Source organism: Amblyomma maculatum, chromosome 5 (genome assembly GCF_055883805.1).
Source record: "Amblyomma maculatum isolate TAMU_Amacu chromosome 5, ASM5588380v1, whole genome shotgun sequence".
Lineage (NCBI taxonomy): Eukaryota > Metazoa > Arthropoda > Arachnida > Ixodida > Ixodidae > Amblyomma > Amblyomma maculatum.
This window is the reverse complement of record NC_139348.1, coordinates 150,557,314-150,691,682: the sequence shown is the minus strand read 5'-3', so window position 1 is coordinate 150,691,682 and position 134,369 is coordinate 150,557,314. Positions and strand designations below refer to the sequence as shown.

General features: G+C 45.9%; 5 protein-coding genes and 1 pseudogene across 10 annotated transcripts; 3 read left to right on the top strand and 3 right to left on the bottom strand.

Annotated features, from left to right (window-relative positions):
* The first annotated feature begins 15,173 nt into the window (after positions 1-15,173).
* LOC146189964 (uncharacterized) lies at positions 15,174-91,317 on the top strand. 6 transcript variants are annotated; one of them, XM_084604684.1, is made up of 19 exons: positions 15,174-15,354; positions 22,221-22,581; positions 25,705-26,318; positions 31,657-31,731; positions 33,025-33,249; positions 43,406-43,734; positions 45,623-45,868; positions 46,576-46,671; positions 48,759-48,869; positions 51,645-51,825; positions 55,078-55,172; positions 59,356-59,635; positions 64,279-64,385; positions 70,037-70,438; positions 77,156-77,255; positions 78,964-79,563; positions 84,337-84,894; positions 85,462-85,541; positions 89,560-89,695. In XM_084604684.1, the coding sequence occupies exons 2-18, from the start codon at positions 22,328-22,330 to the stop codon at positions 85,500-85,502; spliced, it is 4,314 nt and encodes a 1,437-aa protein (XP_084460810.1). In that variant the 5' UTR covers positions 15,174-15,354; positions 22,221-22,327; the 3' UTR covers positions 85,503-85,541; positions 89,560-89,695. The 6 variants fall into 6 exon arrangements, with proteins under 6 accessions (XP_084460810.1, XP_084460809.1, XP_084460806.1 ...); XM_084604683.1 differs by having other exon boundaries at positions 31,657-31,737; positions 78,967-79,563; XM_084604680.1 differs by having other exon boundaries at positions 31,657-31,737.
* On the top strand, positions 36,121-37,094 carry LOC146189966 (uncharacterized; annotated as a pseudogene).
* On the top strand, positions 73,856-75,359 carry LOC146189965 (uncharacterized). The gene has a single exon (XM_084604687.1). It carries the CDS (start codon positions 74,118-74,120, stop codon positions 75,351-75,353), a length of 1,236 nt encoding a protein of 411 aa, XP_084460813.1. The 5' UTR covers positions 73,856-74,117; the 3' UTR covers positions 75,354-75,359.
* A 13,189-nt stretch (positions 91,318-104,506) lies between the features above and the next one.
* Positions 104,507-108,199, bottom strand: LOC146189963 (uncharacterized). Its single transcript, XM_084603359.1, has 4 exons — positions 108,060-108,199; positions 106,605-106,886; positions 105,868-106,008; positions 104,507-104,688 (listed from the first exon to the last, which is right to left on the bottom strand). The coding sequence occupies exons 1-4, from the start codon at positions 108,121-108,123 to the stop codon at positions 104,546-104,548; spliced, it is 630 nt and encodes a 209-aa protein (XP_084459485.1). The 5' UTR covers positions 108,124-108,199; the 3' UTR covers positions 104,507-104,545.
* An 8,231-nt stretch (positions 108,200-116,430) lies between these two features.
* LOC146189962 (uncharacterized) lies at positions 116,431-125,253 on the bottom strand. The gene is made up of 3 exons (XM_084605390.1): positions 125,205-125,253; positions 117,720-117,911; positions 116,431-116,615 (listed from the first exon to the last, which is right to left on the bottom strand). Exons 1-3 carry the CDS (start codon positions 125,251-125,253, stop codon positions 116,431-116,433), a joined length of 426 nt encoding a protein of 141 aa, XP_084461516.1.
* Positions 125,254-125,546: 293 nt separating this feature from the next.
* Positions 125,547-129,298, bottom strand: LOC146189961 (uncharacterized). Its single transcript, XM_084603358.1, has 3 exons — positions 129,141-129,298; positions 126,888-127,100; positions 125,547-125,739 (listed from the first exon to the last, which is right to left on the bottom strand). Exons 1-3 carry the CDS (start codon positions 129,220-129,222, stop codon positions 125,603-125,605), a joined length of 432 nt encoding a protein of 143 aa, XP_084459484.1. The 5' UTR covers positions 129,223-129,298; the 3' UTR covers positions 125,547-125,602.
* Between the last annotated feature and the right edge of the window lie 5,071 nt (positions 129,299-134,369).

Sequence of the window (134,369 nt, the reverse complement as noted above, 5' to 3'; positions counted from 1 at the left end):
GCCAACATCTACGAAGCCACAAAGCCCATGTACTTGAGGGAAAAAGATTCTTTAAACTACCATGGCCCCAAAATGTGGGGAAGTGTGTTGGAAGTATTTTCCCAGGGCTAAAAAAGAGCTACTTCCATATGGATCAGCCCATTCAAAGACTGTTAAAAGAGGGATAGCTTCCCTTTGTTTGGAGTCGGCCTTGTTAAAATCATGTGTACATATGGCAGAGGAAAGCTTCAATAATCAATTACAAAGACTTGAGGTGGCTGGTTTCCTGGTTATGATTATATGTGGAGTGGCAGAGTCTCTGCTGCAGAAAATGAAAGGGAAAAAAAGAACGGCAGATATGTTGAGAAATAAACGACCACAAGTGATCCCCTATATACATAGAGTTGCACACTGCCTGAAAAAGGTGGCAGGTAGGTTTGAGGTGCCAGTTGTGTTTTCTGCCCCCCAAAAACTGAGTGGGTTATGTGCATTAATAGGGAGGAAAAAGAAAGGACAATGCGATAAGAAGCATGTAAAGAGTTTTATTGGATGTCGGGTGGGAGTGATTTATGAGGTTCCTCTGACGTGCGGTAAAGTATATAGGGCAAACTCGAAGATGTATCAATGATAGAATGAGGGAACATGAGAAGTCCATAGAAATTGCAAGGGGTCAAATTTACCCCTGCACTGTCAGAAGTGCAAGTGTGAGCCGTTGTTTAGCAGGCTTAACATTTTAGGAAATAGTCGGGATAAGATGGCGCGCAAAATTTTAGAGGCGTACTGGATACAGAAGAAAGAAGAGAGATGTATTAGTGAAGCTTCATTGAGTTTACGTAGAAAAGAATTTACTTTTATTGAGCAATCCTCCTGAGTAATGCAAAGAACGAGATTATTATCGGGCCTCAAGCTGTTATTCTTGGCCTAAAGCTGTTATTCTTGGACTCCTCTTACGTTTTGGGGCCATGGTAGTTTAAAGAATCTTTTTCCCTCAAGTACATGGGCTTTGTGGCTTCGTAGACGTTGGCAGGGTGAAGTTTTTCAATACTTAGGGACTACACAAGTTATGTGGTGTGGATGGACATGTCCTACTGTATATGTGTGGCGGTGGTTTTTAGTGTATGACTATGTGACTATGTGCAGCGTGGTATGAGTTACTGAGCAAAGCAGAGGTGTGGAGTAACAAGACAGTGTAGTATTTGTGACTGTCATGTTTGGACGATGTTTATGGTATGCGAGGAAGAAAGTGCCACTATCCCCTTGGTAAAGAAGAGGAAGATGAGATATGTACCTGAGTGTAGAAAGGAGTGGTGAAGAGGAAGTGTTTTCAGATTCTTATTACAGTTGGTAGTGTGCGCGTGTGTTGTGTATCTTCTCTTGTGTTTGTGTTTGTTGCGCCACATTTCTGAATACGATGCAGCACCAACTAGACCCTCAAGCCGTTATTTTGCATTCAAAATAGCTTCGTCGTCCTCAAGCCTTCCCTCGTGAACAAAGAAAAAAAAAAGACCGAAAAAGAGAGAAGGCGAGGTGGGGGGGAGTCAAAGGAGACCAACTGGAACTGTGCTCTCTGCAGACACGTGTTTTCCTGCTTGACCAATCATCTCTCTTAATTCAACAACGCACCACAGTACGACAAAGAAGCAACGGAATCAACACAGGACACGAGCCGCAGAAGCAGACGCCCGGATCGAACGTTTCCATCCAAGATGACGCATGTGCTGCATGTGGTAACTCCAGTGAAACAATTGACCATATTATACTCGAATGTAATGGCATCCATCCGGAAGTCGATGCAGGCGCAGTCACTGTTCCTGAAGCTTTGGGGTTTAGAGATACCAGTGGCCGGGTGAATAAACCGGCTGTGAAAGCTAGCAAATAACAACTGGAAGATTGGTGGCTTAAAAGCGTGGCATAGTGTTAGTAATGTAGAAACAAAAATTTAATAAATAGAATGATAGTATAATTAATCAACCTAAAACAATAATTAAGATAGAGGGAGAAAAATGAGCATGATATATCTGCTGCTATCCTGCTATCACCCCGTTTCAAAGGGGACGCTCCTGTATTCCATTCATCCATTGGCAGCGCCCACGGTGAGAAGCGGGGGTAGCGGGGGTAGCGGGAATTGAGAACAGCATGGAGGAAGGAGAACAGCAAGACAACAGCCGGCGCTTCGCCCCCTCCCCCCTCCATGTATGGGTGGATAAGACTCCCTTTGAATCGAGCTGCGGCGCCACAGGCCGCCTAGCCGTGAATAGTAATGTATAGTGTGGACCTATTCTTGCCTTCCTTTCAGCCACCAATCAGCTAACCTTCGTTTGGTTATTTCTACCCTTTTAAAGTCTATTTCCCCTTCATTATCCTTAAACCCCAATGCTTTGGCTAAATCTGGCCCATTGCCTTGAACTATACGGCGGAGCCCTTTACAGGAAATTATCAAGTGTTCAGGCGTTTCCTCATCCTCCCCACTATAATACTCCCCACAAACCCTGCAATACGCCCGCCAATGCGCCACCTTTTCGTGGTCCTTGCCGCAGTCCTTCAACTTCTCCCCTAAAAGCTGCAGCTGCGCGCTCCCCTTGCAGGGCATTTATTTTTTTCCACTGCTGCACTGATGAAGACCTCGCGGATTCACTGCCACCTGCGGCGGCCTCGATGGAGGCGAAATGTAGCCGCTTGCCTGCATGGACTGTTTATCCGTCTACTGCGTGTCGTGTCAAACCAGAGCGAGCGCGCGCTCTCCCCCGAGACCGGACGACGCGCGCGCCAGGAAACCGCTGCCTCTTCAGTCTGGCGTGCACGGTCCGTCGACGGCGGATAGACGGCGCGATAACGATTGTGTACTGCACGTGCGTGTTATACTGAAAACTAGTTGTCATTTAAGGGTCTGCATCACTGCAGACGGGTTAGAGATTACACAGCCATTACTTTCTCAGTCGGCTGCAGTTTCTGTAGAATTCCATATAATTTTGCGGATTCCCAGGTTGTTGCCGCTGCGCCGCACCGTATCGCCAAATCGACGCGTCCTTCGATTCCGGCGTGTACTGGTCACGAAGCCGGTTCCGCATGCAGATAAGAGAAACAACATCGTGGTATACACTTCCTCGCGATCGAGCTCTGCATATTACAACGGGCATGGCATATTACGCACTGCAGCGAACAGCTCACAGCTGTATCTGTGCCGCACTGCTGGCGGATTGTATCTGAGGCATTCTTTTTTCCCCAGCTGGTGTCTCTGTAGTCAATCCGTTTGGTATCAGAAGCATGATGGGTCGTCCTAATTCCTTCTAGTAGCTTTTCCACAAAAGTGTGAAACGCGCGCGGTCACTTCTTGTCCATACTTGACTGCGCGTGAAGAATGATGGGATGCGCGGCCGGCGCGCTATCTCACGACCGTTGGAGGAACCGATTTGACTGGGCTACAGTGAACTATATAGTTCACTGTAACTGGGCTGTTGAGGTGGAAAGTCGTCAAGCCCAGCTCCCCAATAATGGCAGCTGCACCCTTCACCCCTTCTACCGGCGCGGTCAGCGATCCGAAATAGGAGATTCTAATGGTGCGTCGGCTCCCGCTCGCTATATGTCCGGAGTTGGGTAGTACGGCTATAAAATACGTTTCACATGGGTAACCTGCAGCGCCCGGACACCTCTCAGTCGCAAGCGCGCGCGCCTGACCTGAACGTCCAGCATCGCTATATATGGTGCCCCCTTCCAACCACCATAGTATAGTGAACTAGAATACTTTCTAGTGGCGCGAACGATGCCGCTGGGGCACGCCGTTTCTCATTGACGCCGCCAGATGGCGCAACTGCAACATCTTCTAGTCAACTTTTCAATGCTTTCTTGCAATAGTGCGACATAGTATCGATACTTTTGCGCGTATATATAGTAATAAGTGCTTATTTTTCCCTGTGCTGATTTATGTAGACCTCCACCTATGTCAGAAGTTTGGCCTTTCATTCGAAATTACTGTTTTTTTCACGGCTGCACTAGTGCGAAAGCGCTCTTATATCGCTGGCGTCTGCTACGGCTCATGCGGGATGAGTTCTGTACTTATGCAACTTTCTGAGCCCCGCAGAACCCGCTTTATTAAAGAGAAAACTCAACTGTCAGCAGCAGACTGGTAGCAGAGTGGCCAGTCTCTGCGCATGCACGGATTCTCACATCTCTGTTCAGCCTCGCGCTTCGCAGTAACTTTCCTTTAGCCAAATAAGGATGGATAGTAAACTGCGCTGTTCGGTATGCACTGGTAACCAGGAAATACTGACTTTAGCGTGAGATCTGCGTAGCATTAGGAAATTTTCCAAATGGAAAAGTGAGGAGCAGTTTCAGGATGTTGTTTAATGACAAAGTGGTCACGAAAAAAAAAAAAAAACTACGTTTTTTAAACGAGCCATCCAACGATATTCTGTGGATATTCTCTTTTGTTCACTTCAGGATGTTGTTTTTTGACATATAGTGGTCACAAAAAAAAAAAAAAGTTTTTTGAAACGAGCTCTCCGGAAATATTCTGTGGTGTTACCATTATTCTCTGTTCACAGCAGCAATATCTACTATAAACCATCGCTGTAAGCCAGGTGCTAATTAAAATCCTTTCGTCATCTCATATGCATAACATATATGCCAAAAATACATACATGAGGAGGGCAGAACAGTTTTATTTAGGTACTTCCCAAAGCTTCTCCACTGCTGTTTTATTTTATTTGCATGGGACGCAAGCCATCAACAATGGGTTGTTTTGTGAAATTATTGACTACACAAACAGTCCTAATAGCATCCATCTGCTCATCTTCAGGTGCTTTGAAGCTTTACATTGCGCTGGTTAATGCATTTTGTGAAAAAAAAAAACACATTCTCAAGGTCAGCCACAAACTGGTATCTCTTGAAGGGTACAAAAGGCCTCTGTTGTCCTTAAAATTAGTAAAATTAGCCAAATTTAATACATGTGACATCTTTTTCTTTTCAGAAAAAGATTAAAGCCTTCCTCACAGTTAGTTTGAGGTAGGATTTAAGGTAGGACAGAGAGACCACGATTGTATACAGCTGCCAGCCAACTGGCTCACCCCAGGCAATGTTTTATTTTGAAGTTAAGTAATTAGTAATTATTTTTTTAATTGACTAACTATTGCCTTTAGACAATAACTGTGTTTGCAGAATTTGAGAGCGCCTTCTAAAACCTCCATTCCATTTATTTCCGATAAAGAAAGCCTCATCGTTTTTCCAAGCCCTAAAGAAAGCCCGCGAAATACAAAAATTATCAGCCTGTATAGCGCTGAGACTGGGCTGTAGAGTCACGGCCGCAGCTAATTTCTGTCACTCAACCATGCACGGTTGGGAGCAAAACAATATCGTAGCGCATGAATGCGTCAGTCACGTGATTTTTTTTTTTTTTTCGCGGGCTTTCTATAGAAGTGGGAAAAACTATGCAAGTGAGGTTTTCTTTATCGGGAATAAATGAAATGGGGGTTTCAGAAGGTCCTCCCCAACTTTGCAAATCCCATTTATTTGAACGCAATACTTACTAAATTAGCATTGCAAATTGAAAAATTGCCTGCACCGTTTTTTTTTTTATCGATATTTATTGTCTTACGGCATCAGTAGGGTATGATATGAAGGATGAGTAAATAAATATGCCAGCTAGAGATCCAAGGATATACCATGACTACGCGGAATTGAATTTAATTTAATCTGAGCTGTCTGCTTTATTGAGCCAGTGGTAGTATTCGAGATCACGCAAACAGTCGAAGCTAATTCTTCCCCCGAAGTCTTCCTTTTGTTCAGACCTGGTGCGCCAGGTGGCTGTCAGCAAGTGGTTTCTCTGGCCTATCTTAAATGGTTTATTTTTAACCCTTGGCTGAAGTTAACTTGGACACGCGGTATAAAATATGTCGGCTATCGTTTGGTACCACCGGCTTAATATCAAGAATCTGCACTGAGCACAACTCTCTGCAAAATCAATATTGCCCACATCCAGCCTTGGCTTCACGGGTTTGACGGTAATATATGCCAGACAACCCGGCAAGAGTGTATATGCACCGCATCAGGTGCCAGTGATGGCTTTTCACGCGGTATATCCTCACTTCTGCCGTTGATCATATATTTGCGTCGACTATCGGAAATTGAATAATCTGACAAAGAAAGATGTATACCCGTTGCCGCGCATCGATGACTCACTGGACAGATTGCGACGTGCGAAGTATTTTTCATCTATTGATTTAAAAAGCGGCTATTGGCAAATCGAAGTAGACGAAAGAGACCGAGAAAAAACCGCATTTGTCACTCCAGATGGCCTATATGAATTCAAAGTACTCCCATTTGGATTGTGCTCTGCCCCAGCTACATTCCAAAGGATGATGGACACCGTCCTCACTGGCCTCAAGTGGCAGATCTGTCTTGTGTACTTGGACGATGTAGTTGTTTTTTCCGAAACATTTGATCAACACCTCGAACGCCTTCGAGCTGTCCTGGAAGCCCTCCGTTCTGCTGATCTCACGCTGAAGCCCCAGAAATGCCACTTCGGGTATACAGAACTCAAGTTCCTCGGCCATGTTGTAAGCGCTGATGGGGTGCGCCCGGATCCCGATAAGACTGCTGCCGTCGCACGATTTCCGGTTCCAGCAAATAAGAAGGCTGTTCAGCGCTTCCTCGGCCTGTGCGCATATTATCGGCGTTTCATTGCGGACTTTTCTCAGATCGCAGAACCTCTGACGCGCCTTACAAGGAAGGACACCTCCTTTGTGTGGAACTCTGAGCAGCAGATGGCCTTCTCTTTGCTTCGTGAGCGCCTTCAAACATCCCCTGTTCTGGCGCACTTCGATGAAGCGGCTGACACTGAGGTACACACTGACGCCAGTAGTATCGGTCTTGGCGCGGTCCTTGTTCAGCATCAAGACGGGTTTGAGCGAGTAATAGCCTATGCCAGCCGCACTCTCTCTCGTGCCGAAATGAACTATTCCACCTCAGAAAAGGAATGCCTGGCGGTCGTATGGGCTACTATGAAGTTTCGTCCCTATCTTTACGGCCGGCCATTTAAAGTCGTCACCGACCATCATTGTTTGTGCTGGCTGGCAAATCTGCGAGACCCATCTGGACGACTTGCACGCTGGAGTTTACGTCTTCAGGAGTTTGACATAACCATTGTTTACAAGTCCGGCCGCAAACACGAAGACGCCGACACGCTGTCACGAGCACCCGTTGACACTGGCGATACTACAGCCGATGACGATAGCGGTTTTCTAGGAGCCCTCAGCGCATCTGAGCTCAGGGATCGACAAAGAGCTGATCCAGACATCCTTCCACTCATCGATTATCTGGAAGGGCGTGATACGATTCTGCCTCGACACCTATCTCGGCACCTTGGTTCTTTCTGCATACGGCAAGGCGTATTGTATAAAAGAAACTCCCAGAGCCAAGACAGAACTTACCTTCTGGTAGTGCCATGCGAGCTCCGTGAGGATATTCTCCTTGCTTGCCATGATGAACCAACGTCTGGTCATTTGGGTTACTCACGGACTCTTGCTCGAGTGCGCAACATGTATTACTGGCCAGGACTTTCCGCAGCAGTGAAACGCTATGTACGAAGCTGTCGCGAATGCCAGCGCCGTAAAACACCGCCCCAGAAGCCCGCGGATTTCTCAAGCCCGTTAAAGTACCCCGCATTCCGTTCGACCAAATTGGAATGGATCTCCTTGGCCCTTTCCCTTTGTCGCAGGCCGGAAACAAATGGATAGTAGTCGCTACTGACTACCTGACTCGATACGCTGAGACAAAGGCAATCCCTCATGCCACAGCTTCCGAAGTAGCAGAGTTTTTCATGCACAACATAGTCTTGCGGCATGGCGCCCCTTCCTACGTCATTACCGACAAAGGGACAGCTTTCACATCACAGCTGATCGACCGCATATTTGAGCTGAGTTGCACGACCCATCGCAAAACCACAGCGTACCATCCACAAAGCAATGGCCTTACAGAAAAATTGAATAAGACGATTGCGGACATGTTGGCAATGTACGTCGATGTGCAGCACAAGACCTGGGACGAGGTGCTGCCGTACGTTACATTTGCGTATAATACAGCCTTACAAGAGACAACGCGCTTCACACCATTTCGACTTGTTTACGGACGCGAAGTTCAGAGCATGCTCGATTCCATGCTCCCGTGCCCAGATGATGACCAGCTATCCTCAGATGCCCAGCAATATGCCATCCGCGCTGAGGAAGCCCGCCAGCTCGCCCGTGTGCACATTGGGCAGCAGCAGACCACTGACGCGCACCGTTACAACCTCCGGCACCGCCAGGTTGACTACAAGCCTGGAGATCAAGTCTGGGTATGGACACCAGTTCGCCGTCCAGGCTTGTCAGAGAAACTCCTTTCCCGCTACTTCGGGCCGTACAAAGTGTTGCGCCGTGTGAGTGACCTTAGTTATGAAGTTATCCCAGACGGTGCCACACAACCAAAACGTCGAAAGCACAGCTCGGACATTGTGCACATTGTGCGACTGAAGCCGTACTACCACCGATAGCCCATGGCCACCCGCTGTGACCACTCTCTTGCTTTTCACACCATTTTTACCGGCCCTTCTCATTTTTTTTCGGAGGGAGGGGGTAATGCCACCTAGCGTTGCCAGGTGGCGCATGACTGAGGTGTGAAAGGAGGACGAAGTTGAAGAGGACGAAAAAAGTGTCGCTTGCACGTTTGCGTCTGTGCTGCTGTGTTCTTGTGTCTGGGCTACCCCCTGCTTACATTGGTATCCTTAGTCACCGTGTACGTGACAATATATGCGTAGTCACGCAGCAGGATGAGATGCGGCTTGAAATGATGCTCACACACTGCCAATATTTCTGTGAGAGGCTTTTCCTGCCTTCAAAAGCTTCGTTTCCACTTTGTGCGATGTTTATTGTCCCTCGGAGCAGCAAACAAAGGTGTCTGGAGCATCCGGATAGCCGCGCTTCGGCATCTCGGAGCAAAACAGTGCGAGTTGGTCTTTTTCCTGGCCATTTCGAACATCGCATGGTGCTTTTGAAGAGCTGAGATGTCTTAGTTGCTGTGATGGAAGGCAGAACTGAAAGTTCGAGGGCAAAATCGCAAGAATGTGCAGACAGCACGGCGCGCCAAGCCTTGACTTCCCTTTGCGGACGAGCACACGGTCCTAGTAAACGTAACTGCAGCGCCACCAGCGGCGGTCAGTGGCGTCCGGCGTGCAAGAGGCGCCCATTTTCCTTCCGTTCGCGCCACTAGAAAGTATTCTAGTTCACTATACACCATAGCATCGCCTCCCTGGGCAAGAGTATAGTGCCTAGAATATACTGGCTAGTGTGCCGAGGGCGCGCGCTGGCGTGTCCGCCGCGGTGATGCCTTCCCGCCGCCACCGCGGGGCGGCGCTACCAATAGCTAAGGTGCTATCGCTCCGCGTTCGCGGCCTCGGCAGCATAGGCGGCATATAGGTCCGGATAGCGCGCTGCGCTTTTCACTACGAAACCTGTCTCTTGACGGTTTAAGCGCACTTTGTGTCTAAAAACAGTCTTGTTGGAAGACATTCATACCGTCCTAGTACTGTGCGGAGAAAATCATACGCTCAAATAGCGCTCGAGGAAGCGTTTAACAAATACTGTCTGGTCCATGTCTGCTATATATCTGTTTTATTTATTCAGCTGAACCGGATAAGGTCTTAAGCAGAACACATATTGACTTCCTGATATCCAGCGAGAGAAGAAATTTGAGAAAACCACCTAAAGTTGACACGTTGGTTGCAATAGTTTGTTAATCTTTGATTAAACGATCTAGTCCGGGCTGGATTCAATATATTGCTATGAAATATTCCGATGACGATTTTATTTGATCTAGAGCCACTCGATTGCGATCCACGCATCGCGATTGCGGATGTAAGGTATCGTATGCATCTTCCTTCTGAGTGAGCGCTCAGTCAGCCCAGGTAGTTGTCCCGAATTATGGGAACTATATTCTCAATCGCGATCTAACCTGGAACGCATCGACGATGACTGTTATTGTCCGTGTGACACAGGTATCAGAAAATACCCTTAATATTTTACACTGTTCAGTAATCCAACTTTGAATTTTATTTACTCTTCGGTCTTTTCTTATGGTCCATGATATCGTGATGCCGCAGTCAAGTGCTACGAACGTCAATACGTATACGGGCCTCATGCTTTCGGATAAGTTACGTTGACGTTTCTGCAATTCAGTCATGCTTATTGCTAAGGTGATATATATCAGGTTAGTGACGTTTTATAGCGTCACATATATGCTACAGAAAAGAAGGGCGATCTTACTTTTTCGTAACATATATTGCACGCGCGCATGTTTTCAAAGATCGCATGTGACAATAAACACAAGCAGTCTGAATCTGACTTCAGTTTTTGTTCTTACTCTTTATTCATTTGTTTTATTAGGAAGTCACTTAATTGTTGCTTCATACATAAATGATTATTATGCGGTGTGCTTTCTTTTGTAACAGAAGGAAAGGCAAGAAACAAAAGTGGCGATTGTATCACTGATTCTTTTTTTTTTACAAAGTCAACAATATAGTAAAATTTGAGCAAAAAGGCGCAGCAACAATAAACAAGTAAAAATATAGAAATGCACCGCTAAAGGTTTTGAAGAAAGGCCGCACGTATATGACACCGCAATAATTTTAAAGTAGTCTGATACCAATTTTTGGTGGTATTCTTTTTTTTCACTTGCTAATGATGCGCTAGATATTCCTGTATAATTCTCCACGTGGTTTCTCGCTTAGCACCGCTAAGTAATTTATAATTAATTTTATTTTTTTCACCAGTTTCGGCTTCGCGGTTTCAGCAACCGAGCGGTTGTTGTACGGTCACAATTGTCTAGGTCACGCGCGGGATTTAAAAAAAAAAAAAAAAAAAAAACAAAGCTTTAACCACAGACTCACTTATTAGCTCCTCATTTTGCGATTTCAATAGAGCCACTTGTTCTGCGCTCCATGCCAGTTTTCTCTTAGCTCTTCTCAGAGCGCGAGAAATGTTGCAGCATTTATTTGGCTAGTTGCATGCTTTTTCCTTCTTTCTGCGCATCTTGTGTAAGCCTCCGCTAACCCCTTCAGAATTGACGGTCAAGCGACACTTTTGCTGCAAAATATATTCCCATGAATGATATGTGCTTCCTGAATCAGCTGGTTGCAGGCCACATTCGGAACAAAGACCCTCCAGTGCACTCTACCTATATAGCTCTATCTTCAGCTTTAGATACTGTATTGTACGCGCTTGTTTTTTTCTTTTCCGAGAATATACACTGTAGTGTCCACAGAACTGCGTACAGGCTTAAAAAGTTAACACTTTTTCTATGTACAAAGTGGCAATGTTTTTTTTTTCTTTTCTTTTTTTTTTTAGGCACGATAACGCGCGTAGGCTACAGATCCAGCAGGTGCTTCGGTTAATTTGGTCCAAGTTGCAGGTATGTAAATTGAGTCAAACGGACCCCGAGGCTCAAAGCTGCACGTCTGCTGCTGCGGGCATGAGTTCTCGCTTGGCTCTTCTGCGGCCAGCTCCTTGGAAGCATTGTCAAACATCCTTGACGGTGCGTGCATGGCTGTCGTCTGCACCACTGGCATTACGGCACTGCGTTTTTGTCGTTTAGCGGCCGGTTGGTCACAGAGGTTCCTCAACTTTCTTTTCGGTGTCTTCTTAGGCAGAAGATGGTTCGGATAATGGTCAAATAGCGTTGGCACGGTTTCGGGCTTAATTCGTGGTCTATCTCTAGCGAGCTCGTTGACGATGCCGTTTACTGTCACTTTGAACGTTCTCTCGTTGTAGCTCTCCTCAAAATATTTTTCGCAAACAACACACGTTGAAGTCAACTTGCGGTCCTGTCTTTTAATCAGCCGCTTCCACTACGCAAGCTGCGCAGGGTCCGATGGCACACCGAACATAGAAACCTAGTCCTGATTCGAGCGGTAGCCACTCCGACAGAGCGACACGAAACATGTCTTTTCCCTGCCCTGATGCTTTATTTTTAGCATCATTAGTCGTTGCAAATTTAATTATCTCATATGAATGCAAGAAACAGAACGACTAAAACAAAAGAACAGCGTAGACGCGTCCAAAACGCTCGAACCCACTGATGGCTCGGCCAGCGCAGCTGCGGCAAATCAATTGCGCGCCGGCGGCCGACGGCGTCGACGGCACCTTTACGATGAGCAGCGCTCCTGGCGGCCAAAGTTGGAAGGCATCGCCGGCGCGGACACCTCCTCCCATTGAGAGTGCCCTCCGCACGGCACACTAGCCAGTATATTCTAGGCACTATAGCAAGAGGCTAAGAGCCATATGTAGGTACTTACCTCCATGCCCATCCTTCTGCCTCGCTCGTCCTCTCGCCTCGACTCAAAAATTTTCAAGACGCATAGAAATAGGCAGGGTAATGTTGAAAGTTCGGACCCCGCTTCCGACGGGACTCAATGGGAGAGCACGCTTCCCTTCTCGCTCTCCCTCGAGACCGGCCGTGCAAGGCCAATTACTTTTCTACCGCGGTGCACCGCGCTCGCGTCTGGCGCATGCGTAGACAGCTGTACCAGCTTACAGGACCGTACCGAGTACGCTTTTGGAAGCGTCCATGGAGCAGAGTTTATATCGTACGTCAATGTCCTCCCATTTATCCGAAGTGTTTACCGATAAGTGATAAACCTTTTCTTGTCCCTTTCGTCACTACCGCCAATTTGGGGGGTGAGAGGCGGCGCGTAGGAGCACAAGGCACAATTGCCTATTGTAGCGCGCGATCCTGATTGGACCGGGGTGCCTCTGCTTTTCGCAGTGCTGCGAACAATGTTAGGATCGCGCGCACATGTGCTCACATTCATGTAATGCGTGCTATATCCTGTTCGGCACATCGCGACGCCTGCAAACAGCTAGCCCAACGCGATTCAGAGGTGCTGTGAGGGCGTGACAGATTCTTCGCCTGCAATTTCGCGGCCCATCTTTCGTTCACATCAAGAGCACACAGCATTTGTTCATTGCTTGTGAAACCCGACAATGCCGGTGTGTAAAAATTACGGCTATGACCCCTAGAAAGACATAACCGTACGTTTTTTCCGTCACTCGCGGCCGGAGCAGGATCGAAGAATTTGGGCAGGGACGCCTTGCCTCGGTCCCCTGCCACTGCTTTGCGAGCGGAAACTGGCTGTGCGCTTGCCGGAGGTGCAAAATAAAGCGCCGCACGTACCCAGTCACTTTGGTTATACTACTTGCATACTATCCAAGGTATAACGTCCGACTACAAGGCTGCATGTGTGCTCTGAGTAGGCATGGACATGCACATGCAGCGTATCTAGACTGTTCGTGTTGACTATGGTGTTGACCTGCGCCATGAGCTGCAGTGACACTCCGCGGCTAACCCACCAACCTCGGCTGCAGTTTCGGTTTCGTTTATTGCATTACCTGCATTTGTTATGCCAGTTATGCTTGCTTTCTTTTCCTCTTCAGCTACCTCTTTGCACTTTGTGCTTGACAAGTTTAAAAAGCTCAAAGTAATTGTTATTCTCAGATAAATGTGATCTTTAGAAGAATTCGTTGTTTAATTTTGCTTCGGATGATGAAACGACTAACCCCAGGACTCGGGTGTTTCAAAGCTTTATACAGATGTCGTTCTACAAGCAGATAGAAGAAATGCTGTACTTACCAAATTTTAAAATTTGAAAGCCTGGTGGCAATTTTTGTGTTCGTTACAAAAAAAAAAAAATACAGACACGATTGATTTCGCGCTGCACTTTATAGCCGACAGGTGGCCAGTTTGACGGCTGATATTATGGCTGATATGTTTATGTTGGCACGAGCCGTTGGTTGGCACGAGCTAAGCTTCTTCAGCCGCTTCAGCTTGAGCCTTGTGCTTTCACTTGAAGCGAGGCTGAGCTCGAAGCAGCATTGTTAAGAAAGCGCTGTGAGATGACCATACTTTAGAAGTACCAGGTGACCATACTTTAGAAGTAGGAGGAACACGTGTCAGTATCTCATAGGAGGGTAGTGAACGAATACTTATGCTGAACTTGAGATTGGTTATTGGAGTTGGTACTATTTGGATGAGATATGTGGGTGGCTGCAGAAGAATGTGGCGCGTACGAATCTAGCGAGCAAGAACTGTCTGTGAACCCTTCGGTGAGGGTCGCAGCGTACATTAGAGCGTATACTTTGGAGTGAGCTAGCGTGCGCACTTTCGCCGACGCCACTGCAGCTGTGCTAGCGGGTCTCCTTTCAATTTTGTGTATGTGTGAATGAATGGATATAGCTGCTTTTATCAAATTTCTTACGTCGATATCCGCATGCGCAGCGTTGATGCTAAGATGACCGCATCGCCTTTGCTGTAAACGCATGTAACGCGCGGAACGCAACTTAGCTGGTAGGCGAGCTAAGCAACAAAACATGATGCGCGGAATCGTACGCCGCTCTTCGCTACTGGCTCTGGTACTTCGTTGGCCGCTTTGGCGAGTCGCAAGCGCCGGATGCCACAGCGGATGCACCCACGCATGCGCAGTCGCTCTGACGTCAGAGTCGCGTGACCGTAGTAGGAGGAGGTCCACGCTCGGTTGCCCGGGAGGCCGCGTCCCCCAACTCTACGCATCTCAAGTAGCCCCATCATGACGTGTTCTCGCTCTTTGAGGCTCTTTGCGAGCCTGTTCGCAAATAAAACGAATCAGAGATACAAACCGCTATGAGTCTTCGAACTTTGGGCGGCTGGAAGGGTTCACTCTTGATGTAGACGGGGCGCTAGATGAGCGTGCTCCTTATTGGAGAGAAGTTCAGGGGCACGGGATCTTATCAAGTATCATGATGTATCTTTTACCATTATTAGACGTGCACGCTTGAGCGAACTAAGCTTTCGGAGCTCGTAGTGCTATGCACATGTTACAGATTAAGTATAATATATGTACCTGTTAACGCAACTCGCTATGCGAGAGTAGACAGAGCAAATATGTTTAATATGCGCTTGCACTGCAGTTAAGATCGCAGGGCTCGAGATAGTTCTGTAGTTTCTCTATCAAATAGAAAAAGCGCTGCACTTTGCACAAGTGCGTGCGCGCTGGAACCGTGTCACGTACATGAAGTGGCGAATGATCAGGTTTTCGCACTTTGGTATACGGGCCCTCTGACGGAATCGTCATTGGTTCGTGCCGATGACGTAGACGAAATTCGATTGCCCCGCGCCTGCGCACAGCTTTGATGCCAGTGATTGGTCGCACTTCATCCGGGAGCTCGCCGGGCAATGAATTGTGGGATAGTCGTTGTCTCCTCTTGTAACTAAGCGCAAAGCGCTTCTATCGTACGAAATCTGTTTGTCTGTTTGTCCTATTGTTACGAGGACTGCGTTAATCGCGAATTCCACAAGAATACCGCTGTGCAGGAGGCTGAGGTAAGTTAGCTTTTTTTCATGCGGCTTCACGAAGTATGACGAGTAGGGTGGCCTTTTGTTGTTTTGTTTGCGTCGCGACGCGGCGGCGCGTTAGCATGCTGTAGAGTTTCCTACATAGGCCGCTAGGTTTTGCTAGCTAAGCCTAAATTTTGCTAAGCGAGTGCTCGGGGATTCGTGTCGTCACAGTGGTGGTCGGTGCCGTCCTGTTCCCGTCTAGCGTGCCGCGGATGCACGACGGCTTTGCCGGCCTTGGTTTGCGAGACTAGAATGCTGCCTTCGCTTGATCAGGCTCCACCCAGAAACTAGATGGCGTTAGCGGTGGTGAAGCATCGCTGCCGCGCGAAAATGGATGTTCGCTTGTGGTCTGCGCCAACGTCGCTTTCGTTGATGTGTGATGAGCGGAGGTTGCTGCGGCAAGCCTTCGGTCCTGGAGTCTTTGCTTTGATTGGCGGGCCGATGAAATCTCGGGCGTTTTTGTGTCGATGTTGACAATCGTGGGATTTGTCATCTTGACTTTGCTGCTTGATTCGATCTTCGTGCGGAACTGCGTGTGAGTCCATGCATTTGCGAATCTCTTGTGGTTGTTGCTAACCTGCCACTGACTATATGCTGATAGTTACTATATAATGTGGTTACTAAACAGTACGTAACCACTGGTAGGTGCCTGAGGGGACAGCGAAAAGCCTGACAATTTTTTTCATATCCCATCGACGTCTGGCATGCGACGCGCTTTTGTGGAAGAGAATCGTAATCAGCGCTCGCTAACTCCGTTTTCATGATCACCTAAGCAGTCGAGGAGGTTGTGGGCAGGTTCGTCCTTACGCTTGCCTCGCTATGTGCATGGTTGATCATAGTTTATCATAGTTTGAACCGATGCACACGTGACAACCAAACCCCCCCAGACTGCGTTTTTATTTATTTATTTTTTTTTAAATCATAGTTGATCACGAGATACATTTGATTACTGTTTGCAATATGTGGAAGCTCAGAGGGCACTTGAATATTTGTGCTGATGAAAATGTAAAGACGCCAAAATGTTGCCTTTGGCATTTGCTAACCATGACATTGGCGCTCGAAAGGAAATGCACAAGTCGCAAAACTGTTGAGTTGCTCGTATTAGCACTGTTGTAGTGATCCCACAAAGAGAAATGTCAATTTAATATAGCCTGTATCTATTTAACTGTGCAGTAATACAGCCTCTACTGTTTTAAGAGGACGAGTTTAATATTTGAGGCTGATTTATTACTGCATATTCACCGAAACTTTCGTGATCATTTCAATGCATTGTGACAATTGCAAATTGTTTGTTTACATTCTTGAAACAAACCTCCAGGATCATACAGAAATAAAAGTGCGAGAGGGTCCACAACAATCATCCTCGTCTATTCCTGCCCATTGATTTGAAGCAATGTGCGCCAAGTTGGCCACCTCTTGTAATTGCTACAATTTGAAACGCTGAATTTAATCGGTCTGCTTGAGAACTTACACTCCCGTTCCGTGTTTCACCTTCAAGGGTCCTGGTCTGTTTCTGTATGCTTATTTCTTGCCTACTGGTTTTTGGGTTGGATACTCACTGTAATGCAGCAGTGCAATTGAATGCTGAGGATTCACCCATCAGGAAGTGCTTTAAAGGACGGAAATGTCAAGTAGGGCTTGTTCAGAGGGTTGTCTGGTCAGGCTGGGATGACAATGCAGTGGTGTCCTTTTTCACAAAAGCATTATTAACATAAGATGGCTTACATCGTGCATCAGATCCTTGTTGCACAACAGTGTGTGCAGTCATAGCAGGTAACTTGTGTCCACATGAGTTTGGTGGAGCTTTACTGTTGGCTTATTAGGTTACTCAGCAGACGGGGGAAAATTTAAAGGTCCTCTTGTTGCTGAGAATTCAGCTGACTTGGAACAGTTCAGAGCCAATAATTGCAGTATTTATTCTAGTTGCGACATTAGTTGTATCAGGCAACCTTGCTACACGGTTAGGCTAAATTGTATCATATTGATGATTACATGTCCTGTTTTAAAGGAGCACTGTCATGTTTGGTAGGCCTTGTGTCTTTACTGAGCTTCAGTAAAGGATGTATTTAAGCTGCAGTATAGTCAGGGCACTACGTTTACAATTTGTTTGAATGTTGGCAACTAAAGAGGTTAAGTTGCTGGTACAAAAGAGAAAAAAATCTGTGCTGGAGCAAGGGATGCAATTCTTATCGGGTTAAGTGACACTGAACGGCACTTGAGTTCCATAGGGCATTCACTAGTGCACCAACAGTGGTAGAAAACTGCATTTTATTTTGTGCTGTGGGGGTTACATGTCGAAGAGCCTGCTTTTCAGTTGCTGAAAGTTGCTAGTTGGTGGGCTCATGTGTTTTGGCCTGTTGGTCAGTGGTACCGTGGTAGGAAAATGCTGGTGAGCTGTTACACTCTTATTTAAGGGTTCGTCTCATACTTTGTTCTCTAGGAATAGTTTTTTTTCTTTTTTTTGTCTTTGAAGTTGAATTGTAACATGAATGGACATCTTGAGCACCATGCTCAAGGTTTGTTTAGAGTTTTACCTGTGCATAGAATTGTAACATGGATGGACATCTTGAGCACCATGCGCGAGGTTTGTTTAGATTTTTACCTGTGCATAGAATCGTAACATGGATGGACATCTTGAGCACCATGCGCGAGGTTTGTTTAGATGTTTACCTGTGCATAGAATTGTAACATGGATGGACATCTTGAGCACCATGCACAAGGTTTGTTTAGATTTTTACTTGTGCATAGTGTGGCCCAGCAATAAATGGAGTATTCATAAGTCCATAACGTCAATATGAAAAACAAAAACAAAACAAGTGTGTCCTTGGTTTTACAAAGAAAACAATGACGGCTTTGCTATACTACACATCTGCAGTTAAGGTTTGCATGTCTTTCGCTTGTGCATTTAGAGCGGCATGTGTCAACTTCATGAAAACAGCGCATCTATTTGTTGAAAATTGAAAAATAAAAGAAAGAAACAAACCAAAAAGTAGCAGGCGAATTTTATATTGTGATTTATCATTATGGTTGATGCTGCTAGGTATTTTATTTTAGATGGCCCTGTTTTCCCCATGCTATTTTTAGGCTTAGCTTCATGTGTTAGATGGCACAGGCTGTTGTCCTCCTGGGCCGAATCCTAGCAAAACACAAAAGTGCCCGTGTACCGAGTGTTGATTGTGCATGTTAAAGAATGCTAGGTCTATGAGCCGTTCGCCAATATGGCTTCTCTCAGCCAACTTGTTGGACTGGGATGTTAAACTATATAGTTTATTGTTTTTACAAAAGAGGTTCTTTTTAAACTGCACTCGATAGAAGGTTTGATGTGAAGTAAGTGCTTTTTGCGCGAGTGCTGGTTTGCCTGGAGCAAGAATTAGCGCAACTGCTTTTGAATGCGTGCACAATTAACGGTGGAACTCGCATCTTTCGCTTGCCTCTCAATCCAGCTGTGGAAATGTCCATATTGGGATGTTTTTCTTGTAGCAACAGTAAAGCTAAACTGCATTTTCGTGTTATTTTAAAATGGCTGTGGAAATACCCTGTGCTGACTACTACGTTTTTTTTAAATGTTTGAAACAGGTTATACGGTGCAATAATAGAAAGGGTTATGAACTAGTACTAATGAAGATATTACCTAACTTTATTATTTTAGCCTTGGTTTCTGTTACAGTGTTCTAGCTACCTTGAGCAGGACTTACTTGAATATTGCGAGCTTTTTCAGGAATGAGATCATTGAAAAGTTTGCTTTGGTGTAACCTTGAATGCAAAAGGCTGGACACATATAATTAGTGATCGGCAAGAGTAGAAGTTGCTGTAGTATTATTTATGGCTATATGCTGTTTTGATGATTTGAAAATTGTGTTCTGGAATACAAGGTGCCACGTGGTTGCAGTTCAGTCTTTTAGGACACCGTTGGTGAAAAATATGTTTGTGTGCAAAGAAGTTACAAGGCAGTTTTTTTCCCTTCTTCGCTTTATATGTGTGATTTTCGGTATGTGAGCATCTGTTACCAGCAATTATTCTTTCTTTATGTGGACATTGTGCAGTTGAAGTTGAAGTTTGAAATTTATTCTTAGTTGCCTTATACAGAAACTAAAGGACCCCGAACAAAAGGCGCATACTTGCACCTGAACAGGTTCAGAGCCCCATACAATTTGTACACAGGGGAAACAGCGCGGTACAGATGAAATTGTTTTTCCCACTCAAAGATGCAAATTAACAATAGAAAAATACAACAGTAACAGGCACTCAAAAAGCTAAACAATTTTTGACATCGATGACAGTTTTAATTAAAACACTTAGTTCCACATCTCAATCAGTGTGTGTTTAAATACACCAAGTGATGCATGCCGTTCAGTAACGGCAACAAGATTCAAGAAACCACTCAGACTGGGCAACTATCAGTGTGCGCATTGCTTTTGATATTATGGCTGGTTCTGGGGCGGTGACAGGCACTCATCATCATAGGTGTAGTGCTGCCTGCCTTTTAGATTAAATCTTATATTTATAAAAAATTTTAAAGGGCAGCGCAGGAAGGCATGCATTGATTAAAATAAAACAATATGACACAGGTGCTTGCAAGGGGTTTAAGGAAAAAAAAAAAAGCAAATGAAATATTAGAATCAATCCAATTTAGATGATCATAACCATACTGTTGTAACCTGCAGTACATAGTGTAAAATGTGAATTTTCATTTCTGCTCAGGAACTATATTTAAAGTAAAGCAAGGTAGGTCACTGTCAACTGCCATATAGTCCAGGTGCCTAAACATGATTTGTATGAGAGCTAGCCTTAACGGCGAAGTGGCCTGCTCTTTCTAGGGTCACAGTTCTCACTAGGGGGGTAGAGGAGTCTTGAATTTTGGTCGTAATTTACAATGTGCCTGCATATTTATGCATAGTTTTATCCTATTTAAACACTGAGTAGCGTTCATATTAGCAGCGTTCAAATGATATGATAATAATACTATTACTCAGTAAGTTTACATTTTTGCTATGAAGGGACGATAAGCAATGAAGTCCTGGAATGTTATAACCATTATTCAGCTTTTACAATGTTTGGTCATTTTATATGGTTGAGAGAGTATAGATGATATGGTTGTGTTCTTTTAATTTTTATTCATGTGGAGGGTAAACATAAATTACCATATAGATAGAATTCATTTGTGTCTAGTAAATAACTAATCTCTTCCCTCATGTTGCTTCAGTTTCCACAAGGATGGCTGGGGTGTAATGTTAAGTTCAGGGCATTCAGTCATTCACCTTCATTCAGTTGTGATATTAGTGACTAATTTGGCTTGGTTAGGTTCGGTTTATGAGATTCGAATGTGACTCTGGCTAAGAGGGACACCGTGGTGGACGTCTGTGAATGATTTTGACTACCTGGTGCCCTGACAATGCATAGTACACGGGCATCCTGTGTCTCGCCTCCATCCAAACTTGGCTGCGGCCAATCATTTGTTCTTCGCTTTTGAAGTTTGTGGGTATGATTCCAGCTCTAGTAGGGGCTTTTCAATTCGGGCGAAATACAAAAATGCTAGTGTGCTTTGTGGTGGCAGCTCACTTTAAAAGGAACCTGCAGCACTACTTATTAAAGTTGTGATATGCTTGTCATACACTTCGCGAAAGTCCTCCATCAATTTTTTTTTTTAACGTGCCTGTAGAAGCTGAGTTACGTGCTGAAAAAAATTTTGAGTTTCAACGTTTTAGTGCCTTCTTTCCTACTCTCGCCATTTTTTGCGTGCATAAAGGCCAGCGTTCCTCTGGGGTCTCGTCACTGTGTTGCCGACGCACGCTGAGATTCCAGACATGCCAGACATGCCTAATTGGTCTGGGTCACGGGAGCTGTGTAGCATTTAAAAGAATCTGGCCAGTAGTCATTACTTGGCAGATATTTGTAGGTGCATGACATGGAGGAGGGCCCAAAATGTAATAATTTGCTGGAAACGGCTTGCCAACTTTCAAGCTTGATCATGGATTCTCTGCGTGGGGAAGTGTATTATTTGCTTCAGATGGGGGGATTTGGCCAAGATATATTAGTCTCTGTGACGTCCTGCATTGCCTACGTATATTGTTTTTAGAGCGAGCGCTCTATTACACCAGGTTTGGCCAAGGTCATCGGGCGGGACAATTTGACCATGAAGCCAGGTGCTTACAGTTTGGTTTAAAGTTAAGCAGGCTGCTTAACGTTGTGTCAACCAATTACCCCAACGGCATTTGGCATTGAGTCTGGTGTGATGCTCCAAAGTTGTATTTCTTGTATGTCGTCGGTCATGTAGCCGTGTGCATAGTTGGTCATTGGACCATAGATTTCATGGGGGTGTATAAGCGGTCTTTGTCATTCACATTTTGTTTTGCCATGGAGGAGAGCCAGCGGGACAGCCTGCGACTACTCTGGGTCATAGATGTATAGCTCTCGCTCTATATCTAGGTTGAGTTATACAATTTGTAGGATATTAAGCCCGTTATTACTCCTGTATGGAGCAGCAATGGTTGGTTGGGCGTGTTGGTAAGGCATGATTGTAAAGGAAGTGACTCAGAGATGAAGGCAGACAAACAGACAGAATAAGAGCTAACTTTCAACACTTCATTCTTTGCTGTACTTATACATACACGGCGCAAAAAGCATTTTGCTTCATGAACTTTTAGCTCTGCCGTTTGGCGTAGTTGTCCACATTATTTTGCCTTCTTGCATTGACTTAAATGCCTCTATGATTACAAAGTGTCTGGCAGTGAAAGGATTGGCTTAGCACGAAGTGCTGCCAAGTTCTGTGTGCGCCTATAAATGGATTGCACAGTCAAATTTCTTGTCATAACGTCGCTGTCTTACGCCCCATTATTCTTTTTTTTTTACAGTAGCGATTTGATGAAGCCCCGTACACGCTTCTCGTTGAGCTGTGGCTGCATGCATCGAGATCTACAACTACTAAGGAGTGAAACATCCTAGTAGCAAGTGCCCAAGCATGGATAGCGCAGGAGGAGGTGAAGCCGCCACCGAGTTGGCCGTGCCCGTTGCCGATAACCGCATGGTCTCGCCAACGGGGGATGTCGACCGGATACTGCATCGAACTGAAGAAGAGGAGGAAATGGAGGCCAAGGGCCTCAACATGTCCAGCGACATGGAGGATGAATTCCTGATCCTGGATGAGGCAAAGGTTGATGAGGAGGAAAGTAGCCCCCGAACCAAGAACGTCGAAGCCAGTGCTGAAAAGGAAAAGTGAGTGATCTGCGGTCATTTTCTTTGAGGGCTGTTGGCAGTCATTTTCAATTTCACCTTCCTCACTTTGCAAACTGACCGATAGTAGAGCGTTAGAGTCCCCACAGCTGCTATGTGGAGAGGGAAGCAACATAGGGGTAGTGGTAGGGTAGAGTGAGGGAAGAGGTAAGGGCATGGAGAGCGATTGCAAGGAAGAGGAAGTGGAGGGTATGTCAGTTGGGAGAGGGAGGAGTGGGGAAGAGGGGAAGGTAAGGGGCAAAGCTTGGTGGGCTTCTTGTCATTACCACGTATGTCGCCTTCAGGAAGACACGGGAGCGCTAATTAAGCTACAAATATTTTTCACGCATCACCTAACAAGCCGCTGGCACACTTGCACACATAGGACACAACTGGAAACGGGCCTGACAGCGGGTAAGGTTGGCCAGACTCGCCCCAATCTCGAGGCGGACGAGGGAAGTAGGGACAAATGTTTCTCCGCTGGCGCCGTCATATCATCCAAAATATTTCTAGCACCTTGCTGGCAGCCGGCATGGCCGCACGTTGGCTGGGCGTGGGGTAGGGCGTAGAAGCTGCCAACTTGGGTCTCTCTTTTCATATGGGAGGGTGATACTAGAATCAACCTGACAGGACCCTTGCATACATGTAACCCCCAAGCCACGCAGGCATGTTCATATGGGTTGGTTAAAGCGCAGCTTATATGTGGGCTGGTAGCCGACACTATCGTGTAAAACCCTTAAGGATGGACAGGGCTTTTGATGGGCCAAAGATTGGGAGAAAAAAAAAAAAAAGATTTTTGAATATGACATTTTGGAAATCTACAGGCCATGTTCTGCATACCAACTAATTTATTTATTCCCTGGATCAATAATTCCACTTTATAAGGTGCAAACGAGCTGAAATCCCATCTCTGTTCATTTTTTTTTTTTTTCTCAAAACAAATTTTTGACAGTTTGCTAGTGTACAAGAAGGGTATCTTCACACCTGCAGCAGGTTAAAGGGATAATTTTCATTGTAGCATGCTCTACAATGTTTGGAACAGATTTCTGATTCTATGCATGCTAATCTTTTTGTGCGATCTAAATTAGAAGGCTCATAAATCTTTTCTCTGCACCAGACTTCAACAAGTTGCAAAATGATTAATATGGAGTTAATAAAGAAAATAAGTAGTTCTTACATTCTATTTCTTTTAGTGACACTTCTAGCCACATGTTAAGAATAGTTTTCTTGTATGATTTTTTTTAATCTATTGTTTCTGTAAACAAAAGAGTGAAAATGTCGAATATTTTGAAACTAGCATACACATAAGAAAGCTGATTACATATTTGGAATTGTGTTTAGTCTAAATGCAAAAACAAAATTTCCAGGAGCCCTGCCCCCTCTTAAGGGCAGAGCTTTTGTTCATTATGTAATCTTATTCTCAAAAGGAGATAATGCTAGTGCAGACGTTTAATTCTGTAGAGAAGATACAGTGTCCATACTTCATTCAGTTTTAAAAAAGTACTATTTCCTTTAAATACTACCCTTATACAGTTATTGTCATCTTTGGTCATTCCTTTCCATACCTTGCTTTAATTTGAAAAAAAAAAATAAAGCATTTTTTTTGCATTGCCCGATTGGCAGTGGATGACTTTTTATGCCATGCTTGGTTGTGAGTGCGAGTGGAGACTGCAATTTTTGTGCGCATTTTCTAATGCAAGGTGTTGGGAGTTAATAAATGTTACTGCAAACTTTAGTTGAGACACTTTTCATTCAGACTTCTTTTGCTTGTTCCTACTATCAGTGAACAGCCTGTGGTGTTTGTTTCTGTAAATATCATTTTCTTTTTTTTTATTACTATCTTGAGTTGGAGGATACCCAGTAGCTTCGTGCTTACTAAGGTATGCTGTGAAGCTATCTTTAGTTATTTCGTGCCATGCAGCATCTTTGTGCGACTGACGAGCAGTCGGCATGTCTCATCATTGTTCTTGTCATTGGCATGCCGATGCTGCACAGTGTGTAATTCTTGGTAATATTTCAAAAATATTAATGGAGCTCACCAGCTCTTTCATTTTGCTTATTCAGGATGTTGGAGAAGTTGACTTGTTGACGCCAGTTATTTTTTTCTTTAAACCAGCTCGCTATTTTACACGTGTCCAAAACCTTGGAGTGTGCTCGTGAAACATGGGTGCTGCAAACGAGAAACCCCCTTCAGGAAAAAGTTCTCTCCGCAAAGCTTACGTGAAAACAGGAGAGACATGAAGCAGTGCTTTGCTTCTGACCTGTTGGCAAGGCTGGCATTGTCAAGTGCTCTGGAGATTTTTGAGAAGATGGGTCGTTTGTGATTAGAGGGTAAGGCGTGTGAAATACAACAGTGAAAATGGTCGGTTCTTTTGTCTGGTTATTATTGGCAGGTTCAAAGTAACTTAATTTCAACCTCTGTCATGCTTGAGTTGCCTGTATTCTCAACTTTGTACTTCATGCCTGCTTACTATTGGTTAGAGTTTATTGATGTTCTTACTTTCTGATACGATTGGTTGCTAGTGTTGGTACTATTAGTTGTTTTGCTACTATTGTTCGGTACTGATGAGCTTCCTTCCAACTTGGGAAGGACAACATATTGGCCCATTATTAGCCCAGTAGTGGCACTATGTTGTCAATGCACTTCTCACAAAGTTGAACCGGTCGTTGCCGATGTTGGGACAATGGTTTGAGCTGGGTGGGAAGCTAGCAGCTTGAGCATTTATTTGCCTCGTATGTGGGAAGTATGGGATGTAATCTCTAGTTCCTCTGGCTGCCTGTCGATTTTATGTGTATAAGGTTACGCTGGCCTTGTGCTTGAATTCATTTGAGTGAAATGCTATGGCAAATGAGTCGTCGACCCTGCCTCATGCAGGCCAAAACATGCTAACCTCGACACTCTTTGGCCAGGCTGTGCTTATGGCATTGAAATCAAAGAATCATTGTCATATAAGCCCACTTACAAGTTAGGCGACTATCTCATGAAAAGGGGTTTTTAAACCACCACACCCTGCAATTATTCTATGCGGTAGACGACGCACATTGACTGAACTGAATATTTAAGAAAGAGCTTTCTGAGCCGGTATTTTCTCGGCATTTACAAACGTGTTGATTGTCAACACGCAGGCCGGAGGAGTCTGCAGCAGAGAGCAGAGATGTTGAAGAGCCCATTTGTGCCTCCTCGCCCAAGCCACCGGAGGCTGACAAGGAGGCTGGCTCTGAAGCGCCGCCTGGTTCTGAAGTGCAGCCTGGTTCTGAAGTGCAGCCTGGCTCTGAAGTGCAGCCTGGCTCTGAAGTGCAGCCTGGCTCTGAAGTGCAGCCTGGCTCTGAAGCGCCGCCTGGCTCTGAAGCGCCGCCTGGCTCTGAAGCGCCGCCTGGCTCTGAAGCGCTGCCTGGCTCTGAACAAGGGGATGAAAAAGCTGAAAGTGAGGAAAAGAAGCCAGAGCACGAACCTAAAGAGGAGGAGGCCTCTGAGGACAAGAAGGCGAAAAGTGATGACGGCGACAGTGTGTTGACTGTTCCGGACGAGGAAGAGGAGGATGTGCGGGACAGTAAGAGCATAGAGGACATGGACTGCCAGGAGGTGCTTGATGATTCCACAGTGAGCATGGAGAACACTGATGAGTCCAAGGAGGAGCCTTCGGAGGACCCCACTGAGGAGCCTGCAGAGACAGAGAAGTCCTTCAGCAGTAGCAGCGATGATGTCCAGGTGGTTGCTGTGGAAGAGCCGCCGGCCAAGAGTGAGTGCTCAGCTGCTTCTCGGGACCAGTTTTTTGAGGGGGTAACCTTTTGGTGGTAACCTGAAATTGGAAATGGACATATGGGTTGTGCAGAAGCAGGTCACAACATGAAGTGAGAGGGTCAGACGAGATCAGAAACTACAGGGCGGAGTTATGTGTAGTGACTTGGGAGGGGCCTGCAGAAACATAGTATGGTGGTGATGATCATTATCATGATGATCCTGCAGAGTCGAACCTCATTGTAACGAATTCGGATGTACTGGATTATTGGATAAAACACGAAGCAAAAATAGAGTTTGGTTGGTTGGAGCTCTGGGTTATTGAAACACTAACTTTGATACCCAGTGTACATCTCATGAATGGAACCACATTCCTGCTGAAATTGTGTCTCTCAATTATAATGAGCTGTTTAAAAACTGTTTAGCTAACATTGTTTGATTAGGAGAAGCTTACTTTATAACTTCTTGATGCATTGTATAATTAAGTAATATTTAGTTAACACTGTATGATTAAAAGATACTCATTTTGTTTTATATGCTTAACTGCGTTTCTTGGTAATTGTTGTAAATTTTTTACGACTCCCCTCTGTAATGCCTCTGGCCCTGAGGGTAAATAAATGAACACCGAAGCTGAAAATACATAATTTGACGCTCGATTGGTTGTAACGAAGCAATTTCTTGCATTCGTATGGTTGACAATGCGTAAAGGAGCCGGAAAAGCTTCCGGAAATGCAATATTTTGATTGTTTCATTTGGCTGCTGCAGAAATGTGTTTAATCCGCCTGTGCATTCACATGCGGCATCATCTAGGGGCAGCAAAAAAGAAGAAAAAACTGTCATTAATAGCTGACAGGCATGAAAACTAAAGACATGCACTCCAAGGGCGCTGTGAAGAATGATCGGAAGCATCTTGGCCTCGTCACTGCTCAGCTTGTGCCTCCGAATGTTGCTTTGAGGACTTTGTCACTGCTGATGACAACTTGGTTGTTGCACAGTGGCGGCCGAATTGACCGAACAAGAAATGGTCGATCAGTTGATTCCTGTAGGTTATGCAAGGTAGCAAAAATGACAGCGAGCTGAAAAGGGAAGAGCGAGTTCTAAATAGCGCAGAGGCTACTGCGGACATTACCAGGATTGTGCCTTGTATTATGGCGATTTCCACTGGTGGCGCTGGAGCATGTTTTCTTGCTTCGACATGGCGATTTTTAAGTCTGCTGTTCGACCCCTTGGTAGGTTGCACCTTCCGTTGGTCGTTTGGAGCGACTCCTTTTGCAGCAGAACACTCAAGGTTGATCTGCCGACCAGATCTGTGGTACTGAATAAGGCGACACATGAGCCTCGACTTCTCACAGCTGTGCGGGTGTGCTCTGAGTGAATTTAGCAAGGTACATTGAAGTGGCTATTTCATGTGAACCGCATTTACATGGTTGAAAACAAAAACAAAAAGCGGAGCGAATGTAATCATTTAGAGAGCATACCTACCTAAATTCTCTTTATCTACAAATTGTAATAAGTGTTGAACCAGCTTTCAATCTTGCCTAAATCAGCTCTGCACCAGATACTTTAGATTTTCTTCTTTGCAGGAAGCCTAGCTAAATGAATACCACAGTTAAATATGAGAAATAACTCAAGTAGCTTCTGAAACATGCAATGTCATCGTAAGAATTCGGGTTTCATTCCTGTCGTTATTTATCCATGTCGAATGCTTTCTTTTGAGATGTGGCAGGCATTATGCGCCCAGAGTTCCTTTCCTCACACGCAGAGCGCCATTTGGGGAATTTTCGGAAGGATTCTGACTCAACCTAGTGCAGCTTTCTTAGGAAAGTTCGTTTAAAGCACATTTAGCGGTATTATTTCGTTTTCTCAACGATAGTGTCTAGGGTGCCTCGATGCCTTTGGCCTCCGCTTTCAGGGTGGAGGCACTGCTCTCTCTGGTGGCATGTTGGGTCCCACTCGCCCGTTTGGAAGCATTGAGCGCAATGGAGCGGCCTGTTTCGATAATAAAACTACCGCTATGGCGCGAATTTCCGAAAATTTGGTATTCTAGCTAGGCACAATGGCATCGGAGAGTGTTGTAGCTGTGAAACGAAGTTAGTTGCGTTAAATTCCGTCTTATTTTGTCAGTCATCTGCCCAGAAGCTCTTTGCCTTAAGAACAGCCTTTATATTCTGATATGCATAGCATACCTTGTCGCAGCTTGCTCACCTGCGATAGTCAAAATTTCGATTCCTTGGGACTTAGTGTGAATGCCTTTTGTAGTATAACAAAAGTAGTCGGTACGTAAGAGAGTTGCTTTGAGAGCATTTTGAGATAGCGACAGGAGCTCTCTCTAGAAGGTTTCACACTAGTTTGAGATAGTGACAGGAACACTCTGGAGATCCTGTGTGTAGCATGCATGTTGGAATATCCGAATAATAGTAATCTATTTTATAAGTCTTCTATTTATGAAAAGTGTGCATTGGTCATCTGCGGAGCTGCAGAGAAATTTCAGCCGATTCTTTGCTTTTTTTCTACCCTCCAGCACGCCTACACAAACGAAACTCCTCATTCTGAGCTACACCTTCTGCACAATGCTATCAGAAGTCTCCTTTGTACACAAGACCTGAGTTACATGTCCTGTTGAGTAAGCTTGAAAACGTGTCATGCTCTCGCAGCTGTCAAGCTATGCCACAGGCGAGGTGGAAAATTGTTGGTAAAGACGTTCCCACGAATTTGTCGTTTTCCATCTCTTTGTTCGTCATATTTTCGTCGTTTTAAAGGGCGCCCTTCGAACAAGCGCTTTTAGCTGAAATGATGGCCACAAGGGGAGGTCTAACCTGCTACGCAATACCTATATATACCGAGGCTTTCTCGAGTAACCTGATGAAGACGGCATTTCCCGGTAAAATGACTGCATTATGTAGGGGCTTTCACTATGAGGTGTGTATCTGAAGCTCTCATTGCTGCATTTGTGCAGTTCACAAAGACTACCACTCCCTCCCATTTGATTTTTCACCCTACCTCACCAAGTTTATTCTAATGATGCCAGTAGGTATAAGTATAACCCTTGCCCATTTCAGTATAAAAGAGATGGCGGAGGGTAAGAAAAAGGGCTTTCTTTTGTTGGCGTCACAGGCCACATTGGCATGAGCAAAATTTTCTCACGCATGTGTCTGCGCTGAAATCTTTAAATTTAAATCTTGCTCATCTAAACGACTCAGCGGCGATGTCTAAAGCTTGTCTGTCGCCTTCTTGGGTGCTTTCTTTCCGTGCGCTTTATGACTATAAATTGGTTTTTCATTCATTCTACACGAATTTGCTGTGCCGACGATTATAGAGCGAGAGCGGACGGTTCCGCACAAGCTACATAGGCGGCAAGTTTCCGGCATCTTTCTGATAGTTGCCGTAATGATAGGTGTGCCGTAAGTGTTGCAATCAGGGGCTTATTTTGCCAGGTTTCTTGGTAACTTGATCGCATGAAGAAAACCATTGAAGCTTCAGTGGTCTTCGTCATTAGATACGTTTACATGAACTCGACAGAATTCAAGTCTGGCCCCTTTAGAGGGAAAGTGCAGATGAAGACCGTACAAAACTAGTCGCAATAGTTTCCTTCTAAAAACTACTTTTTTTCTCAAATAAGCAACTTCGCCCACATTCTCTCGGGTTTGTGTACACCAGGCTATTTACAAAAATAAAAATAATGTATGTTTAAATTTATCCTAGAAAAGGCAACATAGCAACTACAATCTCGCAAGCCATCATTACCGCCAAGCGTCCCCATTCGGAGGAAACCTAACCGTCTGCAAGATATTGTTTCGAACAGGCAACTAGAAGAACGGGAGAAAATATGACCTCCTGGATTCAGATTTGTCCTCGGCTGTCCACCCCTGAGAACAATGGCTTGGAAGAGAAAATTGCATTTGCTGGATTGAATATACCTCAGATATCATACAGTAATAAGATGCAGGGGAGGGATCTGAATGAATGGTGGAAAAGTTGGTTTAAACTGCACAAAAATAGTTACATTTGTAAGCTAGATCACCCTCAGTGCTGTTGGCACATTGGAGAAACACGATCGCGGTGGTGTGAAAAGACCTCTGCTCGAACAACAAATGCAGCATGTTTGTTCGGAATTTCGTTATCCAACTACAACCGCTGCATCATGTAAAGATCACTCTCGCAACTGTCAGAACATTACTACCAAGATCAAATAAAAAAAATAGTCTTTTTCCAGATCATTTGCATTATTTCAGTCGCCGCACGACTGCGGAGAGCCCCCACCGCAAGTATTGCTCGCTGCATGCAACGGTCTAGTGGGACCCAACATGTTGCCGGGAGGAGAAAACAGCGGCGCGGGGTGGTACAAAGGGTGTCCTCACCCTGAAAGCGGAGGCAAAAGGCATTGAGGCTACATAGTAGGGTCCTCTGAACAGCGTCACCTGGTGACAAATAGCAGAAATATTGTTAGAACGTAGAAGAGCGCAAATAAAGTCCACTGTTCTCGTCGCTTCTGTAGCCCAAAGGATTAATGTTGCGTTTTCAGGTGCCAAAGTCATGGTTCGAATCCACTTTGTTCTGTGTTTTTTTTCTGTGCACTTTTTTTTTTTTGACAACTGGCAACAATAAAATAAATTGCTAACATTTTCCAGGGGGTGGTTCCCTTTTAGGTTGTACTATGTGATTTTATTGCATGTAGCTGTAAAGCAGGCCATGAACGGCCGAGGAGGCGGCATCAAATGCAAGGGTACTGCAATGCTCACCCTGTTTCGTTCCTTATTTATTCCTGTAATTATTTTTGTGGGTGTATGTTACTTTAGGTTGCGTTTGTTGACATTTCTGAGCAACAATTAACTCATTGACATACAACCAGTGAGAAGGAAGAATTTGCTGGATCGTACTGTTGAGAGTTCGGAATTATGCGTTAAAGCGTCATGGAAATCTTCATGGGGAGTCATAATTGCCAGAGCTAAATGCTCAGATCAGTTGAGCATGACTGATGGGCTGAGAAGGTATTACAGTAAAATCATGTCCTGATTATTTTGTACGTGCAACATTTATGAGCCCTTTGGAGGGCTTAGCACGGCGGATCTGATAAGCAAGCACTAATCATGCTACATCTTGCCAAGGAAGCAGCATTTGTGTGGAATTCCTTTGCTAGTGCTGCCCTCCAGGCTTAGCGAAGGTGTGTGTTTGTTACGAGGGGCCCGTTGTCAGTTCCACCACTGTTCTTTGTAAGCATTTTTCATGCAACACGCATAACTTGCTGCTGAGCCGAAATATGTGGGCATAGAAGTTGGACTTTTGTTCGACTTTAAGTGACATTTTCTTTGCTTTTTTACTTTTCACAACGTTGCTTTCAGAGCTGAAAAATGAAGATGTGAAAGTGGGTGAAGAATGCGAACTGGACAGCAAGGGCAAGACGCCTCTTCTCAATGGTACTGGTGAGTGAAGATGCATGCCTTTTTCCGCCTTGTGAGGAGTTCAAATTAAGAAAATTTGCTGGTCTTTTATTGTGTCATGCCTCTCTGTACGCAATGTGTAAACCATGTCTCGTTTTTTTTCTGTCTCTGGACATTTTGGTCAAAAATATTAATGCGCACTAGGATGAACGGCGTTAGGTGAACTGGAAACTGCTGTTTTAGCATGGGAAAAAAATTGGAGGAACACTTAAGGTCTACCTAATGACTCCTGTCTGGGGGTTCTTTTCGTGGATCCTCTTTCACGTGCATCACATTGCGGCTCCCTTAATCACTAGTTGCTTAGATTGTGCTTCTATTTTCTCGCCTTTTATGTTCTTGCTCATTTTTATTTGCTTCTTTGGTAATCTGAAAACACTACTTCAATACTGTTGAAGCTCAATACTTCATTACTGTTGAAGCTCAGTACTTCAATGCTGTTGGAGCTCAGTACTTCAATACTGTTAAAGACGATTCATGCACACCGCTCCATGCTGTTTGCCGTGGAAACTTATCCACAGAGCGTGTCTGTCAGGGAAATGCAGTGTCCGTGGGACACGCACTCGTGAGCGAAAAGCATTTCTCGGATGCCTTTTACAATTTTCAAGCAGACGTCGGCTGCTTACGGTATCGACTTATGTAAAGTCCTCCGTGATGTATTTAGTTTCCACCCACCTCTACCTGCCGCCAAGCTTCGTTGCTTAGATCGGTGCCGAAGCTCTCGCATACTGACATTTTTGTTGCTAAATGTGGCAGACCTTGAAATGCCACTTCGAACGGGGTTCTCTCTAGGAATGCTTGACCAACAGCAAGAGCCTAGTTACTGCCATCGGTAAGCAGCCGTCGCTGCCCTTGTGCAAAATTTGGAACTCTCACCGAACCTTTTGTCTGAGCTGCGGCCTAGTTTTCCTGGCAATTTTTTTTTTCTTTCGCTTTCCAACTGTGGTAATGTGAGGTACCTCTTCTTTGTTTACTGACCTCCGGAATCTAGGCTACACTGCCGTCAACTCCTAGCCAGAGGTCGCAGGATCCTCAGTTCTCGTGATGATGTCACTAGTCACATCGTGGGGTGTGACGTAGCGGTGAAAAAAAACCAAAAAACATTCATTCCAGCATAAAAATTTTTTGGCTCGGAAATACCTGTTTCGCTCTAGTGTGGAATGTGAACGGGGCTAAAAAGTGTAAACAAACACTTGTATTATAAAAAGAATGTGATTTGGATGGAGTTGTCTCCGGTGTCTTTACTTCTGGTTCTCAACGCATTTGATCCAGGAAAAGCGGGTCCTGGAGTCCCCAAGAAGGCTGGGGTGAAGAAGGAGGAGTCTGAGGAACCAGCAGCGGCCGTCAAAAAGGAAGGCACTTCCGAGGAGTCCAAGGTGCTGAAGAAGTTGGTGACCAGTGGCGGCCGCATAATCTTGGCAGACCTCAAGCGGGCCCTGAATGTCGACGTCGAACCCGGGAAGCCAAAACGGTTAAAACTCGACATGACTGATGGTGGTGAGTGCTGAGGGGAAGGAACATGGCGGTTGTGTACTTCCTCTAATAGCAGACTGATTTTTCGGACTCCAATAATTCAGACTTGTGCAATATTTCGGACTTTATTAGGGAGCCGTTACTCAGTACATAGGAGCGTTTACATTTTCACAGCCGATATTTCGGACCCTATGGTGTCCAAAAGTTCGGGCTGAAGGCTCGTTTTCATTTTGGCATCACTTAGTAGACGCGAGCGGCCGTCGTTTTTGCGAACAACCGGTTTTGCGCATCAGTAAAAGCTAGGTGAAGCAGTTATTCGGACGGACTAGCTTGGCTCTTCGTTCATCGTCACCATTTGAAGCAGTAGCAATAATCGAATGCTTGACCTTTTCATTGAGCAGCCTACAAAGAGCGCAATTGGATTGAAAATGGAACGTGAACACTGTCCGCCATGGCTTACTCCAATGCCGCCCGCTCCCGCCACCCGTGGGAAAAGGGGGGGGGGGGTGGGGTGCGGTGCATTCATGATTCATGGGGGGTTCTCGTTCCGTTTGCTTTTTTCCTGCGGTCTTGGCTATCGTCGTTTACCATGGAAACTGATTGCTTCGCTCGGTGCTTGCATTCGTTCATGGCATGATCAACTGTGTTGCAGTACGTCGTGAAGTGGCATGGATATGACGAAAGAATGGCTGGTCAAGATATTCTAACTGGAGAGTTATGGTGGTTACATCTTAGCATGATCTGCTTCTGCGGGGCACCACTGTGCTTGCAGTGACCACCTTCAGCGAGCTGCATGCTTCTCGCCGGTGCGTACACCTGCCGCGTCTGCATCAGCCAGTGAGAGCGCGTGCGCATGCGCATAGGCAGCGCGCGGAAGCCGATCACAGTAGCAGATCGCGCTATGCTATAACTCCCTGTTATCGGCATATAAACGAAACATGGAGGAAAAGGGTAGTTCGTGGTTTTAAAGCTGATTTTTCGCTGGAAATTATTTTTTTTTTTCAAATTGATGGATATTTCATACTGTTCAATTATTTTAAGTCCGAAAAAAGAGTCGGCGACTTGGTCACGTAAAAGTCTGCTGCTGAATCGGGGTGGAGGGCTTCCATAGACCCCACTTTGGTGACACTAGTGTTCTGTCTTCCCCTTCTTTTTATTCTTCCAGGCTCTCCTGGAAAACGACGTATTCTGTCGAGGCTGCATTCAGCATGCGAGATGTGCTGAAGTGGGTCCCATAATCGTTTTGCATTTGCGAAACAAGCATATGGGCCTGACAAAACCAGCCTGCTTCAACGCTCTGGTTTAGTATGTTGCAAATGAAAACTTCTCTGTTGCCCTGCTTCTCATTGGGAATAACACGAAAGGCTGACAGCTAGAAGGGGGCCTCTCTCATGGAGCTTGAGGGGAGGAGGCGGTTTTATTTTAGGGGGAATGCGACCTTTGAAAAACGAAAAATCGTGAGAAAGCCGATTTTCGGTAAAGTATATATTCCATTAGTATGAGCTATAAACTAGCCTTTCTGCAAATGTCAGTGTGGTATTTGTTGTAGAAAAACTAAAAATTAATAATATAACAAGCGGGGCAGCAACCACGGCATTGCGAGAAATCGACGAAAATGACCCAAGTTCGTGTGCCTGCGATTCCTCTTCCACTGAACTGAGTGCCGCCATCTTGGTCTTATTTTGTTTGTGAATCCTTGCGCTTTCTTTCGCCGCCATTGGCGGCGGTAGCAGCGGCGTAGCTTGCTTCTGATTATGAGCCTCGCAATGGCTTTTGAGTTTCCCGCATCTTGAATTTGAGGCTGTGATCGGAAGAACTGCGCACTCCTCGAGAACGCGAGGGTTCGGGCTACTGCCATTGGCTATTGCACGCGTTGATGCGGTGGTCTCTGCCAGCTACCTCCCCATGCGTTGTCTGCTCTGTCTCTCTTTTGTGGTTTGTGCTTTCACTTCATCACTTGCCATTTTTGCGATTGCTCTTAATGCCGTGCCTTCCGATTGCTTATTTGGTCACGACGCCTAGAATGAAGTTCAAGATGCGGCATTCATTCAGTGCACGGAAGCGTTTCACGAAGGCCGCGTACACTGGAAGGCGTGCCGGCGCCTGCATCGACACTTCCAGTGTCTGAGACGTCTGCGCTGCAGCTTCCAACGTCCGAGACAAATGCATCGCCACTTCCAGCATGCAAGGGGATTGCATTGCTGCTTCTAGCGTCCAAAACGATTGTATCACTGCTTTGAGCATTGCACCATCGGCTTCATCGACACAAGAGTGCATCGTTTCGAGTATACCCAGTGATCCGGGCCCATTGATCTCGGCATTCGCGGTCTTCACCTCTGGTCTCCCATCATCTCCGAAGGATAACAATGCTTCTTCCACTGTTAGCCTGGAAACACATTTCTTGACGCCTGAGGAGATCTAGGCAGCAGAGGCACAGCATGCTGCTGTTAGAGATGAACTTGGCTCCATGCCAGCGATGCAGCACAAGTTTCAAGCGATGACACCTGATCCCAGACCTGCCACTGCTACAACCAAATGTGCCAAATTTTGCCTCGTGCAGTTGGATGCCCTAGGCGCCCTGCTTTCATACATCTTGCGCATGCATTGCCTTGCAACTGGTCTGACATTTCAAGAAGGCACCGATCTTGGACTGGCAACTGAACATCAGTTGGTGTGCCCGCATTGTGGTATTATTTCAAGTGCCTGGAACCCTGCATGCCAGAACGAAGGGATGGCATTTGAAGTGAATATCCGAGCCGTAATGGCAATGAAGCAAATAGAAAGGGCCAATTAGCTCTTTGTGACCTTTGGTCCGCAATGAACGTGTCCCACAGAGAGCTCTTCTCTATTGGGCTTTTCAAAAGTATCTGAAGAAGACCTTCAGGGACCCAGAGGCCCAGTCTATGGAAAAGCTTTATGCCGAATTAGCAAATGCAGTAAAGGAGGGGTACATGCAGATATGCATCCAAGCTTTTCACGGGGCATCACTGTCATTTATGACGGGACCTTGCACAAACGGGGCCACGCGTCCCTCATTGGAGTAGGGGCTGTCATTGAATACCACACCAGCCTCATCCTGGATGCACCGGCTTTATCTAACCAGGGCCTTGGTTGTCAGATAGGACCAAAACCTGGGGACTCTGAATGTGCAAGTTGGCTGGCCTTCATGTGTGCCAAAAAAAAAAAAAAACCAACCGATGTCAAGTCTGGAAGGATGGAGGGGGAGGCAACGCTAACTCTCTTGGGACGTTCTGTGACCCAACACAACTTGCATCACACAACACTTGTGTCCGACAGTGACAGTGCCACCTTCTCTGCCCTGGTACAGGAGCATGTTTATGGGCTAGTTCCTATTGTAAGTGAAGAATACCTAAACCATGTACAAAAAAGGATGGGGACTGCACTACGCATTCTTGTGTAGAAAAGTGAGAAGCCGTTAGGAGAGAAGGGCAGGCTGTCAAAGGCCCCCTTTGACGAGCTCATTATGGCTGGGCCCGGTGAAACAATCATAAGGGTGTGGCTGCAATGCAGCGTGCAGTGATGGCATCATACTGCCATGTCACGTCAACAGACAAGGAGCCTCACCATGAATTTTGCCCCGAGGGTGCCGACCCGTGGTGTCGTCATAAGGCTACAGAGGAAAAAGGAGCAGCGCAGTCGAAGCACAGGTACAATCTCCCAGGCGATGTTGCTGATGCTATGCTGCCTATATATTGGCACCTCTCACAAGGTTCACTTCTCTGACCCTGCCTAGGAGGGAAGAGCCAAAACTTGCCGGAGCCTTTCCACTTAGTGCTGTGGTCCCTGATGCCCAAGGAGCAGCATGCATCTTTAATTGCTGTGTGGAGACTGCACTGCATTAAGCAGTACTAAGGGGCAAGCTGGCGTCCGCAAGGCTACCAAAGAAGTTCCGATGTCGGAGGGTGCCTTGTCTGTGGGACTCTAAGGAAATGAATGGAGCTCTTGGGGGGTTGCTCGCGTTGTACAAAGTACAGGAAATGGACATGCAGCATTTAATGGGCATTTCTCGCAGGGACCTGCGCTACAAGACATAGCAGCGCCATTTGAAGGCAAAAATCAACCTTGTGGCAACGAAGGCAGCCGACATGGTCCTTTCAAAATGTGCCCTGGTGGTAAAGGACCTCTACATGGACTCTCTTTGGGAACCAGGAGCATCAAGATTATGCTCCTGGTGCTTACTGAGCTGATTAGTTCCAAAGAAACACATTTTTATCAGCCCGGAAAGCTGATAAAAAGACCGTTTTGTTTTTCACCATTTTGTCAGTTCGGGTTGTTTTTTTTTTGGTCGCTTCATAGCATTGCTGCGAACTTTTCTCTGGTTCTATGCAAGCGATTTTGATCATTCTTGTCTTGTTTTGTAGCTGAATGCTGGATACTTGCAGTAAGATCGAAAAGTAATACCTCAAATAAGTACAAGTTATGTAAAAGTTGATGTAGTCTATTTCTATTTATGTCCATTCCTTGAAGTGCAACTTCAAGCATGCGTAACTTCCTATATGGGAGACATAGAGTGGTAAAGTTAGTCTTATTATATTTATTCACTTCTGCAGAAGCCATTGATATTATGTAAAACTAAATGTGTGCCATGGATCTTTTAAAGATCTTCCGGCAAATTTTCAAAGATTATATATTTTGAAAATAGCATAAAAGCTGAAAAATTGATCCAATGCAAAAATGAGCTACGCATTTGAAATCGCCGTAAGAAACTGCTCATGCTCACTAATTTTCATTATCAAAATTTCAGTATTAAACACTTTTTTTTTTTTTAAGACCCTCTTGTCCTAAGTTGAAATCTTGACAAACAGATTGAAAATCCTGGGTAATTCATAGAACATTGTATCATTTTGTGTGCAAACCTAAAGGGGGGCATGAATCTTGAGAGCCCGAAAATAGCGAAAGAAAAAAAGAAGTTGAAAATTGAAACGTGCTATAGATGCCATGGGCCCACTATACGAAGTGTGTGATCGCGAACTCGAAATCGGTGAATGCGTTTCTGCAATGCGCTAGGTGCAAAGTGCGTGGTGAACTAAAATACCAGTGCGTGAATATGGACTCGCTATGAGCCTTGTTCTCGTGTGCTCAAAGTGAAGAGACGTACAGTAGAATCTCGATGATACGAATTCCAAGGGAGCACGCAAAATATTCGTATCATCCCGAATTTATATGATTCAAAACAAGTCAACTTCCACATGGGAATGAATTGAAAATGAACCAAACTTTATTATGGCGAATTACTTGCGACCGAAAAAGTCCGTAATGCTTGTCTGCACTTTTTTGCCGTTGATGTCGCGGACATGCCCCGCCTGAAAGGCATAAAACCGTGCAGCGGTTTTGTCGCTGACGCTGCCGGCACTTGTGGTGTGGCGCAGAACGTCCAAAGCGTGAAGAGTATCTGCCGTTGACGGCGGCTGATCACACTCGTCGTCAGCGTCACCATCGCTGTCAGGCTCATTTTCGCAGTCATCCGCTTCGTTGACCAAGTCTTCAATAAACCTCAGCCCACAGGTCGCGATGTTGTCGTCCGGGGTAACGAAGTCTCGAGCCGAAGCTTCAGTTTCCAGATTGTCCTAGCCATCAATCATGAAGTCTTCATCTGGCTCTTGACGATCTCCTGCCGAAGCCGCATCAAGTCCTATGGCAAATCCGCACTTTCTAAAACAGTTCGAGATTGTGTCTGAAGTTGCACTATCCCATGACATGGCTAGAAAGTGCAAAGCATCTAAGAGACTGATCCGCAAGTTTGCTTTTTTGCGGTCAATTTTTGCCAGCAGACGCCTCACTATAAGTCCTTTAAAATGATGTTTTACATTTCTAATTATCCCAGCGTCCAGTGGCTAAAGATGGCTGGTAGTGTTCGCCGGCAGGAACCTGACTTTCACATTATTGAATGTCATTTCCTTTGGGGGGGCAGAGCACTGGTCCACTAGAAGCAAAATTTTCCGGTTTCTTGACGCTATTTTCCGATCAAGGCTTGTCAGTAACTCGCGGAAAAAATCTCCAGTCATCCACGCCTTTTGGTTATCTTTGTAAAAGACAGGCAAATGCTCCGCCGATCGGAAACACCTCGATTTCTTCGACTTACCGATGATGGTAAGCTGGAGTTTCTCGGATCCATCCAAATTGCAGCGAAAGAGTACTGTTACTCTCTCCTTGCTTTTCTGGCCGCCCTGGCATGCCTGGCCTTTTACGCACAAACTTCTTTCCGGTTGAAGGTTGAAAAAGAGGCCGACTCGTCGGCATTAAATATGTCGCATGGCGCGCACTCTGACAGCGCCGGCAGCGTGTTAGCCACTCATATATAGCTGACTGGTCCACTTTCTTGCCTTCACCTGAGACGACCCGGTAGACAAGTCCGTGCTGCTCCTTAAACCAGTGCAGCCATCCCCCAGACGCTTGGAAATTTTCAATTCCAAGCGAAAGCACGACGGTGTCGGCTTTTTCACACAGAACCTTGCTGTCCACGTTGATGCCGGCCGCTGTCACTTCGCGGAACCAAGTCAGCAGAACCTCTTCCAGCTTGACATGGGTCGCTGTTTTAGCCTGCTTCACGTTCGTACCAAAGTGCTGCACATTCTTCAAGATGACATCTCGCTACCCAACAATGGTGCAGAGCGTCGAGGGTGCCAACCCTAGCTCTTTTGCTAAGTCGACACGCTTTTTAGGGTTTTCATCAACCCTCTTCAGCACATCAAGCATTCCTTAAAAAAAAGGGCTTTACGCTTCCGCAACATTTCGGCAGCAGCTAACGCTTGCATCTTTGTAACGTTTGGGCAGTTCACGACACAGCGAAGAACAGAAAGAAGCGGTGAACAGAGAACTGCTGCAGCCGCAGCCAGCGTCACAGACCTCCGGACCAGCCGGCGAGACAACTTTTCGATAGGCCAATGAGCTGCCAGCAAATGAGTGACATACACGACTGAACATGTGCCTCGCCTTGGCCGTCCTTATCTAGTGCTCATCCATTTGCTACCAAAGGGAGGTGGGGGTAGGGTGGCTAGCGGGGTGGGGTGGGGGGTTGGAGAGGAGAGGCAGCGGCCGCGGTGGGTACTCTCTCCCCCTGTGAGCTCTTGCGCTGAGCTTGAGAATGATACGAACGGCGGGGGGGGGTGGAGAGGAGCTAGCGGCGGCCGCGTCGGGTATGTTCCCCTCTTGAGGCCAGCCGCGCCGGCCCGCTCACATGCGCCACTGGTTTGCACGTTCGTATCAACCGCGGCGGGTTCAGAAACTCTTCGTATCACCCTGAATCTTAACATATTCTATACAATGTAGTCCGTTCAAAGCATTCTTAAAATTCGTATCAGCCGTAATTGTATCATCGAGATTCTACGGTATTGTGTTGGTGAATGGGTATCAAAGCGGGAACCCGTTCTCATTACCGTAAAATGGTGCCTAATTGCCCCAAGTAAGTGGCCTCGCATGTAACCCTGTGGGTCTCGAAAAAAATTTTATTTCTGAAATTTTTGTTTGAATCACGGCCGGTCTCGAGGGAGAGAGCGCGCGCTCTTTCTTACGGCCTTCTCAGTCGCCGCGGGAGCAATGGGAACTTTCGCTCCGCGTCTGCTTCAGCGGCGCAAGGGGCGCGACCTGCTCACTGTTCGCTCCGCGTCTGCTTCAGCGGCAGCGGGTGGCTTTTGCCTGGTTTCGCGCTGTCGCTCGCGAGTTTCGTGGTGAGTGCAGCCCCGAAATTAAAGAGCACAGAAGGTAGATGCTGCAGCGGCATGTCGTCAACGTACCACACGTGAACGGATGTAAAAAACACTGTCGTTCAGCAAACGTTCGACAAGCATGGCATACACTGCGGCACGGTAGCTACTTTTGTCCATTTTAATCCGAATTTTCCCCAAGCCTGTACAAGAATAGGAACAAAAAGAAAAAAAACTGAATGAGCAGTGATCACATCGAAGCTTCTTCAAGGCTAACATGACAGCAAATCGTCTGCAACAGCAAAACAGTCTTTCAGTGCTAGATGCGAAACCATTCATGTTTCAATTTCAATTTCAATAATTTCATAAAAATGTAATGTAAATTGCAAAATGCTTGCATGATATAAAGTATTAGTATAACAGTCAAAGTAAACGTTGTAGGGTTGAGTTTTAAATGTTATTACAATTCATATAAGGCAATGTGTGGTATTATAAACATTATTTTAATTTTGCAAATAAACATTGTTTTAAAGAAATTTTTACGTGATATGCTTATTATGAAAACAAAAAATGGTTTGATATTCATGACACCACTTGTGCTCGAAGTGATAAAAAAAAGGCCAATAAATGATGGAGGTGATACTCTATGCAGTGACTTACAAATGAGTTCACCTGCTATATCGAAAGTATGCAAGAAACTTCTAAAGTGTTAAAGAAGTACACTCTCACTGAAGACTCATTTCAAGCCTTATATAGCGACCCATTGATCTCTTCAGGAAAGTAAGGTTAGTATGCTGAAGGGAATGACATATGCTAGATGCGAGGGCCGTAACAGGCAGCGGCACATGACTGCATTGTCAAGACGGGCATTTCATCTGAGAGCAAAATCAAGGCACTGAAGGAAGTGATGGCATCTCCTACCATCCCATTTCCCACTGTCACATATTCCGGTTCACCTTACGTCGCTGGATATATCGTTTAGTTAATCAACTTCGGGTGTGATGCTTGCGCTATTCTTGAAACTAGCGAAAGAAGCAGCCCCATGTAGTACGCTCTTCTACGAGGACAATGTTCTAGTGGACTGCATTATCCGAAACCAGATCTTGTTGCCCTATTGGACAAGTTTTTTTTTTTTTTTGAAAAATCTGCCGTGCACCTACTACACACAAATGTACTCGAAGTACTTAAGATCTTGATTCAGTCAGCATTTCAGAACTCAACACTGAGTTGCCCGAAAGGAATTGACAACAGCTGTTATTAGGTCCGCTTCTTTGATATTTGAAAAATTTCTCAGAATTCTTCTCAATTAATTATACCAGGAAAGTGACGGAGAAGACCGAGAGGCCAACTCCTTATGTGCACAAGCCGTGCAGGAAGATTTTGAGCCTGAATTTTCTAGACTCGGGTCGCATTTTGATGGACAATTTTTTTATTGTTTGCCGCTCTTTTCGATTCTGCTTAATTGTTTATGCCCATTTCCTTGAATAAAAGTAGTCGCGAGACTACATGCCATATACATCTTCGGTCTTTCAACCGACTGATATGTTTTGAACGAAGCTAGAACAGCCCACTCCACTAGACAAGTGAAATTTTTACTATATGAGTAAATTTTTGTTCTTTACTCTGAATCTGAGACGCGCCATGAATTTTTGCCGGTGCCTCTTCTGATCTAAACGAAGACGGTAGAGGTTGACAGAATCTCCACCCAACAGTTCACCATGCACTCACGTCAGGTCGCGCTACACCTGCTTAAAACATTCAAAGGCAGATTGCATAGCCTGGTAAATTTATTTTTGTACAAAACTTAGGGGTAAAAAATGTTAGTGTACCCGAAGCTTCATTCGGCCGTGCCCGGCCGCACTGACGAAGGAGCGCGCGCGTGAGCGGATTGTTGACTGTATTTTATTCCTCGTACACGATAAATGTTCGATGTTGATGACGGACTTTGTATAAACCATAAGGGGCGAAATGTCAGGACCTGCCAGTTACAACTGACGCGGGCGAAGCTGAAAGCAAGCGCGCATTTCCCTTACGCGTGAACGGCTGTAGCGGAGGAGCAGCAGTGGGGCGGTGGCGACCCCACCGAGGCGCGGCGGGCGGTGGAAACAGACTCCATTGGAGAGGCCGTAAGAGAAGAGAAGCGCTCTCTCCCTCGAGACCGGCCGTGTCTGAATGTATGCACATATTCAAGCGAACGTGGGTGTATTCTTGTCCGCTAGTACTATATACTGCTCAATGGTGTCAAGGAGAGTTGCGGTTTTGCATGCAGTGTGACTAAAAGGACAAAGGTCGCAAAGAAGCAGTCTTTAAAAATCACTTTCACAAAGACAATGCATACTGTTCGTGTAGACTGCATTGCACACTTACAATGGCAGCCATTTTTTGTTTCTGTCTGCGTGTTGATTATTTGTGTTTAATGATTGTGTCCAGCTAGAATTGTGACTTGTAGTTGAAGGTTGTTAAAACATGTCGAAGTTTTTCTCCATTGGCTTCTTCTTCCTTGTGTTGGGCACAAGGTGGTGGCCTGGAGGTGGAGGTCTTGGGCAGCGGCGGTGGCTCTGTGACGGACGTGAAGGCTGTGGCAGGTGCCACGGGAAACGGCGCGGCGGCTCCACGGCGAGACGTGTTCCTGGTGAGCCGCAGGCAGCTGGAGCAGTACGTGTTGCGGCGCGCCCGCTTGTACTTGCAGTCGGAGGGGGCCGCGGTGCTCAAGACCATGGCCCAAAAGTGTGACGCATTGCACAGTGCCCTCGAGCGGTGGCGGCGGCGCTCCTTCCAGCTGCAGCGCCAGCTCAATGAGTTCATCTGCGAGCAGGAGAAGTGTGCCAACGCGCGCCGTGAGAGGGTAAGTGAGCCAGATACTGCCATTGTCAGGGCCCAATGCCCAGTGAGCGGGGCGCGGTCGGGTAAAGCACGTTATTGGTGGGCCTGAGCCAGGCACGGGCCTTAAAGGGACTATGAAATGTCTAAAATGAGGTAAAGCAAAGCGGTCAAAAGATAGGTACTCCCTCGCTAGCCACTTGGTCGCAAGAATTTTGAGCTAGCTTCATTGTCACCGGAGATATCAGTGAATAAAAATGACGCTCCTCCTCTCCCTTTTCAATTCAACACTCCGAGACACCAGAAAAGAAAATAAGAAAAAAATAGCTCCTCGGGCTCGGTCCTTGAGCTCGGTTCTCGATCTTGGGCCGGGCCTGGTTGTGTATCTGCTGGCGACGCAATTTGTCTGTCCGAGAGTGAGTTAGAAAACGAAAAGCACTTGCACTCGTTGTTGGAACTGTGTTGCCGAAATGGCGCATCTTCTGCAAACGTCGCTTGATCCACATACACTTCGAGTAGTGCACTTCCGTCATTCAGTGGAGTGATGAGACGTCCGCCCACAGTTAATGGGACAGAGACCGTCACTGTGGACGGGAGGTCGTTGGTCACAGTGCGTGATGGGCGCTGGCCACAGGCAGCACGTCCGGTTTAATTTTATTCGTTTTTTTATTCGTTTACATTATACTGCGGAACTTATTAGTCCAATTAGGACGGGCACAGAGAGAAAAAGAAAGGACACTCTACACGTTGGGCATAGATAGTGCCAATAAAAATAACATTCAAGCATGAAGTGGGATAGATATAAGTCGTTCTGATTGCGTTGCTTCCAGAAATATTGCAAAATACAGCTGGTTGAAACCTTTCTCAGTGGAAGTTCGGAATTTCCAGGAAGCATACCTTTGCAAACTGATTCCACTGTACTTTAGATAAAGATTTCGTTTGTGTCGCCTGCTGAGAAAAAGTGAAACCATGCTAAAACCGAATGTTTCGGTCTTAAACTAGCTCCTAGATAAAAAGACCTGCACCAGCACTAAAAATTTGAACTTGGCAGCATGCATAACTACCATGCATATATGAATGGTGAGTTAAGAGGTGGCCCCGAAAGAGTGTACCTTGTCCTCTTTCCTTTGGTTTTCTCTCTGCACTTCACATTGCAAGGGTATTAAACCTGACATCCATTCCAGTGTCAGTTTGAGTAAGCACATTTGTATTTGAAAGCGAATCAAGTTTCATGCGCATGTATATGCCTGAAGAACGTTTAAATGCTGCTTACTGTGTTGAATAATGTGTCCCTTTTTTTCCTGGCGACTGCCATAAACATCTTAGCAATATTCTGCTCTCTTCCTAGCTGTATATGCTAAAGAACGAAATGGTTTGTGCTGCAGACGAAACAGATGGCTCTGTCATTCGACGGAGAATTCACTGCCGCAGACTTAAAGCAGCATTATGTAGTCGCAGTTTGACGATCATCGCAGGTGTTGAGCACATTTTTATGCGTAGGATCTTTTTGAGAAGGCTTTAGTGACCAGTATGCGACACCTCCACTGCGAGTGAGCCTCGTTAGATGGTGCTCAGTCTTATTTAGAGAGGAATCATCCTGTGCGAGCCGAGGCTCGCGCAGAAATGAGGTGGCAGAGGATCAAAATGCCCAGTCGTTTAAAATTCGTTTTCTTTTATGGGGGTCGGATGCAATTAGTAGTGTGCAAAGGACTGGTGAGGAATACTCATCATGAAAAAAAAAAAGAACGAAATCGAGGAATGTATAAGAGGTATTTTGTGCGTGAGGGTGTGCTGGATGTTAACAGTTTGTTTATGCACAGCTGTTAATTGTTCACTGGGAACTTTTTGAGTTCGCGCTGCCGCTTTTTATTGACCAGAAAACTTTCCTGTTTTTGTTGTTGTTGCCTCTGCAGAGGTCCGTTGGTGTCTGCGTCCGCATGCCCCCTCTGAAGCCTGTGCAGCCGGCTCCGCAGCCTCCACCCGCAACGGGCATCAGGACAGTACCCACCACCGTGACGGCACCGGCGTCGGTAATAGCGTCACGCGCTTCAGGCGCCACGGTCACAACTGTGGCCTCCAGTGGTACGTCGCCAGTGCGGCCGTCGGCACCGCCCCAGCAGCTGAGGGTGACCGGTGCGAACGCTTCCATGCTGGCTGCTGTGAGTTCTTTCTCTCTCTTCACCCACTGTTATCAACATGATAGCATTGAAAGGCCCTGTTCTGCAGAAAATCTGGCAATCTGGCAGGTGGTAGATGGCTGATCACTGACTCTTTGATTGGGTTGTTTGACATAATGAGACCGCGTTGATATCGCCCAGTTGCTTGGCATAGGCTCAGGCAGTTGTGTATTGAGCAGCAGTGCAATCGTGCAGAGACCTTCACCTTCTTGACATTATCAAGTCTGATAGAGTTTTGTTCACATTTATCTAACAAAAGGGCGAGAGTGGAATTATTGGTACAAAGCTCGGTGGGATGGAATAATGAAAGGTGTTAGCTCTATATTGGTCACTCTAAAGTGCTGAACTCGTGCGTTGGATATGGTTAGCTGTTATGGGTTTGCAACCTTTCTTTGTGCATCAAGGGAAACACCATTTGCGCTTTTATTTCGGCCAATTTGTCTGCACGCTACCTGTTGCAGGTGTTCTCAGGCTTGCCAGCACTCGATGGTTCAGGATAAAATTGGAGCGGCTTTTTTTTTTCTTTTGTTGGTAGTTGCTCGATAGTCTATGGCTGTCGGTATATTTGAACTCAGTCAGGCAATAAAAGAGCTCGTAAACCACTGCCACACGTTAAATTAAAATTTACTCTTGTGCCCCCTCCTCCTTTATCCTCTCCTTTCTCCTGTTGGACTTCTGTCTCTCTTCAGCAACTGGGCTTGAAGCCGAACCAGCACATGAAGCTGGTGAGCGTTTCGACACCGAGCGGTGGTACTGCAACGGTGGTCACACGATTGCCCCCGCAGGTAACTGAGTGCTGGTTTCTCAATTTCTTTCTCTCTCTCTCTGTTTCTCCCTGCCCTTGCTGCCTGGGTGTCTGGTGTTGTGGGGGTGGTGCTGTGTTGGTGTTTCAAGGTTCTTGTTGGTTCTGTTACAGCTTGCATGAGGTATTGTAATGGTTTTGTTTGCCTTGGTCAGAGCGGCTGTTGCTGGGGGGTTTGTTTTTTTGTACAATAGGATATTTGGTTTTGTGGCTATTTTGCCTGGAACTGAAGAAGTAACTTGCTCTCGTTTGCTGCTGCAATACGGGACCAGTCGTCGGAGCTTTTTGCTGCTTGCAATGGGGAGCACCCCGCCCATTTGATGAAGGGGCTGCCTGTGTACTTCGCGCAGTGGGCTCTCAAGCAGTTGCTAGTGGATATCCTTGCGAGACTTTTTGCATCGTAATGGATGATATTTTCAGGCTTGCACTTGATGGAATCAGAAGGTGCCATAGACAGACTAATGTTAGCGGAATGATTGTGATGCCTCTACATGAAACTTGAGGTCCAAAGGAGATCCGGTTCGTGACTGCCATGGCTTGGCTGGGGGAGGCAGGTTTGAACCTTGCTTGATTAGGATCGAGCTTGGGTATCACAGTTAGCTGAAATGATTGAGTAGATCATTTGTGGACTTTTCATCTCTCTCATTCCCTCCTTATTGTTCTTCAAGAAGAAGACTGGGATTAAAAACTAATGGAAAGCTTGGTGGATGTCATACCAGCCTCCATCTTTCGTGCTGCTGCAGTACTGGTGACGCAAGTCCCCACGGAAGAGAGAGCAGTAAACGCTTGTGGAACACTTCCACACACAGCCACGGAAGAAAACTGTAGGGGAACATTGGGGTGCAGTAGCTAATAGTTAGGCGGCAGGTTGCTCTATGGGAGGATATCCTTTTCTGTGCCTCAGGGTAGTTAGTGGAACAGAGGGGGAAAAAAAAAGCCCAATGGCTGCTCACCAGTTAGAACCTGGTGTTGCATTCTGAAGTGGCTGCCAAAGTCAATCCGGTGAGAGAAGCAGGAAGGCTTGAAGGTCATAGGGTGAATTCCAATCGCAGAGCTGGAGTACTTCCAGAGCAATGTTTTCTGCTCATTTTGGAGCAGCTGCATTCCAAACGCAGATTGGCAGCAATTGTCGAGCCATGGTCGCTAGTCAAGGCTGCTCCGCCAAAATCGATGGAGCAGGCCGGACGTTTGTGTGACGTATCCTTCAGTGGCTTTCTCCATTTCCAGCAGCTTGTCTCCGCGCCGGCTCCGCCCTCTGTGCTTTGTAGCAGACGACCAGTACTTGCTGTCATTATGGATGCAAATTCCTGTCGTGAATTGACGCTCTTTCTTGGAGAGTGAGAGCAGCTTCAGCTTGGACAGTGAGGGCAAAACCATGTGCGAAAATTCTTCATAAAATTAGCCAACCTTTTTTCATTCATTTAATCATTTATTCATCCTTCATCTCATACCCTACTGATGCCCTGAGGCAAAAAATATCGACTAAAAAACAAAACAAAATATTCTTTATGCGATTCAGTTACTGCTCAGCTTTGGGGCATGGAAACAGTGCACCGCGACTTCTGTTTTATTCAAAAAAACGTGCCGAAGAACTCTTACCGTGTTTGTTCACATTCAGATTTGTGAACATGAACGAAGTAATCGCGCAGATTGTTGATATCAGCACTGTCTCAAGAAGCAGCAAGAGCAACGTAGATCCATTACAGGTTTAGAAACAGATGACACGCATACATGAAGCGCAGCTAGGCAAGCGCAAGGAATGAGTTTTCCTCCGTCAGTTCGCGAGGGCCACCTTTTTGCACCGGCCGGGGCACGAATGTTTCAAACGCGGAGTCGGAACACATGCTTGCCGGATTCAGGCATTTTGTCTCGGAGCGTGTTGACCACTCTGCGTCTGCAATTGGAATTCACCAATATTGTTGTGGCAGTCAAGAGGGCTGTGTCACTCTCCGATGCTGCCGCGGTCTTAGTCGCGAGAGGGGCGTTGCACAGGATTGTCAAGACCCGATGCATCTTGAGATTCGCTCCTTGGCATCTCTGAGGTCCACTGATGGACAGTTGACATTGCAGTTGCAGAGTGCCCCTTCGGTGTCTTCGGCGCCTTCCACGCCAACCTCGGGGCCAGTGCCGATGCAGCTTATAACCAACACGGCCAACCTAACTTCATCGCCAAACCAAGTGGTGCGTTGTTTTTTGTTTTTGTTTCTGTAATTTTTTTTCTTCCACTGCATGGGGGTGGCCCTTGTTGCATGCTGCCTGGATGTGGGGTGGCTCTCCTTTTGCATGGTGGTTTAAACTGTTAATTTGCGGAGAGTGTTTTGAAGTGAAACTCTAAATTTTAGCTAAACTTTGTTCGAAGAGCGAGTGAAAAACATGGTACTACCTTTAGGAGTGTGTGTAGTCTTCGTGATAAGCTTTGTGAGGCCGGCAAGAGCGACCGTCTTTGCTAGAAAATCAAAACGCTCTTGCACTCTGGTGTGATAATTCCCAACTATGTGCGTTTCCAGCTTTTTCTTACAATATATACTAATGCCCTTAACTAGGGCGAATTATTTTTTGCAACTTCAAAATTTGTTAGAAGACACTCTGACTTCCTTTTGTAACTGTGCCATTGTCCTTTAGGCAGGTACTAATTGGTAAATGCTACTGCTCCTTTTCAAAGCTTTTCTGCAGAGCACTTGGGTTGCCTCCTAGACAACCAGGTGGTATCTTCTAGACTTCCACTTAATATTGCCCTGAAGATATCCGATGTCCATATGATGTGCATAAATGCCCACATGATGTCCACTGGACATCATCTGGACACGCATTTTTTTTAGAATGGAAATCCACAGAATGTCCCAGGGAGATCCACTAAAATGACGAGGATATCCTGTCAACACCTTCAGAACATATTTAAGTTTTCTTGCAATGCTTACTAATATCTGTTCTCAGTTTCATCGATGCCCAGAATAAATGTTCTGGACATTAAATATGTATGCACGATGAACACCCCATCGAATGTAAGCGGTTGCTTGATGCATATATGAAAAACTCGAAGTGACAAGCTAAAATTTTCTTTAGTTCTTTTGCTTGGTTCCTTTGTTTGATCCATTTGCTTCATTCACTACTTGCAGTGAGCTGTGAAAATAGGAAAACGTACAAACTGATTAAACCATGGAGCATTTTTAAAGTAATGACTGATTCCCGAAAAACAGCTAGAGGAAGTTTGCTAAATAATAAAAATAATACTAATAAAAGAAGCAGCCGAAACAATCCGTCCCTTCCATCACGTTCTCCTTGCCTGAAAGACCGCGCGCCAGCGTTTTCACTAAAGTGAACTAGTAGTAGTTCAGTAGTTTTGACAACAGTGTTTACTGCGTCCGCTGTCGCATACTCTCTTTTCACATGTCGACAAACCGCACCCTCTGTTGTGTGTAAAAAAAAAAAAAAAAACGAACAAAAATTGTCGTATTTGAAGATAGCTGAGCCAAGTGGTGGAGCGTTTAGTAAGGTGGCCATGGAGCGGCACCACTGCAGCGGCAGCCGCATATCGCATAGAGCAGTTTCCGATTTGCTGCACAGCGCACATCGTGCGTAGAACATTGATCGGAAGCTAACTATAACAAACATGACTAACAAGTTCCACGCCTCTTGCGTTTCATGCGTGGCATTAACTACCCAGAACTGGTTGGAAGGCTTAGATCGGCACTGTGTGCATTGGATTGCTGCTCTGAACGCTGAACAAAAGCAGATTTGCAACTTGGCGATGCGCCGCGATCACACGTTTTCAAACGAACTCTCGTTGGCGGCTTGCGCTACTCTGTCGCATTCCCGCCATCTTCAAGCAGTAAAAATGCCTTGTGAGCTATTCTACCAGCACGAACTGCCCACGATTTGTGTTTCATTTTCGGCATGGTGAGAAATGCATACAAAGTCCAAAATCGGGAAACGAGCACTTGCCTCTGACATGTCAATGGACGAAATACAGGCCGCCACGGTGCACGCTGTAGTGGTCCCACATTTACAGCACATGCCCCTAAATTACGCATTAAATTCAACTTATGAGTTTAATAACTCAAAGCACAAAAAGTTAAAATAATTATTTAGTGCTACGCTTGCTCAAATACTTTACTGTTTTGTGTATTTATTACGCAACAGCTTTGGTTGCGGCATTACACCCAGCATGCTTTAAAAATTAAGATGGCAATGGCAGCGGCCTATTTTTTTGTCATGTTTGTCATAATTTGGCTACACTGACAATAGTTCGGCTACTTCTGTACACAGTGTAAGTACAAACTACAAACTGAGTAAAATAGATGTAGTAAAAAATTGGTGACATAACTGCTCCAGAAAAAGCTAAAACAACCAGTACAATTAAACACTCCAGAAATAGCAATGCAGAACTCTGTGATATAGGACAATCGCGAAACAGCTAGACTTCCAGGTGCATGTTTCTTTTTTTTTTTTGCTATGCTCATTACCTCGGGGCATAAAGGATATGGTATGATGGATAACCACGTGGGAATATGTTCATTTGTTGCGCTCTTTTGTAATGTGCAGTAGATACGGCCCCTCGAAATTAGAACAAAAACAGCAGAATCTTGGATAAAGCTACACGTGGATGCAGGCATTGCAGAAAAAAAGAAAACTTCTTCACAACGATATCTTGTGATTATCTTTTTACTGCTGTTTGACCATCAAAAATCGCTTGGACGTCGCTAGAATATCCGCAAGTGATGTCGGACATTGTGATTATTTGTGGGCATGATATGGATATCAGTGGTTGTCTGGGCTGTGGTGCTTTGTGTTCCCTGAAACCCCAAAACATACACCTGCCTCAGCCCCTACCATTCATGTATAAAAGATTAGACTCAAACTCTGAAAACTTTCTTCCCTAGCCCACACCAGAAGACTATCGAGCTTTGGTCCGAGTTGCGTGATGGCGGCGTCTGTTGTCGCATTTTTTCTCCTCAGGCGAAAGCGGTCACCATCGCGACCAGCTCGGCGAGTACGCCCATGGCTGGCACTCCCATCCGGACTGTCGCTGTGCTGCCGCCGCCGGGTGTAGCTGGCACTGCTTCTCCGACTGCGGTCAAGTTCATTGACCTCACTCAGGAAGAGGAGGGAGGAAACGCTCAGGGAAAGGTCATCTCGGGTGAGTGACGTCTCAGTACTGTGTTGTGTCCTTAAGTTGATGATAAAAGTGAAAGGCATTGCATTGTACTGTTCTCACTTGTGCAATACTAAATTTAACTTGAATTATTACTCAAGGTCTCTTAATTCGAACCTCCTGTTAGTCCCAATGAATATGCAGGTCCACTGAGCACCATGTTTTGATAAAGGCTCACCTTGTTTCAATTATGCTGAAGTTCTTCCCTTTCAGAACCCAAGGTAGTTAAGAGCTGATGGTACAATCTAACCTCGATGTAATGAAGTCCTACTTGCAGCTGAAATTTTCGTTAAATCTCAAATATTGTTGCGTCGAGGTTGCTATGTTTTAGCTGCCCAAATGAGGTAACAGGTTCGTGAAACACTGCTGGGAACTTGTAAATTGTGAATTCATGAAATAAGCAAGAAATTCTAGCAATAGTAGCACTAACAAGGGCAAAGGATGTTATTTTGTATATCAGGAGCACATAATGAGTGATAATAATCGGGCGCGAAGAGTAAGCGCAGTGCCTAGTACTCAAGCCGGTGTCAGATGTCACTGATATCATCATCAGGCTGTCCCGCAGAACTCTCAGTGACCTGTTCCGACAGTGTTCCTTTATCCTGCTCTCCCCTCATTTCTTCCTCCTAGTTCTCCTATCGTTATTCTCCTTGCCTCCTTTTTTTTTCTACCTCCAGATCTTTTCTTTCAAATAACGGCTAGGGTACATTTTTGTGCCCACCTGGCGCAAATAGGGAAGCCACAGCATTATTATAATCATCATCATGTCATCCAACGTTTGCAAATTGAAACCAGTGTCTAGATCAGCTGATCTAGGGACTTTAACGGGGACGCTATTGTATTATAGTGAACTTTATAGATTACTCTATGTCCGCATTGGCCCACGCTGGTGCTGCTACTTTGAGCACGGCAATCTTTTGTTTAGGCTTCACGTATGCATGCCATATTTACTTGCATAAGACCCCTACTCTCACTTTTGGCACTGAGAACTTGGAAAAAAAAATATGCTAGTCGTTACGCGCCTTTCCGTTTCGCACTGTCGCAGTCCAGTGTATCTCTTGTCAATGCGCCAAGGTGCTGCTAGCGAGAACATCAAGGTGTGTCTCTTGGCATTAGCCCTAGTTATTGGGTGAAAGTGGAGGGGGGGACGAACTTGGCAGAGTGCCAGCGGCCTTTAGAGGAGTGCCTGCAGTGGCTTGCTCGGCTGGTCCCGTTTTGCAAGCTTGGTTTTCAGTATGTTCGCTTTATCATGCAGTGATTGGGGTAGGCGCCATCCGCTACCACAAAATCATTGGAACGTGTGATAGCAGCAAGCCTCTTTTGAAGCGAACGATGCTGAAAGCCGGCGTCATGATCGCAGTTGACTAAGTGATTTCTTTGATGATTGGGATAGAGGACTCATAAAAAAGGAGAAAGAAAGAGTGTAAACTTTTCCCGCGTATTGTACCCTCCCTTCAAACTTGTGTCGATTTTTCTTAGGGGAAAAAAAAAAGTGGGTTCATTATGTGAGTAAATACGGTATTTCTGGTTAGCTCTTTGTCGTTCCGATTGGCCAGTGACATTATGGCATGATGCGTACTAAAACTTCCGCATCGTGTGTTTTGTATACACGCGATGGATGGCGCGGTGCATGCTCCTGTCATCATTTTGTTTTGCTCGCAGATTCCAGATTGCTGGCAAAATTGGTATGCAAAAGGGCAGGTTTCAAATGCATTGTGTCAGGGCTGAAGTTTTAGTTTTCATCCAAGTGTCACTGTGGCTGCTGGTACATGCATGCGATGCGCAAGGACTTCGTTAAATCGAGAGTGCGGCATAAAATTACTTTGTTAAATCGCAAAGAAAATACATTGGTTTTCAATGGGGCAGAGATTGGGAAATAAAAAAAAATTTGTTACATTGAGGTTCGTTATATCGAGGTTCGACGGTATTTACATTTAGGATGTTCTTGGTTTCACACCTTTAACTAGGTGTGACATCATTAACATGTCTCTAAAGATCGAGCTCTGCACTTGGATTATTAGTTAAGGGCAATGTTTAAACAGAGTCCTTCAATACTCCTAATGGTCATGAAACTCTTGCTAAAGTTTGGTTAAGGGTAAAATCTTCCACTAAGGGCGCCACTGCCGATGGAGGGGCTGCGATTGGTGGCGCTATGGTACGGCTGCACCTAAAACTCTTGCTTTCATGGCCCATGCTATTTCGGTGCCTTAAATTCTTTGTAATTTGAACATATACAAGTGAAAGTGGTGGATCCATACCTACTGCATGCATTTGGATGCAGACGAGGATTTGTACTGTCCAGCATACGCCTACAGGGCGCTTTTTAGCACTGTTTTCGCGGTGCCTCGTGGGCAGCGCTAGACACCTATAGTGTCACGCAGGAGCAGCGAGGCTCCACCCAAATGTTTGCTGGTGTCCCGTGCCTCTCTCTATTAGAACATTGCGTCACTTCGACCTTTGTGCGGTTTTTCCTCGCAACGCTGGAGAGAATGAGGAGATTCACACGGAAACATATTGACCAGTTTTGAAAGCCGCTCTGTAAATAAAGCGATGTTTTTCCGGATTGCCTGGTTTTCAGGATGCTTTTTCAGTCCGAAAGATCTGTTGGCGACTGTGTCTATATATATATATATATATATATATATATATATATATATATATATATATATATATATATAATATATGAAATGCTCATTCACGAGAAAGTGTATGAATGAGGGGTTGGAGTAGTATGTGTTTTGCAAGCCGGAATTGGCATCCTGGCAGGGCACTGCTCAAGGTATAATGCGAATCCTTAAGAGAACATCTGGTCTTGCTGCAGTCCAGTAACAGGTCCCTCATGAGAGACATGGGAGTTTTTTTTTTCTATGGCTTTGATCGAAAATGAAATTGGTTACATGAATGATCCTTTAGTTGCTGCGTTGACTGCGAAAAGGGCTTCTATCTGCATAGAAATATGCTTCGGCGTTTTTTTTTCTTTTGGCTTCGTTATTGTTTTCTTTGTTCTTTATCTCATTTTCATTGGTGTTGATGAAGATGAAAATGAATTGTAGTCGCTATTTTGCGCTTGTATCTTTAGTATTTTGTTAGCGCACCTCTACGTCAAGATCACCGTGACCTCACTATGTATTTTGGCCAGTATCCTGTCCCTCTTAGTCTCAGGGACCAGTGTGCACATGAGCAGGTAGTGTTTGACTGTTCGTAAAACGCTTACCGTTTTCTTTTTTTGCTCTGCAGTGTCGGGGGTTTCAGTGGCCAATGCAATACAGAAGATCACAGTCCCAACCTCGGGCATCCCAGTATTAAGCGCTGCACCAACGTCGCTCGTGCAGGTGTGTGGCAGCCGCTGCATCTCTCTCTCTTTCTTTTTCCCCGTTACTCAGGTTGAGTTAGCTGTGCTTTACTGCCTGCATGGTGTTTCTGCTCAAAAATTTTAATTAATTAATTTTTTTTTGGAATTCACGACCTTTGGCAGTAGTGGTTCTGTCACGGTGGCCCGTCGCTTGAGACCACTGCGGTAGACCTTGTACATCTTTTTTGCAGACCCTGTACAGAAGGAATGGCGGTAACTTGTGCCCTTCTGCCGTACAGCATAACATGACCGTGAAACGGTTGTGCATGTTGCTCGTTGTCAGCAGGCGGGCCTCGCGCTCCCCTTTTGCGGACACAGTCCTATTGCTAGGCATATCAAACCAGACTGGAGTCCCGTTGCCTATTTGACCAAGCAGGAATGAATGTGTTGCCCGCAGGTCATTCACATAGCGCAGAAAGGCGCTCCGTTTTTCTTCGTAGGCTTCGGGCAACCGTTGGCATACAGTTGTTCATTGCCTCAGGCTTAGGCCGTTCCTCTTCATGAAATTCATCACCCACTTCTTAGACACTTTAAGGGGGGAGGCTACCTTTGAATACCAACTTTGTTGTTTCTTGAGATAATTGAATGAAATTTTCAGGGTAGACTCATGGCACAGCCATTTGAATAACTGCAAAGTTTCATGGAGCTGCGCACATTGGTACTCAAGTTAGAGAAGCATATCAGAATGGTTCACATGGGTTCCTTGTTCCATGCCTGGTGAACTTGCAAAATGTGTTGGCACTATGAAATTCATTATGAAGGTTCCTGAATAAATACCACAGGGCAAGACAGAGCCCTTTTTTTAAATTTCCCTGCTGAAAAATTTTAGCAGTGCATTGTGGTTAGTGCCACTAATTGGACTTGCATTAGCCTAATTTTGATTGTTTATTATAAATTTCAGACTCAATAATTTGAAAAAATGAGCTTGTCTTGCCCTCGGAAATTTATTCAGGCACACAATAAAAAAAGCCAGGTGGGAATCCGATTAGCGGTTCCAGAAATACTGCGGGAATAAGCAACCATACCATGAAAAAAATTCATTCTGAGAAAATGGCCCTTGAAGTTTAAAACAGCATTTTCAAGTCTAAAGTTTGTTTTTCACTGCAGCATGTTGTGCCTCCACCTCCCCGATTCCCTCAGAAAGTGCATTTTCATGCGAACAGCGGACGACGCTGACGACGCGTTATCGCTTGCGATGACAGACGCGATACGGGAGGCCGAGATCGCCGAGGTTGATATGGTCGGTACAGCAGGCACGCTTCAAACGCCGGCTCCTTACGTTGACGCGAAAGATACGCAGTTGGAAGTGGCAGCGCAGTCGGTCTAGTAGTGATGTAGCAGAAGCAGCACTAATAGAAGCGTCTCTGCGGCCGTTGGCAAAGCTTTTCGCTAACTTCGCGATTCGGACGGCATTCACAGAACGACGACGTATGCAGTGTTTTGAACTTCTTAACGCGCATCGTGGCCGACCGTGCAATAATCCACAAAGTGCACATAACCGTTCAAAACACGCCACCAGAATTCGTAACGAGTGATGATCACCGCGATCTCAAACTGGTGAAACGTGAAGCGATTCAGCGAGCGCACAAAGAACGCCAGCTCAGTAGGCAGCCGGAGCAGACGACGCGCCGGGGAGGGGCCACCGCGTCAGCGCGCGCAGCAGCCAATAGCAGTCGCGCGATCCCCCGCGTTCTCACGGAGCGCGCGCTTTGTCCAATCACAGCTTGAATTCGAGACGCGGGAAGCTCAACAATCCCTGTGAGGCCCCCAATCACAAGCGAGCCACGCTTCTGCAATGCCGCGGACGCCGCCGGCGAAGGCAATATGGAAAAGGGCAAGCATTCACAAACAAAACAAGACCAAGATGGCGGCGCTCAGTTCAGTGGCAGAGAAATGGCGCGCGCGCGAAGTGAGCGTACTTTTGCCGTTCGCTCGCGACTCTGGGGCTGCCGCGCCCAGTTGTATATTTAATTTAAAGCAGTTCCACGATGAATTAGGCGTTTATAATTATAGGAAAGGTAGTTTATAACATATACAGCCGAGATATGTACTTTTTGAAAAGCCGACTTTTTCGCGATTTTTCGACTTTCAAAGCCCGCGTCCCCCCTTAAACTTGGTACGCCGGATGCACATCTCCTCCGTGACAGCGCGTGCCTTTGTTTCAATGTCATTGTAGCAAACACTCAGGCTCTTGCTTCTCTGGTCGTGAACTCAATCTCGAACAGCCTCCTCAACGGCAGGGTATTGTCCGGACTTCGGCTCGCGAAAGGAACGGCGTGTAGCAGCACACGCAAAAAGCTTACTTCTTTGTTTTCTCCAGCCTTTCACGCACTTTTCTGAGACGTTGAACTTCCGCCCTGCTTCGACGGTGTTTTCCGACTCGGCGGACAGGATGACTTGCCGCTTGAAAAGCGCTGTACTGTTGCCGAGGTTGCGGTGGCATCTTGCAAGGCGTCCGTCGAGTGACATGAACCACATACACCGCTGTTAGCTGTCACGTCTGCTAGAGTCCAGGCGGTGTGACGAGAAGAAATGGCGAAAGGCGCACAACGTTGCACAACACGCGAAAAGGCTTCTCGGCTCATGTGACTGGTCACGTGTGGTCGTTTTAGATTGGATTAGATTTGTAGCTGTCCCATTTGTATCAAACATTGCCAGCCCGCCTGCCTTTGGCCGTTCTTTTCGTGGAATGCCCACGGTTTGTCGGTAACAAGCTGCTATCGTAATAAAGCAAATCTTTGGTGCATATCTCAATTAAATTCTAGGTTTTTTTAAAGTAGGTCCACTTATGCATTGTGTCTGACAACTTTTATAAAATTACGAGCGCACGGGGCGTGATATGATCCGCGACTCGGTCGAAATTACTTTTGACTCCGCATACAGTGAAAGCTCATTAATTCGAACCTCGATAATTCGAATTTTCGGATAATTCGAACTACACTACTTGGTCCGGCCAAGCTCCATAGAGACCTGTGTATAAAAATGCCCGTTAATTCGAACGCGAGTCGGTTCGGCTACGGATAATTCGAACTACGCGCCGCCGCGTCTGGGCGGCTTGGCGCACATCACACGGCAAAAAAAAAAAAAAGTAAAGAAACATCTCCGCGATCGGTAGGCATAATTAGAGGCTGCGCACGTCCAAAACGGGGACAGAAGATGGAACCAGGTAAAACTATGGAAGAGTGGGTAAAACTTAAATGGCACCATGACTGGCGTGGCGGCTGGCCGGCAGCGTTGGAGGGAGGGGATGGCGGCCGCGGCAAGGTCAGTGCATGGCCGCGCAGCGGCGGCTGCCTGCTCTCTCTTCTGCGCAACTTTCGTAGCTCGCAACTAAATACTCGTTAATTCCAACCCTGTTAATTTGGAAATAGGAATGAGTACTGTCGGCGCGGTTCCAGCCAACGCCCATAAAAGGCTCTATGATCTGGGACGGGCACTATGGGTTAAACTTTTTTTTTTTTTTTGCGATAGCCATCTATCCTTCCACCCATCAGTCGTCAACGGAAGCACGCCAGTCAGCCGCGATGTAGGCGCCGCCCATCCCAGCATGAGCGGAGCCTACTGAAAAGGAGGCTTGCACAACCGGGCAAGCGCTGGCACTTTGCCAAGCTCGCTTTCCTCCCCCCTGCGGGAGCTAAAGTCAAAAGATAAACACGCCGTTATCACTGCCCAGCATCTTGGCGCACTGCCAAGAAATGTGTTGTGGACCGTGACGGCTCCGGAGGGACCACACGCTAACGACTGACGCATTTATTATTATTATTTTTTTTTTTCAGATTCATAGGCACGAACAGGGCTGGGTTGGTTCATTATGCAAGCGAGTTGGAGCGAGTTCGTTATGCGACTAAATAGGGTACATTTACCGTAATACAAATGGTTTTGGTCAGTTTTTTCGAGGCCATTCGAACATCGGATAATTCGAACTTTTTTCCCGGTCCCGTGAAGTTCGAATTAACGAGCTTTTACTGTATAAGCCGACTTAAAGACTCTGCATATACGTCGACCCCAATTATAAGTCGACCTCCCAACTTTTGGAAGGACATCTAAAAAAGAAAGGTCGACCTTTACGCGGCAATATATGGTATTTCACATTGGAAGAGCATTACGACTTCCTCGTGAATGTTTCACGTTGAAAACAAGTTTGTCTTCTTGCTTTGACGCAGATGCCACCGTCATCGAGTCAAGGCCCCACGCGGGTGAACATCTCAGGCACTTCAGTGGTGCTGACACCTGTGACGGGGACAATGTCGCAGGCGGGGGGTGCGGTTCGTCTCAACTCGCCCCTGGGGGCCCCGCGGCTCACCTACCTGGTGCCCAGCCTGCCTCCTGGGATGGTGGTCACCCCGAGGGAAGTGGGCCCAGCGCGCCTGCCGCCCGGCGCATCGCCCCAGCCCATGCAGACTATCCTGCTGCGTATGGCCTCACCTCAGGGCGGATTTGCCAGTGAGTGTTGCGCGCCGAAGGGATTGCCCAGTTTGCCGTCAACTTTCTCTGCTGTCTTCTCTTGGGCATATCTAGAGACAGGGGTGGAAGTGCACCTCCATTTGCTCCGTTCTGCTTTCCCTGCCCCCGTCCTGCTCCGCAACACAATTTTGCTCCAAAACTGCTCCAAATCGGCTGCCATTGTATTTTACTACCAAATTTAAGCGTCTGTACATGTTTTGGCCTTTCTCCTGTCTCATCAGACGTGTGCATAGTCTGCAAAGCATTGATTGTTGAATGAAAAGGAATGAAATTAAGGTTTTAATTTTTTTCATGTCGAGAATAGAAAATTGGAATTGTGAAAAGTGTTTGACCCTAGACAAAATCCTGCAAAACATAATTTCAATGCTCTAAAGATCTCCAATTCATTGCTCCCAAGCTACTTCAAAGCATCTTTCTTACTCTTCCTCGAGCTGCACCGAAATGCTCGATCCTGCTTCCACCCTTGCAGTGCAAACTCTTCTTTAAGGGTAACACGGGTCTTTCGCACCAAATAGTGGCCAAAAAAATCTATTTTCTGATAATGCCATTTTTGGAATCTGTGGCTATTAATATTTAAGTTCAGCAGTTCTCTTTTTCCAAAAGTCAGTACTTTCAGCATAATACTTAATTTAGATTGTTGCATGAGCGAGATTTTGCGCTGTAGCAGACAGAAAAACGGCATATTTTTCATTGCACGGAACCGCTGTTCTACCGTACCGATCTCAGCCATGTTGGGCTCGTTGGATAGAGCGTGCTCTGGGCTTCAATTTCCCGCCGCTGCTGCTCGCCTTCCCTCACTCACCACTGAGAAAAACAACCGCAAGAAATAAAAAAAGGTCTGATTAGCTGCCGAGCGCACGTGACTGCAATCAAGGCATCCGATTGACAGATTCTGCCACGCGTCGTCTGCTTGGCCCGGCGACAGCCGAGCCAGGGATGCCATTTTGTTGGAAGGTGTGATCGTTGCGAAACCATGCCTCTCAAAAAATTTTGCTCATGCAACAAATTTGGCAAAAAGAAAAAGTGCGCGGTGACAACTTCCGAAAGCGTCCAGTGTCACCCGAAAGCTCCGAGGATGTGCAGAAGCCAGCAGCGAGTGAAGACGTCCCCGCAGTTGAAGTAGGCCTACCGAGTACGACGGCATTGGCGCCGAGCGAACGCGTCCGCTGAAACACAACGATGCTGCAGCCTTGGGATATGGTTGAAAACCAGAAGAAAGCTGAAGAAATGGTACAGGAACTGGAGATAACCGCAGCGACCAAGAGAAAAGTGGGCCTCATCGACAGCTGTGGCGCCCGTCCCACTGACGGTACATACCGTTGCTGTACTGACGAGAGTACCATCAGTATTATGAATTTGAAGTCCCTCAATGAAGTGTTGGGTACCACAAAGTGCGAAGTGTGTGGTGCGGATGTGCATGTTTCAAGAGGTGATCGTGATTACGGTCTAGCGGTGAAATTGTCTTTGGTGTGCACAAACTGCGGAGACCATTCGTCAGGATGGAGTTCACCGCGCATGCAAGGCAGCCAAAAGATAAATTCGTTTGCTGTGAACATTCTTGCTGCACGAGCTATGCAAACTACGGGGAATAGGCAAATCGCACTGAATGATGTGCTTGCGGCTATGAGCATTTCACGTCTTGGCCTGCACACAGAAACATGGCAGAGCTATCTAAAACACAAGCTGACGCCCTCCGCGACATGTGCAGCCAAAGCAGTCATGAAGGACGGCGAAAGTTCTGTTTGGCAGCTGCACAAGCTGAACTTAGACAATCCCAGAAATATTTTAGTGCCATTTGATGGTTAATTGATGACTATGGTTCTTTCATCGTCCCACATTGGTGTCGTTGCATTAAGGGGAGATGCTCCTCGAAGATACTTTTTTCTTAATATTCAACCTATGATTATGAAACTTATATCATTGATAAGGATTTTAATGCAGATTCCAAATATGGTCTTAGTTTTTATGTAGCATGCATAGTTTTTGTGTAATAGAGTCTTCAAAAGTAAAATATAGGGCTTTTTGTGCACACTTTTTTGAGGATTAAATTTATGTTTAAAGTAGCTTGCAATAGCTCATTTTGCATCTTAGGTTCAGTAGTATGAGCAAAACTACTTGAAATTTGATTACAATATCCTGTATTTGCAAAAAAATTCACTAACATCAAAAATGTACATTCTGGGTGCTGCTAGTCAACATTTTGAATTTTTGCCAAAAAATGTAGAAGAGATATTGACAATCCAGATAGATATGCCCATTCTGCATACTTTGAAGAAGCTGTGTGCAAAATTTTATCCAAATCTGAGAATTCTACGCACTTGAAAGTTTGTGCACAAAATGTAAAAAATGCTGAAAATTAGAATTGGAGAAAAACGCATCTGAAAGTTTGAAACATCTGCATTCTTGAAAAACATGACACAAGCACATGAAATTTATTCACAAAATACAAAAATAAAAAATACAAAAATACGAAACTGCAGGAGATGCTGTCGGAGAGAAGAAGGCTTACTCTTCCTCTCCAAGCAGACGGCAATGGCGGGCGCTCCCGCGTTCTCGAGAGGCAGACGCGCGAAAGTTGACGATGTGCGCGAACAATTGCAGTTTCTCGAGTCACCTTGGCTCAATAAAATGGATTTTTGTTAACTTCGCGTTCGAATTTTTCCTTGATTTTTGGGGGGATTGTAGCTGAATGCCCAAAGATAATTTTGCAGTAAAAAACCGAAAATTGAAAAATGTCGCGAAAAACTCGCTTTTTCGACGTGCATCTCCCCTTAATTGAACTTTTTACTGGGCCTGTATTGGACTATGCTGTTTTGAGCAACTTCTGTGCCGGGTGCGAGCGAGGGCCGAAAAACGACGACCCGTCCTATAAGGAGTGGAAAGACAGCCACGTGTGCCAAGAAAAAAAAACACGGACAAAAAATCCGGTCAAATGGAAGTCCAAGCTGGGCTTAACTTATTCTGTTTTAAAGGTCATGGTAAAAACACAGCCTTAGGTATACTACTGTGCTTTCTGATGGCGATGGCCGCACATTTCTTGCATTGGACGACTTTGCTCTATACGGCTTTATCAAAACACAAAAAGAGGGCTGCATAAATCACGTGCAGAAGCGTATGGGTACGGCACAGCGCAATACGTTAATATGGACAGTCATGAAAACCAAATCGTTACACTGCTTCAAAGATACTTTTTCTTGTAGATCTTGTTGACAGGCACCACATGAACATAGTGCCAATGACTGATTGATTGCCCTCTTCACTTGTGGCTTCATATTTTACACTGCGAAGTTTGCGCAGTTGATGCACGTCACGATTTTTTGTATTGCATGAATTCACTTGAACAAAACTGACAGCAGATTGCACCTTGTAGAAACATGAATTCAGCAACTTTCAGCTGACTGAAGACTGAATGCTGATACATAGCAGGGGTTCGTGGAAGATGAAAAGTAGAAGTCAAGTAATGCATTAATGAAATGACATCGAGAACAATATGCAACTGCATCACAATACTTCGCATTTGAAGCATAACGGTGACTAGAATAATGTTTTGTGGCTCCTAATGCCAGCTTTGCTGGCCTACATTATGCTCTAAAGCAGACCTTATTCTTAGAGTTTTTTTTGTTTGTGTTTTTTTAGAAAAAATCCTGATTCGTTATTACAGATGACTTGCTTTATGGACAGTTTCTTGCGGAAGCCGAAGTGTCCATATTAACGAGGCACGGCTGTATATCTTTTTGAAATTTTGAATAAATTATACCTAGTTTGTTTTTTCTCCTTTTCTCAAACTGCAAATTTTGGTCACCTGGCTGTTTTAGTTCATCGATATCTCTGCATCTAGAAGAGTTAGAAACATACTTTGTTTTGCTACAGGAAGCTGAAAGTGTGATGAGTGCAAAGATCAAAGTAGTATTCTTCAATTAACCTTCAAAAAGTTTTTGTGTTTCAAAGTTGATTGAAGCATAATGGTCTCAACTGGAGTGATGATATTCCAAGCGCTGTAAAATTGCTAATAGAGGTAAAGTAAAAAAACTGCTTCAATCATTGCACACTTTCATCATTCTACTATGCGGCTGTGCATTAAAAATGAATTATTACCCTGCCAATATTTTCTAACGGAGGTATTAGTTAGTGATTGATTAATATTGACTATATGTAGACCTAGCTGACATAGAAGGAAAAATGTTGCATATTTAAAATCGGCTTGAAGAACTGACCATATTCATGCAATTTCATCAAGATTGACTTAAAGATGAGGAAAATAGCTCTAGGAAAATAATGAAATTCAGTGCCGTGCACATTTCAATTTTGTAACCATGTTCCTTGGCACCATCCTTTTTCTCCCATGTTCATATTGATCACTTTAGTGAACGAAAGCGGCAGTTTTTGTTGCACATTTCCATCTTGAGAACTGCCCTTCATAACTGTGCGACTAGAAGTGATGAACTGGATTGGCTAACTAGATAGGCTTCTAGCCAGCTGAAGCCATGGCTGGCTTTGCAACTGGCTTTGCACGTTTAGCTAGCTCCACAGCCGTAGCCACAGCCATAGTTTCAACCCTACAGCCACCAAAAAAGCGTATTCGCATGATAGTTAATCATGCAATGTGATTTGCATTCATGCAGCTATGCCAGGCAGTGCCATCATGGGGAACCTTGTGCCGGCGTCGGGTGGTCCCACACCTGGTGGTCCACAGACAATGATGGTGGCAACAACTCCGTCCGGATCTCAGGTAACCGTGTGTCCCTGTTACGTTGACGGAAACTGATAGCAACATGTGGCACAGTAGACGGGCTTCAAGGATGCCTCTCTTCTGCGTATCCGGTTACTGCTGTTTGCTTCGCCGATTAAAACAATGCGTGCAGGGACTGCATTTGCACACCTCTGTCATCAGATTCATCAGTTAGAGTTGACGACTGATTATTCAGACATGCTTGATTATTAGGACTTTTTTCCGGCCCCAGGACATACCTTATAAAGTCAATGTATTACGCGGCTCAAAATTTCGGACACTCTAGGGAGGGCTATTCGATTTTTCGGACATTCAAAGCGTCAGCTGGGCAAACTGCCATACATTTTGAGTGGTGTCGCCGCAATCTTGTTTGTTTACTTTTTCCTTTGTTAGCCTAGAAACCGGTGCTGGCCCAGCGTACCGCTCCTCAGTTAAGGGGGGACACTATTAAAGCCATTTTCTTTAATTTTTGAACTAAAGTGATGAAACTTGGCACACGTGTGCAGTTCCTGGTGCTGATTCCAAAAATATTAGTTTTTCTCTGAACCAATTAGGCGTTGAGATAATTAAGAACAATGGTGCACTTGCTGTGAAAACAATAGGAAAAAACCACTTCACAAAAACTTCTTATTAGCATATAGCTATATACCAGAATGAATAAGGAACACAATGTTGCAAGCAGATTTTTGATTTAATGATTATTTTTCATTTTATTGCACATTGAAGTTTAGTAGTCGTAACATGGAAACACAGTGGTCACAAAAAGTGCCATTTTAAAAAATTTTAAAGCAATAATTAAGAAATCTGCTTGCAACATTGTGTGCTCCACATATTTGGCTTAATGCTGAAACAAAAATCATTGCTGTATCTGCAATGGGTGTTGAGATATCGCATTCACCAACTTGACAGGAGACCAAAATTCACATCTTGAGAAAATGAGAAAAACAAACGGAAGTCATTTTTAATCACTAAAAGTAAAAAATATGTACATGTCAACTACCAGACATTGTTAATATGCCCCAGGGGCATAGTCATTTTGAGCACTACCACCTTTGTGGCGCTTTTTCAGAGCACGCTGCAAATTTTCTGCCGATGCACGCTTGCTTGTAGATGCAACGGACCGAAGCTTGTCCTTTTCTACCATACGCCGCACACTTCTCTGGCCAGGATTCAAACACAGCTCGTTCAAAATTCCTACCGAGGTCCTTTGGTACCCTATATTAAACTTCAAGACTGCTTCTGAAACTGCGGCCTCAACACTGAAGAGGGATGCGTGCCTTTCTTTTGGTGCCAGTGCCCATATGAGAGAGTGCAGGCTCTCATTATTTTGGGTTTTTCCCCTTGCACATCGCCCAAGGAGCTTCTTGTCAGAGAGGCGCTCATAAATTGGTCGCAATGCCTTGCATACATGACAACGTTCAGTTCATCGTACAGCTTCCGGACTGACTCCGCGCATTCAACGGTCACTTTCTCGGCTGCACGCGTCGCGGCAGGCGTCAGCTTTTCTTTTACGTAGCTCTGCCACGTTTTCGTGTGCAGTCCACGATGGGAAATATTCATCGCGGCAAAGATGTCGTTGAATGCAGTCCTCCGGTTGCCGGTACTTTGCATCGCGCGCGCAGCCAGAATGATCACAGCGAAAGGATTTACACTTTGCTTTCCGTCCACACGCGGCGAACTCCATGCTGATGCCTTGTCGCCGCAGTTGACACATGTCAAGAAAAGCTTGACAGCGAGGCCGTATTCGCGATCACCTCGGCCGATTTTAACATTCCCTCCACACGTTTTACACTTTGCACCGTCAAGAAGGCTGTTGATCGACTCGATGCAAATCACGGCGAAGCTCGTCTCTCATCAAGCGGGCAGATCGCGGCATCGCTGGCGGCAAAGTCTGTCTTACGTTTCGTTGCTGGCGTTGAATCCAACTCCCGCAGTTTGGCGTCGGCTTTTCTCTTTTCACTTGCCAGATCGGAAGGCGTCAGAAGCGTTGTATTGTGACGAACGCGGCTGACGACGTCTGAAGTGTGCTCGCTTGACGGACCCGCTAAGCCTAGCTGATCCGTAGGTTCGTCGACACGGTCACTGGACGCAGGAATCTGCTCGTTTTCGGCGTCTCGCAACACCAAAGCACCTTTCTTAGCATTGCCGATCGACGACTTTTTCCTTTTTTTGCCGTATTTATGACGCATCGCAAACTTTCTCGTTGGCGGCATTCGAGGCTGACAGCACTAGGCAAGATGGCGTCTAAGGGCACGGCTCCGACTGCCCTGACGCGCGCAGCAGACGACGCGAGACGCGAACGGCCAATCACAGGGTCCCTTTTTGTCACATGCACCGAAGCAACGAATAGGAACGTGTGCTGTGGCTTTTTTTCTTTTCTTTGTTTGTATCGAACCAATGAGCGAAACGACGCGCAGGAGCGCGAAATTTGAAGGCGAAAAGCCACTCTTTCGAAAGAGACCAAGATCGCCGTGAGCGCGGCCGTGGAACGGAAGCTATACTTTTTTGAAAATGCGCTATTTTAGTGAAAACATCAGCTTGAAATGAGCCAGCCGACTTGTTATAAATTGATATTACGCCTCAAATATTGACACGAGAGGTGAGAAACTTGGTGGAATCAGAGAATAATAGTTGTAGATTCTAATACTTCAATTTTCTAAAAATTGATTTTTGGGCGATTTTTCCGCCTTCAAGACCCGTGTCCCCCCTTAAACTGATGCTGGATTGAGGCTATATTACTTGCCTAGCAGCTTCCGTTTCCGGAACAACGTCGCTGCTTGCTGCCGGAGTGCTTTTTCTTTCTTTTAGCTTGATCGGTTCGACTGCCTGTTCCTCTGTGTTTACCGTGCATTTCACGTGCGTTGCCGAGCATAGTGAGTAGTTCTAGCCGTGGTCGTGCTGATGCGAGAACTACATTCTTTCGCTAAGCTAGCATTTAATTGAATTGACTTCAGTTCTTCAAGACGCTGTTTCCGGATTTTATAAGGAGCTTAGCTTATTTTTTTTGTGTGTGTGTGCAACGCGGCAGCGAGAAGGCACTCAACGGGGTCGGTGTTGTGATCCAGTGGTTCATAGGAGAAGCAATCATCAATGTTGTCGTCAGCCTCAAAGGCACCGATTAAGTGAGGCAAGTACCTCACCATGTCGATGGCGAAGAAAGCGGCTATTATGAAGCTCGTGGAAGGTGGCCGATCACAGGCAGATGTCGCGAAAGAGTTCCAAATTTCATGACAAACTATTTCCGACTACATAAAGAACAAGCAGAAGATTTTTGAGACTGCAGAGAAGTCGACTGGGTGTCATCAAAAGAATGTAAGCAAAGGCACTTACCCAAAGCTCGAGGAGGCCCTCCTCGTATGGCTCAAGGAGGTTCCTGTCTCCAGTGGCCTCCTCAAACAAAAAGCTGAAACGATGGCGCTTCAGATGAACATTGAAGGTTTTCAGCTCAGCGACGGCTGGCTACGAAATATCAAGAAGCATTTTGACCTCAGTTTTAAAAAACTGTGTGGTGAAAGTGCAGCTGATAATCTCAATTATTCTCGTATTCTCATATCTTTATATCTCCCCATATCTTGATATCCTATGCTGTCGATTGTTAAGTAGCGCTGTCGAAGAAGTAAATCAATCCACTCTCGGAAAAATAAACGTTATGATCTGAGTGTTGTCGCGGACTACCACTCTGAGAAGCTGCAGTCGCTCTTACTCGCCTAACGACACGTTCAACTGCAACGAGACTGGACTTTTTTTTAAGCTTATGCCGGAGAAAACTGTTGCCTTTGCTGGTGACCTCTGCCATGGTGGGAAACATAGTAAGGAGCGGATTACAGTTTTGATCGGTACCAACGTGTCAGGGACAGAAAAACTGCCGATGCTCGTTATCGGCAAGTCGAAAGCCCCAAGGTGCTTCAAGGTGCCTGTCTTGTATGAGGCTAACAAGAAGGCGCAGCAGATTTTTGAAAGCTATGTGAGAAAACTGGATCGTAAGTTTGACCAAGAAGGCCGCCGAGTTTGTTGTTTGTTGACAACTGTGCTGCACACAGGCACATTCACAACTTGAAGGCTGTGCGCGTCAAGTTTTTCCCACCGAACACAAGTGTCCTGCAGCTGATGGACCAAGGTGTGATCCGAGACGTCAAGGTCAACATCGGTCACGCTTGCGTTCGCGTGTGGTGGTGCACCTCGACAGTGGGAAAACCTACTCTGTCGATTTTCTTGGAGCACTTACTACGCTCGCCAATGCATGGAAGTCGGTGGCACCCACAATGCTGCGCAATTGCTTCTGCCACGCGGGATTTGTGCTGAATGACAAGTTGGCTGCCTTGGACGAGGAGAGCGTCGTTGAGCAGCTGTCGGGCAATGAGCAGCACATTGACGACCTTCACACTGCAGGTGTCGAAATTTCATCGACTGTCTTGTTTTCAGAGTTCAAAGACATGGACCACGAGTTGGAACTGTGCGCTGGGTTCACAGATGTAGAAATTATTCGCCAAGGGCTTGCGAAGAGCGATGACGACGACTACGATTCACCTGCAGCAGCGCAGCTTACGCAAGCTGAGCTGACGCAACCGGTTGCAACCCTTTTGTCAGCTTACGGCGACACTATGACTCGCCACAATTCAGGCGGACCTGTTGGCATGGAAACGAAATGTGGTGCAGAAAAGCACGACTTTTTCCGGCCTCTGTACCCTGTACCCTGAGAGTATGTTAAATAAATAAATAGGCAATAAATTGAGCTTTATTGGTGCTCATCTGTTTTTTCGGACATTTTCGCAGTCCGTTGAGAGTCCGAAAAATCGATTGTCGACTGTATCCTTTCCCTTGCACACGGCACACTAGGAGTTCCTTCGTTCCTCTGTTGGGCACTTCCATTAGGACGTGACTGATTAGGGTTAGGACTAAACAGCAGGAGTAAAGCTCCTTTGCACTTCGGCAGCAGCATGGGGGCTCGCGGAACACACAAAAGAATCCCGGGAAACTCAGTTTGAGACCCACTAATTTAGAGCATTGAAACGTTGGTACAATACACCGTGCGTGTGCCGATGGCTGTGCTGCCTTTCGGGAACGCTGCCTGTTGTAATTGCAAATTGATGTTTCCATAGTCCTTTGGTGGTGTGAAGGAACACATTTGTGCCTCGTTGACAAGTTCAAAACTGGTAATTCGACGTAAAAGGGGAGCAGAAATTGAAAGTATATCCGATGCCACATATGCCTATTATACTTGGTGTAGCAACAATGTGAGAAATAAAAGCCCCAACTTAAAGCCCTGGCTGCATAGCCACAAAAAGGTGTCTCCTACGATTGCCAGGTTCAACAACTGAAAAGCAGGCAGTTTTGTCTAATTTTCGATTCCAAAAATGCAAAGCTATACACCTCCACGTTAAACCAGGGCCGCAAAAGTATGAGTGTTATGTCTTAGGATGATGTGGTTGTTGCTTGTTGAGGATGAAAGTAGCATGCCTAGTGTGAAGCAGAATGTAAGATGTGTGGCCGCTTAAGACATGGCCGTTTGGATAAGGAGTCGTTCGGATGTGTATGGACAGGTGCTTTATCTGGTAGTGAACAGAGTCTCTGGGGCCTTCTGTTCTTCCTGCCAAGAAAGTGTCTTTTTTATTGTTTTCACCGTGTCTCTGCTTTTGCCTTCCCTTTGCAAGGTTCGCATGGTTCGAGCTTCGCATCCCATGGCGCTGCCGAGGGGTGGGACTACCCTAACCCTGCCCCCAGGAACGACATTGGTGCGCGGCTCATTGGGGTCCACCGTGCGGCCGGGCACTGAGCAGGTGTCAATTGTGCGACAGCCCACCACGGGAACCACCGTGGCCTCCTCGCCCTCCATCCAGATGCCAACGGTCCGAGTGCACGTTCCTAAGCCACCGACGCTTCAGGTGCCCCCGAAGCCACCAGCACTGCAGGTTCCTTCTAAGCCTCCTGCGCTGCAGGCGTCCCCCAAGCCAATCCTGCAGGTTTCGAGCAGTGCACCTGCACCTGCACCTGCCACACCTGCCATAAAGCCATCGCCAGCCAAGCCGCCGGAGCTGACTGTCTCGCTTATCAAGGTGAGTGTCCGCGATCTCTTCTGGTTGAAGTTGTGCTGTTTGCTTAGCCCTTTGAAACGATAGCTTCGCTACAAGCCAGGCTCGCTGTGCTTCACAATGACCTTCAAGGTTTAGCCAAAGTCAGCCCTTAAGTTACACTACGGAGGGACCAGGAAAAGGTCACAGGTCAGAGGTCACATGCCCTGCCACTGACCGTGACTTGCCGTGGAGGCGCTGTAGCTGTGATGCCACGCCGCTAGCCATATGCGAAACGGGGGAGTGGAGCCAAGCATTGGAGCCAACTGCGGCTGTTGCACAAAGGAGTCACGTGATCACCGTGAAGACGCTTTAGGCCGTCACGCCACACCCCCAGCCATGTTTGAAAGGGGGACCGATGAAAAGGGGTATGACTTTGCTTTGCCATACAAGTGTCTTCATTGTAATAACAAATAGTTAAACATACTAGATAAACCGCGAAATAAAATAGCTGTGGTTTAGGTTCGGTTAAGGGGGGACGCGACCTTTGAAAACCGAAAAATCGCGAAAAAATCGATTTTTTGAAGATTATAAATTCCCGTAGTATGTCTTATAAACTACCATTTCTGTAATTATCAATGTCCAACTCGGCGTAGAAATACTCGAAATTAATTATTTAACATGCGGCGGCAGCCGCGGAGCAGCGAGCAAGCGGCGAAAATTCCCAAACTTCGCGCGCGCACCATTCCTCTCTCGCTGAACTGAGCGCCGCCATCTTTGTCTTGTTTTGTTTGTGAATTCTTGCGCTTTCTTCTGCCACCCTCGGCGGCGGCGGCGACGGCGGCGCGGTCGAGGCGTGGCTTGCTACCGATTGAGAGCCTCGTGGCGGCTTTCAAGTTTCCCGCACTCGAATTCAAGGCTGCGGTTGGGCAAAGAGAACGCGGGGGTCGGGCGACTACTATTGGCTGACGCGTCGGTCTCCGCCTCCCCGCGTCGTCTGCTACGGCTCTTTGTTTGCTGTCGTTGTTGGCTGTCTTTGTACTTCATACGTTCTGTTCACCTTTCGTCATTTTTGCGATCACCGGATTTACTGTCTCTCGTCGTGCCCTCTGAACGGTTTCGTGCAACGTGTTAAATGTTGCGTGGTCGCTCGCGATGCCTCGAGGTGCGACACGCGTTCAGTGCAGACTTGGCTAGCTTTTTTTTTCTTTTTTTTTCGTTTTGGCGCTTATGCCGCGGAAGATAACCCGGGAAGTCGCTTGTCGCGTTTGGGCCGCTCCTCGTTCCTCTGGCGAGATGCCCCGATAGATAAACCGGGAAACCGCTTGCTGCGTCTGCGCCGCCCACCATGCTAGCAATGCTAGGGCGAAATGCCGCGGGGGAATCGGGAATGCCGATTGTCGCGGCTTGCAGAGCTCAGGATCGACGGATCTCAGCATGTGGAAAGTGGTCCGCGGCACCAAGGCGTTCGCTGTAGCCGATCGCCTAGTCGCACAGATGTTCGCTGTAGCCGAGATCGACGGAGCGCCATAGCCCTAATGTATATTTTGACGGCTGCACCGGACTTGTTCGTGATAATTGCGAGTCTTCGTCTTAAGTGGGGCCGTTATAAGTGGGCTCGACTGTACCTGAATAAATTTTTGAGGGCAAGGCAAGCCCATGTATTCAAAATATTATGTCTGGAATTTGTCATAATTAATTTGGTTAATCAACATAGGTCTAATTGATAACAAAAAATCCAATTCTATGCTATTTTTCAGCAAGAAAATTTAGAAAAAGGGCTTTGTCTTGCGCTGAGGAACCTATCTAGGAATCAGCATGACAAATTGCACAATGCCAGTGCCTCTCACAATTTCTCCAGGCTTGATATAAAGGACCTATTCAAACCAGTTTGATATGCTTCTGTAACTTGAGAATTAGCGTGCACAATTCTATGAAACTTGGTGGTATTTTATTTGTTAATGTCATGAGCCTGTCTTGAAAATTTCATCGTGATAACTTGAGAAACAAAAAAGTTATTGTTCTCTCAACCTTTGAGAGCCGTTTTCTCAGAATCAATTTTTTGCACGGTTTGGCGGCTAGGGAAAGTCATAGCTCAAGAACCGCTTATTGGATTTTCATGAGGTTTTTTTTTTGTTATATACCTAAGTAAAATTCTGAGGGCAAGACAATTCGTTTTTTTTTTTCAAAATATTTCATGTGTAATTAGGGGCAGTCAATTAAAATATTGTTAAGTCAGGTGTAAATTTGAACACTAAATTTGGGGCTGTACTAAAATTTTTCAGAGAGGAAATTTGGAAAAAGGGAATTGTCTTGCCCTGGGGAAACTATCCAGGAATGACCATAACAAATTTCACACTGCTAACACATTTTGCAAATTCTCCAGGCCCGCCCCTAGGGACCTATGTAAACTATCTTGATATACACCTCTAACTTGAGAACCGATGAGCCCAGCTCCATGAAACTTGGTAGTTCTTCAAATGTGTGTACTATGAGCATACCTTGAAAATTTCATTCAAATACCTCAAGAAATAAAAAAGTTGGTGTTCAAGGGTAGCCCCCCCCCCCCCCTCCCCCCCTTAAGGGGAGATGCGGGTCGAAAAAATGAGTTATTTTTTTTTTTTTCAGTTTTTCGACTTTTTTTATTTCGGAATTTTTAGGCATTCAGCTACCTTATCTAAAAAAATGAAAGTGATATTCACACCAGAAATTAGTAAAAAATACGTTTGAATGAGTCGTGGTCGACGGAGAAACCGAAAGTTTCTTCGCAAGTTGCCCATCTTTGCGCGCCTGCCGTGCACGGCAGCTTCTCCGCACGCCATGGCGGTCGCTTGGCGGAGATAGGCCAAGGCTTATTCTCACATGTGCAACGGCCACTAGTTTCGTATTTTTACTAGAAATAATAAAAAAAAAAGCGCGTTCCGCAACCTTACTTGCGTGTTTTTTGATCACGTGGTGCGATTCTGACGACGCCATTGGCTGTGGGTGACCAGTTTGTGCAGTGAAGCCTACCCCCTGGTTGCACTGTTTTCTGCCGCTCGCAAGCATTGCGAGACTGCCACCGTCACTTCTGCGTTTTTTCAGTTTTGCGATCATGGTCAGTCCGAAAAAGCGCAATACTCACGTGCAGAAGTTTCATACTAAATTTAAATTCAAAGGAAGGAGGCGCAGGTCGATGCCGACAACGATACGCAAGGAAAGCTGCCCGGAACCTGCTAGGCCTAACGACAGCATCGGCGCCGAGGAGATCGACTCTACCTTGAACTTTGTTAGTGCTTCTGAAAGGAAGATTGGACTCTTTGAAAACGAAGAAAGAGCGAGTGATAGCTCTGCCAGCGCGGTAGTGTGTGACATCGATGCGCTGACGCTACTTGTGCAAGGCGCGACGTGTCCTGCTTGTGGCGAGAGCCAACTCTTCGTCAGCGAGTCGCTTTAAAAACGCAAGGGACTTTCCTTGTTCCTCGAACTTTGTTGTGGAAACCGTGAGTGTCCTGAATCTGTTCTGTCTGCATCGTACACCTCGAGGCGTGTGGCGGCAAGCGGAGGTGGCAGCTCGAGGCGTGCGGCGGCAAGCGGAGACGGAAGCGCGGAGCGAAGCTACGACAGCGGGAGCTCGCGCGACGCCTTTGCTACAAATGTAAAAGCAGTGGTAGCCGCCCGCGCAATCGATGCTGGCTACGATCAACTTGTGCGGTTTTGCGCCATTATCGGTCTTTCAAAACCGATGCACCAGAAGACATTTCATGGCATCGCAAAAAAAGTGCATTCCGCGGCCATGAACGCTGCCGCGCAAAATATGAAGACTGCCCGCGAGATCGAGGCAGGAGTCGGCGGTGCAGACGCCGCTGTTATGTACGATGGCACATGGCAAAAGAGGGGCCATAAGAGTCACAATGGTGTGGGCACTGTTGTGTCCCCCAACAGTGGGCTGTGCCTCGATTTTGAAGTGTTGTCAGATTATTGCTTGGCATGCAGTCGGCACAAAATATTGAGCAATGAAGAAGAGGAGATTTGGCAGGCGTTCCACCGTCCCGTGTGCGAAAAAAATGTGGAGTGCTCGTCGCATGCCATGGAAAAGGAGGCAGCACTTCGCATTTGGCAGAGAACGCCGTTGTATGAGACACCACTACGCTTCACTACATTTTTGAGTGATGGAGACAGTAAAGCACATACTGCTGTATCCAAGGCTCAGGTGTATGGTGCCACAACCATAGAGAAAGAGGACTGCACTAACCATGTTGCAAAGCGCCTAGGGACAGCCCTTCAGCAACTGAAGACACCACTTCCGCGTGGAGAGAAGCTGAAGGACCCCACGATACAGAAACTGCAGGCATACTCTCAAATAGCAATAACCAACAACAGGGGTGATGTTCATGCTATGTACTGCAGCATTTGGGCATCGTATCTGCATTCGTGCTCTAGCAATGGGGCTAGTAGCCACAGGTATTGCCCAGAGGGTGCTACATCGTGGTGTAAGCACAGGCGAGCAGAAGCTCTTGGACAGCCGCCACCAGACCACACACCCCTCTTGACAAAAGCCCAAGGGAAGGCATTGCTGCCAATATATAAGCGGCTTACAGAGGAAAAACTGCTGGCTCGTTGTATTCGAGGCAAGACGCAAAACTCTGCAGAGAGTCTGAACAGCAAAATATGGTTGCTGTGTCCAAAAACGAGGTTTGCGTCTCAGACTGCTGTTGAAACTGCCACAGCCCTTGCGGTCTTGTGGTTCAACAGGGGACACACAAGCTTCGAGCGGGTCCTGGAAGAGCTTGGCATTCTTCCATCTAAGGGACTCCTTGTGCTCAGTGACTCCAGTGATGGGACGCGCATCCAAAAGATGTCTACACAGCAGACTGCTGAGGCACGCGCTCATCGCCGTAGCATGGAGAGGAAGGCTCGAATGGAGGACACTGCTCGCAAGGACCATGAAGGACTAACCTATGGCGCTGGGGCGTTCTAGTGGTGGGGGATGATTGCTGTGCAGCGCATGACCTTCCATGCAAAATTTCATGCAGTTTCAATCGCATTTTATTGAATACAGAACTTTTGAAATGCATTTTTCTCCTTTTGCAGTTTTGAGCAAATTTCCAAGTTTGCGCACAGGGTTTTTTGTACTGATATTTGTCGTATTACAATGAAACTTGGCACACATGCTCTTTAGAATGTGTAGCTTGCAGATATCTATTCAGAATTTCAGTATCTATAATATTAGTTTATAGAGGTTTGATATAACAGTAATGATCCCCCAGAATAAAAGGATAACATCATCATAATTTTTTTACCGTACTAGGAACTTTCATGTCCAAATTTGTGCTAGTTATCTGGATTCTAAAGTTAGCAAGCTACAAAATAAACTATTGCTCTTCATTCCCAGTGAAAATTTTCTATGCAAAAGCATGTGCACAAAAGGCCTTTGTTTTATGCTTGTTTAGCAGCACTGAGCAAAAAGTATGCGTGCTACAAGAAAACTAATCAGTGTTCTGAAAAACTAAGGAAATACAGTTTAAGGACACCAAATTTCATTGTTCTGGGTGGCTTATTAAAATTTTCTTTTTTTTCGAGTAGCATCTCCCCTTAAGGGGGGACACGGCTCTTTGTGGCCGAAAATCGGGTCTAAACATCGGATTTTTTATTTCTTCATTTTTGCAGTCCTGAGATTTTTCCACAACTATCTGCAAATTTTTGTTGAAGAATACCGCCTAATTCGCAAGTTACACCATTCCAAAAATGCGAATCTGAGCGTTTGGCCCTTTAAATTGAGGTCAAATCACGCCGAGTTTTGATCGAGCACAGATCGAGAAACACGCGCTCCACAGGCATAATTTTGGTCTCGTTCGAAAGATCGTGATTCAGGCAATTCCCAAGTCATAATCGGCGTCTGTGAGCAAACATCCGAAGCGGAAAACAAAGGGACAAATTTGCGCGAAACACGCGCTGCTATTGGGCTCCGAAAGCTTGTGACACAAATGACCACTTTTGGTTGGCTGCCCGCGTCGACTGTTTGCGGCCTTGCGCCATTTTGGAAAGGTCGCGTAGGCCTATCTGGCTTAGCGACGTCCCGTCGTCACGACCACGGCGTAAAATGGGGAAAATTTAGGGTCGAGCGTCATTCTGGCCCAGAAATCAAGAAAGGTAGAGATAAGAGGCACGCCGGTGACACAGCAATGCCGCATCCTGTTATCAGCGAAAGGCAGCGACAGCACCATAGTTGATGCAATTTTTAAATGACTTTGAGCGCTCCTGCACTGTCGCCACTGCGTGGTTTTGCTTCTCGCAACGGCCGCAATTTATTTTTTTGTTTGTAGAAAAAAAAAATTGTTATATTGGTGAGTTTACCTAACTGTGTGTAGCCACAAACTTAACAGAGAATGTGTTCTAAAGTGTGGCACTTTAGGCAGCATGCATGGGCATGTCCTGTGGATGTGAAAACATGCGTAACTGAAGCTAGCAACTGGCATTGGAGCAACGATGACTCTTTCTAAGCTCCCCTCCAGCTGTGGCAGGAGTTGATCGACCGTTAATTATCGACTTCGTTGTCATTGAGTGCAATCGCGGATAGCTTTGCAGTGCTGTGGGCGATTGGGTATTCTTTCTTCTCCCCCTGTTACGTTACATTGTTTTGAGGGTAATCCGTAATAAACCTGCATAATTCGAACAGTTTGCACAGTCAGAGATTCAACTAAGGGCTTAAACCACTTTAGGTTGGAGAGGAAAGCTGTATCAAACTCCCCCTTTCTTTGCATGCAATTTCACTCTTCGCAGCACCCGGCACCGCTGCCGCCAACGCCGCGTTACATCGACGATCCCAAGAAGAAATGGATACCGCCCAAGCCATCGCTGAAGATCTCCAGAACGTCAAGTGGTGAGCGGGCCTTGGTTGTTATATTTGCTGCTACCATTTGGGGCTGGTTTTAGTTTGGGCATGCTCAGGTTCGAAGGGGCTGCACTTTCCTTTTTTTCTTTTCACAGTTCTTTCTCTATTCTTATTTAGGTCAGAACTGGGCTTTCTGTATAAATGTGGGTTATCACTTGGAACAAACCAAACTCTTTCAAAGAGCATGTGATGTTTGCAAACATTGTTGATCAGTGCAGCTTTCACAAGAGAGGTGATGCTTCTGTTGGACTGCTTTGTTATTATTGGAAACTTGTAAACAACTTGAAACCAAAGCGGCAAATGACACTCCAAATGGCATCCTCCTTCAGCCTGTGGCATCGACCGATCATGACATCTTGATGAATTATGTAGTGCCTGCCGTATCGTACCTTCCAGTCGGCTGTTGCGAGGGCAGTATTGTTCGCTGTGATATGACAAAACAGTAGAACCTCAATTATGCGTCTGCCGATTGTGGGATCACCCACATTTTACGACGAACTGGCGAGGGCCTGACAAATTTTTCATGGTGGTAATGCATTGTGGCTAAATGAGGGCAAACTGCTCCAGCACACCTAGGTTGAATTTACCTTAGCCGTAAGTAGGGAGGCATCTTTTTTTTTGCTCTTTAGCTGGCAAAAGTGCTGTGGAAATAATGGGCACGTTCGTTCCAGCATGAAATTATTATGCTGGTAGTAACTGTTTCTTTGTCCGAAGCATTGATTGAGAGGCAAATTTGGCACCTACTCAATGCTTGCACTAACTGGACTTGTGGGTGCGTTTATTATGTGAGTGTGTTTATGGTCATGGGTATTTCTCATTATTCAATGACCAGTTAATGGGACAGTTTCCTGTGGTTCCCTGAAAGGTGCGTAATTGGTGTTCTACTGTTGGTTGATACCGTTGGTTGGAGGACCAAGTTCTGGGGGCATTTGCTGCTTTATTCTCGAGTTCTGACTAAACCAATTATCGTACCAAAGGCTGGTTATATATGACTACTAGAAGCAGTTGCAGTTAGCGGGGGACGGGAGGGGGTAGGGGGTGACAGAGAGAGAATGAAATGTCCGTGTTTTTGATGTGGCCAGAAAAAGGTGTGACAGGAAGTTGCCATTCTCTTCTCAGAGCATCTTGCGACAGCTGTTTGGTCACTTTTCTTTGGGCTTTCGTACACGTGTGAAACGAAACTCCTGGAGACTCCAAAGGTCTGAACGCTCAGAAGCTATTCCAGCTGTGATTTGCAACTTGCAACAGCAGAGCTGCTAATTGCAAAATGTGTCACTGGAGCTGTATTGACTGGCCTTGGACACATTGGGCCTTGCACAAGTCACTTTCGAAGCTCAATGCAGGGTTTTTTGGAGGTTGTCAACTACCGTCCATGGCATTCGGTCAGAAGGAAAAATATTTGTGTAGGAATGTTCAGGGACTGGTGGGGGAGACATTTCGATGTACCTCGGATGTTAATGGTACATAACATGGTGCAGGAAACTTTGCAAATCAATTGTTAGATGCGAGCTTGGATCGGACGTAATTGTGGCGGCTTTCAAGTCTCGGAACAATTTTTATCCCTGCATTCGGCTACGGCTGCTTGCGCAATTCGAGCAGCTCTAGCAGAAAGCGTGGCATCCAGAGCAGTGAAGAAGATGGATTTTTTTTTCCGGGGGGGATGCTTCTCCAAAACCTATCGCAAACATGTCCACAGCAGACGGCAGCTCTGGCACAGTCATCACCACTGTCGTTACCAAGCCGCCGCCCGTGCTCGCGCCTAAGAAGAAGCCGCTGCTGCCGAAGAAGGCAGAGGAGCCTAAGCCGCCCACAGCAGAAGATGTGGAGAGGATTGTGCAGCAGTGGCAGACGTACCTGGACAGTCAGCAGGGGGGCGAGAATGGCAAGAAGGAAGATGTGCCTAAGGAGCTGAAACGTCGTATGCCCTACCACGCGCAGCGGCCCCTACGCCACGCCTGTCTCTGCCTACTGGGCACCTGCCAATACGACCGGCTCCCGACGGCCTACAAGGAGCGACTGCATGCGAACTTTGGCCGCCTGGAGCCGAACCAGCAGCTGCGCGTGCTGCTGGGACGCATGTACACGGCGGACAAAGAAAAGCGTGAGCGTCAGAAGCGGAAGAACCGAGCCAACCGCAATGGCGCCAATGCTTCGACCGCCATTGGCCCGAAAGGCAGATGCAAGTGGGTGTACTGGCTGCCTGCGCCGGGTTCGGCCGCGCAGCGACGCAAGGTGTGCAAGGCCGCGTTCATGGGCGTGCACGGCATCACGGAGAAGCGGACGCGCGACGTCCAACGTGAGTAGTTCTTGCCCCCATTTTCTTGCATTTTTTTCTATCTGTTTTAATGTGCGGTGAGATCTTGATAATCTGTACGTGAATTGAATGCCACAGAAAGTTGGTCTCTTTAGTCTTATAAAGTTAATACTAAAGAGAACCACTTGTGGAAGAGCTGCTCCTAACTGCTCCAAAAACTACTCAAAACTGGCTGCCTTGATGTTTTGCCATCAAATTTAGCAGAATATGGTTTTGCCTCACAGTGGGCCAATAAGGGTATTGCATACAAAAAATCCTATTTGACTGTGAGAAGTGCAGCAGAACGGTAGCATGTTGTTGTTTGTAGATGCTTTGGAGCTGCCATAGTCAAATCGATAGCAGCACACCGGTGTTAGAGGTATATAATGCATCTCGCGTGGTGCCCAATATACATATAAAATTTTCATAAACTAGAAAAGCAGATAGCATATTTTGCCAGTAAATTTGGAAAGAGCCAAAAGCGGCTGGAGAGAATTAAGTGCAAAAATAATGCTTTGTGCACATGACATAGCACCTTCTCCCAGCCTTTCGAACATGTTATAAGAGAAGGAGTGGCGTTATAGGGGTGGTCTCATGATAGTGGGAGTGATGAGTGTTGAAAAGCCATATAGGGCCTCTCGTAGAGAAAGAGTGCGAAGGCAACTAGGACAGAGTGAGGACACAGGACAAGCGCCGACTAACAACTCAAGTTTATTGCTTGACCTGCAAGAATGAATACGACAGGTCCAACCAATTAAAGAGACAGTAAACTCGTACAAGAACACACTTGAGAGATACGTGCTACCTGTTGGTGGCGACAACAGCGGCGTCATCTCGCGGAGGCTGAAAATTTTAATTCTCTTTCTGTTATCACTGCTGGTGGACTGCTGATGCATGCTTCATTTTTGCTTTTGATTTCAGCTGCTTCAAGAATTTCCTGTATGAGCTGCTTGCTGTCCTTACTTTTGTTTTCTTGATGGACGACTCGCACGTTTTGCTTCTTCGGTTCTTCTGTTTTCTTTAGTTTTGGCCATGTATGGGACTTGTTGCCGACACTGTGAAATTAAGGTAGCCCCAGCTTCGCTGAAGGGAAAGCTTGAAGGTGGAAAGCCATGATGTATAAATCTGAAGGAAAGAAAAAGCTGTCCTTCTGTGCCGTCCCTGTCGGTAGTAGGGCACCAGTGACCAGTGCGCAGGTGTAAGAACAGAAAGGATATGCACAAAAAAAGAGAGCAGAAATATGCTGCCTATTGGTGCGAACTCCTAATTAGCGTCAGTGCTTGGGAACATCAAAACTGTATTCTCCACGTTTTATTCTTATAGGCTATAAATAGTGAAGAGCTTTTAGTGGAACTTGATATTTGATTGTGAAGTGCGAAAACGCAGCCGGCTGTGAGTGGCTTACGTTAAAATCCCATTAAAGGAGTATAGATAATTAATTTTTGAGTTCGTGTTTTATCTTCTGTAAGGATGCCTAAGACATTACTGTACATGAATCGCATCATGACATTCACCTATAGCTGCTGAATAAACCAATTTCGGTTTCGGTTTCAACAGTAGAGTGATGGTTGTGACTTCAAAGTCAACTCTAGGTCATGTGAGGGATGAAGAAAACAGAAATATAATTGTTTGTGTCGTTTCAATTCACCAGAACCCCAAAGCCCAGAACCCCCTCAAACAAGAATTACGAAAGATGAAGAGTCTAATTATATCGCTGTTTTTTCATGCCGCACGTGACCTAGATTTGATTGTGATGTCACAGCAATCTCTCGGCTGCTGAAACCAAAACCAAAACTGGTGAGAAAAGAAAATTCAATTAAAAATTACTTAGCAGTCATAAGCGAAACCTGCCTAGTGATCCATATACAGTAATGTCTTACGCGTCATTACCAAATAGAAAAGTGCCAACAAAATTTGATGTCTATAGTCCTTTAATCTAAGTTGCTGGCAGTTGTGTGACCAAAACCGATCTAAAGCTGTAATGCTGAATTTTTTTTTTTTAAACTGGCTACAGATTGGCTCACACCAGTAAACTTGAATGGTTTCTCGATGAGGGTCACATTGAGGCATGTCGTTGACAATCCCTTCCCAAGGCCCACAGTGTTGCTCATGCAGTGGCAGGTATGACGACCATTGGAAGAACCCCGTCACGAAAGATAATAGCACAGTAGCTTAGCTGGCGCTTCACATCTCTGAGTTTCGCGCCAGCCTACAGGGACGGCAGCTGTTGGCCGTGCATTAGCCAACCAGCCGAGCATAGCTGTGCTCGGTTTGGGATGCTTATTACCACATTGCTGGCCTCTAGTTTTCATTAATTTAAAAGACATCTTGCTTCTCACTAACGCACACTCTAAGTGTGAATACCCCTATAAGGGAGTAAAAATGGAGTAACGTGTCCTTTAGCGCACTCCTTATAGTGGAGGGTATTGTTTTCAAACCTCGGGGTAGATTTTTGCACATTAAATGTGCAGAATTTATACTGTTAGCAACAGAGGCATATTCCCACCACAAATAACATTCATTGATGCAGTTAGCAATCGCAGAAGACATATAACCTCGGCACTAGAAATCTTGAGGTAAGCATTTAGAGGAGATCGAAACATGGGGTAAAATATCTGTAACAGCGAAAGCTTCTGCTTCCTTTGCCGACCATAGCTATTTCGTATTTTTGGTTATGTAAACATACGCTAGGGCTTCGGCAGCATACCCTGATTCTAATAGGGAGTGCACTAGAGGACGTGATGTTCCCTTTTTACTCCCTTATAGGCATGATCTTCCTATTTGGAAGGGAAGAGTTTTTGGCAGATTAGGGGAGTGTTTGATAACACAGGAGAATACGATTGATGGGAACCTATTTGGTACGAATTCATAAAATTCCCATGGCTGGACTGCATTGTGTGCAAAATTTCAGATGGTTTGAACACTCCATGCGGCACTATGGACGGTGACTTTGCGACCATATCTGCTGCACGCTAGCCACACATTGTAAACTTTGTGATCGATAGTTGCATATACTGCAGGGAGCAGTTTGCGGCAGTGCACGGCTCGTACATCATTGACTCTGCAGTGGCTAGTCACTCTGCACGCATAGCAGACAGTTTGCTTAGCAGCTGTAATTAAGTATAGTTAGCGCATGCTTGGTTGGAATAGTTGACAGCGCACAGCTGCCTATTGCTGGATTGGGGTGAACTGGGCACTGCCGCTTGGCTGCCCTGGGCAAGGCAGTCAGACTTGTCTTTTTTTAATGAACTTTTCACCATTGAAATACATACGTGTCTGATGGGGCCATAGTTAGACGAAAATAGCTGGAAGCTAGACGAGTGAACCGATTATGAATTGTCGAGATTCCACCGTATAGCTTTTCATTACAGTAGAACCTTGTTGACCCGGTTCATACGATTTCCCGTTTCATATGCTCAAAATTGCGGGCAGTAAAAAAATCTCCCATGGAGTTGCACTATTTTTCTCCCGGTTAATACGCTCCTGCATGACACAATTTCCTGGTTACTATGTTTGAAATTTTGACATATTCTGGTTGTACAATACGTTTTGTGATCAGCCGGACATGTGCTAACCAGCAATAAGAAAAACTGAACAGCGGCTCTCAGCCACCAATGTTTTCTTGCAGTGACTAAGTGCAAATGGGCGAAGCATCATAGAAAGCCAACGAACCAACTTACGAGGCAGCCGTTCCCGTGGCAACATGACTTCATGAGGAGAAACGCACTGGCTTCTTTGAGGTGCCTTAGGGGCATAGGGGTGAATGATTTGAGACCTACAACTATTTGTTTGCATACCAACGGGCTGTGTCTGCAGGACGCAGCATGAGCAAAAACGCGGCAGATGTGAGCCATCATGTTGGTTTCTCCACATGCGAAAGTTGCAATTCGAATGCATTTGTACCTCATTCAACAGCTAATTTTTTTTAAAAACCAGTCAGTTCAGATGATACGTTTTTCCGAGTAATATGGTTTTTTTTTCCCCGCATTAAAAACAAAAACAAAAAGCATTGAGGTTTTAATGTATTTGCAGTGGTTTGAATTGTGCATATTTTCTTTGTGGGTACGCTTCAGCTCCTTTTTCCAGGTCGTTAATGCTTTAAACATCTGAACTCCTCTCGTGTTTGAAGGCAGGGTTCCCGGTCTTTACCCTTGCATTAGCCGCACTTTTGATGCTTTCCAAGTCTGCAGTGGTAGTGCAAGCAGCAGCAGCAGCAGCAGCAGCATAAATACCCTTGCCACATATATCGTCTTGAGCCTAAGAAGTCATATTTCGTTATTAATATCGTGCAGATGTGGATATTGAGAATGAGTTGACTAGGAGTATAAGAGTGGGGTGACATTGATTTGGGTGGGTACTGTCATCGTAGGTAGTCAGTGGCAGCAGTGTTAACGGCATCTCTCTAGAGAAAATTATCTTACCGTTGTGGAGTCTGGTAGAAAGGGGTCGACTTAAAGTTGGGGAAAATGGAGTGAGCTGTGCGGAAAGGAAAATGGTAGGTCTAATGTAAAGCAGCAGGAACAGGGCAGAGCCGTTCAGAGAACAAGTGGTAGTGAGTGACGTCTTGGCAGAGATACACCGAATTCGACAATGGCATGGCATAAAGGTGACAGGAATGAATTCTATTATTTTCCTTTGCATAAGTCACCGAGTTGTCCACTATTCATTGTCTTACTGTTATCTTTTGCTTTCCTTCCAAGGGGCCTCATAGTGTGTGTGTGTGTTGACCTGCTTTTATTTTTCTTTTCCATCTCTTCCCTGCTTTTCCCTCTAAAGTCCTGTGGATGCGGCTTAAGAAAAAGCGTGGAAGCACGCCCACGGGGGATGAGTCTGATATCGAGCGAGAAGAGTTGATGCCGGGTTCCTACACAGACATTGATGACGATGACTGTGACGGAGAAGAAAAGGCCGAGGAACCGGAGAGCAAGCCTAAGCTGCGTCCTGCGGCTCGCAGGCCCTACAGGGGGCGCAAGATCCTCAAGGTGTCTGAGAGTGAGGAAGATAGCAGCAGTGAAGCTGCAGACAGCGGTCCCGCTGGAAAGGAGGACGATGATGATGAGTGGAAGCCGGAGGACGAAGATGAAGAGGAAATGGAGAAGACCCCCGTGATTGAGAGCAACAGAGTGACTCGAAGAACATCGGCGGACGTCAAGGGGAAAACAAAAGAGTCGAGCCCAGAAGCTAGTCAGGAAAGAGCAGCTGCGATTGAGGTCGATGGGGGGCCGGATGAAATGGACGACGATGACTATGTGCCTTACATGGACATTAGTGGTTTCGAACCCATATGTAACCTGGAAGAGGTCAGCGAGCATCTGGTCCTCTCGCTACCACAGGGTGAGTTGCTGGCATGTTGCTTTCGTCATCATCGGTCAGGGAAGGCTAGTGGACATAGGGCATGAGTCTGGCTGGATTCTTTGGATTTTGTATTTCCAGTTCTTGTGTTGTGACTGTTGTTTAGGTTATAACAGACAGTTTAGATGTCTCGCTTAAACAGTATTTTCATGTAGAGGGCATGGAATGAAGATGATTTTAGGTAAAGTGAAACCAGTGACTGAAAAGTTTATAAAATTTGGTAGTGTTCCCCACATGACTTGTGGCCTATTACACTTAACATCTTGTGGAGATTAGTCTATAGTGTGTTTGTTAGGGCACATTTTATTTGGCCCGTTGTAAAAAGTACTGGATAAAGTAATGCAGGCTGTTGCACTGGTATCACCATCTCCCAGGGGAGAGGGAAATAGTTAACTTGCTTGTTCTGTCCATCTCTGCTAAGCTGCACGACCTTGCATCAGGAAAGACTAGCCTTTTCTTTCGTGTCAATCAATCAGCCTTACATTGTATTGCACTCTGTGTGAGACTTGAGAGTGACGCTGCGGTGTGGGTTTTTTCTTTTGCCAAAAGGTGTCTGTGAAGGCAGCAAGGCAATCACCGGACCGACTTAAGATTTTTCGCTCTCTTGGACTCTCCAGCTTGCCAGAAAGGTACCGTGCCCTCTCGTGAAGCACCGCGTCGCGACTGTCGCACACGCCCGTGGCGAAAACGCTTCTCCTCTTCCCCGCAAGTCGGTTGTGCCACGATACCTCAGAGCACTGAGTTTTGCGACGTCACTGCTTGCCGTCGTTGGCGCGAGGCCAACTGTAGTGCTTTGTTTTTTCCCTCGGATGGGACTACTACCACTGTACAGCCCATACTACCGAAGCCACCACAGTGCAGGAATAAATTGAGAGTTCTGCTTGATGGAAGTGTTGTGGCCAGTTTCATTTGCTACCCCTCTGTTCCACCAGCTACAACACAGTATCAAGCATGCTTGTGCAAGAACCACCTCAAGAGTCTCACATTCAGTCAGCTTTGAAGACATTTTTGTGATGCGGATAGCGCGGTAGGTCCCAGGCATTGCGATAGAGGTTGAGTGACATAGCAGTTGTCTTCTCAGTCTTTTAGCCATTATGCTTAAGCAAGAGGCAGAAAGCAACAATATGTCATCGTGATCATCATATACACGTTCACTTTGAACGGTGCAATACCCTATTAGAAGCTTAGTTAACATTTTCAGTTCCCGCATCACAGAAGTGATCCTTGAAGCTGTCAGCTGTACACACCACTCTTTTATGAACTGACCGAGGCATATCCTGGAGTTTCGTTTCCCTGAGATGTTTTGGTCTGCAGTCGAGGGTTCTTTTGAGTTTCTTTTTTGTTCTTCTTGAACAAAGCACTTGCTCAGAGCGCAAGCGTCGCGTTGCGGCGGTGACATGCTGCAGTGATCAGCCGTTGACTCAGTGCCCTGAGGCATCGGCGCCGGCGTTCAGTTGTGTTCGTGTCCTGCTCTCCTGCCCTTTACCCTGTCACTCCGTACTCGCCGCCAGCTAGCTGCCTGCTGGTTCAGCGACTAGTCTTGTCCTCTCGTTGTAAACTGTTCAAGCACCATTTATTCCTGTGTCGCTTTCGTGTGCGTTTGTCGGGTTGATCAGGTGTAGAGTGGTGGGAGAGCTGGCGATCACTGTAGCATCTTGCTGCCTCTTCACTGCTTGTGCTTCTCTGCTGGCATGGGGTTGTTTGTTTTGTTTTTGTTCTCTCCCCCTTCGCCCCCGTCATTTTCCTTTGGGGGGGGGGAGTGAGAGGGGTACATAGTATGTGGTCTGCCTTCTACCACCGTGAACGTCCACTCTTGGTCAATGGCATTCAGACCACTTTGTTTGTTTTTTGAGGGTGTATTGTGAAGCACTGAATGCGTCCCTAGGGCTCTGAATCCCTGTTAAGTGAATGGAATGGTGGCTTGGGCAATCAGCTGTTGACCCGGAGTACCCAGGCTCAAACCTGTCTGCGGAAGACATAATTAGATGGCGGCAAAATGCGAAAGGTGCCGTACAATGTTATTGCATGTTAAATATAGTCAGTTGGCCTATATTTACTTCAGTCCCTTTACTACAGCACCCCTCTTACACCCAAGTTGCTTCGGGGCAGGACATCCCACACACTGCCACCAGCTTTATGTCCAAGGTTAGGGTGCTCCATGTGCTCTGCTCTGTCTGCCCAAAAATAAGCCATATGGCCTGAAGCCTTGACCAAGCTTCTACCTTCTAGCCACATGTGCCTTCTGTTCAGTTTTTTTCCACTTGTGTGGTACGCAGGAATGTTTCGTTGGGATTGCGCTGTTCTCTAGTTTGTTAATGCATTTTGTGCCATTTCAATGTTACGTTGTTATACACAGTGTAGTGCTTCTACATGCTTGTATGAAGTTTTTTCTTTTAGCACCACTTGCCTTGAAAGTGCTGACATTGAGCAGCTGAAATTTATGCAGGTCATAAGCATGTGTGAAGTTTCACGTAACCTTAGCTGGAAAGCCATTGAGCTCGATGCATTAAAGGGGTCATGACACCAAGTTTGGAATATAAACAGTTTATTGCATTCCTGATGTGCAAGCAACTAAACCAACTAAAAAGGTTTCGGCTGCATCGGAGCTGCAGATTATGACTAGCAGCTTACCGGTATCACTCAAGAGGAAAGTGTACAACAGTTGCATCTTACCTGTACTCACCTATGGGGCTGAAATGTGGAGGCTAACCAAAAGAGTTCTACTTAAGTTGAGGACAACTCGGAGGGCTATGGAACAAAAAATGGTAGGGGTAACATTAAGGGATAGGAAGCGTGCAGAGTGGGTCAGAGAAATAACTCAAGGTACCGACATTCTAGTGGAAATTAAGGAGAAGAAATGGGCATGGCCAGGACATGTAGTGCGAAGAGAGGATAACCGATGGTCGCTTAGGGTAACAAACTGGATTCCAAGGGAAGGAAAGCTTAGCAGGGGGCGGCAGAAAGTTAGGTGGGCGGATGAGGTTAAGAAGTTCACAGGGGTCAAGTGGATGCAGCTAGCACACAACCGGGTTAATTGGAGAAATATGGGAGAGGCCTTCGCCCTGCAGTGGGTACAGTCAGGCTGATGATGATGATGATGATGATGATGGAGCTGCAGATATTTTTAAAACTACTATTTTCGTTTCCTCTTCAACAGCTGGCTGATCTGCTAACCGGTGACAACATAGGGTGATGGCGTGTCGTCTGCTGCATGTTCTGTGCACGAGCAGCGTCAACCGCGATTACGCAAAGCCGCGGTAATGCCGGTCAAGCAGCAGTCATGCCACTTGCTGACGTTACCCACAAACTGAGCTTTTCGTCGATCTCTGTTAGCACTTGTAACCTAGGGAATAGTGGCATATGGGTGGGGTGTAGGTGCACGTCGGCGCCCAAGTACTAAAGGTGCACGAGCTGACCCACTCGAGCAGCGTACACATTGTTCTGAAACACGTCTCAAAAGCAACACCTAAAATATGCATTGTATATATTGCCGTCCGACGGCGCCTTTGTACATTCTTCGGGTACCGCACGCGCAGCAGCGTAGTCGCACTACATCGAGGCACATAGTATACCCCGGCCACCCCGTCTTGGCAGCATTGTTTATGCTGCTTATTTTCATGCCCAAACCTGGCCCTAGCCGCTTCATGAAAGTGGACGATAAGCTCATGAGGCTTGCTGCACTGGATGCCGCGCGCTAGCGGCCTTCACCTGCGAGCGTGGACAATGGCGCTCTGGCTGTCTGCCTCTTCCTAATCATCGCTAGGCCTAAATTAAAGGCAGTTTGTACTAGACCAGCGAGGCATTTTAGTAAATGGGCCACTCTATCATGAAACTTCTCTACTCTGAACCCTACTGTTTCGTAGTAAAAGAAATGATCATTTTCGGCGATGCCTTAGGAGCGGAGCTAGCATGCATGAACACGGGCACCGCACCGGCTGTGAGCAAAAACTCCCACCATATGGGTCGGCATTTCACAAGAATCATTAATTTTTTAAATTCCTTTTTCGAGGGCTTATTATTATAAGAAAAACAAATTTTAGCATGCTTTTCTGACCATGACGCAAGGGTTCGTCGTATCGCTGGTGTGGACGCGGACAACTTGCGCGGAAGGCACGGCCGGTTCGGTGGTGTTTATGGCGATGGGGGCAGTTTTGCCACGGATGTTGGGGGCAGCAGGGGCGATCATGCCAAAGGTGGATGCCCGGGCAAGAACTAAATCGCGCTTCACTACAGTCTGTGTGCTTTTATCAGAAATGTGCTGAGTACACTTATTGGGAGTAATGCCAGTTTTTTAGCAAGGCAAGCACAAACACAGTACAGTGTGTATCGGCAGCTTATCGGCGCCGGCGAAGCAGCAGATGACGCGGTGGCCGGTGTCGCTCTGTGACGTCACCAAGTATATTTTAACATGGCGAACGCTGTCGGTGGGAGGAGCTTTGAGGTGTCAACTTCAGCCACTTATTTCAAAATAAGGAATGCATCTAGGGTGCTCAGATTTTTTAAAAATAGAATAATAAGGTCCAGTGTTGTCTCCCAAACTAAACAGTCTTAATATATTGGATGACTGTGGCATGACCTCTTTAACACAGTAATTTGTGTTCTCTGTGTGCTTTTCTTTCTCTGCTCTGCAAATTCCTCTGCCGGCAGGCTTGGTGCTCTCCTGGAACATGACTTTCAACACACTCTACGCTGAGATCCAGACTTATCAGCTGTACGCATACCAGGAAACGAACGCTGCTCCCGCCACGTCTTTCTGGAAGAAAGTGGGCGACGTGCGCGCACTGCCGCTGCCAATGGCCTGTACCTTGACACAGTTTGTTGACGGACACAAGTACCACTTCGCTGTGCGAGCCGTCGACGTTCACAACCGGCTGGGGCCATTCAGCGAACCAACCTGCATCATGCTGAAGTGAAGGCTTCGTGCTTGATGTGCATTCCCCCTCCCCCGTTCATCTGTCTCAGCACTTGCCTTCTGTCCTGGACTGGGCTTGGCCATCGAAAGATGGGCAGAATTTGCAACCTTCGGTATTCTGTGTCGGCACATACAATTCTGTCGTGTAGAGGACAAAGGAACCGCTTTGTCGTTGAGCTGTCAGTGTTGTTGACGGGCTGGATTGGAGTAACTGACCAAGACCATGTGTGTGCCCGTCTTCTGGACTCGGATGTTCTGTCCTGCACTTGTCTTGGCTATTAGAGGTCGATGTTGGTCCTCATCTACTCATGGAGCCCTGTGGTGAACATTTTAACGAAACTTTTTTTCTGTGTGTGTGTCTGTATGTATATTTCATCAGCAAGTGCAGGCAGTGTAGTGCACAGCCTGCCTTTTACCATTCTGCCATCGCACCGCTAGAGGACTACACATTGGACGGTCATTGTGGATCAGATGTTTCAACTAGCATACTACAAGTGTTTCCAGCAGATACTTGGTCAGTACTGTTAACGTTCAGTTAGCTAAGACAAGTTGCTGATTTTGATGCACCCGCACATGTCACTAGAACCCTTCACGCATTCTTTCCGTATCGCTCAAACAAGGGACTGCAACGTAGCCGCGCAGCTGCAGAACAAAGAGATGAATTGGTATACGAATAGGCACATTCATCTGTACTGTTGGACGCATTATGGTGCACCACTGACTGGAAGTGTTGGGGGAATAATGCATGGAAAGTAACGCCTGATTTAATTGATACACTTCACACAGAGTTAGTCAGACTCGCCGCTGCAAGTGGGGTTTTAAGTCACCAGCAGGTGAAAAGACAATGCATGTCCTGAAGACAAATGTCACTGGCATACCATGACTGATTCGACGGGTGCTTTCTTTTGTGTCGGAGCCTACTGTGATTGATTTCTTTCATAAAGAAAGAGGATAACAGAAGGAAGGAGATGAAGATTAAACCGCTGATACCTGTACAGTTAACTGCTCATGTTAAGACTTGCTGATCATCCTTCCAGAGGTATCCTCGAGTTTCACACACCATGAGTTCTGTATTGAAGTTTATTGCAATTTTTTAGTTAAGTTTATTGAAACATGGGGCAGAAAAGGCCTTCTGCTACAGGGCTGCTATTTCCCTTCGTTAGTCATTAAATGTTCTATCTCAAAATAGGGCACAGTTCAGCCCCATCTAAGGTTACCTTGGTTTTGTTTTTGAAATGTGCATAATATATTGATTGCACATTATGCTTAAGATGTTCCTTAAGTTTATTGACTTCGTTCATTTATTTACGTGGCATTTCGTGGAGACTGGAATGATCTTTTTCTTGTGGCATTTCCTTGAATTGAGATTGATATGTTGTATTATATAACAGCTGAAAGCAAGTCAGTGCTACAGAGTGTGAAGGAGTAATGTAGCAATTTTTGTACTGCCCCTCGTTGGATGAGATATAAAGATGTTTGTTCTTCGCGTTTTACTTTGTTGGAGGTGTTATTTGCCTTTTGATACACATTTTTGTATTCCTGTTGCCCAGTGCAAGACTTGCTGACTTGCTGTATTCTTAGCTACAGCTCTCAAATTCATGGCATTTGGAGTTTGATAACTTCTATTTTGCGGTGACACTAGCATATCTGTAGTCTCATCAGCAGTGATATGATTACTGTGCCCAAGTTGTAGGCTGCTTCAAGCTGTTACATTGTGATGAAATAAGAGTGATATGCACCATAAGTCTATAATCCCTTGAGGGCAAACTTCTTGGCTACCGTGTGTAATTCCACATGTGTGTTAACCTCTTAAGCGCCTTATTATTTGTAAAAAGTTCTAACCAAAATGCTTAATCCTTTACTGTTGATTTCAATAGGTATTGTAATAAAAAGCAAGTATCTGACACTCAACAAATATTTGAACTAAAAACTAAGGTTAGCACAGTGAAGGTTATTGCTTATATGAAAAATCTGCTATGTAATGATAAGCAACAGAAAAAATTTAGAGCACAGCCAGGAGATATCCTAGAGTATCTTGCGAAGAAGGGCTGAAACAGAAATGTTGTTGCTGTCAATCTTCATCCACTGACGGGCATTTGGGACAGTTTTTTTCTGAGCTGTCATCTTTTTCATCGGAAGAACTACTCAAGTCAATGTCATCACTGTCATCTTTGCTTCCCGCAACATGTAAAAATTCGTGTCTGAATAATCATCTTTGGATGATGAGGACGGCACGAAGAAAAGCTTATTTCTATCACAACGGGCTAGTAATATCAGCGTCACCTTTTACCGCACACCATTTTTTTTTATCAAGCCTGCTGCGTGACACACGAAAAAGCTTTCAAGCAGTAGAACAAGAGCAAATAGCGGGCCAGTGGTGCCATCTGTCGAGTGACCAGCGACCTAAGCTGCAGATGACCATTTCAGTCCTAAAACGCTCAAGGTGAAGTCCTATCTTGTGTAATCGAGCTGCTTTCGTCCAAAAAATGCTTTGGGACGGCTTTACAAGTGCTTAAAGGGTTAAAGCACATGAACTCTGGAAATTCACCAGTATCAGAAAAAATCTTTTACTGTTGAGATTCTGCTGAAACCCATCGCGCTAAGCGCGATTTGTGCGAAACAGATTTCTGCTGGTAGGAAAACCGCATTCAACTTCTGAGCCAGAGTACCCAGTTCGAACCCAACCGCAGTGGCCGTGTTTTGGTAGAAGTGAAACGAAAATGGTGCCACAATACACAGTACACAATATTATATTTTGTGACTGAAGAAAAAATTAATTACCAGACCTGTCGACTGGCTCCGGCTGAGCCACCATCGCTGCCACATGCAGAAGAGAGAGTTGAAGGTGGCTGAAAGGAGATGTGTCGCTACAACGGACATGGCTGTAGAGACACCGTCCACCAAACTGATGTAGACAGCTTCAGCGATGTTAAAGGTATAGTCTACTGACTTTTTGGACAATTTTTTTCTTTTCGTGTTATTCGAAAGCTCCATCCTTAAATTAATACCTGGCTGTCGAGCTGAAAAAATTCAAAATAATTTTTCCATATGCAACCCTGTGAACAGGACGCCTGCCGCGCCACCTTGATAAAACATGGCAATAACTACGGTGTAATATGGTTTTAACTATAATAAAAGCAATATCAAACATTCACGTATAATGAGCCCGCTTAAAAAAGAATTGTCATTTTGGGGTAGCGAAAGCGGGGAAAAAGTTATAATCTGCATCTGGGGTAGACAACCTCGGCCAGGGGGCGCTGTGCCGCTCTGTGCTATACGATACGACGATAGGGTAATCTCCGCAAATCAGGAAGCAACACAAGGTAGCAGTATACAAAGCAGCTTAGAACTGACCAATCTAAACTGGAAAAAGGCAGAAAAAAATATTCCTAAAAACACATCTACAGGAATAGAAGGAATTCCTATAAGCTGATTAATGAACTTGGTCCAAAAAGTAAGGAAACGTTAAAAGCTCTGGAAACAGTCATAACGAATAAGCAAACTCCGGACAGCTGGCGGCAGAGGAACATGAATTTGATTTGTAAAGGGAAAAGAGAAAGGATGCACATAAAATCCTACAGGCAGATTACCATAACATCTGTTATGTACAGGCTGGCCATGCAGGCGGTGAAATTAAAGGTGCAAGCATGGGTAGAAAAGCGAAAAGATACTCGGAGAACTTCAGAACGGCTTTAGGTATGGTAGGCGCTTAGATGATAGCTTGTTCGTGCTTACCCAATGCATCGAAATATCTAGAGTGGAAAATAGACCTTTGTATTTGGCCTTCCTGGACATAAATGGGGCGTACGACAATGTAAACAGGGAACTCCTGTGGAACATATTAAAAGAAGAAGGTATCGGTTATGAGATAAGTTCCTACAGGAAATATACTGGGATAACGAAATAGAAATTACATGGGAAGGAATAAGAAGTACGGAAGATGTCAAAGTGTGCAAAGGATTAAGACAAGGCTGTCATCTATCACCGCTGCTGTTTATGCTTTATATGATAAACCTGGAACAGAGGATGACAGTAACCTAGGTTTTAACTTGTAATATAGATTAGGTGGAAAGGCGGTAGAGCAGTGCCTCCCCGGTTTGATGAATGCAGACGATATTGTGCTGCTAGCTGAGAGTCTGGAAGAATTGCCAACTCTAGTTAAGTAATGCGGAGACGAAGGGGACGCTCTAGGCTTCAGTTTTAGCGCAGTTAAGTCGGGTCTGATGATTTTCAACGGCTCAACTGATCAGGGTCTTAAAAGACAAGGCCATGAAATACCCAGAGTAGCAGAATATAAATATCTGGGGGTATGGGTAAACGAAGGATTGGCATACATTGGAAAGCATGAGCAATAACTTAAGGCCAAAGGGCGAAGAAATGCTGGGATAATGAAGCTTAGGGCATTGTGGGGATACAACAGGTATGAGGTTTTGAGGGGTATTTGGAAAGGAATTATGGTGCCCGCACTTACTTTCGGAAATGCAGTTTTGTGCCTAAAATCAGAGGTACAATCGATATTAGAAATAAATCAGGGAGCCGTTGGACGATTATTACTAGGTGCCCACAGCAAAACCACAAATGAGGCGGTACAGGGAGATATGGGCTGGGCATCTTTCGAAGTACGGGAAGCTCAGAGTAAAATATTATATGAGGAATGCCTGAGGAAATTGGACAGTAACAGATGGGCAGCTAAAGTATTTAAATACCTGTACTTATAAAGCGTTGACTCACAATGGAGGAAAAAAACTAGGAAACTAACTAGTAAATATGCTAGTCACAAGGACTGCGAAATAAAGAGCATTAAGCAACAGGTGAAAAACACAGAAGGTAAAAGTTGGATAAGTCACAAGGACTGCGAAATAAAGAGCATTAAGCAACAGGTGAAAAACAGAAGGTAAAAATTGGATAAATTCGATGGAAAGGAAACAGAGTGTAGAATTACACCGAAAGTGGAAAAGGCAGATCAGGAAGGAAGCTTTCTTTGATAACTCAAGAGGCAGTGCCCTACTTTTTGAAGCTAGATCAGGGTGCCAATTGGAACATGCAGCTACAAAAAGAAATTTAACAATGAAGATGACGCATGTGCTGTATGTGGTAACTCCAGAGCAAACAATCGACCATATTATACTCGAATGTAATGGTATCCAGCCGGAAGTCGATGCAGGCGTAGTCACTGTTCCTGAAGCTCTGGGGTTTAGAGATACCAGCAATACCAGTGGCCGGGCGAACAAATCGGCGGTGGAAGCTAGCAAAAAACGACTGGAAGATTGGTGGCTTAAAAGCAGAGAAGTGACATAATGTTAGTAATGTAGAAACAAAAATTTAATAAATAGAACGATTGTATAGTAACCAATCTAAAACAATAATTAAGATATAGGGAGAAAAATGAGCATGATATACTGCTACCAGCCCGTTTCAAAGGAGACGCTCTTATATTCCATCCACCATCCATCCTACGCTCTGTGCAAGAAAGATGACGCATGTGCTGTGTGTGGCAACTCGAGTGAAACAACCATAGGAAACAATTGACAATATTATACTCGAATGCATGGAGGAAGGAAACAACTTTGGAGAGGCCCTTGCCTTTCCCAATGCATTGGAGAAAGTGTGGCGGAAGTGACGTCAAAATTTAGGGTTAGCCAAGTTGGGCCATTAGAAACGGCGACGCTGTTGCTACGAGAACTCGGGCCACTAGCAACAGCGTTGCTAAGGGCCCTAGGCCCTAGGTACGTGAGCGTAGTGGAAAAAGGAAATTCGGAGGGTAAAGGAGGCGGAGAGATGGTGCAGCATCCGGTCGCGGCGCGGCAGCGCCGGATTAAAAAAAAATGACGTCAGGGCCTCTCCTAAGTTCTTTCCTTCTTCCATGCTCGAATGTAATGGTATCCATCCGGAAGTCGATGCAGACACAGTTACTCTTCCAGAAGCTCTGGGGTTTAGAGATACCAGTGGCTGGGTGAATAAACCGGCGGTGGAAGCTAGCAAAAAACGACTGGAAGATTGGTGGCTTAAAAGTAGAAAAGTGACATAATGTTAGTAATGCAGAAACGAAAATTCAATAAATAGAATGATGGTATAGTTAACCAGTCTAAAACAATAATTAAGATATAGGGAGAAAAATGAGCATGATAGCTACTGCTACTACCCCGTTTCAAAGGGGACGCTCCTATATTCCATCCATCTATCCACTACTGTGTGCCAGCCCCCTCCATGGAGACTCCGGCAAAACATCCGCGCAGTTTGCTCCGCTCTGAATTCGAGCACGTTTATAAGCGCACGTGGTGCTCTGCTCCTCTTGCCGAGTCTCACTATTACATTCCAAGAAAAAAAAAAGAAATCTGCAGTGACTAAATTGTTGCGCACTTTTCATATAACTTGCGTGGCAAATGGTTGACGAAGTTGATGGGTGGTTGTCGGCCCGTTTAATTATAGTGGTTCTTGTGGTAGACGTAGCCGGTATAACAAGCAAAACTGTTTATTTATACATCAGGTAATGGTGCCCGTTTTCGCTCTGCTTGACGCGGTCGCCCATGCCCATGCCGGGGTCTCCCGGCAGTTCGCCTGGTTAGCTTTCCGCTTGGGGCGCTGTCGTCAGTGGCGCCAACACCCCCCTTTCTTGAAAGGTTTGATCTCACAGGTGCAGGCGTTCTGGTCGCTTACAAACACGTCCACTTCTTGTGGTGCTCGTGTCCTGCAACGGTTGCAGGTGTCTTGCTGTACGTCTTGCTTGTCCTCTGTCGGTTTGTACAACGTAGGACCTTGGTTCTGTCTGATGTTGGCTGTGTTATCACGCCGTGTGATGCAGCTCCAGCGAGGATGCGCACCGCTGTGCCTGGTGGTAAGCGCTCTCGGCTCCGTACCTTGTGCCGGGCGTCGTATGATCGTTTTGCACGAGCTCTGTAGGCTTCATTATTTTGTCTGAATTTGCTGTCATCCCACTTCGGGGCTAGCAGCTTCGAAGTGGTTGGTACTGTGGTGTTCAGACAACGACCCATTAAGAGTTGTCCTGGTGAAAACCCTTCCACGCTGGATGTGGCCCTGTAGGCAAGCAGCGCTTCGTGTACGTTGGAAGACTTCCTCAAAAGCTGCTTTGCTGTCTGCACAGCCCTCTCAGCCATACCATTGCTCTGCGGGTAGTAAGGGCTTGAGGTTGTGTATGAGGCTCCCCAGTGATGCACTAGTTCTTTGAACTCTGTGGAAGTGAACTGCGGCCCGTTGTCTGTGCATATTGTCCGTGGAACACCGTACCGCGCAAACATTGGCTCCAAGACTAGGGCTATGTTTTTTGTAGCTGACCTCGGCAGTTGTTCTAGCTCGAAAAATCGGGAGTAGTAGTCTACTACTACAACATACTCTTTCCCCTCCAGCGTGAAGAGATCCATGCCGACTGTGTCCCAAGGGTGTGCTGGCGATGGGGTTAGAAGCAGGGGTTCTGTTTTTGGCTTTCTGTGATCTCTGCAAGTTGGACACTTCCACGTAGTCTTCAATGTGCTTGCCTATGCCTGGCCACCATATGCATTCTCTTGCCCTCGCTCGGCACCTCGTTGTGCCCAAGTGGCCTGCATGGAGTTTTTCCAGAACCTCTACTCTGATGTCTGGCGGGATGATTATTCTGTTGCCTTTGAATAGCAGACCATCAACGAGCGAAATCTCATTAGCCACCTCGACGTACCTTTTCAGGGCAGGTGACAGCCCATGCACAGTTGGCCATGATGTAGTGCAGAAGGTAGCCACCCTGGAAAGTTTCGTCTGACTGGATGCTTGCCCAGCATTTGGTTTGAAGCAGGGAGCTGTTCAAGTGCTAATTCTTCAAACTCGCGCACTGCACTCTAGAGATTTCTCTTTGTCTGCTGGTTTCCCAGATGACTTCCAGGACAGAAGGTCAGCTGTGTACAGCTTTTTGCCGGGAGTGTGGGACATGGTGTAGTCGTACTCCAAAAGGCGCATCCTGAAACGTTGAAGGCGAGGACTCAGCTCGTCAAGTCGTGTAGTCATCAGCAGCGGTATTAACGGCTTGTGGTCCGTTTCCACGTGAAAGGTTGATCCCAGCAGGTATTTGCGGAAATGTTCGCAAGCCCATGTGATTGCCAGTGCCTCCTTTTCGATTTGGGCATATATTTGTTCTGTATCCGTAAGGGGGCGTGATGCATATGCCACAGGTAGGAGCTTTTCGTGCGACTGCTGTAGAAGTACGGCCCCAAGACCGTATGAGGAAGCATCCATAGACACTGTGTGAGGCGACTGAGCATCGTAGTGAGTGAGAATCGGTGTCCTGCTTAAAGCTTGCTTGAGTTTGTCAAAACTCTGCTGCTGAGCTGGGCCCCAGTGCCAGTCAGCGTATTGGTGGAGCAAGTCTCTGAGAGGCTTCGTAATGTCTGCTAGCTCTGGCAGAAATTTCGCTAGGTGGCTTGCGGAGCCTAACAAAGCCCTGACTTCTGACACATCACATGGTGGGTCGAGCTGGACTATGGCCCTGACCTTTTCCGGGTCGGCGCTGACTCCTGTTTAGTTTACGACGTGTCCTAAGAATGTTACTTCTGTTTGTCGAAAGGAGAACTTGTCGATGTTGAGGGTAGCACCTGCATCTTCCAGCTTCCTCAGCACCAGCAGTAGGTTAGTGTCGTGTTCCTCAGTTGTCTTCCCTGAGACAATGATGTCATCTTGTAGACAACTCATACCATCTAGTCCTTCGAGCACACGGATCATTTCTCGTTGGTAGAACTCTGGCGCTGTGGAGATTCCGAAGGGAAGCCTCAGGAACTGGAACCTGCCAACTGGTGTGATGAAGGTTGTGTATTCGCGAGAGTCCTTGGATAGTGGCACCTGCCAGTACCCTGCTCGTGCATCTAGGCGGCTGAACACTGTTACACCTACTAATTTTGCAAGACACTCGTCCACCGTAGGCATGGGCACACGTTCGCGTATTATTTGTTGGTTGAGTTGACCATAGTCCACACAGCTCGGCGGCAGCTTTTCGATGGAGGCGAAAAGCAAGGCGCCCGTGTGCTGTGCGATGTCAGTGCACGTTAAAGAACCCCAGGTGGTCGAAATTACCGGAGTCCTCCACTACGGCGTCTCTCATAGCCTGAGTTGCTTTGGGACGTTAAACCCCACAAACCAACCAAACCAACCAACCATAGTCCACACAGATGCGCAGCTCATTGTTCTTTTTTCGTGCGACAACCATTGGAAAACACCTCACGGTTGCTCGCTCGATCTTCTGGATGACTCCAAAGTCTTCCATCCTTTCTATTTCTTCCTTCACAAGTGGAAGCAGTGGAAGAGGCACGCGCCTAGGATAACTGACTGCGTATGGCTCAGCATCCGTTTTGACTTTGATGCGCTACTCAGTCTTCATGACTCCAAGCCCAGACGTTAGCTTTGGGTATGACGCCAAGAAGTTGGGGACATCAGTTGATTGTGCGAGGGTTTCGTCTAGCTGAAGAGGGCGCTGTAGAATCCCAAGTGATTCTATAGCTGGTCGACTGAGCAGCGGTTCTTTTAATCATTTGATGATGAAGACTGCTTCTTGGACTTATGTGTTGCGCCAGGTGACTGTTGCATCGATGTAGCCAACAGTGGCTATCGCTGTCTGGCCTGGGCCTATCAACAGCTGTTGCGTTGACTTGATGGGTACCATGACGGTTCTGGCGTACTGGTCGTGTACGATTGCAGTCACATCCGCGCCGGTGTCGACTTTGAAGGTAAAAGACAAGTTGTTCATGGTAGCAGTAATCCCCCACGGCGTGTTCACTCCCACTTTGATTTCGCCTGATATAGCTCTCCGAGATCTTTTGGTCGTTGAGGGATACTCGAGGTCTCGTCCTTCGGCTTAGACATGCAGACTCGGGCGTAGTGGACTTTTTTCCCACACTGGTTGCATGTCTTGACTATCGCGGGACACTGTCTTCGTGTGGTCACACACACCACCACACCACTTGCAACGTTCGTCTCCCGTCTTGTGTGTACGTTGAGGACGCGACTTGAAAGGCACCTTCGCTTCGTTCCGGCGAGTTTTGACGTTTGTCTGGCCGCGAACTTCTCCCATGTCGAGAGCTGGCTGTTCGATGGAGCGAATTTCCTTGCGTTTAAGTTTCACGCTCTCTGAATTGCGGGCAGCTGTGAATGCTTTTTCGAGAGTGAATTCTGCGTCAAGCTGCAGGCTCTCGCTGAGTTTTCCGTCTCGCAAGCCGACCACGAGCCTGTCCCGAATCAGTTCGTCTTTGAGAGTTCCGTAATCGCATCTTTCGGCCACCTTGAACCGTTCAGTCGCAAATGCGTCGACGTTTTCATGTTGCTCTTATTTCCTAGAGTTAAATCGCGCTTTCTCATAGATGACATTCTTTCGAGGTAGGAAATGCTTTTCAAAAGCACTCACCACGGCGTAGTATGATGCCATCTGTTCGTCTGTCAGTTTCAAAGCAGCGAGCACGTCCTCCGCTTCTTCGCCCATGGCGTAGAGTAATGTGTTGATTTGCGTCGTCTCGTCCTATCCTGTCAGACCGGAGATGAGTCGGTAGCGTTCCCACCTGCGGTGCCATCGTGTCCAATCTTCGGGCTTGCGGAAATCGAGCTTTGTCGGCAGTTCCATGGCGAGCGGGTTGAACGTCATTCTCGGAGTGCCGCTCGCGCGCTCTTCGTTCGCGCCGCGAGTGTCTGGCATGACGCTGCGGCCGCTTACGTTGGGCTCGTTTTCCTTCTGGGTGTCACGCTGCGTTGGTTATCCCGCCGCTGCCACTATGTGGTAGACGTAGCCGGTATAACAAGCAAAACTGTTTATTCATACATCAGGTAATGGCGCCCGTTTTCGCTCTGCTTGACGCGGTCGCCCATGCCCATGCCGGGTCTCCCGGCAGTCCGCCTGGTTAGCTTGCCGCTTGGGGTGCTGTCGTTAGTGGCGCCCACAACAGTTCTCATATGCGATCCTGCTTTCGGAACTCAAAACACTACGCACGCTCGAGCAGGTAACTGTATTAGGGATTGCACAAAGTAACGGTAAAACTAAGAAGACAAAGCTTTCCGCGGAGAACTGCACCTACATGTGTATCGAAAGTCGTCTGGCCTTCCAGACTCACTGTTTGTCTCGTGGAGAAAAAGCTTCTGCAAAAATGGCATGCCTCGGCTTCTGGTCAGTGACCCAGGTCGTTAGAAACCACTTATCGTTAAAGTTAGCTAGGTCATTGATTTCGGACAGAAGCGCCGTAGCAGTGAACTAACATCCCCTGGCCGCTGTCGGCATGAGCCAAAGGGTAAGCTGGCATGTTTTGTGCCTTTCTAGGGAACAGGCCCAAATTAGCCGAAGACAGGTACTACTGCGTCAATAGCACACTAGTTGTCACCCTGCTAAAGCGGATGGCTCACTGTGGGTGACAACGTTTAGTTCCGTTGACGTTGGGAAGTTGCCTAAAACATCTGTCCTCAAAGATTTGAATTGACCCCTTCCAAGTGAGCGGTGACAAAAAGAAGGGAAGCTCCCCAACCGGCATCCGGAGGACTTGTCGTTGTGTCCAAGTGTATCAATGATTCTCCACGAGAAGACTGCACTCTTCTTGTCTCTGAACAGCAGGGACAGAGACATCGGGGCTTCCGCTTCATTCTTTACTCTCCTGCAGCTTAACACTAGAGATGCTACCTCGGGTCCCGCAAACTATTTGTAGCTTGCCTCGCCTTCGAGTAGCAAATCCGCGTTCATGACATTTTTTGTTTCAGAGCCTGCCACCAAACTCTTTGGAAACAATGTACGCGACTCGTTTTTCAGAACCGGAAGTGGCGTGCAGTGACGGCAGCGTATCAGTTAATCATAATTTCTCGCTTTCGAAAGCACCGATAAAGGTTTCCAACCAGCCTCTTGTCAGCCGACAAGCCGAAAAATGCAAAAATGGGTAACCCCACTGGCGAAAAATGCGGGCTTGCGCACTTCGCTACATTGATTGTTCCTCCTCCTCCTCCTGCCTACTCCGTGTGCACATGCGATCACTGCTCGTAGGTAATGCCACTTCTCTCCATTCCGCCAGAAACCGAGCGCTAACATCACGGAGCAAACTTCAGTTTGGCCTCTTTATAATGTGGGCTATGAAAGGCTAACAAAATACTTATTTGCTCTACATTTCGCGGTTGCTCTGTGAGGCGTGTGTGCTCCGCATTTTCGTGTCCAACGCTACCTCGCGCCAGGCGTCGAATGGCGCCCTGCTCCTTTATATGTCAGTGCTGGTTCGTTTCCCTTTTCACGCCTACATGCTTGGTCAGAGAATTTCATGCACTGTGAAGAAAAGAGCAGCTCGAAATCGGTCTGGCAATCTCAGAAGTCGCATGGAGTAGGCCAGCTGCTTTGCGAACCGCAGTGCATGAGCTGCTGATTAGCATGTGTTTTCGCGATAGTCATCGTCCACTAGTCTGCTGAAAGTCCATCACTAGAAACATTTTTCCTTAGAAATTCGTCGGAATCTCTCAACGCATTTTTTATCCCGCATTTCTCAAAAGCGTGACTCTGTGAAAGTCAAGCGTCTGTGATTAGGCTGTAGGGTGTTGCCGGCTGTAGATGCCCATGAGAGACCCACGCAAAACTCCAAGGGCTTTAGCCATAATTACATTGTGCAATTTGCAATCGACCTGCTTCTGATCGCGCGTGCTTTGTGAGCACCGTGGCCATGGCATGGTCGTAATGGACACCACAGGAAATCGAAACGAACAAGAGGCCACCGCTAGATGGCGCCTCCTCTCACTGCAGGCTTGATTCACCTAGCACTTAGGAATAAAAGACCGGAGCTGTAAATTTAGGCTGAAATTTGTTTGGATCTGCATATAACACGAGGCTGAAATCTAACATGATAAAATCGGAGGGGGGGGGGGAAGGGGGGCGTTATTTTATGTGTGGGTTTTTACGGTAAATAACCTGTATGTATCAGTGCTGTTTGTCTGTAGCAGCGTTGCTAAATCTAGGGGCTGTGTAAGTATAGAACCATATTCAGCTGAGTGATTTCTTTTAGAAATAATTTTAGATATGTATCGAGCAAGACTACAGAATAAAATATAATTTGTTGAGGGAAAATTAGGCTGCCTGAAGTAAATGAAAATAACTTTTTGTATGAGGCTGTGGCAAAGTCATGAGGTGCGGTGTCTACCATGTTAGTCGCAGGAGGATACAGCATGGCGCTGCCATCCGCTCATACGCGACTTCCTTCACCACATCAAAATACAAATTTTTATAGAGTGCAGGACTCTTGCTGTGTCAAGTCTGTTGAACAAGACTGTACGAAAGCAATGCAAAGAAAACGAAAAAAGAAACCATAATTGTAACGTAGTTATTTGTAGGACAAGAGTGATGGCTGTGAACTGCCTTATCGAATATCATTTCTATGTGTTTCATGTCGCCTGAAAATGCGAGTTGAATGGGACCAGCGTACAGTCCATAATTACATGTCTCAATTTGAGTGCACATTTCTTCCATATCAATTTCAGTGCCGAGGTAACTGTGCAGTATTGTACAATACTGTTGTGGAAATATTGAAGGAAGTGGTCAATTCTTCCCAGGCTCTGCAAAGGGTGTTAAAGTTTGTCCTTTCACCTGTCGAGTGGAATAAAACTTAGAAGAAAAAGGGGAACCATTTTTGATACTTTTTATGTCATTAACGTTTTTCACAACAGCAAAAACGTTAATAAGAAAAAAAAAAACTACGAGCCCCACTAGAGGTGATATGCCTATACACTCTTCTGTACTTTAGAAATCTACGATAGGCACGGCGTTCGTAAACAACATACCGTTGAAAAATGCGCTTGGTTAGAATTTCTGGTTGTCTGACGCTTCACCGACTTAAAAGAATAGAAATAGAGTTTGTTTTTTTTGCACAAGGCATTGCATAGCAGAATGCAGGTATATATTAGTTGCCATTTATTATAGGCAGGTCATATGTTACGTGATAGTGTAAGGGCCTCGTGGGGCAGAAAAGCCGCCGGCACCACTGTATGCGTAGTTGGGTGCGTGCGGAAAATCCTAATTGGTCGGCAGGATCACAACGTTATTGGCACATGACTTCACGCGGGAATCTCACACACCCGACAACGCTTAGGTTAAACGTAACGTCATGCGTGGAATGAAAATGAATAAAAAATTACAAGTGGCCTGTTGCTGCTTCTATTGATGCTTACATTTGTGCGCATGGGGTTTCGCCCCAAGTCTGGCTCAACTGCGTCATGCATTTTTAACCACCAACTGCGTATTTAAAACAACTGTGCATTCACAGACGCGCCTTTACTCAGCTACAAAATTTGAAGCGTCGTGGTTCCTGCCTTTTCGGAAGAACTTTGATGTGTCTTATGATTTGTTACGCTGATGAGGCTCTTTCGATTGCGGTTGAGCTGAATGATGGACTGTCATGGTGAATCGCCACAAGCATTGGAGTCTTTATTCCGAGAGCAGTGCGCTTTGTAGTGGGGAGTGTACGATGCTGTAAACAAAACCAAACCTTTTGGTCACATTTTCTGTACACGTTACTCATGAGGTAAGAAAGGCTTTCGGATTAAAAAGTTTTGGTCTTAAGCGGCATTTATAACTATGTCGTGTGATCTTTCTCGTAAAGTGGTATATTAGGACTGCTTGTTAATGCGTATGTGTGTATTAGAGAGACTACAAACCGCTACCGAGAACGCTTGTAGTTGTTGAATGCTCTGTCAAGTGGGGAAGACATGTTGCAGTTGGCACTTTATTACGATGTTTATTTCTCAAACCTAAGCCCAGGGCCTCGGAACAGGTGGGAACGAGGGCTTCGGGAAAGTTGGGAACCAGGGTCGGCTGGGCCAGTAAACGAAGAACTGCGATTTGTCGTTGTTCGGTTGCTCTTCCTCCGCTGTCTCCACCGTAGCCGAAAGATCTGCATACACAAGAGGAGAATGTTGTAGTCGGGGCACGCAGTGTTGGGCGTTGTATGTGTATCACCAGTAATAAGCTTATGCGAAGCAATATTAGCTTTTGTCGTAAACTGCCACGAATAAATTAATGTAGCTGATTTTAGTCCACGTAAACTATGAAGTACTTGATACAGTTTCAAGCTGTGCGTCCTTGACCACTAGAGACTTGAAGAAAAACTTCGCCTAAGTTCTTTTTAATACCGTAAGCTTGTGGCAGCGGCTTTAATTTCAAAGAGGATTACATTTGTTGTTTCGTTAATTGAGTAGATGCTTCATATGCTCTCCAAATAAAGCACCTGCGCTCTCATTGGTTCAGTGCTTGTTGCATGCGCCAACGGCAGGAAGCTGCTTTTACAGTGGCCTTTGTTAACAGGACATGGCGGACAAGTAAAAGTTGGCGTGTGTCTATGGAGTCGGCATGACCATCCTGACTATACCCACTGCAGGGTAAGGGCCTATCCCATAATCCTACAGTTAACCAGATCCTGTGCCAGCTGCGCCCACCTATAACCCTGGTAAACTTCCTTATCTGATCCTTTCACCTACAACTTTCTGCCACACCCTCCTACGCTTGCATTCCCTTGGAATCCAGTACGTCATCCTTAGCGACCATTGGTTATCTTGCCTTTGGAGTAAATGTAATGCCCATGCCCATGCCCATTCCTTCTTGATTTCGGCTAGAATGTCAATAAATGAGTGTTCCCTGACCGACTCAGCTCGCTTCCCTCCTTTTAACGTATCATCTATCACTATTTGAGGTACTGAATCCAAAGTCACCACCCTCGCCAACAACTGAGCATGCGTCGATTTGCGGTTGGACAAAGGAGGACACAGGGGAGGAAGCAATATTTATTGAGAAGAGCATTTCAATGGCGTTGTCCACAGTGACTCTTTAAGCACATATTCCCATCCCCTGCTTTGAGTTCTCATCATAAAAACAGAACTACCAGGCCCTCCGCGCAGCTAGGCTCGCCCCTCGAACCATTTTCGATAGCAGTTAAGGATTTTACAGCTCAATTTTGGCTGCGAGGGCCCGGCCTTCATTATCACTATTGCAGTGAAATGTCGCAGTGTATGTAGCGCAAGAGTTTTGCATATCAGAGCTAGCAGCAGGCTTAATTACTGGATGGGGGTTGCTATACCTTTAACGGCGGGCCACATGTCCCCGGGCAGTGGCTGGGGCCAGGGCTGAGGCCAGGGTAGAGGCCAGGGTGCGCCGGGAGGTCGGGGCCAGGGCCTTGGGAACGTAGCGATGCGAGCTGGAGCGGCTAAAGCATCATTGCCTGGGAAACGGCATAAATGTTGACTATGGTGCCATGAGTCATTGATCGCTAATTATTTCTTAAAGGTGAACTACCTCGTTCGGTCAGACCGCTCCGTTTCGGGCAATCATGCGTGTAAACCATCGAACGGACTGCGGTCGGCGCTTGTAGTGGCACCGCAATTGCGCTCAATTTATAAGTATACCTTGTCACCCAGAAGACCAGTGAAATGGGTTTGTCTACTGTTGGTTTGACAGAATCCTTGAGTCTGAGCTCTGGGATACTAACTTTCATTGCTGTTTATGATGCGTTAATGAAGGTTCAGAAACTGCACTGCATAGCAATCGATGACAGCAATGAACAGAAAATTGAGCTTACCATGAATTTCGAGCTTTTCTTCTGGCACGAATCGCGACAAATTTGCAAGCTTGTAAGCGTTAGCCGTTGTTACTGTTTTTAAATCAAGAAGTTTAACGCTGAGCTTTTTCACCTTGAATTCCCATAGGACGCCAACGACGTATTAAAAAAAAAAATGTAGGATATGGCAACCAAAATAGTTTTAGGGTCCTGTTTAAAAGCAGCGGATTCTTTATCTCTTTATCTGTAGATGTGCCCACCTGTGGATGCTGAAAACATGGGCTCCGATCGGGGCATGGGCTTCGGTAAAGGGTTGCCGGGTAAGGGGCGCGGCCAAGGCTGGGGCCAGGGTTGGGGCCGTGGGAGAGGCCACGGCTTTGGTTGTGGGCCGGGCTGTGGCCAAGGACGAGGTTCAGGCTTGGGCAAAGGGCGAGGCCAAGGCTGAGGCCAAGGACGAGGCCAGGGTCGAGGCCAGGGTCGAGGCCAGGGACGAGGGAGTGGCCGGATACCAGGCTGGATGCCAGGTCTGACAGGTGCTGTATCTGCACACGCGCAAAAAATTTACTGACAGGATCAGGTGCTCTTATCAACTTCGGAACATAATGGCGCATACCCGCAAGAAGATGAAAGGAGATACAGGAAGCGACTTGCGAGGTTCTGTCAACTACTGAGTGAATGCAGAAGTCAATAGATATTAAAAAATGATCCGATTAAATTTTGAGACAGACATAACCGATTACACGGAATAGATTTTATGAATTCCAATTTTGGAAAATAAAATTCACGATGGAAGACGTTTGATTTGATATATGGAATGGCGGGGCATACTTTTGCGCTGCTGTTTCCAAGCATAAAGTGAAAGAAGTGAAAGAACTGTCACATAATAAAAACACAAACCATGTTTCTGAATTGGATGTTTGCCGTAGTCACCTCCTTAAAGTGGCGCTGAAGACAAAAATGCGTTGGCCGGTATCGGTAGGGGGCTACGTTCCAATTTAAAAGAGACCAATGTCACTAAAAGAAGAGGTTGCAAAACGAAGAATGGAATAAATAATTTAACTCACTTGTCGCGATCAGCGGCCAATTCGGCAAGTAAAATGCGTGCGGCGACCCCGAATTTTAATCGCCGATACAGGAACTGTGCTGCGCTTACCAGTCACCCCCCTTTGTGCGACCTTGACGATGAAATATGATCACGTAACCAGTAACCTACGATGCCAGAGCGTTGTATTTGCATGAAATGGTAGTTGATGTTCGGGCGTGTTGGCAAGCAGTTATCCAACGAATACTTTTGCGAATGCCTTCTCCTGCGCACCGTACCAAAATATTCATAAATTGGATTCCTCTTCAGCTCATCTTGGAAGCGATTGATGGAGTGGAAACTTTGCAACGTTCGTTTTGGCTGGGAATAACACGCAATACGCAGTTAATGGTTTCAGTGACTTCGTTATTAAAATGGGATATATTTTTTGGATGCGACATACCGCCCAAAAAGTTTGTTGCTGGAAATAAGCATGTTAAGACAATGACATTTCCGATAGAGTGCGCTAAGTAAGAATACCGTGTAGCTCTAACACTTTGTGCAACCTGCGAAATGTGGGATGGAGGTTGCTAGTGCATTAGTTAGGACATTTTTGTAGTTCTACGCGTTTTCTCCTCAGAGTTCCCGTGCGATGGCAGTTTGGAAGCCTTAGTACAGCTCCTCTGGAACTCACCCTGTGCATAGCCGCTGTGGGCGAGGAACGCCAAGGCAGCGATGATCACCGCAGTCCTCCCCATGGTGAACTCTGTAAGTCCTACAAGGGACTGCCTGAACAAAGGATTATTTCCGGCGTTTAAATACACCCGATGGGTACTTTTGTGTCAGTTATCTATCTCGTCGAAGAGAACTGCGGCGACGTGGAATTCCCGCAAGTTTGTGTTTTATCTCTGATAGGCGGGGAAAAACCATCGTTCACGTAGATTAGATTTAGTTCTCGTCATGCCTTGTTCAGAAGCCGTTGCGCATCCTGAGTGGTTCAGACCTTGTTTCGCCCGTGATTTGAAATACACCGGGAAGTCCTATCACTTGATCAGTGACAATTGCTTTCAGAGTCACGTCCCCCCTTTTAATTGCTTGAGCTTCTATGAACGTAGTGATGTGTAAATTCGGGGTAAAACTCCGTCACAAGAAATCGCAACCTCTTTTTGTCTTTCCTCGCGGGCGCGCTTTACGTTGTGAAATTATGTCCGAAATAAAGTGAAATGAAATAATTTCTAATTTCCCTACGAACTAGCTAGCGTGAGAAGGTAAAATTGATTTGGCGAGCTCTAAATAAATAATAACTGGTTTTAAGGAAAATAATTATTTATTTGCCAGCTATGAACTGCCAAAACTACATAACGTGGCAAGATTGCTAAGTTGGATCGGTGGCCATTCTTTAAGCTGCCCTTTTATTCCTGTGTGCAACTCAAGAACACACTGGCAAGTGCCACTCGGTAGAAGCACACCAACAAGTGGCCTTGACAGAGTTTCATGACATCGCTATTAGTACCGTTGCACTGTATCCTGTGACATCGCAGAGTTCTGGCAGGAACAGAGGGAGTCAACCACGGACGGATCAGAGTAACCGCGGCGTCATGACATCTGGTCGATGCCATTGGCAGGAAGGCGTCTTTCGAGGAGAACTTGCCGTAGTGTTTCGATCATAATAGATCGCAAAATGTTCGAACTTTCGCACGAACAGGAATCGGATACCGTTGCTTGTTCCTGTTTCTCTAGCAGTGTGTATGTTTGAACTTACGTCTTTATCCGAGTTTTATATAATTCATCTCTTTTATACTTCCCCTCGAGTTTTGATTCTCTTCATTACTGCCGCCCCATGCAGGCCAGCGAGCTACTGTTATGCCCCATCCACGTACCTGTTAATTGGCTACGTGTTTTATAGACAACACAATGAATGCAGCATTACTAGCGCATTTGTTTGTTTTAATTTGCTCGCTTCCCTGGGTACAACAACCTAATGATAACTTCGTGATGGTTACTAATAATAAGTGGTTCGACCACTGTAGGCGTATATAAGGTGGGAAAGAGGTCTAAGCACCGACCAATCGTTCTAAAAAATGACGCTTCGGCCTCGCTTCGGGGGCCTTGTTCAGGTGTATTTAATTAAGAGTACGAATAATCCGCTTTGCCTCGCTGGAAGCAGGTCAATATTTGAGCTGTGTTTCATTATGTCACTGCAATACCCGCACCAGAACGGGCTGCAATAAAATGCAATCCCTGCTATCATTGTATTGCTACCTACCAGTGATAGGTGATAAGCGTATTTTTCTGTGGAAGTTCCTTTTTGTGATATACCTTAGGGTGGAAACGTACCTCTCACTCGAACAGGGCCGATAAAGAACTATGGAGCTTGGTTGCACGAATTGTTCCTACAACTTTTTCCTGATATCTGTCACCATTTGCTGTCACATGCCCAGGCTTGTATTTTGCAATGCCACGAAAAAGACTTATTCTAATGGCCGAGACAAGTAACACAAAGGTGCGATGTCTTTAACAGGTCGGCACCGTGTGCGGATAAATGAAACGACCGCATTCGAAAAAGCAGACGCACATAGGACAGCACAATTAACTAACAGGGCGCGCAAAGAACAAATGTGCCTTCATGTAGACATGCATATATACATTTAAATAACGGTATTGCCGTGTAAGAAATACTGTAATCTGGTATTTTGCTTGCAAATCGCGAAGTTTACTTGAAAATCGGTTAGAGGTGGTGGCATCTGCAGCTTGCTTTATGGGCTTTTTGTAGTCTTTAAAAGCTCTGTTTTTGGGGGGAATGGTTTCTTTGTGACTAGATCATGTAAGCATATATTGATTAAGGCCAACTTCTGTCTTTCATCATGGTCCCTTCAAGCCAAAGAGAAATAATATTGAGGCGTGTAGACTGAATTTAGCGAGCGTGGTTTTCTAATTTGTGCCTGCTATTCTCCTGGCAGCAGTTCTATGGAGGGCATGCCTCAAGTAAGGCGACATGCCAATGCCGGTGCTGTCGTCGTATTTCATAGCTTTAAGCTCCTCCGCGTGCATGTGTACCCCTAGTGAATGCTGTTCACGTAAACCGCTGCACCTCAGTAGTCATGTGAATCACATGCAACTCAAAACAGAACTTTGTATTGTCATGAGATTGATGTGAGTCAGCCTCATGTTGGGCGCTTCGGCTTTGTCGGAAAAATACCGAACACATTCGTGTGGTCCTAATGTAGCGGACCCATAGAAATACCAATGGGCGGTGTCATGTTCCGTTGAGGAGTAGGCGTACCGAGAACTTGCTTGGGTAATCATGTGATCCGTGGGGCTTACATGCCAGCCGTGACGGCCGCTTGAAATCGACCTATGGTACTGAGGATGGGTGTTCTATAATGCCTACACGGGCGTCCTAGTGACGGGGGTGGTTGCCACAACAATCGTTTCCAGCTGTTCGACTTTTGCTGAGCGTAAAGCCTGGGCGCCAATTTTGGTGCGGAATGGCAAATTTGGTCCTTCTTGCGCTACGCATAGTCAGGAAGGTGCCGTTTCCTAAAAGGTCTGCAAAATTTTTTCGCCTCCTGCACCTCGTATTCGTCTGCTAATTATCTATAAGCTAAGCTTGTGGCGATTGTGCTGACGCGGGGCTCACGGCTTTCGCTAGGTGCAGGAAGGTGTGGGGACGTATGGTCTTGGGGCTACTCGATGATCTCTATACGTTTGGTGAACCTCTGCGAATAGGGTAATAACCAACGTATGGAATACTTCTTTGACGTGTAATTTTACTGTCAAGTCTTTGTGCAGTCATATATTTGTATTCTTATGCCCTGGTAAGAGTAGCTCGAAAAGTATAGGAACATAGGTTAACATGTGAGAGGACGCCCCTGAAGCTTCCCCGCCATTAAAATGCTTCGCCTGCAGACGGAAGGGTCGCCAACAATACATCACATCATGGGTGTTCACACTTGGGCAGTTGCTTTTGGTATCAACGTCCAATCTGTATTCTGGCATGTGAATATTGAAATCGGCACGCGCGCGGGCGGCGACGAGATACATTGTACTCGTTGTGGCGCTTCTTGTGCGTGGCGGATATGACCCCCACTTCCCCACTTCTATTTCTTTACGGCCTTGAGCCGGCCACACAATAGAGATATTTTTATTAAAAGTGCCAATGTAGCTGTCATTGAACATGCCATTAACTAGCATATCTCGCCGTTAATTGAAGGTTCAAGGAAGATTAGGGTCAGATAAAACTTGTCATTTGGGTTAATTTGCTTTCGAGTCTCGAGACCTAGTGAAACAATCAACAGACAGGTGACATTGACCACCACCTCTGCAGTGCAGACTCCGCGTATAATATTCAAATAGCCGCGAAAAAGGCGAACATCGAACAAACACAATACGTGAGCAGCATTGTTGTTTTTCTTTTGTTGTGCTTGTTCCGTCTTCGCCTTTTCGCACAGTTTGAATACTGAGAACGAAAATCACCGGTGCACTTAAGTCTGCTTAGGTGCAGTAATCCGAAAAAAAAATTGCGATTTTTGTTATGCCATCTGGTGGATTAGCCCGAAACCCTACTAGCGAACCTCGGCCGCACTCGACCAGATTGCTTATCTGTATGGCGTATTTACTACAGGTGAAATGGACGAGCGGCGTACGTGGAACTTCACAAAGACGACAATGTTCACTTCACAGCACAAGAGTGCGTTGCAGTTTTACACGAGGTACTTGATCGGTTGGAGCGACATTATAGTGATTTTATGCCTGTACCATGAAAGCTGATTGTTAGGATGGTGCTTCGATTCCTGCTGGTGACACAATGTTTTTTCCTAAATTCAAGTTTGTTTGCACATGTTTTGATGACAGCCTCTGTTGACAGGCTTCCTTTACGCAATCCAGAGCTAATAACTGCTTTCGCATTGAGAACCCACTCCCCCAGCTTTCTGCTGTTCAGAGCACAGCAGCACTTACCCAAAAGAACTGATGAAAATGAATTAAGTGAGTCTGCGGCTGGCGGCCGTGCTGTAGGCCAAGGCAGCGGCAGCCAAGGTCGTGGTATCCATGGTACCATGTACAATCCAGAAAGCATCCGGTTCTTGGTCCCATCATCCGCTGGTGCCTTAACTGGAGAATAAGAACGACTTATTGTTATTCTCATCTAGTGGCCCATGGCATTACTATCCTAAAAAATTCATAACCTTACCTCAGAATTTTGGCAATTATCTTAGCTTTGCGCACCTCCAACGCTACCTTTAAAAAGTCGGCGGTGAAGCTACGCCGATTTCTTGAACTGGAATATTACAGGGACAATACGTCATATTCTTTGGAAGTGCCCTCACAAGGCTGATGTTAGGGTGGCCCTGGAAGCTACTGTCAGACATCTGAACACTCGATCTCTCTCCAAGAAAACTATCCTAGGCGTGAGGGCGCAACTGACTAATGGCTGGTGCTCGACGAAGGCCCTTTCTAAGCCTTTAGGTGGCGCAGACCTAGATTCCCATCTGTGACAAATCGATGGTGCTGTGCTGTGCCTACCTATACTGATTTGCACTGCGAATGCATAAGCATATACACCATCGGAAGCGGTAGGCGACCGCCTTCGGCATCGTACGTCGCATCGCTTCATTCGGCTACCGCTGCAAATACTAATGCAGTAAAATGCGGCGAAACACTTACCCTCTGAGGCTAAAAACAGCGCAAACAGAGACGAAGCAGAGAGAGGGACAGCTTCAGATCATGCACCAACCAGCCCAAATTTTCCACCCTTTCGGTGTACACTTACCCTGATGACCTAAGATGTATTGGCCAAATAAAGTCAGAGCGGTGATAAATGCGGAAACCTTCATGGTTGCTCCGTCCGGTGGTTCACTCGAACAATATGGAACCCGACTACATTGCGGAATGTTTAAATACGACGTATTCCGATGTCCTTGCGACTAAGTAGTGTGTAAATAAGACCACCTCTTTGTTCAAAGCGGTCATGCCGCTTCCATTCTATGGTCAGTTTTGCTGTGTGTCCATATGATCTGATATTTCTACATATGTTTACTTATTTACTTGTCCAGTTTGGTGTCCGGGTGGCAGCTGATAGTATAACGCTGGGGACTAATCTGGAATGAGAACTTCATGAACTGGTGCCAGTTGGCACTGAGTAGTAACATTTATAGAGGGCACGTAATGTAAACAAATTATTTAACAAGGAAACAGTTTGCGATAAAGCGTTATCTAAACAATGCTCTTCACAAAATATGAAAGCTTCGGGCATTACATCAAATAAGTGCAACCAGCATAGCATACAAACACCCACAAATATTCCCACCGAAACTAAGCGCGTATATTTTTATGTAGCTGCAGTGATTCTCGCAGGTGAGGCTTCTGCAAAGCTTTTTCACAGCACTCTATTCGCGGTTTGCTTTCGTAATAGTTGTTATCTGGCGACAAAGGGAGAGTCCTACTTTTCGTGACAAGAGGTGGATCCATCACTGAGTACTGTTGTCGCCTCCGCAGACATTGTTCGCTGTGATAAGAATAGCAGTCGCACAAACCGCCATTTCGTGTAAGTATTGACGTGTCTAAAGACAAGCAAGAACGCAGGAAATTTTATTATTCTGGAATAAATGATGAATAATAAGTTCTTCAGTAAAGATCAGTGCGATATGTTTGGAGGTTTACCCCAATATGCTTTATTTGGCAAATTTTTCTTTTTTCGTGTATGGGGCTGATTCGGCGCTCAAAGGTGATGCACAGACAGGGGTATGCGCGGAAGCTAATATTGTATTATGTTGGTGTAATGTCCGAAGCCTTTACATGGGCTGTGATGTCTAAGCTTAAGCCAGACCAAAGCAAACCCAACCGAAACCACTCTTTCGCTTCGCTTAAATAGGTTTTGCAGTGTTAAATCCCAGCCACTTTTTGTGTTTTAACTTTAGCTTTCTCTGCGAACGAGTGTGTGTATGTGATGAAGCTGCATTGTGCGGAACGATGAATTTAGAATTTGATGCTCATTGTTTACCCTAAAATGGAGTCTTCTAACACGCCAAAGTGGTCTTATTGGTATAGTTCTAATTTACAATTCAGTTTTGCAAGAGCTATACTGTCAAAGGAATGAATTTATAGCAAGTCTTGCATTTTCAATATTGTTTTGTATGAAATTGTGTCACGCTTGAATTCTGCCACCCCCGGCAATCTTGAAGATTAAGCTGTACCTCCTGTTGGTTGGTGATGTTCCTGTTACATGCAGGTTATAATTGCGTTTAAAAACCTGTCTTTGGGCCACCATGGAGTTCATGCCGGACATAGTTTTTCACAAAATGGTCGGAACTAGAACACGATACCTCCCGCACTCTAGCAAAATGATCGCTGCAGCTTCCTTCGAAACTTTTTTTGTGAGCACTGCACGAGGCGGAGCTGTAGCACAGAGGAGCTCGTCCGTCCGGTTGAAGAGGCCACCATGACATAAGACTTCCAGGCAAGCATCTAAAGCGGTGCCTCCTGCCTCCCCGGCCTAGTGCCGAGGGAGGGGGGGGGGGAGGTAATTTCTATTGCATAATAAAAGCTCTTTGTTCCTCCTCCTTTGCAGACACTGCATCCCTCGGTCATCGTAGCTGGCCGGAGTAAGCAGTACCTGTTTTAGCCTACGAATATAATTGTTCAGAGCAAGAGGTTTTAGGTTAGAGACATGGATCAGCAAGGATTTTTATTCAACTCCCTGGGTTCCGAGAAAGCAGTGGAGCCCCTAAATTCCCACCAGTCACCCGACGCAGCGGATAGCAAACCTAGGTGCCCATGATTTCTTTGTCGTTCGTAATCTGAAAAGACTGCTGCGTCGACACCGATTAATAAATGGTAAACAAGTAAAAAGAGTAGGAACAAGATTATTTCAGCATTTAGAAGTGTTCTTCTGTTGAACGGACAGCAGAAGTGGATTAGGTGCAATTAGTGTGGTTATGTCAAGAATTGCATTTGTAGGTAGCGAGTCAAATGGTCTGCAGACACTTTCATTTGCAAGTGTAACTAGGCACCTTAATGATCGTTGGTCGCGTTACGCTGGCCGGGCTCTAAGAGACGCACGAACTGTGGAGGCATTTAGTGGCCACATTAACACAGTGTGTGCGTATGGAGGAAGAAAGAAAACAGGAAATTAAAATTTTCCATTTCTTGAGGTGGGAGCTGCAAAGCTGCTATGTTTTTAGTTGTCGATGTGTTTTACCAGTTTGGGTTTATGAGCGAATACTGCAAGGCTCGAGAATATAGACGTTCGAATTCTCTATGCAAAGTAATGTTTTGTGCGATTTCATGACACCTCAATAATATTGCCACACCTAGTGAGAAGGGTCGGCGAGATGAGCGACTGATTTGATGAAGTAAACTGCTAATCATTGCTTGGCCTCTTCCTTGCCTTTGTCGGCGTCTACATAGGCAAAATATTTATAGAGAAACACGTTCTCAGGCAGTTATTCATAGATGACTGAGTTTTGTTACCTAGAACAATGATCTCATTGCGAGCTAACTAAGACTCGCGGCAAGGTCAGCATATGATGTAAAAAATAGCGCGAAGAACACATGGACAGACAGGGCGACGCGTGTGTTATTCGGGCTATTTTTTACACCATGAACGCGTTCACCAACTCGCCCAGATTTCGGCGTTACTTAAGGTCAGCATACTCGCCACGGTCACTCCGCGTCCTCCTTTCCTGCGCTCTGTGCACCAAGTACGGACATCACCATATAGTGATGCCATTGGAAGAATGCATTACAGCTATCTTCTTTCATCGATATGGCTGTACTCAGGAGGATGCCGATCCGTCATTGTTCCCTTCATTGAAATGTACCGCATCTTGAGGAATTTCTTTAAATATATTGGATTGGTGTGCATCGGTACAGTGTATATGCAATGTAGACGTTAACTAAAAGAAGTCGTTTCCGCTAACGAGAAAAATTAGTGAGCACTCTTACATTAGCATTTTTTGATACAGCTTATAACTTTAACATGGGATAACAAGGGACAAATGGAAGGCCTGAGTCATTCTGTGGGTTTGACGTTTATTTGACTGCACAAAAGAACCTCATTGTGCTTCCTAAATCCGTGGCATGACAATGGGGTAGGGCCTGGGCCTTGGCCAGGGCATAGGCCAGGGCTTAGGCCAGGGCTTAGGCCAGGGCTTAGGCCAGGGTTTAGGCCAGGGCTTAGGCCAGGGAAGAATGGAGCGGCGCTGCCTTATCTTCGGCTGCTCGTCGGTGACGATCTTGGCGTCCGGTTGACCTGTGAATAAAGATTACGTACTGCAAGAGAGCACCGGAGTGTTTGATCGCACTAGTCGTACATGGGCTGTCCTGCCTTTCTGTTCGTTTTTATTTCTTTTCTTCTCTGTCCTGATATGTGGTGCGACGCCTGCCGCATAAGAAATGTCAAACGACCACAGAGTCAAAACATCAACTGTTCTATTAAACTTTAAGCAGGCGTCGGTACCCTAGGCCTACGTTGTCTTGACTCTATCGACCTTTCTGGGCGTTTCCATTTTGTTTCATCTATGTTCGTTACGAAAGGAAGCCCCTGTGGAGGCCGTGATGTGTTAATGGAATGACTGCAGCTGTAATGTCATGATGTCCTTGTTTCGTTCTCGTTAAAATATTTCGGCCCAATGCAGTAAAAAGCGATATTATTAACCCTATAAGTAAAACTGCACAAAGAAGAAACTAGTCGTGCCGCGATGCGTTATTTTCTATATATTTACTTCAACTGCTATAAACAATCAGGTTATCTGCAGTCTCCTATACTGGAGCCATCGTTTTATCGCGTTCCTGCGCCGAGACTGTGCTCAAGCAACAATACAGCCTTAACGTAATCGCTTTTACTGTGCAGAATGGACGGACTTTTATATTGCCAACGTAATAAAGGCATATATTTATCGGGTCGTATATTAAGCTACGTTGCGCACATTAATTCTCTGCCAATTCTAAGGAACCTTTTTTTTTTACGCGAGACACGACACAATTCTGTGTTGTTTTTGGATGATCGGATCAGTTTGCGAGTCATTCACTCAAACCGTACTGGCGGAGATGTAACTTTGAAGCAATAAAATATTGGTTGTTCATTCCTTATTGTTTGGTTGCCATGAGCGATCTAAGAGACAATAAATTTTCCCCGTGTGGCTCCAAGCTATGGTGACTGGCGGAGTGATGTACTATTTGCCTTTCGACAATGACTATCCTTTCCGCTATCGTCACCAGCCCTGGTTAATGGCTGCTCTTAGGAGAGCGCACAATAGCCCTGTTACAAGTACAACTGTATTTTCCTCAGTCTTTACAGAAGCGAGCTTATTTACAATTGTTCGTATGCGGCCCAGAATGCAAGCGGATAACGTACCACTGAATGCAATATCTCTAGGTTCAGGCCAGGGACGGGGCGGCAAGGGCTGAGGCACTGGCCAAGGCTGCGGCCAAGGTTGAGGCCAGGGTTGGGGCCAAGGCTGAGGCCAGGGTCGAGGAGGAATCCATGGGTTCAGATCTAGTTCTCGAAGCAGCTGGGCCTTTTCTAAAGGCCTGGCTTGAACTTCGCCTGAATAAAGAAGATCACAATCACGGTTTGAAGGCGAGAAACAAGGAAATTTATCCGGAGCGCGCCGCCGTGGTTGTGCAGTGGATAAGACGCTCGACTACTGTGCCGGAGTACCCGGGTTGGATCCCGGCCGCCGGCGGCTGTGTTGCGATGGAGGCGAAAAGAAGAGGCGCCCGTGTACCGTGCGATGTCGGCGCACGTTAAAGATCCCCAGGTGGTCTAAATTACTGCATATACCTCCCCTACGGCGCCTCTTTCTCTCTTTTCACTTTCACTTTCTTCCCTTCACTTACGGCGCGGTTCAGGTGTCCACAGAAACAAATGTGACAGATACTGCGCCTTCTCCTTCCTGTGAACCATTGTTGTTATTAATGCATGTAATGAACTACTTTTGGCACCAACGGTGGTGAATATTTTCTTGGGATACGGGTAAACATATTTCCTTCGATTGAAATCGTTTAGGGTACTTTTGTGCCACTCAAAGGTAAGCTGTACGTGAACTGAAGATTTGGCCAATGCTCTGCATAGTGAGGTTTTCTACGCTAAAACTCATAAGCTGTTCGTGGGGCAGTGCAAGCTAAGTGCGCGAGCAGGCGGCTAATGTAAACATAGTGTTCTTACTCGCCCGCCAACCACCAGCACGTACTTCTTGACTTTGTTCAGCACTGGCAGCGTCGGTCCGTATTCAGAGTTCGCGTCGTTTTTCACAAGTGTTGTTATCTCACTGACCTCGCGTCTCTGATTGGTGGAAACACCGGAAACGGATGTTAGTTTGGTTGCCACAACTTCAGTTTTCGGCGTTTCCACCAATTAGATGAGGGCGAAAAAGGCGAATAAGAAACTTCTGAAAATGACGCAAGCTCTTAATACGTGCCCTGCATTCTAATGCAAAGGCTGCAGTGTGGAGCCGCAGTTCACCATGCGTCAGCACATACTGCAGGCGTCCATTCGTTCGCATGGATCCTATTACACTGCGATAATTTAATTATGACCATTTGTAAAACTTAGAGGTTAGCTTTCCTTCATTGTAGAGGCGTGACCCTGCTTGAAAGGTAGAAGTTAGTCCATGGAGCCCTGAGAGCACCCAGTTCAACGTCAAACGCAGTCCCATGCACCTCCATCTTATAGGGCCATTTGTTAACTTACACCAGCTGCACCAGTGCAGCAAGGCGTCAACATTTGCAGTAGTGTTTTTCTGATCTAGCGAAGCTGGAGTAGGTTAAAACAAATGTCCCAATGTCATCGGCACAGCTGCAGTTGTGCCGATCTCAACAAACGGTGAGAGTACAAGCCAGACAAGATGCTTTCAGGGACATGCAGGGAATTGATCTTGTAGCGTGTATCTCCAGCACTGCGTGTTATTTTCTTAACCTACAATAGGACATGGCGCGTGTTGCTGGTCGGGTCGTTTTATTTTTGTGGAGGACAACTTATTCAGGTATTTTTCAAAAGGAGATCTCATTTCGCTTCGAGTAATTAGAGGAAGCACGCAGAGTCATCCGCAGTGCCAAGACGTTCGGCATTTTGGACCGTGACGACCTTTGTCGCATGCGTATTGAATAGATTCATTAACAGCCTTGGGGATACATTGAGATGATGGCATGGATTATTGCGTTTAACGTCCTGAAGCTCACATGCGGTTATGCCCACGCCGTAGCGAAGGACTTCAGGGTAATTTAGACTGTAATGGATCCTTTAACAACCTGAAACATAATGTAGTAACCGCGTATATATGAATTTACATCCCTTGAAGTGCAGCCATATGTTCGCGAGGGTCGCACACTCTTTGTTTGAACAATCCTCATTTAAATAAACCACTAATAGTAAATATCGGTACCATTCCAGGTAAATAGATATTGCAAGCACGCCACACTGTTCTGCACCGATTAGGAATTCAAAAGATGCGGCAAAAATATGCTTTGAGAAGGATTACAGGAAAACCCCAACTGTTTATCCCCACCGCGGTGGGCAGTGGTTAGGGCGCTCGACTACTGTGCCCAAGGATGCGGGATCGAATCCCTGTCGGGGCGGCCGCTTTTCGGTGGAGGCGAAAAGCAAGGCACCCTTGTGATGTGCGATCTGAGTGCATGTCAAAGAACCCCAGGCAATCGAAATTTCTGGAGCTCTCCATTTCGGCGTCTCTGATAACCTGAGTCGCGTTAGGGCGGTAAACTCCGTAAACCAAACCGAAATAATTTGTTCAAGAACGCTCATCTTGCTCGGCAAAGCTGCACTGGGCGAAAAGGGCCAATGCGGCAATGGCCGCGAAGACCTTCATTGTTGCTCCTGTTCTCCTGCTGTGGAGAAGATGACAGTATGAGCAGCGTTTCACTCTATATATGTATTCCTACTATCGATTCCCATTGACGTGATAACGCTTTTGCTCATATAACCGAGGTGGCGAAGTGACCTTCGCCGTGCAATCTGGATAGAAGATGGAAAACAATGAAAAACCACTCAATTCACGCGCATGGCGACATTGATTTCGTTAAGGACAATGCGTATTGGTTTACGGATTAAATTCTGTCTGGAATCGACGGATGCCCGTCGCCAGAGATACGGGCATTCGGGGCGCCTGTGGAGATAAGCAGGCAATTTTATGGGACGACGTGCACGAGGAGGAGACGTTTGTTTGGAAGGAACTATTGGAACATGAGTCAACGCAGGACTTCCCCTTGACATAACATTTGTTCTCTTGATACCATTGGCTTCCCTCTTTTGTTTTCATGAGACAGAGTTATTTCCCATTTTCAGACAGGGTCCCTTTGACCTGACCAGCTGGTGGACGTACCTAACTTTCCTTTAGATAGGGAGATAAGCGATGAATCTAATACATGGCTACGTGAATTTGATAAGTTCTCCAAATAAAGTAGAATAACGAGGGCGCTCTATGCAAGCGGACATTGTCCGCAAATCTGAAGAATGGAATGCGGCGGGTATGCTACGTGTCGGTGGAGGCTGTGGGCCTGTAAGCTGGGCCTTTGTCACCAGAGGCAGAGGACAACAGGGTGCCTTGCACTTGTTAGAGGGTCTTGAATTGGTTGTTGAATTATAGACCCAAGAAAATACTTTGCATATATTTATGTCATTTTGGCAGCTTTTATAAAGCACACAAAGGGAATGGAAGCTGAGAAATGAGACAGTTGTAAGTGCCAGTGTGGGCGGACATCTTAATTCTGTATGCACACAATATTTTATAAAGTACTCATGAAGAACTCAGATTTTGGTAGTTGTTACAGAATATCCTAAACATGGTCTGTCAATGGACTAGGGACACAGCTAGATTTTTTTTGTTCTTATGAAAGAAGGATGAAGATGTGTGAGAGGTCATTCTGAGCAAAACACGTTAGCTCACTTCGTAGTGTTTAGTTTTAATGCGCATCACGACGAGTCAGTGCTGGCATTTCTTCTTCCGTTGTTTATCTGTGCACTCTTTTACACCTGGACACAATGTTTCAAACCGGTGCGAGCAAGGGTGATGCCTGATCCTGTTGCATAGCATCCGTCTCGGCTCTTTTCGAAAAAAGAGGAAACGACGTTGTGTGGCTCTTGTCAGCTCCTCAACAGTGGTCTTAGTGAATAAAGTATGCATCAACAGAAGGGCAACGGCATTCAAATCCAATCTAAGACTAGAATAACCGAGATTATTAACAGCGCATAACGTTCAAGGGCACGCAAGCGCTCTTGCTCCTTATGCCCGCTACTTTACATGCATGTTAAAATGTCTTTGGTAAAGTCAGGTGGTACACGCAAGAAGCGCAGCAGTGCGACGGCGTAATCATAACTAAAAATACCGGATTCATCTAAGATGTACATTCCCTACACCGGGCGCACCAAATTAGGGCCATAATAGCCACTTTGCTAGCCGCGAGTGTTTTTTTTTTATCTCTTTGCTATCGTTTTCACGCAGTGGTAGAGCAGGAAAACACAGGTGGAAGGCTTCATGTGAGCAGAGGCAGCACATTCGCTCATCGTCCAACCACAGCTTACTGATCAACGCATTTGAGAGCGTAGCTTACATACATACATACATACATACATACATACATACATACATACATACATACATACATACATACATACATACATACATACATACATACATACATACATACATACATACATGCATGCATGCATGCATGCATGCATGCATACATACATACATACATACATACATACATACATACATACATACATACATACATACATACATACATACATACATACATACATACATACATACATACATACATACATACATACATACATACATACATACACACACACATACATACATACATACATACATACATACATACATACATACATACACATACATACATACATACATACATACATACATACATACATACATACATACATACATACATACATACATACATACATACATACATACATACATACACACACACACATACATACATACATACATACATACATACATACATACATACATACATACATACATACATACATACATACATACATACATACATACAGTTCTTGTGGCTCTGACTAGTGCAAACTTGTAATTGGGATAAACATACCGAGAATATCTGCGCTAAAATAAACAGAATATGAGGCATCCTATGCCGCCAGAGGAACACACTTCCGCCTGGAGTGAAAATATTATTTACAATGCATTTATATTGCCACATACAACTTATTGTCTCATGGTCTGGGGAACAACCACCGAGCAAAACCAAACGAAAATTCTAACGGCGCAAAAACGAGCAATTAGATTAATAGCTAATGTGCCGTGGTGTACTCATACGGGTTCCTACTTTGCAAGGTTCAATATCATTAAAATCTCAGAGTTATTCCCATTGAAGTTAATCTTTATGTATAAAAAACCTGTTTCAACCAAGAATGTTCTTCCTATCAAGTCTCAACCTGACTCGTTCCATTCCATCTTATAATACACGGAACAAAATGTCATGGTCCGTACCTTTCTGCCGCACTACATACGGTAAGCAGTCACTGACATACAATATACCCCATTACCTCAACATTCTGCACAAGAACAACATCATACTTGAAAAGACTTCACTGCATAAATTAGTAACACTTCCTCATTTGTTTGAATGTGCATAGTTTTCACGTCGTGATTAAAACATATATGTACAGCTTTGTGTATCTTCATTCTACTTGATTTGTATCTCGGTTGATAATAAATGCGTTTCCTGTACATAAAAATGTTGAGTAGTTTCTTTTGTCAAATTATGTCGAATGATAATAGGGGCATAACTTTATGCAAATGTTAATGTATATATTCTGTGGATGTATTTCTTTTGTGCTTGTGAGTGCGCTCTTCCACTGCTGTTGTGATCAGCTGCTGGACTATATACGCCGGCAGAGGGCGCAGGGTGGCTCTCAAGCTGCAAGAATGCAGCTTTTTGCCTTGCGTCCTCTCTCCTTTGTTACTCATGTAACCTTGTGAGAGTTAATAAAGATATCATTCATTCATTCATTCATTCATTCATTCATTCATTCATTCATTCATTCATTCATTCATTCATTCATTCATTCATTCATTCATTCATTCATGATCATTCAACATTTCAGGTATTACACTTCTCCTTGGTTCAATTTGTGGGTATTGCCTCGAGGAGGTTTCGTTTGGAAGTAATCAGCGTCCTTGACAATAAGTTGTTGCGGAAGTAGCGATATGCTAATAGTTATTGGGCTTGTTAAGTTGTTTATTACAAATGTGTGCTATCTAAAATATTCGCGCTATAGGCAGCAGATAAAAACTTTGTAGTAGCAGCTTCTTCGGGCATCGATGCCTAAACATGGTGGCAGGGGTTGCTTCACACTAATTGGGACATCCTAGCAGACGAGGCTCAGTGCAGCAGTAGGAATTGTGAACATGCCCTTGCCTTCGCTTGCTTGGTCATCTGCTGCATCTTCCGGCGCAGCAGCACCGGGCAGTCGATGGTCGCGCGCTACTGTTAAAAAATTGGGAGGCTGCACAAACCGAAATTTCGTGGCAGTGCTGCCGTGTCTAGAGACAAGGAAATGCAGGGAAATTTGCTAATCTGGAATAAATTATGAATAATAAGGGCTTCAGTAAAGATGAGTGCCATATGCTGAGAGGTTCATCCCAATATGCATCCCTTGGGAATTTTTCTTTTCCCGCGATTGGTGCTGGTTCGGCGCTCAAAGGCGATGCGTAGACAAAGGTATGCGAGTTATATAATATTCTATGTATGTGGCAGGCACTTAATGTTTGAAGGCTGTACATGAGCTGTAATGTCTAAACCTAATCCTGACCAAAATATCTAACTTAGATGAGGAGTATAATTTTTAAGAGGCGGCGTTTTCAGGTTAGAGAGATGGATCAACAAGAATTTTTATTCGGCTCTCTGGATTCCGAGAATGCGGTGGAGCCCTTATAAGGTCCCACCAGTAACCCCCACTCAGCGGACAGCAGACAGCAGACCTAGGTGCACATTATTTCTTTCTAGTTTGTAATCTGAAGATACTGCTTCGACTGATGATAATTCCTTAAAAAATGTGGGGACAAGATTCCTGCAGCATCTCGAAGTGTTCTTCTTTTGAGGGGGAAGCAGAAGGGGATTAAGTGTAAATAATGTGGAGATGTCAAGGAGGATTGCATTTATAAGTTGCAAGTCAAATTGTTTCTGAGACTTTTGTTTTCAGATTTAAATAGGCATGTTATTGATCATTGCTTGCATTACGCTGGTCAGGTATTAAGAGATGCACGAACTGCGCATCCTTACTTAGTGGCCGTATTTACAGTGTGTGTGCGTGTGGAGAAGAAAGAGAAACATGGAATCAAAATTTTTCTTTTCTTGAGGTTGGGGCTGCAAAGCAGCCGTTTTTAGTAGTCGATGTATTTTGTCAGTTTGGGTTTAAGAGAGATTACTGAAAGTCACCAGAATATAGACGTTTACATTGTGTATGTCAAGAAGGCCTTGGTGAATTTCAAACAAGGATCCTTCCCTATGTCATGACACCACAGCAAGGAATATCCTCAATAATGCTTGTTACGTCTAGTGAGAAGGCTTGATTTGATAAAGTGCTAAATATTTCTTGGCTTCGCCCTCCAATGTCCCTACCTTGCCCTATGTTGACGTCTATATAGCCAAATTATTTATAGAGAAACACTTTCTTCGGAGGCTATTCATACAGGGCTGAATTTTATTATGAAATACAGATCTCATTGCGAACTAACTAAGGCTCGGGGCAAGCTCAGCGTACCCACCGCGGTCACCCCGTGTCCTCCTGTCCTTTGCTGCAGCTGCACACCTCTGGGCTCCTTGCACCCGGTGCGGTCCTGATTTCCTAGTGACGTCATTGGGGAAATCCTATACAGATTTCTCTTGCAGCTGTATGATTGTGTATACTAAGGAGGATGCTAATTAATTCATTTAAGTGTACTGCATCTTGAGAGATTTCTTTAAATATATTAGATTGGTGCACATTTGTACAGTGTATATGCAATGTAGACGCTAACTAAAAAAAGTCGTTTCTGATAACGACAGAAAAAAAAAAAAAAACAGCGTGCAATTTTACCCTAGCATTTGTTTCTTAAATAGTTTGTAACTTTAGGAGCACGGAATAAAAAGGATAAATGAAATGCCTGAGCCATTCTGTGGGTGTATGTGATGTTTATTTGACTAGAAAAAAGAAGCTAATTGTGCTTCCTAAACCTGTGGCACGGGGTAGGGCCTGGGCCACGGCCTTGGCCAGGGCATAGGCCAGGGCTTGGGCCAGGGAAGAATGGAGCGGCGCTGCCTCATCTTCGGCTGCTCATCCGTGGAGGTCTTGGCGTCCGCATGACCTGCGAACACAGAGCATGTACTGCAGGAAAGCACCGGACTGTTTGACCGCGCAAGTCGTACATGGGCTGCCCTGCCTCTCTGTTTGTGTTCTTTTGTTCTGTGTTCTTTTAACCGCTGTCCTGCTATTCGTTGTGACGTCTGGCGCATAAGAAATATAAACGACCACAGAGTCCAAGCATTAGCGCTTCTAATTCACCCTAGCAGGCATCGGTACTCCAAGTCTCTGTTACCTACACGGTATCTACGGTTCCTCTTGGAGTCTCCATTTTGTTCTGTCTATATTTGCTGCCAAGGGAAGCACGTCTGTAGACCGTGATAATTGATAGAAAAAATGACTACAGCTGCGACCTCACAATGCCATTGTTTTGATATCGTTAAAACATTTTGGCATGAAGCAGTAAAAAGCGACATTGTTATCCCGGTGCATAAAACTGTACAAAAAAGAAAATAGTTGGGCCGTGATGCATTATTTTTTGTATATGTATTTCGCGAAGTATCCTGAGTGGATACTAATTTTAAACAATTAGGTTATCTGTAGTATCCTACACTGGGGAGTCACCGTTTCATTGCGTTTCTGGATTGTGTCTGTGCTCAAGCAACAATACTGCCTGAACGTAAATGTGTCTACTGAGTAGAATGGACGGACTTTAAGATGACCAACATAATAATTAAGGGCATATATTTTCGGGTCGTGTATTAAGCTGCGTTGCAAACGTTAATTCCCTGCCATCTCTCAGCAACCTTTCTTACGTGAGACACAATCCTTACACTCTGCCTTTGTTGTCTATAGGTGATAAGGTCAGTCTGCGGGCCATTCATTCGGAATGTACTGGCGCTGACGCAGCTCTGAAGAAATAAAATTGTGGTTTTCCTTTTCCTATTGTTTGGTTGCCATGAGCGATGTAAGAGTGAGCAAATTTGCCCATGTGGCTCCAAGCTATGGTGACTGGCGGAGTGACGTACTATTTGCCTTTCGACAATTACTATACTTTCCGCTGTCGTCACCAGCCGTGCATAAGGGTTGCTCTTAGGAGAGCGTTCAATAGCCCTGTTACAAGAATAACTGTATTTTCCTCAGTCTTTTACGAAGCGTGCTAGTTTATATTTGTTCCTATGCGGCCTGAAACGATGCAAGCGGAGAACTTACCACTGAATGTAATATATCTGGGTTCAGGCCAGGGACGTGGCGGCAAGGGTTGAGGCACTGGCCAAGGCTGGGGCCATGGTTGGGGCCAGGGTTGGGGCCAGGGTTGGGGCCATGGCTGAGGCCAAGGTTGAGGCAACGGTCGAGGAATCCATGGGTTCGGATCTAGCTCTCGAAACAGCTGGGCATTTTCTAATGGCCTGGCTTCAACTTCGCCTGAACAAAGAAGATCACGATCACGATGAAGTGAAACGGAGAGCGTCCGTGTGCTAGCTGTGCTATGTCAGTGGGGCACGTTAAAGATCCCCAGGTGGTTTAAATTACTCCGGAACCGTCCGCTCCCGCGTTCTTAAAGTAGGTGGGTCGGAAACAGAGACGCCGACTCAGTAGCCGAACGCACAGCACTGAACAATTACCTCGGCTTGAAATATCTTCAGAACACATGTAATAAATATCTTTTAACATCCACTGCGGTGCATATTTTGTTAGGATGAGGACAAATAACGTTTCTCTCATTGAAATATTTTAGGTACTTTTGTGGGACTCGAAGGCAACTGCGTACTGACCTGAAGAATTTCACCAATACTGCGGTGTTCTGCACTACAACTCATAAGCTGTTCGTCATGGGGTGCAAGCTACGTGCGCGAGCAGGCGGCTTACGTATACATAATGTTCTTGCACGCCCGCCAGCCACCAACCCGCGCTTGTTGACTTTGTTCAGGACTCGCAGCCTTGGTCCGTATTCCAAGATCGTGTCGTTTTTCACAAGTATCGTTTTTGCTCTGGCCTCGAGTCATCTGAGTGATGGAAACGCCGGAACCGGATGTCAGTTTGGTTGCCACCACTTCAGGTTCCGGCGCTTCCACCAATTAGATGAGGGCGAAACGGCGAAAACGGCACTGGCCTGATAATGGCGCAAACGCGGAATACGAGCCCTGCACTGTATTGCAAATACTCTAGTGTGGTGTCGTAGTTCACTATGCGTCAGCACGTACTGCAGATGTCCACAGTGCTCATGAATCCTACTACACTGCGGTAATTCAATTAGGACCATTAGTAAAACTTCGAGGCCAGTTTTCTGTCACTGTGGAGGCATGGCCCGCCCTGAAGGGCAGAAGCTAGTCAATGAAGTGCTGGGAGCACTCAGCTCAATGTCACGCGCAACTCATCGGGAAGCTTGATTGCATAGGACCATTTTATAACCTACGCCAGCTGCATCAGCGTAGCAAGGCTCCAATACTAACAGTGATGTTTTGCTTCACTAGTGTAGCTGGTGAATGCTAAACAATGGTAAGCTACATATTAATGTCAACAAACTTTGAGAGCATAAGCCGGAGAATATGCTTTCAGGGACATGCAGGGAATTGATCTTGCATTGTGCATCTCTCACACTGCGTGTTATTTTTTCCGCCTACAGTAGGACGGGGCCCGTAACATTAGCTGAGTGTTTTTCTTTGTGGAGGATAGCTGATTTCGATATTTTTCAATAGGCGCTCGCATTTCGTTTCGATTAATTGGAGTAAGGACGTAGGAGCGTCCGCTGTGCCAAGAGGTTCGACGCTTTCAATTGTGCTTACCTTGTAGCATGCATATTAGATAGATTCAACCACAGCTTTCGTTATAAATTGACATGACGGTATGGTTTACTGCGCGTAGCTTCTGAAGCTGCATATAGGGTTATAGACACGCCGTAGTGAAAGGCTTCGGATCAATTTAGACCACCATGAATCCTTTAACATGCTCCTAAATTGCACAGCACACGCGTGTACTTGAATTTTATTCCTCCGAAATGCAGCCATACGTCAGCGTGAGACATTGTTACACTCTTCGTTTGAGCAACTGTCATTTAATTGCATCACCTAATGTAAATGTCGGTAGTATTCCAGGCCAATAAATATCGTAAGCACGGCACTCTGTCTAGCACCAATTAGCAGCTCAAAAGATGTGGGCGCAAAGAAGCCCTGAAAATGGTGGCAGAAATATAATATTTTTTTAACCACGATGCGGTGGAGCAGTGTTTAGGGCACTCGACTACTGTGGCCAAGGATGTGCGATCGAATCCAGGCTGCGGCGGCCGCTTTTGATGGAGAAGAAAAGCAAGGCGTTAGTTGCTGTGCGATGTAAGTGGGCGTAAAGAACTCCAGGTGGTCGAAATTCATGAAGCCCTCCGCTGGGGCGTCTCTCATAGCCTGAGTAGCTTTTGGAACCCCGCAAACCAAACCAAACAAGGTAACCAATTTCTTTCAGAATGCTCACCTTCCTCGGCAAAGCTGCACTGGACGAACAGGGCCAATGCGGCAATGACCGCGAAGACCTTCATGGTTGTTCCTGTTCTCATCCGGTGATAGAGATGACAGTCCGAGCAGCGCTCCAGTCTATATAAGTATATTCCTGCTATCCACTCGCATAGACGCAATAACGCTTTTGCTAAGATACCAGAGGCGGCGAAGTGACCTTCGCTGTGAAATAACCCGTGCTTCTGGACGAGGGATAAAAAAACAAATTGAATGAGCATTCTATTCATGCACAAGAGACATCTTTTTGTCATGGACAATGCGTATTGTTTTGCGGATAAAATTCTCTCTCGTAATCAACGGAGGCCCGTCGCGAGCGATACGGGCATTAGGGGCGCATGTGGAGATAAGGAGGTCTTTTTATGGGGGAACGTGTACGAGGAGATGTTTGTTTTTAAAGAATTGTGAGAACATGAAGTCAACGCAGCGCTTTCCCTCGACATAGCATCTGTTTTATTGATACCATTGGTTTCTGTTGTTTTATTTCCAAGTACCAGACAGGGCACCTTTAACCTGACGAGCTGGCGCACGTGACTAGTGCTCCGTAGGGTGCGGAGATAAGCGATGGCTAGAATAGCTGGCTACGTGAACGGGTTATGTTCTCCAGATAAAATTATAATAACGAGGGCGTTCTATGCAAGCGGACATTGTCCGCAAATCTGAAGAATGGAATGCAACGGATGTGCCACGCGCCATTGGAGGCGTGTATGCTTGTTAGCCGGGCCTTTGCTACTGGGTGACTGGCACTTATTAGAGGGTCGCTTGCATTGCTATGGTTGTTGAATTTTAGGTCCAAAATAAAGACATTGCATACTTTATGTCGTTCTGGAAGCTCCTGTAAACGAGGCAATTGTTTAGTGCCAATGCGGGCAGACGCCTTAGTTTTGTACGCACAGAATTTTTTATAACATGCTCATGAAGAATGTAGAGCTAAAGCTTACTGTCGTAGATTTTGGCAGTTCTTACAGAATCTCATGAACACCGCCTGTCAGTGTAGTAGGGGCGCAGATATCCATCTTTGTTCTTATGAAGGCAACATGGAAGTGTGAGAGGTTGAGTTATGACATTCGAAGCAAAATACGCTAGCTAACGTTGCAGTGATGTGTTGTTATGGGCATCACGACGAGCCAGTGCTGGCATTTCTTGCGTTGTTTGTCTGTCCACTGTTTTACTTCTGAATACAATGCTTTAAACCGGTGCGGGCGTGGTTATCTTGCATCTGGTTTTGTGGAACGATAGAGGTCGCAACATCTTGTGACTTACTCTTTCTTTATATATCTGATACTTAGTTGCGTTCGAATCAATGGACATTTTTGCAGTTGCTTTCTGGGAGAATGTAAAAAGAAAGGAACCGCGTGCTTCGTACTTTGAAAAAAGTGCGTTAAGCTGTATTATGCAGCGCAAATAATAAAAGAACATACGAAAGGCGCAAAGGCCTTACACTAGCTTCCCGCGTGCCAGCCTTCATGCATAACTTATGTGCTACTACTTAATACACCTGAAGCGTCGACCGACCCGCTGGTGAAAATAAAGGCAAAGACTCTGAATTTGTTTTGTATGAGTAAAATGTATCAATATTTTCAGGCATATCTATACATATCTTAAGTTTATTTATAAGAAGCTGAGTACAGCTAGCTGTTCACTGCTCTTCGGACCATCACCTTGGCAAAAAACCCTGTTCTTTAGCCTTCGTCTTTGTACTTTTCAAGGAAAGAGGAAATGATTCCCTGTGGCCCTTCTCAGTTCATCACCAGTGATGGCTTAGTGCAGAAAGTCAGCGTGAACCGAATAGCAATGACAAAATAATCCAGTCTGTGACTAGAATAACCAAGCAGACTAACAACGCATAACGTTCAAGGGCACGCAAGCGCCCGCCCCTTCGCATCCATGTTAAGCATTGTCTTGGTAAAGTCAAGTAGTGCATGCAAGGAGGGTAGCAGTGCGATGACGTAGTGGCTACCAAAAATTTAGGAATCATCCAAAATGGCCGTCACATTACAGCGGGCGTACTAGATTTCCGAAGAGCCCTAACAGACGCATTTGCTAGCCATGTGGTTTCTTAGTGTCTGAAAGCACAGCTCTTAAGCGCCCGTTCGGCGGTTCAGCTATAGTTCAGCTGCGTCGTCGTTGATGTCATTGCCGGTTTAACCGAGCGAAGGAGTCACGAGCCACAGAGAGAATTTCTCAGGTGAGAAAAAAGAGCCACGAGATCTGCATCGCTCTCTCGTGGCTCACCTTTTTGGCTCCTGGCACACACACACACACACACACACACACACACACACACACACACACACACACACACACACACACACACACACACACACACACACACACACACACACACACACACACACACACACACACACACACACACACACACACACACACACACACACACACACACACACACACACACACACACACACACACACACACACACACACACACACACACACACACACACACACACACACACACACACACACACACACACACACACACACACACACACACACACACACACACACACACACACACACACACACACACACACACACACACACACACACACACACACACACACACACACACACACACACACACACACACACACACACACACACACACACACACACACACACACACACACACACACACACACACACACACACACACACACACACACACACACACACACACACACACACACACACACACACACACACACACACACACACACACACACACACACACACACACACACACACACACACACACACACACACACACACACACACACACACACACACACACACACACACACACACACACACACACACACACACACACACACACACACACACACACACACACACACACACACACACACACACACACACACACACACACACACACACACACACACACACACACACACACACACACACACACACACACACACACACACACACACACACACACACACACACACACACACACACACACACACACACACACACACACACACACACACACACACACACACACACACACACACACACACACACACACACACACACACACACACACACACACACACACACACACACACACACACACACACACACACACACACACACACACACACACACACACACACACACACACACACACACACACACACACACACACACACACACACACACACACACACACACACACACACACACACACACACACACACACACACACACACACACACACACACACACACACACACACACACACACACACACACACACACACACACACACACACACACACACACACACACACACACACACACACACACACACACACACACACACACACACACACACACACACACACACACACACACACACACACACACACACACACACACACACACACACACACACACACACACACACACACACACACACACACACACACACACACACACACACACACACACACACACACACACACACACACACACACACACACACACACACACACACACACACACACACACACACACACACACACACACACACACACACACACACACACACACACACACACACACACACACACACACACACACACACACACACACACACACACACACACACACACACACACACACACACACACACACACACACACACACACACACACACACACACACACACACACACACACACACATACATACATACATACATACATGCATACATAAAGAACCCCAGGTGGTCGAAATTTCCGGAGTCCTCCACTACGGCATCTTTCATAGCCTGCGTTGCTTTGGAACGTTAAACCCCACAAACCAAACCAAACCAAACATACATACATACAAGCATCTTTTAAATTCTTTGCCTCGATTTATCGCAGACATTCTACAAATAGCGGCGCTCAAATTTAGCATTTGGAAGTACCGTAATCATTCTTAGAATTTTTCGGCCTTCCTTTTTTGAATGCGCTCTTGTACGTGTGTTATATTCTCCTTTGCTACAAAGAAGCCCGCGATTGGTGGGACATCTCTTCGCTGGAGGAACAGTAGCAAGAAAGGCGGTGAGCCATTGTATTAAGTGCGAGGAACTTGTACAGAAGAGCGCTTCAAGGACCCGACCACTATGATGCTGGAGCTAACAAATGCAGTGACGAATGTAGGTTCCTGTCAATCCTCCGCTGTTTCATTTTAGCTGGGAAGGTTTGGCTGTGGATGGCTGGAACTCTTAGCCCAGGGGACCCGCGGATACGGCGACGGTTTTGGCGCGGTCGATCAGCTTGCGCTGTTTAACAGCGCTGTCTCCCGCTGCTTCTTTGTAATGATCTGTATTTCTACAGCTGCAACAACGGCTGCTTGGGCGTGTTGGTTATCCATTAGTGAAAAAAACAGCGCAACAACAACGAGACACGCGGGAGACAAGCGCTGACTTACAACTGAGTTTATTGCGAAGAAACATGCCTTCTTATACATGTGCAACAGCCACGTGCGTCACAACCATATCGCTCAAGCATTGGAAAAAGTAACAGAATTTGTAATCAAGCAGGCGCGTCAATTTACAACATGTCCAGTTCATAGCTAGTCCGTGAGATTATCGAGGCAGCTGCTATAGCGAAACTGAATGATAAGTGTATCAGCACACCGTCTATTGCGTTGACAAAAAGTGAACTGGACATGTTGTCCAGTTCACTTCCAGGAATAAGATGCAATAGAACCATCAGTTCCTAGTTAGCGCAGTGCGTGCGTGTGCGTGGCTTCTGTTGTCTGTCCCGTTTGTGGCGCGCTCTTTATATTAATTCGTTCAGAGGACTCATGAGAGAAACTGAAATGAGGGGTATGTCAGCTTAGAGATAGAGAGAAAGAAAGAAAAAGAGAGAATACATTTTTAATGATTGCACGAGATGCTTGACTGCTAATTAACCTATCAGACCATGAACGAAGGTTACGGGAAGAACAGAAGGGCAAAGGGGGCACTGAGTTATTTACGAGATCACCGCGGGCAGGTTTTTTTGTCACTGTAACGATTTTTTGTAGATAGAAGAAATTCTATTGCCATCCATTGCTACCTTCTTCTGAAATTTGTCGGCATGTGTAATCTTCTGTGTGATTATTTTTTCGAAATCACTTTGCAACTATAATTCAGCTCCATGAAATACCC

Coding starts and splice junctions, on each gene's coding strand:
- LOC146189962 (XM_084605390.1), bottom strand. CDS start 125,253: ATGACGTCACTAGGAAATCAGGACCGCACCGGGTGCAAGGAGCCCAGA. Junction 117,912..125,204: donor CGGGTGCAAGGAGCCCAGAG/GTGTGCAGCTGC, acceptor TTCTTTATTCAG/GCGAAGTTCAAGCCAGGCCT. Junction 116,616..117,719: donor TAGAGATATTGCATTCAGTG/GTACGTTATCCG, acceptor CTTTATTCACAG/GTCAACCGGACGCCAAGATC.
- LOC146189961 (XM_084603358.1), bottom strand. CDS start 129,222: ATGAGAACAGGAACAACCATGAAGGTCTTCGCGGTCATTGCCGCATTG. Junction 127,101..129,140: donor GTGCAGCTTTGCCGAGGAAG/GTGAGCATTCTG, acceptor TTCTTTGTTCAG/GCGAAGTTGAAGCCAGGCCA. Junction 125,740..126,887: donor CAGATATATTACATTCAGTG/GTAAGTTCTCCG, acceptor CTGTGTTCGCAG/GTCATGCGGACGCCAAGACC.
- LOC146189963 (XM_084603359.1), bottom strand. CDS start 108,123: ATGGGGAGGACTGCGGTGATCATCGCTGCCTTGGCGTTCCTCGCCCAC. Junction 106,887..108,059: donor CCACAGCGGCTATGCACAGG/GTGAGTTCCAGA, acceptor GCGCGTGTGCAG/ATACAGCACCTGTCAGACCT. Junction 106,009..106,604: donor CATGTTTTCAGCATCCACAG/GTGGGCACATCT, acceptor GCCGTTTCCCAG/GCAATGATGCTTTAGCCGCT.
- LOC146189965 (XM_084604687.1), top strand. CDS start 74,118: ATGCACCAGAAGACATTTCATGGCATCGCAAAAAAAGTGCATTCCGCG.
- LOC146189964 (XM_084604680.1), top strand. CDS start 22,328: ATGGATAGCGCAGGAGGAGGTGAAGCCGCCACCGAGTTGGCCGTGCCC. Junction 26,319..31,656: donor GGAAGAGCCGCCGGCCAAGA/GTGAGTGCTCAG, acceptor CGTTGCTTTCAG/AGCTGAAAAATGAAGATGTG. Junction 59,636..64,278: donor ACCTCAGGGCGGATTTGCCA/GTGAGTGTTGCG, acceptor GCATTCATGCAG/CTATGCCAGGCAGTGCCATC.